The following is a 143,132-nucleotide window of genomic DNA, read 5'->3' as shown; positions in this document are numbered from 1 at the left end:
CCTGTGCTTCTAATCTGTACTTTGATAAAGCTTCAGCCAGTGGGATGCTTACCCATAGATCCGATCTCCAGGAAAACAGCTTAGGAAAGTCAGTCACATGCATGTGTGTGAGTGATTGATGAACTTAATTGCTTGAGGAGATCAGAGCCCGAAGCAAATGGATGTATCTCTGATGGCAGGATTTCAGACATGGAGGAAGCTAGGGAAGTAGCTACCTTATCTAGATGTGAGTAATGCTGACCCTGCTCCACTTCAGAAATAGGAGATTTGGAGCTGCCAGTGGAGAGGATGAAGACATAAACAAGTGACCTAAGCTTCCAGGCTCTCAACCCTTGGGGACCGGACTTGGGGGAAAACAGATCCAAGGGAAAGCTGAGAAATGGTCTCAGAGCAGAACAGATTGTTTCAGTCATGTCTCTAGTGAAAAGAGATTAAAAGATGGCCAGAGGCCAAAGTGTCCAATATCCCCTCCCAGTCACCGCCCCCTCCCTCAAAATCCTGGAGGGACAGAGTCCCTCAAAGTCCTCGTGCACAGAGGTCAGGGCCAGATGAACACTCTATCCCAACCCCTCCTGGTCAGTGAGGCCAGGCAAGTGGAACAGCTGGGGCTCAAGACCAGAAGTTGCAAACTTACGTGATGATAGCAGTGATTCTCAACCCCGGCTGCATATTCGATTGGCTTAGTGTAGCGGGGAGCAAGGAAGGGGAAGGAAAAAAAATAACGATACATAAGTCTCACCCAGCTGCTAAATCAGGTGTATGGGTATGTGTGTGTGTGTGTGTGTGTGTGTGTGTGTGTGTGTTTGTTTGTTTTTCAAGCTCTCCAGAGATTCTAGCATGTAGCCTAGTTTAAAACCACTGGCCAGCAGGGTCCAGGCACGGAATATAAATGCAGAAAAAAAGACCGAAGTGAACTGCAGAGGACATCCCCCACCTCAAGGGGCAGCCGCTATTCACTGCCCCCGATTGTTGCCATATGGGGGGTATGAGCTCCATGTTGAGAATCCAGAAATGTGAATTTTTATGTGAAATCTCTCATTTTTTAGATGTAGGGCTACTTTTTGTTTGACCATTGTAGAGATTAAACATCTGCAGGTTACGGGCAGCCTGCACACTGCTTGTTTGACCCTTCTGATGGCTACTTAAAAGTGCGTCGGAACACGTTTTTCTCATCTCAGTCCTTCAGGCTAGTGGGGATAATAAAAGCACCTACTTTGCTGGAGTATTGTGAGGATTAAATAACATAACCTCCGAACTGTGTTTAGCACAGTTCCTGACAAAAGGAACGCGCTCTGTGAATCAGAGAAATTGTTAACTGTCAGCTCACTAGCCAACAAGACGGTCTGTAGTTTATGCTGAAAAAACTTTTCATTTTCCAAACATAAAATTACATGACTGCATTGAATATGCTCTCTCAGATAAGGAGATTCCCACCCATAGCCCCTCTGGGCTGGGAATGTTTCCTGTCCCTCGCTCAAGAATCACTGCTCCTCCCATAGCAATGAATGCTAAACCACAGAAGGGCTAGGGGAAGGCAGACGGCAGAATTCAACTAAGCCACCGGGCCCCTCTTAAGGCTGCTGGGGGACTAGGATTTCCAGGAGAGAAGCCCAAGAGGCCAAGAAACCCCCATCAAAATAAATCTCCTTTTTAAAAAAGAAAAAGGTTGGAAAAAAAGAAAAAGAAAAGAAAACAATTGGGACCCGGTAACGTGGCCGGATAAACGTGATTGACCAGAGGCCTGGAAGAGGAGTTCGCTCCCCCTGGTGGCCGAAACGTGCCATAACACAACGACCGACTGACTAAAGGTCCTCCTTTTCTGGCCAAAGTCCCCGCGCGGCCCTAAAATGCTCCACCGTCCCCTCAAGAAAAGGTCAATCCTCCAGTCTCGGGCCCATTCTGACCTCTCGCCTGTCGCCACAGAGGAAGTCGTGACAAGGAAGTCCTCGAGCACTGTAGAGTTCTTCAGCTTGGTGACTCGGAGTACTGACATCCCTGCAGGCGAGAGCGTCCCCGAGTTCGTGGAGAAGCCTCACCCGGTCACCGCGCCCGAGGGTGTGTCGCTCCCCGTGTGTCCCCAAACCCCTGGCTGCTTTCTGTTCTTCTCCCGGTGCCCCAATCAGCACCACGACCCCACTGTCCTCCAGTAATGCAAACACTGGCGGCCCCAGGCCCAGGGGCGCTCCCCTGCCCGGGTGGACATGAGACCCCTGGGAGGAGGCAGGGTCCGAAGGTCCGACCTGGAGGCTAAGAGGTGAACTTGTGTCCCGTGCCCACTGCAGGGGATAAAGCTGTGTTTCGAGCCCGGGTGCAGGGGAACCCCAAACCCAACATCTCCTGGAAGAGAGAGAGTGGCATCCCCATCAAGGAGTCGGCCAAGATGTTCTACGACAGCATCAACAAGGAGCACGTGCTGAAGGTGCGGGGACCCGAGCCAGAGAGCCAGTTACGGACGAGGCCAGAGGCAGGGACCCCAGGGCATGCCGCCGGCCCCATCACGGACGAGAGAGCCACAACTGAACGAACCAAGAAGGGCCATGGGGAAAGAAGCTGTCGTTGCCCTAGAGGAGGGGCAGGATAAGAGAGGCCGAATCAGGAGTTGGGGTGTTGCTAGAGTGGGCAGGAGACCAAAATTAGGGGTGAGGCGAAGCAGAGCTAGGGCAAAGCCAAGGAGGGGCAGGAGACCCATCTCTTCCAGAAGGTGAGAGAGCCAAAAGGGAAGGGAGGCCAAGGCTATGGGCGTGGCTAGAAGGGGGGGTGGCCATAGTGGGTGGAGCCAGGTTAAATCAGGGCGGCCAGGCACCAAGGGAGGAACTGATCCTAGGGAAGGGGTGAAGGTCAGGGTTCCTGGGCTCTTCAGGGGACACTTCTAGAAGACTCTGGCCAAAAGCTGATCATCCTTAGATCTAACCAGCTTCTGCAACTTCTGGTTCCAGACCCTTGAGGAAAAGGAGAGATGGGTCATGGGGAAACATGTCCCAACTGGTCCTGCGAGGACATGCCATTGTGAAGCCTCCCCTCTCCCCACCATACAGAACGTTCCTTCTCCCAGTGGCCCCATTACTGGACCCTTAGCCCCACATAGTACACACAGGCTGCCCCAAGTTCCCCCTACTGGCCACCCCTTACACAAAGTCATTCATTCCGAGACCCCACTGGGCTGTGAGTGCCATGTTGCAGATACCAACATTCACCGGTTTCCTCAGCCTAATTCACCGGTTTCCTCAGGCTCAGTCCGGCACCTGTACAAAGGAGTAAATATGTGTTAAAGGAAGGAACACTCAGTCTAGTGGCAGAAACTGCACACAGTTACAACTCAGAGGAAATCCCTGTCATCTAGCTCACAGCCAAGAGGGAGAATCCTGTGAAGAATCAGGCTACAAACACACACACTCACACTGATGGCTCCCTGGAACCTCCACATCATAGAGGCTGCTCAGTCCTCCACACATATACCCACACTCAGCCCCACTCCCCCTCCCCCCCAAAACGCCCTCCTTTCCCTCCTCACAGAAAGTCTCCCTGGGGTCCTCCTCACTCCCCCACTAATGGCTTGACTCTGATCCAGCTGGAGCCACTGACCTCCGATGACTCTGACAACTACAAGTGCATTGCAAGCAATGACCATGCAGATGCCATCTACACTGTGTCCTTGCTGGTGACAGAAGGTGAGCCAGCTCCCTCTTCCTGGTCTTTCTTTGTAGGGATCAGACTCCTCTGTCTGACCCTGTCCCCTTTTCTGTCTTCAGGTCATGAAAAAATGGATTTCAAAAAGATGTTGAAGAAGAGGTGAGGCTGGGAGGCTCCTCTCCCCAGGGTACTGTCCCTCCACCCTCCAGGCCAGAACTTCTCAAAGGCCTTTGGGGCCCTGAGTTAATGGCCCAGGCTCCAAGAACCCATGAATTAGGGAAGGGAATCTCAAGGTTAGGAGAGCCTCCCTCTGTCTTCAGAGGGAGGTGCTGAGCCCATGCTTGGTACCCACCCCCTCCCAGGGGACTCCCTGCTCCCAAGAAGAAGCAGAAGAAGGGGATAGGTGAGAAAGAGATGCTGGAGATTTTGTCCAAGGTACCCAAGAAGGACTTTGAGAAGGTCTGCATGGAGTATGGTTTCACTGATTTCCGGGGGCTGCTCAAGAAGCTCAAAGAGATGAAGAAAGTGGAGGTGGAGGTCAGTGACCATAGAGGGGTAGGGGTCTGCAGGCAGGGGTCTGGGTCTCTCCGAAAGTGCTAGTGCCTGTGTGTCTCCCAGTGGCAAGGTCTCTCCACCCTGTCCACACATGCTCAAAGGCAAGAGCAAGAAAGGATCTCTACTTCTCTCCCCACTACACCCAAATGTGTTTGCATAGACTTTGGAGTAGGATAGACCTGGGTTCAAGTCCCACTTCTACTGCCTTATTAACTGTGTGAACTGCCCCTCAGTTTCTCATTTGCAAAATGAAATTTCTACTTTCCTCTTTCATATGTTTTTGTGTTGTCATCATGCATTCACTCAACCGACTCACAACTATTGAGCATCTACACTGGAATTAGAGGACTTAGGTAATGGGCCCAGGTCCATGGTGACTATTCCATGAATGGAGTTCCTTTCTCATGGTCCATGGTGACTATTCCATGAATGGAGTTCCTTTCTCATGGTCCATGGTGACTATTCCATGAATGGAGTTCCTTTCTCATGGTCCATCATATCTGTCTGCCCCCAAATCTTGCAGGCAGGCAGTGGCAGGAGGTTGGGGAAGGCACAGCTGTCCAATCAGCCTAGTCATTTCTCCCCAAACCTTTAAGGAGCTCCTCCAGAATTGGGTTAACAGACTGGGCAGGCCCCAGATGTCCCTGACACCCGCCATTTTATTATCACAATCTCACAGACCATCCGGATTCTGAAGCCCCTGGAAGACATAGAGACCAAGATTGACACCACTGTGGTCTTTGACTGCATCATGGAGCTGAAGGACCCCAATGTCAAGATGATATGGATGAAGGTGGGGAGGGGACACCTAGGCAGGGCCTGCCCTGGCAATATCATTTCCTCTCTGCACCTCCTCCCTTCACAGACACTCTCATTATCCGTCAACCAGGTCCCTCTTCTATTCCAGCAAGAGGCTGATGCCTCCTGGGATGATTGAAACTGACTGGGAGCTGGGCTCTATTCTTAGCTGTTTCATCACTTTGCTGTTTGATTTGAGATACTTACTTTCCTTTCTCCATGCCTCAGTCTACCCATCTGAAAAGGATGAGTTAGGTAGTCCTGAAGATAACATTAAGAGTTCAGGTCTCAAGGGAGGCAGGGACCCAGGGTCCCGCTTAGCTAGATGATGTGGCTAAAGAGATCTCGGGGGCCTCTGGTGTGTCTGAGGATCTTAGAGAGGCAGACGTCGTACCCTCCAGCTCAGGCTGGCCTTGGGGAATGGGGACCTCTGGAAGCCTCCTCCTAAACTCCTCCCTCAGCTTTTCTACCCATTTCATGAGACAGGATAATGAGCCACTGAGGATCCAGTACTCCCTAGGCAAGTATGATGTGAAGCAGATAGGCACCAAGTACATGCTGGTTATTACCAATGTGAACATGAACGACGCAGGAACCTACAGCCTGTCCGTGGGTGACAAGAAGATGAGAGCAGAGCTCACAGTGCTGGGTATGAATGTGGGCATGAGGAGGAACAAGGAGGATGCAGTCAGATCAGGGGAGGAATTGCCAGGGATGTGGGAGAGAGGACGGCGGGGCCATGCAGGAGAGGACTGCATGGGGATGGACATTAACGGAGGAGGGAAACATGGGGCACAAGGGAGAGAATGAGACAGTAAGTGCCATGGGGCAGTGTAGCATCATGGTTAAGTACACAGTCTCCAGAGTTAGACTGCTGGGGTTCAGATCCCAGCTTCTGTCACTTAGAAGCTTGTGATTTGGGACAAGTTATTTCACTTCTGTTTGCCTCAGTTTCCCCATATGTAAAATGAGAAATCATAGTAAAATCTATCTATATGGGAATTAGATGCATCCTATGTGCACACTGGCTGGAAGAGTGCCTGGCACATATCTGAAACTACATAAGTACCTTTTAAAATTGCTGTGTTAACGTTACTGGGGAGGAGACCATATGACCATCATGGGAGGGGACTCCAGGATTCACAAGCAGACCGAAAGGAAGGATGCTTTCCCCAATTGTGGGCTACAGGAGGCCAGTGACCCCTGAGTCTTCATGTCCCCTCCATCACCCCACCCCTCAGGAGGGACCAGGGCTGCAGCCCAACGACTGCCCCTCCTACTCTTCCACAGATGAGCCGCTGAAGTTCTTGGGAGAGATGACACCAATGAAGGTGACAGAGCGCCAGACAGCTGTTTTTGAGATCCGCCTTTCCAAGAAAGTGCCCAACTTTGTGTGGAAGTTCAATGGGAAGGAGCTGAAGAGGGATGAAAAGTATGAAATCACAGTGTCTGAGGATGGTCTGACCCACACACTTAAGATTAAGGATGCCAGACTCAGTGATGCCGGCGAGTTCTCTGCTGAGGCGGGGGACCTGGTACAGAAAGCCCAGCTCACTATTGACCGTGAGTGGTTGGGCCAGAGCTTGAGGGGTGGGCCTCATGCCACAGCCACCTCCATGTGGGCAGTCATCCATCTATCCACCCATCCATCCATCCATCCATCCATCTCTCCTTGCAAAGCCCTGTGATGGGTTCTAGAAAGACAGAGGGTTCTCTCCTCCACTAACTCCTAGTGTAGTGGGGGAGGCACCAAATGGACTTGGAACATAAGTTCTTAAGCAGGGAGTCAAGACTGGGGTCTTATTACCAGCTGGGAGATCATGGGTCAGGAAATTATTAGCCTTTCCGGCTCTAACCTTATATGTTATAGCACATCACTGTTAACCACTTGCATTCCTACATTAGAATTCGTTTGGAGAGTTACACGTGAGGCATGTCACACGTGGGAACCGCACTTGACTCCTGTAACGTGGAATCATCATGGCTGTGATGGTGGGAGACACAGAGGCTGTGGGCACCCAAAGAAGGAGCACCACTTAGTGATGTCAGAAAGGATGTGATGAGGTGATGGCCAAGTTTTACCAAGAACCAAAAGGAGTTCATATTTCAGCAAATGGGGATGAAGACAGGAAATTCTCAGCAGAGGGAACTGCAGGTGTATAAAGGCCCAGACACCAGAAAGACAATGCAATTATGGCTGGAGTTCCAAAGGACCACTAGAGATATTGACTGCAGTGCTGTGAGGGGTAAACTGTTATCCCATTTTACATATGAAGAAACTGAGACTCAGAGAGTGAATGCATTGCATACAGTCAGCTAGCAAGTAAGGGGCAGAGCTGGGACTCTCTCTGCCGGTTACCTCTGTGGGTCACGTGTTACACACAAACACATTCAATGCCACAAGTCCCTGTGTTTCTGGGACCAAAAAGAGGAGTAGGGCAGCATGTAGCTGCAGAAAGGGATGTAGGGGGTTGGATGCAGATCCCAGTCTATCTGTCCACAGGCATCCCCATCAAGTTTGTGAGAACCCTAAAGAACGTACGTGTGAAAGAGAGGAGCCGTGCATGCCTTGAGTGTGAGCTGACCTCCAAGGACGTGACGCTGTACTGGAAGAAGGATGGGCGGCTGCTGGAGCGCAGCACCAAGTACAGCATGAGCCATGAGGGCAAGCGAGCAGAGCTGGTCATTGAGGACGCACAGCTCAGTGACAGTGGCGAGTACACCGTGGTGGCCATGCAGGACGGAGACCCCACTGAATACTACAGTACTGCTGTGGTCACTGTGGAGGGTACGTGCTCACCCTGTCAGCTCCCACTGACCAATCCCCCCAGTCCTGGTGGTTCCCTGCCATGGACACTGATCAGCCCCCTATTGACTCCAGCCTCCTCAAATCATGGTCAGTTTCTACTTCCCAGACTAATCACCCCCATCTACCAAATTCTGACCCTCTCTGACCTCCCAGGCCCTGAACATCTTTACCTCCTAGACCCTGGTCATACCTCATCTCTGGAACCCTATCCAAAATCCCTTGACTTTATCCATCCTTCACTTCCAGACTCTGACCATCCCCAGCAGCCCTGATCATCCGATCCTCCTTGATCTTGACCAGCCCCTGCTCACTAATCCTGATCGGTCCCCACTGACCCTGACCACCCTCAACTCCTAAAAACCCTGGGCATCCCACAGTCTAGCATAACCCCAACTAACCATCCCAACTGCTCTACCCATCTACACTCCCACCATCTATTCTTCTTCTTCAACTGAGCATCCCAAGTCCCCAGTGACCATCTTCCGATGAGCAGGCCCCCATTAACCATTTCCCAATGCTAATTGGACTTTTCCCCAACCTCCCACCTACTTGCTCCAGTTCCCTCCCTGACCATTCTCCTATCGCCCATTGACCATTTCCAAATCTCCTGCTCATCATAAATTATTTTGACAGACATGGCACCCCAGCCCCTTCCCATGGCCATCACCACCAGCCATTTTCACGTGAGTTCCTTTCACCCAGCACCTGCTCCCTTTCTCCCCCAGAGCGTCTGGCCACGGTAAAGAGCGGGATGTCCGATGTGCATGCGGCCACTGGGAGCCCAGCTGAACTGTGCGTGGTGCTGAACGACGAGAAGGTGGAGGGCGTGTGGCTCAAGGATGGCAAGGAGGTCCGAGGCAAGGGCTAGAGAAGGGGGCCAAGGAGCAAGGGGTGGACTGGCCATACATTCGCACTCATGGCCGCCCCTTGCCCCTCGCCCCCCCAGATCACGGACTTGCCCGGCGTGCAGATCGTGAAGCAGGGTGCAGTGCACAAGCTCATCTTCCCCAATATGGGCCCGGAGCACGAGGGCAAGTACACCTTCCGGGCCAAGGGCGCAGAGAGTGAGGCCTCCGTATTCATTGCAGGTAAGGTCACTGCCCGCTGTAGGCAAGACTCAACCCCTCCGGGCCAGCCCACGTGCTCAGGGCTCCTCCCCCACCCCCATGGGATCTCCTCCACCCCTCATCGCCCCACCCCCCAACTCCTACCGGGCGAGCCTGCCCTACCGCCGCCCCTCCCCCCCCCCCCCCCCCCCCCGCAGATCCACCTACCATCGACCCGTCGGTGCTGGAGGCGCTGGCCGCGCACCCCGTGACTGTGAAGGTGGGCCACACGGCAAACATCAAGGTGCCCTTCCGGGCGAAGCCGCTGCCCAAAGTGACGTGGTACAAGGACGGCATGGAGGTGACAGAAGAGGAACGTGTGTCCATGGAGCGCGGGGAAGACCAGGCGCTGCTCACCATCTCCAACTGCGTGCGTGAGGACAGTGGCCTTGTTCTGCTGAAGCTCAAGAATGACTACGGCACAGCCACAGCCACTCTGCACCTCAGCGTGCTGGGTGAGGGCTGGCCCCCCACTGGGCTGAGCTGAGGGCATCTGCTGCTCTGCGCTCAGGGCAGGAGGCAGGCTGGGGATGGGAGCTGGAGTTGGGGGTTGAGAATGGGATCCCAGTGCTGGCTTTGCACCAGAAGCCCGCTTTCTAAGTTCCTCACTAGGTGGCCTTGGGCAAGCGGATGAACCTACTGAAGCCTCCATTTCTCATTTGCCATGGGGTGATTTGGGGCTGGTTTTGGTTTTTGTTGTTGTGTCAGGAGTTTTGTTTTCAGTATCTATTTCAAGTGAATTTAAAGCACATAGCAGGGCGCACAGCACATAGCAGACCTTCCAGTGTTACTGACTTGGAGATGAGGACATGGTTGGAAATAAGGTAGAAATGAAGTGAAAGAGGGGCATTTAGGGATAGAAGCGGGGTTGGCGCGGGAGTTTTGGGGTTGGAAGTGACATGAAGTGAGGGTGGGTGAATGGGGTTGAGGACAAAATGAAGCTGGAAAGATGGAAGGGGCTAGGAATGGGGTTGGGGATGGGTTGGAATACAAGAGATGAGGAGCTGACCTTAGTGAGCTCATGGTCAACATGCAACACACACACACACACACACACACACACACACGCCCATGCCATCAAGCTGTGGAGTGAGAAGGTTTGGGTTTTGACTCAATTCAACAGCATGACTGAACCCCTCTTCTGTGTTCTCAGCTCTGAGGATACAGGGATGGAAGTATTCCAGCTGTTTCTCAACCCAAAAGGGATGAAAACTGGCCAACGTGTAATTATAACATAAGATAAACTATAATGTCACAAAGCACTGGAGTTCTGGAAGCTGCGAGGAGGGGGAGATCTTGTGTGGAAGGGGACAAGCTGAGACAGGGGCTCCCCGGGTCCCCAGTCCACCTATTCCTAGGCAAGTGAGAGTCTCAGGTGGCCAAAGATCAAACCCTTTGGGCAAGTCTTACAAGGAGGCACAGCGAACACAGAGAAGGGCGAGGGAAGTCTATGCCCCAGTTTGGTGGACCTCTGGCAAGTGGGATAAAGCCTTCCTGGTCCCTGTTGTGATGCTATCTTCTGTCCTCAGACCGTCCGAAACCTCCCCAGGGCCGGGTGGAATTTCTGGAACTCTCGGGTAATTGTGTGCACATGAAGTGGAAGGCCCCCAAAGACAACGGTGGGCGGCCTGTGACCCAGTTCATAGTGGAACGGAGGATGGTCGGCAAGAAGTCCTGGATTAAGATAGGCGAGGTGGACAGCAAACTCACGAAATTTGCCACCAACAAGGTAGAAGAGGGAAAAGCCTACCAGTTTCGTATCCTGGCGGTTAATTCAGAAGGAGTGAGCGACCCTCTGGAAACAGATGAAGTGTTTGCAGGAAATCCCATTGGTCAGTGAGATAGCCCTATGCTCAGTGGGAAACTCAGGGGTCGGGATGGAGGCCTTTGGCCAGTGAGGGATGCTAGTCTGTGGGGAATTCTGTGGGGTCACCTCTGTGGCTATCCAATGAGACAGATGGAATCCGGAGTACGAGCAGAACATTATCTTGGGTAGGAATTCTCTACTTTTCCCAGTCAGATCACATGCACAACACATCCCCCGTGTGTATGTCCAGAACTGCATTCAATTGCAGGGAAATGACTCCACTTGTTTCTCCATTCCAGAAATCACCCCAAATTCAAGTGAGAGTAGTGTTACTTTAGAGATAACCTTGAATCTGTTCTAACTTTTCTCCCAAAGAAGCCCCTTGACAACATGGATATTTGAATTATGAAAGCGAATTAACCTCTGGCGACACCCCTCCCAACTAGTCTTCATGTGTCCATGTGTCAAGACAGTACATTAGGAACTGTGGCTTTGGGGATGACAAGGGTCGAAAGAACCAAGTGGGCGATTCTCAATCTGGGCTCCACAGAATCACCTGATGTCTTTAAAAACATGCTCATGCCTGGCTTCCACCCCCCAGGCCAATTACATTAAACTCTCTGGAGGTAAAACCCAGACATTAGTTAAGAATCATTGGTTTAAGGTGTTTTGTTTTGTTTTGTTTTGTTTTGTTTAAGGAGGGAGCCAGAGATCAACATGGGGTGGGAAATGTCTACATGCTCCCCCTCCTAACCTCTGCCCTCTGTCTCCCACAGAGCCCCCTGGTCTTGCCTCCCAGCCTCAAGTGACTGATGTGACCAAAGACAGCATGACCATCACATGGAATGCCCCTACCCAGGATGGGGGAGCCCCAGTGCTCGGCTACATTGTGGAGCGGAGGAAGAAAGGCAGTAGCCTCTGGGTGCCGGTCAACAAGGAGCCCATCCAAGGTGAGGTCCTAGGGAGAGAGGCTCAGGAGGACCAAGAGAGGCTTTGCTGGGTGGACCTGTGTACTTCTGCTGCCCTGAACATACTCTGTTCCCCAACTCCTTTGAGGATTTTCATAGCATCCCGCCACCCCCTAATCCATGCCCTCTCACCCTATGGTCTCCCATCTCATGGACCCCCTGGCCTCAGGACCCCTCAAACTCCCATTTCAGGTACCAAGTGCACTGTGGATGGTCTCCTGGAAGACACAGAATATGAATTCCGAGTTATAGCTGTGAATAAGGCAGGCCCTGGACAGCCCAGTATGGCATCCAACTCAGTGGTAGCCAAGGACCCTGTCAGTGAGTATGGGGTGCCAAACCCCAGCACGTAGTAGAATTATCTGATGCAAGGTAGACAGCCGACTTCTTCTCTGGGAAAGCCTAACAGGATGACCCCTCCACACAGTCTCCACTCTGTGGGAGCTGCCAGCCTAATAGAGGGACAGGATTCACACATAAGAGAAAACCAACAAATAAAGATTGGGCAGGGTGGGAAAAAAGTTATCAAACTTTGAGCATTTCTGGTTAGGCGAGGTGGTAGAGGCAGGTCTGAGGATTGGGTAGGGGGATAGTATAGTGTGGATGGTCGGGAGGGGGCTGAGTTTGGGAGATGAGATGGGGGTACCGCACACGAACGGAGGCGGTGGAGATGGTTGGGCTAAATTAGGGTGGAGTTTAGAACACAAGGAAACTGATGGGGCGCCTGGGTGGCTCCGTCAGTTGAGTGACTGACTCTCGGTTTGGGCTCGGGTCATGATCTTGCGGTTCATGAGTTCGAGCCCCGCGTGGGGTCCCACGGCTGACAGCGTGGGGCCTGTTTGGGATTCTCTCTCTCTGCCTCCCCCCTGCTCTCGCTGTCTCTGTCTCTCTCAAAAGAAATAACCTTAAAAAAATAGAATAGAAGGAAATTGAGGCTGTAGGGTATGTTGAATTTGGAAGGTAGTGACTTCAAGGGTGAAAGTGTTGAGCCAGCGAGAGAATTGAACTTGGAGGTTGTTGAGTGCGCAAGGTTGGCCTTGAAGGTGTGAACTGGGTGTCAGAGGAAGAAGTGCTGACAGCTAGGTTTTAGGGGTACCGGGTGTGGGAATGGGCACGGGGATGAGTACGGATGAGTTGGGAGGCTGACTGGATGTCTCTGCCACCCAGAGCCCCCAGGCCTGGTGCAGGGTCTGCACGTGTCTGATTCCTCCAACTCCAGTATCTCCCTGGCCTGGCGGGAGCCTGCAGAGGGAGACCCACCTTCTGGCTACATCCTTGAGATGCGGGCCGAAGACACTAAGGAGTGGTCCAAGTGCACAAAGATCCCCATCTCAGGCACCTGCTACACGGTGGGAGGACTCACCGAGAGGCAGAAATACTTCTTCCGAATCCGGGCTGTGAATGAGGCTGGGGTTGGGGAGCCTGTGGAACTGGATGAGGGGGTTCGTGCCATGCCACCACCAGGTGAGGACGCAGAGAGAGCTGGGGTTTAGGCCTCAACATCCCAGCTCCATACCTTCCTCCCTAGGACCTCATCCCACAGGGGAAAACTGGGTGATGCTATGGGCAAGAAGTCGTCCATACTTGTGCCTGGACAGAGCCAGGCGTGACCCGCCCCCACCAAAAACACCCCACTCATTGTATGCTAAATAGTATCTACTGTGTGCCAAGAGGGGTGTTGGAAATACAGAAACAACTAAGACACAGGACCTGCCCTAGAGTCTTACATACTAATAGGGGAAGACAGACGAGGGACAAAAAAATGCTTCACAGTGTTGGGGCTGCTAACGGTCTGTATGGGCTCTAACAAGAGCATGGAGGAGAGGTTGGGAAAGGCTCTGGATGGGGAGGTTTAAAGCTGAGTCTTCCAGAGAGAGAGAGGTCTATGGCCCCACCTTGGTCTCTTCCCTCTCAGCTGCCCCCAAGTTTGACCTCAGTGCCCGACTGAAGAGTCACATGGTGGTTCGTGCTGGGACAGCCCTCTGCATCCATGCTGCCTTCTCTGTGAGTTGTTCCAGATCCTGGCCCCCAGATGCCCACCGAGATGGCTGCTGTAGCTATCAGAGTCTCTGTCTCGGCCCCTCGCCAGAACCCTGGCACTAGAGCCCGGCAGGAGACTTCTCAACAGTGGGAGCCCCAAATATCACCTGGGTGACCCCAGTGCCATCTCCTGTCACCCCACAGGGCTCACCACCACCTAACGTGATCTGGCAGAAAGACGGCATCCCCACCAAGGGCAGGGAAACCATCACCAAGGGCAAAAACCATTCTCAGTTCCTCATCAACAGCACCAAGCGCTCTGATTCAGGGGTGTACCGCATCTTGCTCCAGAATGAGTTTGGAGAGGCATCCTATGACATCCACGTGCGTGTGGCAGGTATGACAGTAGGCAGAGGCCTTGGAGAGGTATCCTTGCACACACTCCAAAATATAACTCCCCACTGCTGCTCGAGTTGGGGGAGTTGCTATCACTGTCAAGCCAGGCCTTAAGGTAGTGAAGTCTTGTCTGGCACCACAAAACAAGACTTTATTGGCCTTTGCCTTAATGGGAAGGTTTCTTTCCGCTTTTTCTCAATGCCGTGAAGCCCTAGAGGCATTGAACTAGGACCAAATCCTTGTTTCAGTTTCCACACGCATATCTGATGAGCTTTGAGGCATATGCAGAGGATGGATGGCAGAGAGAGAGAGCAGAAAATGAGTGGGAATCAGGAGCGATAGATGGAAATGAGTCCATTAATAATTGCAGTGGCCTCATAGTAGTGAGGGCTAGAAGCTTTATAATAAAGCCTTAAACTCCCAAGGGATGAAGGGATAAACTTTTATTGAATAGTTACTATGTGCCAAGCACTTTACTCAGCATTTCTGTGATAGTTATTGTGAGCCCTATTCTGCAAACGAGGAAACCGGTCTCAAAAAAAGATAAGTCACTTGCCCAAGTTCACAGGGCTGGTAAATGGCAGAGCTACGCCTCAGAAATAGTTCTTTCTGACTCCAAAATACCAGCGGCCTGAGACTCAAAGAAGGGACATTCCCCGTCTCATCTTCCATGGGGCTTGGCAGGTGGCTATGGTGGGGCATAATTCTTCAGGCCCCCAAGGGTGGCTGTTGGACCTTGTGGTTGTTCCAGATTTTCCGCGGCCGCCCACAAACCTACAGCTGTTTGAGGAGGTCCCCAACACGGTGACTCTGACCTGGAACCACAGCCCTGACGTGCAGGAGGATAGTGAGGCCCACTACGTCATCATGAAGCGGGATGCCAGCAGCCCCACCTGGTTCACAGCAGCGGAGCGCGTCTTCAGCAACAAGTACACGGTGACCGGGTTACTCCCTGGCAGGAAGTACTACTTCCGAGTAGTGGCCCGGAACGAAATCGGTGACAGTGACCCACTCGACTCCAAGGATACCTGGCTCATCGTCAAGGACAAGAGTGAGTCAGGAAGCTCCGGGGTTTGGGTTATATCCCTGATGGCAGGGATGACATAGGGATTGCCAGGGGTACCCGGGGTTTGAGGTAAAATCTGAGAACCACTGAGGCGGAAAAGGCTAACGTCAGGGATGCTGGGAAGAGAAGTAGTGATCCAGAAGCCTAGAGGAGGAACTACCTTGTACGTACTCTGAGGGGGTGGAGGTGGGGGGCACCCTTGGGGGTGGGGATGACAGTGGAGGTGGGGGCGCCCTTGGGGACGGGGATGACAGGGGCGGGCCGGCTGTTTAGAGCTGAGACGTGGTCCCCTGAGCCAATGGGTCACGGGGATGAGGGCTGGGGATGATGTCCAGGAACCCTGGAGGGAAGGGGCTAGGGGTGGAGATTGCGTCAGGAAACTGGAAATGAAGAGCTAAATGGAGACTAGCAGAGACCACGGAGGCTGACCTGATGCTGGAAAAGCTCGGATGGAAGTTAACAGCTCGGTCAGGAAGCTGGCAGCTGGAAAGAAGTTAGGACCCCTGGGTCTGGAAAAGCGTGAAATCCCACGCACTGGGTTTTGATAGTGGAGCCCTGGAATGACAAGGGAGTGGGAGGGTGGCCGAATGGAACCTCGGGTGCCGGCGTAAGGTCAGGGCCCCAGGGTTGAGAGGGCGTGGGAATGTAGCCCAGGCCTGGGGGGCTCCGGGGAGCCTTCGAGCTCTCAGCGGGCGGGCATCGGCCGGGGTCCCAGGCGCGCTCACAGCCCACCGCGTCCCGCCCGCGCAGTCGAGGACCTGAGCGCCAAGCTGAAGCCGTATGAGCAGAAGGACTGGCGCCACGCACCGCGCTTCCTGATCCCGCTCAAGCCGCACACGGTGCTGCGCGGCCAGGACTGCACCATGACGTGCGCCTTCCTTGGGAACCCGCGGCCCACGGTGACCCTCTACAAGGGCGACGTCAACATCACGGCCAACTCCAAGTTCTGGTACAACTCCACCAGCGGGGTGTGCACGATCGTCATCCCCACCTGCACGCTCAAGGACAGCGGGGAGTACAGCGTGCTGGTGGAGAACGAGCTGGGCAAGGACCGCAGCAGCTGCGCGCTCACGGTCTACGGTGAGGGCACCCGCAGAGCCCGCCCGGGGGCGGGGAGGCGGCCCTGCGTCCCATCTGGGCCAGAGGCGCAGGATGGCCGTCTCGGGGTGCATTTTTTCATTTACTCTGCCAACAGGTGGTGTAAACATTTCACCAACGGGCCGTACTCGGTGCCTCTCCCCCATCCTCTCGATGTCATTTGTTACATGTCTGGAGCCTCCAGGCTTGGGAGTTTGCAATCCCTCGGTAGACTGTAGTTTGCAACCCTTAGTGGGCCTAGACTTGCCTTTGAAAAAGATACTGGTGATCGGATCTAACCCAGACTGGCCAGGCACAATCTCCGTGGCCGGGTTCTGGAAGGAATTTTTATGTTTACGAGATTTTACAAGTGATTCTGATGTGCGACCAAGATTGAAAGCTCCTGGTCTAGGATGAGGACAGGTGGGAAGCACCAATGGGAGGACGGAACGGAACCTAGTGGAGACCCTTCCTCTGCACAGGTGTGCCACACCTCTACCCAACGTGTGTACGTGCAGGGGAAGTGTTTTCTCTTCCTACACACTCTTTTCACAACCACACAGCTAGTAGCAGGACCTCTCCCAATGCAGAGCTGACCTGCCCTGCTCCCTTTTACTTAAACTCCCTAACTCTCCCATGATCTTCTGGAGGAAACCCCAAGCAGCAAGGCTCCCCACACTGTCTCCCCTGTCCCCCACATCTACTTTTCCAGCCTCATCCTCTGCCGCTCCCTGAACTCTCTGCGGCGGTCCTCTGGTGTCCTGCTGTAAGTCCCATTCCTCCGGGAAAGACCACGTCCTGTCGCTCTGTCTCTCAAGTACTCAGCTAGGTATCTGGCCCTGAGATGATGCCTCCAGGGCGGCTGCTGAACTGTGTGACAGAACTGGGCCAGGGAAGGCACTGTGGGAGACATCCAGCTTTCATTCCACAGCTAGAGAAATCCCTGACAGCTTAATTCTGGTTGTAAGCACATGGGCCCACGGCCCTGGCTCCACCACCGTCCAGCCACGTGACCTTGGCAAACCACTCTGAGCCTGTTTTCTCATCTACTTCTTGGGGGCTGTCTTGAGGCTTAAATGAGATAGTGCACAGAAGTGACTGGCACAATGCCTGGCAAATATTGAGTTCCAAATAACTGGCAGCTCTTGGCCCCACACGCTCAGCTGACCTTGGGAGACGGGGGCCTTAACTGCAAGTCCAGCAATTTGGAGTTTCCCTTCCCCCTAGCAACACTGACAAATACTTGCTTTGCTCTTTCAGACAAGGATGACAAGTCAATTCTAGCGTCAGTCACCGAGAGTCTGCAGAAGAAGTCCAAGCACCTTATGTGATCTCCGGCCCAGCCCAGGCATCAGGAGGATGTTGTTATAGGTGGTTTCTGGGCCTATCCTGTGTGTGTCCCCAGTGACGGCGGCCCAGTTCGCTCCCTGGTGCTTGTCAGTGAAGTCATAGGACAATAAACTGACTAAGCTCACCCCTGCCTGTTCCTGAGGTTGGCATGGAGCAGGGACCAAGGATATGGGCTCGGGAGTGGATGGGGATACAGAGGACACGCACCCCCAGAGCTTAGTCCAAACCCACCCGCATTGGGGGTGACCAGCCGCTTTTTGACTGGGCCTTGGCTTGCCTTCCCCTCCTCTGCAGCGACATTGCACCCTCCCCTCCCCTCAGGGCAGGGGAGGACGCATCTTATAGGCTTCATTCTTCTCCGTCCTCCCCCCTTCACGCCCCACCCCCAGCACTTCTTCACCAGGTAGATCTGCCCTCAAGAGTTCTGGGGTTTGAAGGGATCAGGGCCTTGCTTCTTTAGTGTCTAGAGTTCCTGGTATTTGGGAATTAATGCTTCTCAAAGCTAGAAACGATTGGTCATCCAGCTCACTAGGTCTCATACTTAGGTTTTACTGCAGAATCTTCCCCATTAAAAAAAAAATTGTAAGAAACTACTGGACTCCAAACAAGGATGGGGGGGGTGGGGGGTTGTCTCTGGGCCACTCTCTTCTACTTATCCTTTTCCTGTCTCCCACCAGGTATCTCTGTAAAAATCCTAGTCTGAAAATCACTAATTCACCCACCACCCACATGGGGCTGAGCCTCCTCTATCCTGTCCCCACGACTCGACAACCCTTTTACTAATGGCATATTCACCACCACCCAAGGCTTTCCTCTCTGCTTCTGGGTCAGAGCACTGCCCATTAAGATGCAAATGTCCCTGGAACAGGGTGACACATTATTTTGCCAGAGCTTCCCATCTAAAGTACAAATCAGCTAATCTAATCTTACTCCTCCCCACTGTTTAATGGCGCCCAGAGTTCAAGGAGAGAGGAAACACTTGGGAATCTGGATCATTTTGGAACAGGCAGTAGGTCCGGAAGGAGGCGGGCAGCAGTAGAGGGCACTGGGTCACTAAGAGTCAGCAAAGGTGCTAGGTGTCCGTGCACAGGGGAATGCATCAAAGACAAAATCCGATGGTGGCAAATACTGCCCATCCCCCACCCTCCTGAATTATATCCACACCCATACACGTGACCAGGGAAGGGAGACCCACTCCAACAGGCACCATGTCACCAGAGCCAGGGAGCCAGCCTGGCGCCAAGATGCACTGGCCAGCACTGTGACCCAGGCTGTAAGGACATCCAGGGCCCCTGGCACCATGCCCCCACCCCTTTCTCTCCAGGACAGGCACACGCCACACAAGCAGACAAGCAGAGCAGCCAGTGGCCCTTGGTTTTTATTTTTTTCACATGAACAGCAAAGGATGGCGTTGTCCCATCCTTGCTCCTTTTGCATTGAATGTGCCTTAGGTCTTATGACCCTAGAATGTCATTGGAGCCCTCTCCTCTTGCTCCCAGTGCAGAAGGGGCAGAGAAGAAAGCACTGATGGTGGTGGGATGGGGTCCCAGCTCTCTAAGCCAGGCTCAGCACCCCCTCAGCAACTCCCTGAGGCCCTCTCCCTATAAGACTTAGACAGCAGGACAGAGACAGATGGCACAGAAAGACCCAGACAGTCTGGGAGACAGACCACACACACACACACACACACACACACACACACAGAAATTCACACGCACAGACACACATACAGGCTGGCCCCTTCCTTTGGTATAGTTCACCCTAACCCTGGGGATAGGGTCTAAAGGTGGCGGTGGTGGTGGTGGGCCTGAGCTCTGGACTGGCCTCTGAGAGAGATGGGACCAACTTGAATCATTGATAGCCCAAGCTCCTAGGCCAGTGAAGTCCCCAGTCTTCCCCACCTGGGCAGACACCCCTTCACCTTCCCACCCACCACTTAGAAACGGAGATAGTTCAAGTAACAAGGATAGATGAGGGAAAGGAAGATTCCATTCTCATCCAGTCTTCTCACCTAGGGGCCTGTGAAACGGGTTTCAAGCCCTGGGTTTGGGTCATCTCAGGTCAGATTTCTCCCCTCTTCACTCGACTCTTGTGCAGGTCAGAAAGAATGGGAGTGGGGTGAGTCAGACTCTTCCATCTAGAAGCGGGGGGAGGTCAAGACGCTGAGCACCATTGCCCTCTGGAGGGGCTTTGACAGCCCCTATGGGGTTAGAGGTGGGGAGATGTCTAATTCTGGCTCCAGCAAGGAGAATTAGGCTGGCTCTTTTTAAGCATCGTTCTGGAACACCGACTTTGCTAGAGAGATCCTTTTCCTGCTTACCCCCCTTCAAACGTGTACATTTCCCCAGTGGTATCTACTCTCCAGGTCAGTCCTGCAGCCATCCTGACTCAGTTCTTGCAGGTTCTGGACCCCTCTCCCAGGAGGAGAGAGGGGGAACCACACCCTGGCTTCTCAATTGGCCTTGCTCAGTCTGTAGTCTTCCACTGGCTCCCGGCTCTCAACAGCTGACAAGGCGATGAGCATCTGGGCAGCATAGTAGGTGGACATGATGAGTGCCCGCGAGTAGGGCACAGGGAAGCAGAACTTGTTGAGGGCGATGGTCAGGTCTGAGATGATAAAGAGCAGTGCACCACTGCCTGCTGCCAGCTCAGTCCAGCGCCAGGCTGCCCCAACCAGCCGTAGTCCTGCCATAGCCCGCCAGCCCATGAAACTGATAAGGGCCACATAGACCCCCACCAGGTAGGTGAAGGCACCTGAGAGGCCTGGGTAGAGAAGAGCATAGCACAGGCCCGACAGCACTGCCATCACCAGACCTGTCCGAAGAGCCAGTGGCCGCATGCCAAAGGCCGAGGCGTAGAGCATGTGGGTCACAGCAAACATCAGCAGACCTGGGAGTGAGAGGGGATGAGGGGATGCTGAGGGCAGGCTCGGATGAGTAATGAGAGACATGGGGTGGGGGGGAGGGGAGTGCTTGGGATAACTCAGGAACTTTGTTTGGGGAGTATCAGGGGTGGGAAGAAATCCACAAAGGTAAAGATACCACCCCCTCCCCTGAGGAACTCCAGAGCCGATCACCAGATCCTCTGTAAGGCAATCCTCCAATAAGGGTCCCACGGTCTTTGGCCTCACAACCCCTCAGATGCCCCATATTCTTGTTCAAAAGCTCCCTCTCCCAAATCCTTGGCCACCTAAGACCCTCTAGCGCCCAGCCCCAGGATTCCTCCCAAACAGCTACTGTGGCAACTGACCGTGCACAAAGTAGCCCTGGTCTTGCCAGATGAGGAAGGCATCACCAAGAGCGGAGAAGACGAGCCCCACAAAGATGCGGGTGGCACTGGGGTGGGTCAGCAGGAATCCTAGGCCATGGGCCAGAAGGAAGAGCCAGAGGCAGAAGATGGGCAGGCACTTGATGAGGGCGCTGACCCACGATGGGCTGGACGAGGGCAGCCAGAGCACAAAATACACGCAGGTGGCCTTGAAGAAGGGCACCAGCTTGGGTCCCTCACTCTTCACCTGGAGGACATAGGACAAGGGCAGCACTCAGCACTTATGAGCTCAGAAGATCACAGAGGTGTTCAGAGCCAGCACCCTCAGCCCAGACGTATACCCCAGAGCCAGGCCCACCTTCCAAGTAGGGAGGGTTGACACGCAGAAATTCAGTCTGGCCTGTCCCAACTAGCCAGCAGAGTGTGAACATACCCATCATCACCCTGAGGCTTAACTGATTAGGAAGGGGAGGGGCTCCGCTTTCCTGCTGCCCACATCCACTCTTGGCCCTAGGGCAGGACCAGAATGGTCACTCACTGAGCAGAAAACAGGTCTCGGGACAAAGTCCCCTCCGGCAGGCCAATGCTTCTCCTTTCCTGGCCCCTCCCTGTCCCTCCAAAACCCCTTTAACCCGTCTCTGCCACCATCAGCCACCAGCTGTCTGGAATGGAGTGAAGTCAGCAGGAAACCACAGAGACGCCACAACTAGCCGCCTTGTGATCTTCTGCAGTGGGGCCAGGGCACAGGCTGAGGGCCCTGGCAACACCGGGTGAGTGCCAGCAATGTGTGAGGGTGGGCACCTCAGCCCCCACAGGCTCTTTCCTTGGCCAGTCTGCTCCTCAGCCTCCACTCCAGCTGCCCCTAAAGGTACCAGCCTAAAGGTGCCAAGAAGGGCAAGGAGAGGAGATACGGATGCCGGCTAGAGAAGGATTTCAGGGATTGGGGAGTTGCAGGGGGTTGTCTGTCGGTCAGTCTCATTTCTCTGAGAACAAGAGCAACTCAAGAGCTCATCAGAAAGAGGCAGGAAGCGGGGGAGGAGTTCTCTTTCCAGCTTTTGCGCTGGAGCCAGCAGACCGGCTGGGAGGAGATGTGGAACTGAGAGGGGGGAAGTAACAGCAGCTGACTTGGCCTCAGATGGATCAGGGGGGAGGGCCACTAAAGAAAGGTGTGTCTGAGGCCACTGCAGGTACTCTCCAAGCTAGGGAGGGGGGCTACTGCAGATATCCTCAATCTGTGACACCCTGAAGCTCCTTTGCTTGGGCTTCTGGTACAGGGTCTCTGTGGATGGTTCAGAACGGTTGAGGTTCCCTGTATACCCACATTCTGCCCAAAATGATTGTGCCTCTGGCTGGGTGAGCTGTCCAGCACAAGGCTCTGGGAGCACACTGACTTCCAGACTGCCAGTTACCTGACGGCTGATCGGACTGTGATGAAGGAGGTTGGGAAGAGGCAGATGGGTAGGTCCAAGGTCCAAGCCTGCCCTTGCTCTGACGGGAGTGAGAGCAGGGAGAAAAGATGACTAAGTCCCTTCCTATGGAGATCTCCCCCCATCCAGGCTCGTCAGGGCAGGGGCATGGGCGGAGGAGGAGACTGGAGGAGATGGACAGCCACACAGTCCCCAGTTCTCCCCATCAACCACCAGCCTGCCCTTGGAAGCATCAAGGTCTGCTCCATACCCGTCCCCCAGCCCCATGTGTCCTATGAGGAGAAACAGGCAGTAGTAGCTGGCGAGACTTTGACAATCATAGAGAATCCAACACTAGAAGAGGAAGGGTGGGGAAAAGAGACAAACGTTCGAGTTGAGAAAGTCTGAATGGGAAGCAATGTCAAGAGAGAATGACCCCTCTTCCTCCAGCACATTACCAATGCTGCTTGGACTCAGGGACATCCCCTCCCCCGCCCCAGACTTGTTTATGAGATAAGGAACCGAGGGAACAGATTTGGGCCAGGATTCCCAGGAGGGCCCAGTCACCCTCCTGCCCTCCCCACCCTCTCCCACGCCCTCTCCCACGCCTCCCTGTGGTCTGCCCACGCAGAACCGCCGGCTAGCTGCTGTCCTCTACCTCTCCCCGGCAACCAGCCCGCCGACCCGCGTCAGACACACAGACATCAACAAAGTCACGCTTCCGAGTCACATGCCCACTGTTTTCCTCCCTCCGGCGGGCGGCCGGGCAGGGGCTGCGTGGAGGAGGGGCGCCGCGGGTCCGGGGAGCGGTGGGGGGGGGGGGCCTTGACAGCGCCCACCTCCCTCCCGGGGACGCCGACTGCCGCGAGATCCCTGCCCCTTCCACAGCCCCCGGCGGCCTGGCCTGCCGCAGCCCAGTCCCCAGGCCGGTGGGCGCCGGACACTGGCTCGCTCGCTCGCGCACTCACCACAGTGACTGGGGACACCATGGCGGCGGCGGCGGCGGCAGCGGCTGGCACTCCGCTCCGGGCTGCAGCGGCCAGGACGCGCCCGCGGCCAGGTGAGTAGGCGAAGACGTAACAAAGCCCGGGGTGACGGACAATACCTCCCGCTCGCCGGGCGCTGGGGTTTCTGTCTGCGATCCCCACGACGTCATAGCACCCACGGCCAATGAGCGGCCTGGAGTCGGGGGGCGGGGCGCTAGAGACCCCGCCCCTCTGGGAACCTGGGCCAGGGCATCCCAGAACGTGACCGTGATCCCCCCAGGCCCTGGACGAGGACCGAGCTTGACTGAGAGACAAACACATTCCTGTAGTGTACACGCGGCCACACACATCTTCTCCTAACCCTGGGGATACAAGGCGATTCCCTCCCGTCTTTAAACATGCAGCACACACGGACATAGTTACGATTAGACCCACAACCTTCACTGCGTACCCACACACGTCTACAGGACACACAATGGGCAGGGTACACACAATCTTCAAGCTGAAAAGAGACACTCAGGTACACAGCAGCCCATAGACTCGTAGTCCTAACGTATATACAAACATGTACAGAATCACAATTACCTTTAGGCATCATACAAGCACTCAGACACAAACCCAGAAACCGCATTTGGACTCCCATCCCTCATGGTAAAAACAGGGACACATATACAGGCACGCAGCAGCCTCCGGAGCACCGATACTTAATTGCTCTTGGGCACATGCCTCTCATAGCTCAGAGAAGACAGTAACACGAGAACATACCAGAATGACTTGACAGGCAGACCTGAGCATACTTAAGGACCCGAAGGAGTATACTAACTTTCTCAAAAATCCAGCTTAAGCAAATTTAATGTCTGTATTACACAGACTAAAGGTACACAGGCACATTTGGAACCAAGTCTCGTCAGAATCATGGGAATTACATGGGTGGACAGGTATGCAAATGGACTGAAATCTAGTCCCAGTTTTGCCACTTGCATGCTGTGTGATTGGTAAATCACTTCCCCTCTCTGGCTTTGATTTCCTTATATATAAGATGAATGCATAATCTGTAAGTTTCCTCCCAAGCCCAACGTGTTGTGTAGCATGGGGACGAGCGGGCTGTTGGTGTCAGGAAATACAAGTCCAAGAGGCTTCCTGAAGACAGAGATTTCAGATACTTCTTAAAGTATGACCGGGGGTCTTTGACCTGCAGTAGGAGGGAAGTAGCTGTGTGCCAGGCTTTGGGGACTCGGGTTGGGTGGGAGGGAGTAAGCAGCCCTAATTAGCCCTAATTAGTAGCCAACAAGGAGTTTTAAACATCCTGGGATGACACTAAGGCCCTAGTGCTGGACCCCAACCTCATGCTGGGCCAGGAGAAGCCTATAGGCTACCTTCTGTGAGCCTCCCACAATGGGCCTCTTTCTCTTTTGGGACCTGTCCAGCTTTCCCCAAAGCCTGTGCTGACCTGACACCCACTTGGAGTGGGGAGGAGCCCTCTTTCAGTGATGGAATTGACAACCAGAGATTCAGAGCCAGGGGAAATAGGGTGAGAATCAAGACTTGAGATTGGGGGTCACCCACAGCCTTCCCCCATCCCCTCCAGGCCCCTTCTGCATAGAGCCTCAGTGGGCAGTGAACTCTGCCTGCCCTGCTTTATCCCCAGTCAGGGTCTGTGGGGAGACCTACCTTACCAGAATGGGAAACTAGAATTGCTGCCCTGGGGACTTGGTGCAGCGCGTGCACACACACACACACACACACACACACACACAGTCCTTCCTGCAGTGTCCTGCCTAGGAAAAAGATTGGATTGAGAGTTACCAATACTGTACTTAGTGCTAGTGATTTACTAGCTATGTAAATCTCTGTGACTCCCTAGCTGTGTAACTGGGCACATCATTCCATCTTTGGAGCCTGTGTTTCCTCATCAGAAAATGGAGAAATAGGGCTAGAAGATATGTGCAGACATTTCAGTTTTCCAGCCAAACCCTTTATTGTCACCTAAGGGATAGTTCTCAGAGCATGGCTGAGTCAGGGCACTTTTCATTTTTCTTCATGTTAGTTTCCCTGTGATAAACATGAGAGAATGGGACTATAAAAGTGGTTCTTAACGAGCGAGACGTGTCAAAATTACTTGGGAAACTTTTTAAAAACGTACATACCCTTGTCCTACCCCAGACCTACTAATTGAGTGGCACAGATCTTAATAAGCTTGGATACCCAAATACCCAATTACATAAGACCTAGAAATGTCATCTGCAGGGCCTGAGCCAATGCTTGATTACTCAATAGGCAATAATCATATATATGGGTCACATGCAAAGCAGGGGCATGTCCCCCCTGGTTATTCTCTGGTTATTCTCTGTCCTCTCACTACCCAGTTCCATTCTGGGCCCTTCTCTACCCTACCCCTGGAAACTGACCTCTATGAACTGTATTTCCAGGTCTCACTTGCCCTCTGGCTTCTGATTGAGCTTGGCTCATGAGAGTCAGAGGCAGATCTGAAGGTGGAAGGAAAGTGTGGGTGGGGTTCCCCCTCACCAGCTTGCTGGGCTGAGCTGAAGTTCTGGCAATGGCTGTGCTTCTCCATGGCTGCACCTACAGGCTCCTGTGCTGGACCTCAGACTTAGGGATGGCAACCTCTCTCTGCTGTTGCTGGTCTTAGGTAGGTGCCTCTCCAGCCTTAACTGTTTTCCTTAACCCTGCCCACATCTCTGCTAAGAGTCATTACATTCTCTTCTGTTGTATTTTTTTTAATGTTATTTTTGAGAAAGAGAGAGACAGACCATGAGTGGAGGAAGGGCAGAGAGAGAGGGAGACACAGAATTCAAAGCAGGTTCCAGCCTCTGAGCTATCAGTGCAGAACCCAGGGCAGGGCTTTAACTCATGAACTGCGAGATCATGACCTGAGCCGAAGTTGGACGCTTAACTGACTGAGCCACCCAGGCGCCCCTCTTCTGTTGTATTCTTGAGTGTACAAGCACCTGGACTGATACAGTTGCCAACAAAGCAAAGGTGATGCCCCCTTCCCAAAAAGAAGGAGCTTATGCAATTTCATGTCTATGGATAAGACTTCTTGTTTGTTTCAAAAATAAAAGTTTAGGGGCACCTGGGTGGCTCAGTCAGTTAAGCATCTGACTTTTTAAAAAATTTTTTAAACGTTTTTATTTATTTTTGGGACAGAGAGAGACAGAGCATGAGGAGGGGAGGGGCAGAGAGAGAGGGAGACACAGAATCTGAAGCGGGCTCCAGGCTCTGAGCTGTCAGCACAGAGCCCGATGTGGGCTCGAACCCACGGACCGTGAGATCATGACCTGAGCCGAAGTCGGACGCTTAACCGACTGAGCCACCCAGGCGCCCCAAGAATCTGACTCTTGATCTCAGCTCAGGTCTTGATCTTCATCTTCAGGCCACGAGTTGGGCTCTGCACTGGGCGTGAAGCCTACTTAGGGAAATAAATTAATTGGGACGCCTGGGTGGCTCAGTCGGTTGAGCGTCCAACTTTGGCTCAGGTCATGATCTCTCAGTCTGTGAGTTCAGGCCCCACGCCAGGCTCTGTGCTGACGGCTCAGAGCCTGGAGCCTGCTTCGGATTCTGTGTCTCCCTCTCTCTCTGCCCCTCCCCCATTCATGCTCTGTCTCTCTCTGTCAAAAATAAATAAACATTAAAAAAATTTTAAAGAAAATAAATTAAATAAAATTTTATTTTACCGTTTAGTGTTTTTGTGTTGAATTGCATATTACAGGGAACAGAAAGTGGGATAGGGGCCTGAAATCAGGCATCCCTTCCTTTCTGTACCCAAAATGACCTGTTAGCATGGTCTTTTCCTCACAATTTTGTAACTTTTTTCTTTACTTGTCTATCTCCCCTGTAAGAGTGTAAGTCCATTCACCCATTCATTCATCCATCCAACAAATGTTTACTGGGCTGCAAGTATGTATGATCCACTATTTAGATGCTGGGGGCTAAAAACTGCAGTAAGATATAGGTTCTGTTCTTGTAGAGCACACAGTTCAGTTCAGGCAGGCAAGTAAATGATTATTATGTAGCGTGGCAATTGAAATAATTTAGGTATAAAGGTATGTTTTAGGTGACATTAGAAGGATGTCAGAATCACTCGTTGTGCCTGGAGGCATTGAGGAACTGGGGCTAACTCCAAAAGGTTGAATTGGTCTTTACTGAGTAAACATCAATGGAAATAACGTTCTAGGCAAAGGCAATGGCACATGAACATAGGAGCCCAAAAGACACACTGAACTCTAGGAAATGCCTGTAGTACTGGCATAAGCTGGAAAAGTGGAAAGAGTGAGCCTGTAGAAGTAAGCATGATCCAGGTCACAAAGGAGAGGGATATTCTGCAGAAGAGTTTGGTCTCGATCTATAGATGACAGTAAGCTAGGTGTCTTCTGTCCCTTAGCTTCTCTGATTGTTCCCAGCTCTTACACACCAGAAACATGGATAACGCATAGAAATGGTGACCAACCATCATTCTGGGCTAGCCTCGCTTTCTCCTGTGGGGCTTAGCTAACCCAGTAGCTCTGATTCCTGTGGTTTTGCAACAGGATACTTTGTGCTCACCTGGCTGACTCCACGTGGCATTGTCATCCAGCTCTAAATTGTTTACCTTTTAGCCAACTCTCAGAGCCACCCTACCAAATCCCATCCCACTCCTGTCCCACCTGTGAATCTAGGGAAGAAAATTAGATACCAGTGAAGAGGTGTTCAGGAGGGTGTGACAAGTTCAGAAGTTCTGATAACACTGTGGGGTCATTGGTGAGTTGTTAGAAGCAAGTTGAATGTGTGTCAGCCAAGTGCATGTTTGGGAGGACCTGGATACAAATCTGGGGCTCAGGGCCAAGGTGAAGATAGGGATATAGATTTGGAATTCATAGCCATACTGAAGATATGTGGATATGATTAACCAGGGAGAGGTCTTGAGAGGGTAGAGAAGACGGACCAGACCAAGCCCCGAGGGACCTGATATTTAAGAGGGGAAAAAAAGGAGAACCAGAAAAGAAACAAACATGCAGGTGAAAAGATATGCTGATACACCCATGGCCAAGATACCCAGATACACCCATGGCCAAGTACACTCACAAGGAAAGAGACAGACACACCCAGACACAGATGATATGCGGATTTGTGTTTGGACACCTCCTTCTAGGACACATGGCAGATGGTAGTTCTGCTTCCCCATTGTGGTAGGTCAAAAGCTTTGAGGACAGAGGACAATGACTCATCTCCATTCCTGACTGTGTGGTTCATCAACTCATGGTCTGTATGAGGTTCAACTCCCCCAATCCCAGCCCAGGGCATTCATACAGGTCCTTCTCTGCTTACAGGAGTCAGCCTAGGAATACAAAATCCCAGTGTTGGGGCGCCTGGGTGGCTCAGTTGGTTGGGCATCCGACTTCAGCTCAGGTCACAATCTCGCGGTCTGTGAGTTTGAGCCCCGCGTCAGGCTCTGGGCTGATGGCTCAAGAGCCTGGAGCCTGCTTCCGATTCTGTGTCTCCCTCTCTCTCTGCCCCTCCCCCGTTCATGCTCTGTCTCTCTCTGTCTCAAAAATAAATAAACATTAAAAAAGATTAAAAAAAAAACAAACAAAATCCCAGTGTCACCCTTCCTGTGAAGACATCCATTCCAGAATGCCTCTGTCATGCTGGAGCCCACTTGGGCCTGGCAGGTGAGCCCTGGAGTTGCTGGTGTAGCCCATGATGCAGGGTCTGCTCCTGGAGCCTTTAGAAAAAAGACAAAGATTTTAGCAGGACTCATCTTTCCAGTCACTCAAGGCTAAATTTTTTTTTTACATTTATTTATTTTTGAGAGACAGAGAGAGACAGTGTGAGCAGGGGAGGGGCAGAGAGAGAGGGAGACACAGAATCAGAAGCTGGGTCCAGGCTCTGAGCTGTCAGCACAGAACTCACAGCCCGACCTCACAGACTGTGAGATCATGACCTGAGCCGAAGTCTGACGCCCAACTGACTGAGCCACCCAGGTGCCCCACTCAGGGCTAAATTTTAATGCTGTCTTGAGATAGTATGTGGGTCAGTGTCCCTAAGGCCATTCTGAGCTCTTTGGTTGACTTCTGGTCTTGGGGACAGACACACCTGGGTTTTTACTCCTCTTTCCTTTTCTTTGTCTGTTGACAAGGGCATCATGAGGCCTTGACACCTAAGTGGATTTCTCTGACTATAAAGCTACCAAACCAAGGGTCTCCTAATGTGGTTCAATACCAGAGATGCCTCAGGAGGGATCCCTGATTTCAATTGGGTGTATGGGATTGGATGACCTCTAACACCCAAGCTTCTAGAGTCCCTAGCTCTGTGAAGTTCAAATGTTTTAGTCAGTCCTATGTTGGGGTCACCCAAGTTCAGCTGTCTCACCAACCTCAGTCCATCACCTTCCCTCTCCATCCAGACCCTACACTCTCAGGGTTGTTTTTTTTGTGTTGTTCCTTCTTCCTTGTTGGGATGTTAATATGAGGAAGTAGAAACAAGAAAGGAGAGCTATCTGGGGTTTGAGCAAGAGGATAGTCTTTGAAGAAAAAACACAAAAACCCTAGATGATCCCACTCATTAAGCCCCAGAACCCTGAATGAGTAATTATCCCCTTAACACCAGTGCCTGAGGAACAGTCTTAGGGTAACAGGCCAGAGCAGACCCTCCTGTCTCTTCCTCTCAAAGACCCCATCTTCCCAAGCAGATGATGTCCCCTGCCCAGGCCCTTCTTCTGTTACCCGACTCAGATACAACCATTCATTCATGTAACTGGTATTTATTAACCAGTTACAATGGGCCAGGCCGTATCTGGGACACAGACATGAACAAAACAGACCTTCCCTGTCCTCATGGAGTTCACAGTCTAGGGGGAACGGCCAACGTAATGACCATGGCCTCAGCTTCCCATTTCCATGCTGCCTCCTCTCCTCAGATCTCCCTAGACCAGAAAATTGGGCAGGGACAACAGTGACTGGTTGGACTTTCTCCAGGGGATTCCTCCTAATGGGACCAGGGCAAAGGCAGCGAGGTTGAGGCACCCCGTGCAGGGGCCAGGAGAATTATTTGTGTTACCTCAGCCCTCTCCAAACCCTTTCCTATTCCAGCTCGGCTTCCTGCCCCCCATCAGGACAAGAGAGGGCTTTGGGAGCATGTTGTGCTCATATATTACAATAGGGTTTAGACTGCAAAACAAAAGAGCTAGAATTGTGCCCATGCCCCTCTTCCCACCCCCGACCGTAATGGCTCCCCACCCCCACCCCCACCCCACTTAGCCAGGCTCAGAAAGGGAGGGAAGGCAGCAGTCAAGTGGGGATGCTGAGCAGTTCTCCCATCCCTGAAAAATCTGCCCATTCTTCTCCGTTACTAACACAGACACACACGGACACATACATATCCCACTGGGCAACAATATCCAAAACTCCATTGTGCAGAGAAGTGTTATGAGTGATCTCCACTTGCTGCAGGATGAGCCAGGGAAACAGGCTCACACTGTAGAAGGAAGACTGCATTAAAATCGGCAGTGCCACATTTAAGGATTTCCAGAACAAGTCTAATTTAAGAAAAAAGGACACTGAACCAGGGTTGCCAATTTTTTATTTTGCCGCGTAAAGACTAAAAAAGGGAAAACAAATGCTATCACCATCAGTTTGTAAAGGGAAAAAAAAACATTTTAACCCTAAAATAAGAAAAAGAAAATCTCAGAATTGAGGCCAATCCTTTAAATAGACTTCAGCTTAGTGAACGGGGCCATATTACTTATATTTTTCCCATTTCTTCTAGGCCAGCAGCAGGCATTTGGGCACCATGAAAAATGAGGCACAGAGAGAGAAAGAGAGAGGCACTGGCCACGGCAGTGTGGATGTCATAGAAGCAGCTCTGGAGGGCAGCAGCGCCACCCAGTTTCTCTTGGGCACACGGTTTAATCTTTCTGAGTCTCCATTTCCTTTGGAGAAATGAGTAGCTCCCTTAGAGAGTTTTTGTGGGAGTTTAATGAGAAAAGTAAATAAGGTACCTGATCTGAATAAGTGCTCGGTATATAGTGCTTACCCTCCTCTGGGGGGCGGGGGGGGGGCATTTATCTGCCTGCAGTGACTTAGGCAACAGTCTTTTCCGAAGAGAAGTGGGACTTCTCAACATTCCCAAGCTTTGCAGTGCATCAGAGTCACTTGGGAAGCTTATTAAACATACAGATGACGGAACTTCACACAGGAGTTCTGCCTCAGTAGCTTTGGGGTGGGGCTCCGGCATCCGTGTTTTAATGAGCTCCCCAAAGGATTCATATGCACACTGAAGTTTGAGCACCTCTGTGCTGGATACAAGCATAGAAATCAATAAATAGCTGCGGGGACTCGTGATGAAAGAGGCACCAAAGAAAGGGTTAACCGAAGGGTAACTTACACTACCCGCAGCCGCAGCCGCAGATGTCTGAGAAGGTTTCCCAGGGCTTGGAGACTAAGCCAGGTCTACCAGGCAGAACAGTGGATATGTGCAAAGACATAAAGGTGGGACAGAGTGTGACTAGGTACGTCTGGGGCATAGGGTGCCAGGGCGGGTGGTGGGAAATGACGCAGGAAGAGGTGTGTGTCTGGGCTCTGGATTGTGGCGGGCCTGCACTGCCAAGAAGTTTCAAATCATGATCAAGTCCAGGGAGAGCCGTGAAGATTTGCAGATGGGGGTGAACGAACAGATTTTCACTGTAGAAAGCTCATTTTTTGAAAGCAACCAGTATGGAGAGTGGGATGGCACCGTCAATACTGGGGGCAAAGAGAACAATCAGGAAGCTGTCCTAGTAGCTCAGGAGAAAGTTGGAAAAGATGTAAGTCGGAGTAGTGGCAGTAGAGGGTTGAGAGATGATTGTTTTAAATGTTTGTTTATATTTGAGAGAGGGAGGAGGGAGAGAGAGAATGAGAGAGAGAGCACACGTGCACATGAGCGAGTGAGGGGCAGAGAGAGGGAGAGTCAGAGGATCCAAACCAGGCTCTGTGCTGACAGCAGAGAGCCCGATGACAGGCTCAGACTCATGAACCATGAGATCATGACCTGAGCTGAAGTCAGATGCTTAACCGACTGAGCCACCCAGGTGCCCCAATGAGGAATCTTCTAAGACTGTGGACATAGGTGCTTGGAGATAAAGTGCTTAGCTGGCCTTACATCTTGGATAACGAAAAGCATGGAGAATACTGATGTGTCAGTTACCGTAAAGTTTCTGTTAAACCTATATTTATTTATATCCTGTCATTATAAACTTGAGTTTTTTGTTTACTATCAAATGACTTTTATAATAGGACAGGTTGGTTTTAATGGTTTCAAGGATTGCTGACTAACAACCTTGAGACCATAAACATATTTATAGGAAACTACTTTTGTTACAATGTTTGTGCTGTGAAACTGGGTTATTTACTCAAAGTTATATACTGTGTTTATCCTAAGACTTTGAATTCACCCCCCAACTTGTGATAATTATCTCCCTATGACTTCTCTACCTTATGATTCTGTAACTTTACGAATAAAGGTGACCGAACTTGTTTATTAGTAGCCTTTGGTATTTGCCCTTTTCACACCTGTATCAATTTGTTCTTTGTTTGTTTGTTTGTGATAATATTCCATTTATGGCCGTGCTACCATTTGTCTATCCACTCACTTATGGAGAGATGGTTTGTTGTTGTTGTCGTTTTTAAAGTTAATTTATGTTTGAGAGAAAGAGAGTGTGTGTGAGCAGGAGAAGGGCAGAGAGAGAGAGAGAGAGGAACAGATGATCTGAAACAGGGGCTCCGCGCTGAGATCATGACCTGAGCTGAAGTCAGACGCTCAACCCACTGAGCCACCCAGGCGCCCCTCAATTTGTCCTTTCGTAGATGTCATCTCAATTTAAAATCATGAGTGTAATTAATTGGACCTGCTGATCTTCTCCCCGACTAGACTAGAAGTCCCATAAGACTTGAGACCATGCCTGGTTCTGGCCATCGTTGTACCATCAGTTTTTAACATAGAGCCTGGCACATAGTAGGTTCTCAAAAATACTTGCTGGATAAATGAATGAATGAATGTTTGAGTATACATGCCATATAGCCCGTCGGGGTCCCATGGAGGGAGGAGAATTAGAAATGATGAAGGTCAGGGGGAAATGATGAAGAGAGAGAAGGGGAAGGACTGGATATTGTGGCCAGAGGGAAAAACTCCACAGTTAATGAGGCGGTGACGTTGTTGACAAGAATGGAGATGACTAGGGGCACCCGGGTGGCTCAGTCAGTCAAGCGTCCAACTTCTGCTCAGGTCATGATCTCACAGTTCGTGAGTGCGAGCTCTGTGCCAACAGCTCAGAGCCTGGAGCCTGCTTCGGATTCTATGTCTCCCTCTCTCTCTGTGCCCTTCCCCAACTCCTGCTCTGTCTCTGTCTCTCTCTCTCTCTCAAAAATAAATAAACATTAAAAAAAAAAAAGAATAGAGACGATTGTAAAGTAATGGTTCTCAAACAGTGTCCCTGCAGGACTCCAGGGATTCCTAAATGTTCTGTGAACTGGCCTGAAAGTGGTTTCGTACCACTAAAATAAAATAATCCTGGGCTTGTTCTTAACTGTAATTTTCTCAAATTAAAATTTCAGGTATTTTTCTTAAATTTTAAGTCCTGCTGTCTATTATCATACAAAGACCTAGTATATAGTGGCACATTATGTAACACATAGTTAAAAATTAATACATCCACGCTTCAGAAAGTCGACAAATAATAAGCTGACAGTCTGTTTGAAAATACCTGGGGAAGAGGTTTGCAGATAGAAGGATTTGTTTTGAGGTGCTATGGGTAGGGAGACCCCATACTACAGCTCTTCCTAAAACATCTTAGGACTGTGTTGTAGGAGTGCCCAAATATAATGTTGTCCCAAGAATGTCTGCATCTGGCCAGAGGAGAAAGGTCAGCTCTTTCGGTGGCCACATTGCCCTACCTGCTTGGGCTGAACTTGTTGTTAATTAAATCCAAAATATTTTCTTCCAGTCTTTGACTTTGCAACTTTTCCCCTCAAATCCAGGGCTTGGCCTTTTTCCTATTATGTTTAATCTCTGTTAGATTCCTGCCCGTGAAAGCTTTGTGGATCTAGATTCTGGCAATAAGTTCCATAGGTCCTGTCCATCCCCTCTGCCATGGGCGGAATTGTATGCCTCTCCAAGTTTTTCTAATGAAGCCCTAACCCCCAATATGATGGTATTTGGAGATGGGGCCTTTGGGAGGTAATTAGGGTTGGGTGAGGTCATGAGGGTAAGGCTATCATGGTGGGATTAGTGCCCTCATAAGAGACGCCAGAGAGGTTGTCCTCTCTCTCTGCCATGTTGAAGACACAGCTAGAAGACAACAGTCTGCAAGCCAGGAAGAGAGTACTCAGCAGAACCCAACTGTGTTGGCACCCTAACCTCAGACTTCAGCCTCCAGAACTGCGAGAAACGAAACATCTATTGTTTGCGTGACCTAGCCTATGGTATTGTGTGACAGCAGCCTGAGCTAATTAAGCACCCTCTTCGTCCCAGTATCTCATGACTTCATTATCCTCAGCTGTCAACTTCTTTGTCATCTAGTTGCATCACCAGGTCACATGGTTACTCACTCTCCAGATGCCCTTGCATTTGCTCCACAAGCTGCCCTAGGTCCCACCTGGCCTCCAGCCCCCCACCTCCAACAAAATTGAATATGCCCCACTCTGGGTCCCTCCATCTTCCATAAATCAGGTTATAGAAGGCAGAGAGAACCACTGACGTCTAGCAAATCCATTGAAAACATAGGCTCTGAGGTCGGAATGTTAGGGTTCGTGTTCCAACTCTACTTCTGTTTACTATCTGACCTTAGGAAAGTAATGCAACATAACTGTGCCTTAGCTCATCCCTAAAACCAGGTGATTACATGAGTTAATATAGCTGTGCTACTTGGAATGGTGTCTATTACATAACAAGGACTCAATAATTGTTACCATTATAGGACTCTGTCTCAGGCACAACACCGAGCGCTTCGTATGTTACATCTTATGTAATCTTTAGATCAACCCTGTAAAGTAGGAATTACCATCTCCTTTTACAGATAAGCAGCACCCCAGTCACTCTATCATGTTACCCTCTTTTTATTGTCTTTAATGACACCTACAACCATCCCCACACGACATAATTTATGAGTTTTCCTGTTGTCTGCCTCCCCAACTTCCCTCCACATCTGCTGAAATGAAAGCTCTTGAAGATAAGGGACTTTGTTTTGTCCACTACGTAATTCTATGCCTAGTAAGTTCTCAATAAGTATTTTTAACTAAACGTGTCATTGCATGAATGCATTAATTAATTAGTGAAAATAAGGAGCTCGGGTAGAGAAAGGCCACATTGCTAGTCTAAGATCACACGGCAAAAACTGGGAGAGCCAGGATTTGATGTCAGGTGTAGATGGTTCTCACACTCCCTGCTTGTTCTACCGCTGCTTCCCAGCGCAGCAGAAATGAGCACAGGCGGAGGAGCTGGTGGGAGGGGTCCGTAACATTCAGCCCCTTAAGCCACAGCTTCCCTCTCTCCTCCCAAAGGTCACGTCATGCAGCTGGTAAAGTCTACACTGACATCCAAGGCGCCTTCAGGACCTGCAGCCCAGCCCCACCTTGTGTATATGACTGGAATGCATGGAACCGGATAGGAGCTCACCAAGTAAAGAGAGAAAACCTCAAGCTATAGTCATTGGCCCCAGTGCAGGTGTCTAAAGGCCCAGGCTCCATTCCGGGCTTAGCAAGTCAACTAACCACTGTGAGAATCCATGTAAGTCATTTAAATTCTCTTGGCCTTTTTTTTTTTTTTTCCTTTCGGTCATTCATGCTGATGGCGTGATTTTATTGACCCAAATAAGTAAACAAACTCACAAAAGAGGGAAACTGCTTTAATGGCAATTAATTGTCAGAAAGGCTGCCTTAGTGTTCGTTGTGCCTAAATTTTAAAACGCGGCATTTGGCAGGAATGCTCCAAAATCTAAATGGAAAACATTATGCTTTATGGTCAACTAATTCAGCTCCTCTGAGGACATTTGGGAGTGCATTTTTTGCAAGAAATATAAATTTTTTTCTGATAATTATTGCACCCAAGCACGGTACTGGTAAATATATATATAGATAGATAGATAGATAGATACAGATATAGATATAGATATAGATATAGATATAGATATAGATATAGATATAGTTATAGATATATTTTATAAGTTAGAGTACTAGTTTGTGATATTTCGCCTTAACATTTTGGATATTCTCTTTTGAGCTTTATATACACAATTGTGGTATGTCAGCCCTTGTGTCAAACTTTAGTTTCTTCCCCTGTAAAATGGGTCTGATAATTCCTACCTCACAAATGTGTTGAGAAATTCATGTGGAATAAAGTTTGTTGAACACTTGGAAGGAACATGATACATAGTAAGCTTTCAACAAATGGTACTTGTATTAGTTATCTATTTCTGCTTAACAAATTATCCCTAAACTTAGCAGCTGAAAAAGATAGACCTGGATTATCTCACTGTTTCTAAGGATCAGGAATCCAGAAGTGGCTTAGCAGAGATAAAGAAATCTGGCTCAGAGTCTCTCATGAGGTTTTTGCCAAGATGTCAGCTGGTGGCCTGGGACAATAGTCATCTCCATACTCATCACACACTCCCAACCTGTCACCTGGTTGCTGGCAAGTTTCAGTTCTTGGTGGGACAGAGGCTCCTTTTTTTTTCTAGTTTTTTAAATTTACATCCAAGTGGGATATAGTGCAATAATGATTTCAGGAGTAGATCCCAGTGATTCATCCCCTACATATCATACCCAGTGCTCACCCCAACAAGTGCCCTCCTTAATGCCCCTCACCCATTTAGCCCATCCCCCCCACAACTCCTCCAGCAACCCTCAGTTTGTTCTCTGTATTTAAGAATCTCTTATGTTTTGTTCCCCTCCCTATTTTCATATTATTTTTGCTTCCTTTCCCTTATGTTCATCTGTTCTACATCTTAAATTCCACGAGTGAAGTCATATGATACTTGTCTTTCTCTGACTAATTTCACTCAGCATAACACCCTCTAGTTCCATCCACGTAGTTGCAAATGGCAAGATTTCATTCTTTTTGAGTGCCGAGTAATACTCCAGTGTGTGTGTGTGTGTGTGTGTGTGTGTGTGTGCGTGTGTGTGTCTCACATCTTCCTTATCCATTCATCGCAGGACAGAGGCTTCTTATCCTTGCTATTTGGGCCTCTCCGCAGGGCTGCTCACAACACAGAAATTGGGTTCTCCAGAGTGACAGATCCAAGAAAGAGAAGGAAAGTGGACACTCCAGATGGAAGCCTAAATCATTCATAACCTAATCTCAGAAGTGACATGGCTTCCCTTTTGCCATATGCTGGCCCCGGTACAATGTGGGAGGAAACTAGACAAGGGTGTGAATATCAGGAGGCGAAAGTCATGGAGGCACCTTGGAGACCAGCTATGACCATATTTATTATTGCTTTTATTTCTTCATCTGGTGAAAATTCACTTTCCTGGACCTACCTCTAGAGCTTCTCATTTAGTAGCATGGACGTAGCCATCAAAAAGCCAGATGATTTTAATACCAGTAGTCTGCAGACAGCGAGGAGTTATCCAGTGGAGAGACTAAAGCACAAGGTCAGCAAATAAGGGAAGCAGAAACGTTAGAAAAGAATTTTATGTTTGGTATTTAAAAGATCAGAGTCATCACAATGGGAAAATTCAGAACTTTGCTGGACTTCCATACCTGTTTAAAAAAAATTTTTTTAACATTTATTCATTTCTGAGAGAGAGAGAGAGAGAGAGAGAGAGAGAGAGAGAGAGATAGAAAAAGTGTGACCAGAGGAGGGGCAGAGAGAGGGAGACACAGAATCCAAAGCAGGCTCTAGGCTCTGAGCTGTCAGCACAGAGCCCAACACGGGGCTCGAACCCATGAACCATGAGATGATGACGTGAGCTGAAGTTAGATTCTTAGCTAACTGAGCCACCCAGGCGCCCCATATACCTTTTTATTTCTCAATTACTTAAGTGGTAGGAGGTAGAGTCTATGTTTTTCAATGTTTAGGGCCCTGTCTGGAGTATGCACTTTGAGACCCACTGTTCTCATTCTAAACTCTGTCTCCTGGACTAAACTTCTTCCTGTTTCCCTCCCTTAGCACTGCCCATACCTCAGGCCCCCCTGCATTTCTTTTCTTGCTACTGTTCATCTTCTAGCCTGAGTGGCTAAGCTGACCATGAACTCTTCATGAAATTTAAAATGTAAGTGATGTCCAAGACTGTGTTAGTTGAAGAAAGGTACTCAGGTGAAAAGAGGTTTCAGGCCCTGCCCTGTGCTGGCCTCACTCACCTAAAGTTTTTATGAATGTCATCTTGTCCTTGAGCTGCCCAAGAAGGGGCCAGTGGGCAAGTCCACCCCCCAGCAGCTTCTTGAGTCCTGAAACTGTGAGCATCTTCCCAGCTTACGCCAAGGGAGGCCAGGCCAGGCGTCCTGAAAACCAAAGGTTTTTTCTAGGTGTTCTGGACAGACCTGCCCAGCTTGCTACTGCCTGATGACTCACTCCAACCCCAGAGGCTGAGTCCATTTCTTTTTTTTTTTAATTTTTTAACGTTTATTTATTATTGAGAGACACAGAGAGAGCATGAGCATGGGAGGGACAGAGAGAGAGGAGGAGACCCAGAACCCAAAGCAGTCTCCAGGCTCCGAGCTGTCAGCACAGAGCCCGACACGGGGCTCGAACTCACAAACCGTGAGATCATTACCTGAGCCGAAGTCTGATGCCCAACCGACTGAGCCACACAGGTACCCCAAGGCTGAGTCCATTTCTTTCTCCATCTTATTTTTTTTGGACACTTTTCCTTCTTTCTGTTAGTCTAACACTGACATTCTCTGTTTTTTCAAACTTCTTTTTTATTTTAAATTTCTAAGGTAATACCTGTCTGTGGTAAAGAAGAAGAAGGAGAAGGAGAAGAAGAAGTAAAACCTACACAGTGCACAGTAAGTTTCCTTCCCATCCTTCACCCCCTGCCTCCCTCCCCAGGGAGAACCATTGTGGATGGTTTCTTGGATATCCTTACAAAATGTTCAATGAATTTATAAATCGGTCTCCTCCCTCCCCTCTCCGTTACACACAAACTGGAAAAACTATGTATGATGATGTTCCTCTTGCTTTATTCACTTGGCAGAATATCCTGGAATTCTTTCCTCATCAGTGTATGTGTGCTGCTCACCAACAGATGTATATACCACAGATCTACACCATTCATTAAATGGCTGCATGGTATCCCATTACCTGGATATGTTACCACGTGTTAATCAGTCCCCATTGGGTAGATATTTAGGCTGTACTAGGTTTTGGCTAGTACAACAATGAATGTCTGCGTATGAGCAAAGCTGTTTGATAAATCCCTAAGAAAGAGCTAAATCACTGGCTAAAGGCAGCATGCATTTTTGATTTTGATATTAATCCAAAGATGATGCATCAGTCTCCACTCACATAGTATTTCCTCACACTTTCACAACACTGAGTGTTACTAATCCTTTTGATATTTTTATTTTTGCCAATTTGAGAGGTGGGAAACATCTCATTAGGTTTACTCATTTAATTATGAATGGGATTCAGCCTCTTCTCACGTTTATTAGTCATGCATAAGCTGTTCTTTCTGTGACCTGCCTGTTTCTTCTTTTGTGGTTTGATTTGAGATCCTTGGCAGTCACAAGGCCCTTCCCTAGACCTGCTCTCCACACACCTGTAGTCCCTCCCCCTGTCCTGCTCGGCTCTCTACTGCCGCCTAGTGACAGGGGTTGGATTTAGCACAGTTCCTCCCAGATGCTCCAGTTGCAAGCTCCACGCTGGGGGTTTAACTCCCAGTTGGAATCATGCCCTTAGTTCCCAAATAAAAAAATCAGGACCTCTAGTTAAATATGAATTTCATATAAACGACCAATAACTTTTTGGTTGGTACCTACTTATTACTAAAAACTATGCATGGTTTATCTGAAATCCAAATTTAACTAGGTGTCAGGTAATTTATCAGGCAACCCTATTCTAAGGCCTCCCGCTAAATCTGGGTCCCCATCGTCACCACGCCTTACCTCCTTTATTCTTAGCAAGTTCTACTATGCCACATTCCAACCTGGCAGTTTTCAAAACTATGGTTGCAGGTGATACATAAATCACTGTGATTAAGACCTGGGCTCTGGATTTGAATCCTGACTCCGGCCACGTACAAGGTGTGAAATCTCATGAAAGTAACATCTTCTCTGGAGCTCAGGTTTCCTCATCAAGAGAATAATAATGTTTTCCTCATTGGGTTGCTTCTACCATTTATTAAGCACTTTACATGTGTCAGTTCCTGTTATTATAATTAGAGTAAAAACAAAAACAGCAATTATAAAGACACATGAATACTGTGGAAGCATCCAGAAGAGATGAGGGAGGTTGCCACTGGGGGGGGGGGGGGGATGGGGATGGAAAGGGGTGGGATAAAAGACTGCTTTTTTAAAAGTTTTTTTTTTTTTTTGAGAGAGAGGGAGGAGGGAGCGCGAGCAGGGGAGGGGCAGAGAGAGAGGGGGGAGAGAGAATCCCAAGAAGGCTCCATGCTCAGCACAAAGCTCCACATAGGGGCTCAATCTCAAGACCGTGAAATCATGACCTGAGCTGAAATCAAGGGTCAGGTGTTTGAGCCACCAAGGACTACTTTTATTAAAAATAAATTTTCTAGGGGCGCCTGGGTGACTTGGTTGGGCGGCCGGGCGGCCGACTTCGGCTCAGGTCATGATCTCGCGGTCTGTGAGTTCGAGCCCCGCGTCCGGCTCTGGGCTGACAGCTCAGAGCCTGGAGCCTGTTTCGGATTCTGTGTCTCCCTCTCCCTCTGCCCTTCCCCTGTTCATGCTCTCTCTCTGTCTCAAAAATAAATAAACGTTAAAAAAAATTAAAAATAAATAAATAAATTTTCTATTTAACTTTTATTTTTTTTTAATTTTTTCAACGTTTTTATTTATTTTTGGGACAGAGAGAGACAGAGCATGAACGGGGGAGGGGCAGAGAGAGAGGGAGACACAGAATCGGAAGCAGGCTCCAGGCTCCGAGCCATCAGCCCAGAGCCTGACCGCGGGGCTCGAACTCACGGACCGCAAGATCGTGACCTGGCTGAAGTCGGACGCTTAACCGACTGCGCCACCCAGGCGCCCCTCTATTTAACTTTTAAAATGGAATGCATGTTTGTATTACTTGGTAAAGAAAATTTTTTTTCTTAATTTTTTTAGGTATGAAGGCTCAGAGCTCTGACTGCATTTTCTGTGACCTTTATCTTCTTCAGTATGTCAGCTTCCCTTGTGATAGCAAAGTGGCTACAGCCGGGCCAAGCCTCACATTAGCACACTTAACAACCCAGAGCAGTCTTCTTTCCCTGTCATTACTCTAAAGACCTGTTCCAAGAGAATGCCAAGGCCCGACTGCAGGGCCCATCACTTAGTGTCTAGTAAGACCTCTCTTCCTGGCTTTCAGATGGCCACCTTCTTGCTGTGTGCTCACATGGCCTTTCTTCTGTGTGGACGTGGAGAGAGAGAACTTTTGAGTATCCCTTTTTCTCCTTAGAAGGACACCGGTCCTGTGGGATTAGGGTCTCACTCTTATGACTTCATTTAGCCTTAATTACCTCCGTAAAGGCCCTATGTCTAAATATAGGCACACTATATTACACTGGGGACTAGGATTTCAACATATGAATTTGGGGGGAACACAATTCAGTCCATAACAAATACTGAAGCTTCTTCTTTAACCTAAAAGTTCATTTTTTTCCTTTTAATTCTAGGGAAAAAAATGAAGACATTTTCTTCTCTTTTTTTTTTAATTTTTTTTTAATTTTTTTTTTCAACATTTATTTATTTTTGGGACAGAGAGAGACAGAGCGTGAACGGGGGAGGGGCAGAGAGAGAGGGAGACACAGAATCGGAAACAGGCTCCAGGCTCTGAGCCGTCAGCCCAGAGCCCGACGCGGGGCTCAAACTCACCGACCGCAAGATCGTGACCTGGCTGAAGATGGACGCTCAACCGACTGTGCCACCCAGGCGCCCCAATGTTTATTTATTTTTAAGAGAGAGAAAGAACACAAGCAGGGGAGGGGCAGAGAGAGAGAGAGGAAAACACAGAGTCTGAAGCAGGCTCCAGACTGAGCTGTCAGGGGCTCGAACCCATGAACTGTGACATCATGACATGAGCCTAAGTGGGATGCTTAACTGACTGAGCCACCCAGGTGCCCCAAGACATTTTCTTAAGTTTTAAAAAGACTGTGGGCCCTAGGCACTATGCCTACTATACTTGAGGAATACATACATGTTCCTGCCTGATTGGTCTGAGCTTGGATACACAGGGCTTTTGATTCAATCACATGGGAAATGAAGGCAAGGTTGTGCTGATTAGATTATGGCACTCACTAGAGCTGGGAATAGGGTCTGTCCCACCCAGATGGAATTTCTGCTATACAATCGTAGAGGGAAAGGGGCAGATGCCAGTGAAATAATGGAAACATCCATTGCAGATGTGAACAATTTACAGAAGAAGAAAGAGAACAACAAATTATCAATTAGCATATGAAAAGATGCTGGCTAGTAATTGAGGACAGGAAAAATAAAAAACAACAATGAGATATTTTTCACTCGTCACACTGGCAAAAATTTAAGGTTGATAATGTCCAGAGCTGATATATAGGGAAAAGAATGCTCCAGTATATTGCTGGTGGAAATCTAAGTTGGTATGCACATTCTGGAGGACAATTAGGTAGTAGCCATCAAAATTTTAATTGTGCATACCCTTCATCCCAGCAATCCAATTTCTCGGTATCTAACTATCTAACATAGAAAAACATGAGGAATGTTTGCACGTAAAAGCATGCACAAGGATATTCACCACAGCATTGTTCATGTTGGTAAAAATGTGTAAGAAGCCTTACAATTCATTAACAGTAGTGTGGTTAAATAAGCTATGCTAAATACATTTTATGGAATATGATGCAGCAGCTATAAAAAAAATAAAGTACATCAATATGTACTGACATGAAAATAGCCCCAAGACATATTTTAAACAAAAAAAAATTACATGTACATATGTACATATACAAGCACATACGTAGAATGATCTCATTTCTGTAAACCAAACTGTGTTTCCAAATACACATATTGGAGATTTGTATTGATATGTAGATATTATATACGTTGTGCCATATATATATAATATATATTATATACAATATATATATTACATATATACTATACCTTAGGCATAATTGTGCATATAAAAACATCTCAGAAAAACCCACAGCAATGTGATATGGTAGGTTCCTTTGGTAAGGAACGTGAAACTGAGTGGGGCTGATGGGGCTTTTGTGTTATTCACACTGCATGAAATTTTTTTACATCAAGACTTGTATTCAAATACTGTGCAATACTTACATTAAAAACAAAAAAAGTAACTTGCCTAAGGACACATGGTTTTCCCTCCAGCACAGCTAAGATAAAACACTAGACCTGTGATTGGCAAAGACCCAGCTCATCCCATTACTGACTGGTCACACAATCTCTCTGAGTTTGCCTTTCTCCACCCTCATGTCTCTCTCCTTTTCCTCACCAAATTTCTTCAAAGACCATAGTCAGCAGTCCTTTCTCCCCACCCGCCTCCATTAACCGCTAGTCACTCTGTTCTCCCCAAACCACATTGCAGAAGCTGCTTATAAAAGCCTTGCAGTCAGGTTTGGGGTTGCTTAATTACTGGGGGGAGCTCTGCGTGCTGAGGCAGCTAACCCCACAGGCCTCTGCCTCTCACTAAGGATAACAAAAGCACCACTACAGCAGCTCTGCTGGTCCAGAGAGGCCATTCCAGAAGGATGTCTCCAATTGGAGCTTTTCATGTCTGTAAAACGACTCTCCAGAAAGGGGTAAATCAGGCTTTCCTCAAAGACTGAGGATCCAAAAAAAATCATGCACGTGAGTGCACATTATAAAGTGGGGAGATCTACAAGACCACTGGCTGCCAGTATCCCTTTTTTAAAACCTAAAAAACTTGGCTTGTTTTGAAAAGGCAGTGCATGCACAAGGAGAAAAATTCAAATAGCCCCAAAGGGAATGAGGTGAAAGTAAGCCTCCTTCCCTCCCACTTGTCCCTGACTACTCTCTTCCACGGAATCAACTGTTTTCTGGATCGCCTCAGCACACATCTGTTCAAAGTAATCTTTGTATGTACAAGCATAGATGTGTGTGAATATACATCTATATTCATTTTTTTGACTGCCTTAGTAGCACACGTTGCTCAACATCTTGTTTTCACCTAACCATGTATCTCAGAGACTGATATTGATTGGTTGATAACCGTGTATCTCAGAAATACGCATATGTATAGATCTACTTCATTCTTTGTAAGAGCTGCATAGTTTTCCACTGTAAGGTTGTACCAGTATGGTTTATTTTTTATTCTTTTTATTTTACAGAGAGAGATAGAGAGCAGGAGGGAGGGGCGGGGGGGGAGGGAGAGAATCTTAAGCAGGATCCACTCTCAGTGCAGAGCCCAACACAGGGCTCGATCCCACCACCCTGGGATCATGACCTGAGCCGAATCAAGAGTTGGACGTTCAACCAACTAAGCCACCCAGGTGCTCCCAGTATGCATTTAATTAGTCTCTTACTAATGGACATTCAGATTGTTTTTCAAACCATGCTGTAATTAATAACTTTGTTCAGTTGCCGTTGCACACACGTGCAAATATTCTGGTAGAACATATTCTTAGGGAATTTCTGTGTTAGAGTAGCTATATTTTAGACTTTTGACGGAGTGTAGTATAGTAGAACACCGCCTGGAGCCAAGTGTTGGCTCTGCCACTACCAGTTGGGTGAACGTAGACAAGTCCCTTAGCCACTCTGGGCAACAGTTTTCCCCATCTGTCGTAGTACCTTCCTCATAGGGTTGCTATGAAAATTGAGTGAGTTAATACACATAAAACTGCTTAGAAGAGCACCTGGTGTGCAATATACACATAGCACTGGCCTTTAGTATATTACACTGATTATTTGGTCAAATTGCCTTCAAAGAGGCTAAGAATTTTTATTCCCACCATCATGTCTTATTTCCCTCACCCTCACTCCCCAACATTGCTTCTTTTCAAACCTTTTGAAGTTTGTTAACCTGATGGGTAAAAAGGGTACCCTTTTACCCATCCTCGTGATTTTAATTTTCATCTGATTAAGCTCAGTTGCTGAATTCAGTGAGCTTCATGGTTCCTATTCCTACTGAACCTCCTTGGAGCATGTGACATTTGCATTTGAAGACCAGACCTGTTAGGTTGTCCCTTTCTCCTTGGCAAGTCTTCTCTACTGCTTCCCAGAACACTGCACTCTACTCCTTTGGTTCTCCACCTGCCTTTCTAACTGGTCTTTTACTGGTTCCTCTTCCTCCTTCTCTCCTGCCATGGCTCTCAAGATCTTCTCAACATGGCTTCACCTACTTTTCTGGCCTTATTTCCTATTCTTATTTCTTTTAAATACATCACCTACTTATTCTCTGAACCCTTGTAGAAGCTCTCCTGCCTCTGTCTCTGCTTATGTTCAGACTGGAATTCTGTCACTTCTTGGCTTGCCACGTGAAATGCAGGACACCCTGTTAAATTTGAATTTCAGATAAGCGACTGTTTCTAGTGATCTTATTGTTTATCTGAAATTCAAATTCAGCTGGGTATCTTATTTTGTTGCTAAATCTGGCAAGCCAATCCCCAGTACTTTGTACCCTAATGCGGTTAATACATCATTGTTACTTGTGTTCATACAAGAATGAAAGCCCTGACCAGGCGAGGGTTGGGTCTTTCCTTTGTATTGTGTGTAGGGCTGAGCACACGGTAGTTCCTCAGGAAATATTTGCTGAATTCAGTGATACACATTTTCTTTTATTTGGGTATGGGAAAACTCCTTCCTCTCATTCCTTATTTCACTCCCACTTCCAGCTGCTGTTCTTGAAGATTCTGAGTAACTATATATTAGTTACCTAATCCAAACCCTCTTAGTTTATCTATAATTTTATCTGTATATATTGACACCAGTTTAAATGGATTAATTGATTTTTTTTCAACGTTTATTTATTTTTTGGGACAGAGAGAGACAGAGCATGAAAGGGCAAGGGGCAGAGAGAGAGGGAGACACAGAATCGGAAACAGGCTCCAGGCTCTGAGCCATCAGTCCAGAGCCCGACGCGGGGCTCGAACTCACGGACCGCGAGATCGTGACCTGGCTGAAGTCGGACGCTTAACCGACTGCGCCACCCAGGCGCCCCTTAAATGGATTAATTGAAATATGAAAAGGTGGTCTAGCATGGTAGCCGATGTCTCAACAGATTTAAGCCTTGGCTTCCCCACTGACTAAGTGTACAATATTAATCCACTTTTTTTCATTTATAAAATAGTAACGAGAAGTGTCTTACTATAGGCACTTGTGATTTAATCAGATGATATCCAGGCCAGGCACTTAGTATATAGTTAGGGCTCAATATATGTTAGCTATTATGACATTGAATATTGAAGACTTTTCATTTAAAGACTCATTCATTTGGTCCCAAAATGTGGAGGTCTTTTGACAGTAGGTCTTTTTGCTTTATTTATTGAGGTATAATTGACATATAACATTAGTTTCAGGTATACAACACAATGATTCAATATTTGTAGATACTGCGAATCACAATACGTCTAGTTAACATCTGTCACCATAGTTACAAAAATTTTTTCCTTGTGATAAGACCTTTTAAGATCTACTCTTTCAACAACTTTCAAATATGCATCGTGTTTTTATGTGGATGAGCAGGGGACTGTGCCAATGATGGGAATAGAAATGGGTAAAATGGGTGTGGCCCCTGTTCTCACAGATCTTACAGTCTAGCATGAGCAATAACCACAGAGTTAGAAAAAAAAACAACAACCCACAAATATGTAATTACAATCCATGAACGATTCCACAAAGTTAAACACTGGGGGCTATAAGAATTTACAAAAGGGGTCCTGACCTAGTTCAAAGAAAGCTTCCTTGAAATAATACCTGACATTTAACAAATACTCAGCATACACCAGTGTATTTGATTGCTGGGGCTACCGTAACAAAGTACCACCAACTGAGTGGCTTAAACAACAGAAACCTATTTTCTCACCATTTTTGAGGCTAGAGGTCTGAGATCAAGTATAGGCGGGGTTGGTTTCTTCTGAGACCTTTCTCCTTGAGTTATAGCCATCTTCTCCCTGTGTTTTCACAAAGTTTTCCTCTGTACCTGTCTACATCCATATTTCCTCTTCTTATAAGGACACCCATCATGTCGGATTAGGGCCCACTCTAATGACTTCATTTTAACTTAATTATCTTTTCAAAGACCCTATCTCTAAATATGATCACATTCTGACATCTTGGGGATGTGGACTTCAACATATGAATTTTGGGGGGCACACAACTGAGCCCATAACAGCCAGGTACTAATCTATAGTCCTTACTTGAGTTATTTTACAGCCATCTTATCCTTGTTATTTTCTACATTAAACTGATGTACAGAGAGTTTAAACCTTGCCTAAGGTCATACAATACCTAGAAATCAACAGAACTGGGGCTTAAACCCTGATAACCACTCACTAAAGGCTTATGATGCTGAAGGATGAGTTAGAGCTGGCCCAGCAGTTTAGAGGGAACATACTAGGCAGAGGGAGAAAGGGGGAAAGGACCTGGAGTGGAAGAGAGCCTGGCACATACAAAGAAGTGAAAAAGTAGAGCTGATGATGTTACAGAAGTGGGCCAGGGCAAGTCATGGCAGTCCTTACAAGCCACAGTTAGGATTAAAATTTTGGTCTTTATCCTAAGAACAATCAGAAAACACTGAAAGAGGATTCTACCTGTTGAATAGAGCAAATCACTTGAAGGAAGTTCAAAAATCTTAGTGTTAATTTTTTACACTCGAGGCCCCTGAGGTCTGCTAGTTTTTTCAGTACATTACACTCAAGCTTCTACCTAATCTACTTAAAGTAGGTGGGCATGTATTTGAAAGGAATGCATAGCATAGGTGAGCTGTATGCTATGCTGGGCTCCCCAGAGGGAATAGGGGAATTGAAAATTCCAGGTCTGTCATCAGAGGAAGACTTCATCTTGGTCTGTTGTTTGGGCAGCCTTAAACGGAAAAACGTAGTCAGGGCCACAACTCAGCATTAAAACTTCAGTTGTAAGGAATAAGACCAGCTTTGCCTAATATTTTTAAACATCTGTATTGATATATAATTGGAAAATTCACCTGTTCTAAGTGTACAGTGACTTTCAGTAAACTTACAATCATCACCACAATCCAGTTTTGAAACGGGCTTTCCATCACACTGAAAATATCTGCCTTGTTAGCTGGCAGCCAGTCGTGGCCTGTTCCCACCCCAGGTCTAATTAGCGTTATTTTACTGAATGAGACTTTATAGGCCCCAGATACTCTTAAAAGGAACCCAAGACTGGACTCCAAATTAATATGAATATGGGCCATGTATGTTTCGTTAGTGCGCAAGTATGTTCAGACTGGGACTGTATGTAAAGAGTTCCTTCATTTATCCACTACATGGAGCTTATTATCTAGATGGGGCAAAAGCACCAAGCCTGTGTCTCTATACACGAACGACATGCATGCATCTGCGCAGGAGGTGAGCACACACCATGTGCCAGGATGTGATGAGTAATGTGTACACGAGAGGACTAGTCGGTGCCATGTGCGCCTGCGCAATTTCGCGAGCGCCTAGAAACCGGTAACTGAAACCCCCTGCCCGAGATCCGTTGGTTCAGCTGCTGGGGCCCTGCCGTTTCGGACCTGAGAGCCCACCCGTGACACCCAGCGAACCCAGGCCTGGTAGGTAACCCCCCACCCCCTCGCCTTCCCTACTCAGAGGTCACAAGAAACACCAAGATGGTCAGGTCGCGAGCCCCGGCCTCCAGGGAAGTGGATCTTTCCCTTGGCCACACCCCTCACTTTACTAGGCCGCATCTCCTTGGTCCGTGAAGGGCCTAGTCCCGCCCCTTCGAGCCGACGCCAGCAGCCACGTACCACGTTTCTACGTATCTGGAGCCTAAAGGCGGAAGTTACGCCAGGGACTCGAGAGCTGAGCGGCGGACCTAAAAGAATATAGGCCGCAAGAGGAAAGGGGGCGGGCAGACGGCATTGGAAGGCGCCGGAAGTGGTCGTGCTGAGGAGGGGTGGGAGAGGGGTGGGCCAGGCAGTTCACTTGGCTGTAGCTGGGCGCCTCGGTAAGGCGTACTTTCACTTCTTTCCGAGAGCCTGGCCCAGTGTCTCCGCCTCTGTCAACATGGATTTCAGGGAAATTCTCCTGATAGCTTCCAAAGGACAAGGTGTCAACAACGTGCCGGTAAGTACCAGCCGGGCGCCAGTGTAGGAGACCCTAATCTTCAAGTTTGGAATTTCTGGCCCGTAGAACTTCCAGGCATCCGCCTATCGACTCCGGGAGAGGGAAGACCTGGACGCCTTGTTTGCTTTTCTTGGGCGTGCATTCTTGGGGAATGGGTGAAAAGGGGCTTGAGGTGCGAAGTGGCAGCCTTCCGGCGAGTAGGTTTCTCCGGCTTAGTCACCCCTGCAACGTGGACTTTGCAGTGCGGGTGTTTTAGAGTTGTGTGAAGGCTGGTGAGTGAAACCGTGCCTGGTACATGGTGGAATCCAGCGCTAGTAGTTTCTGGCTTTGGCATAAACTTCAGCCCAAAGGATGGAAAGCGTGTACGTTGGGGAGTTTCAGGGGTTTTCGGGATGTGGTCTGATAGCCTTTTGGGTGAGTTCCCGCCTAAGATGGGGTCAAACATTGTGTGATTTCTCGAACAAGTTCTCTGATGAGATGACTAAATTAAAACCTCCCAAAGATTTAATAATGCCTTATGTATTGGGAAGAGAAGTTGAGCAGATTCCACGAAATCCTTGGCCAACAGAATGGGTAAGTTATTCAACTTCCGTTTACTTGTGGCCTTCCAGGTTTGCCTTTGTTTGAAATCTATGTCCCATTTGCTCAGTAATTTTGCGAATTCGCCCGTATTCGCAGAGCGATGTAAGACTTTTAAAATCTACACGCTGAAGTGGTGGAGAGTGCCTAGTCTGCGGGGTGTAGCTGTTTTGCATAAACTAATCATTTCTGGATCCTCAGATGGTACCCACAGCACAGCTGTAAACCGACAAATTGCATTGTGATACTTGCGGTTTGAGCAGTGAGGTATAGACCTCGAACAGCTCTCTGTCAAAGTCAGTTCAACTGGAATTTATTGAGCTCTCACTATGTGTTCTGCATTTCTTAGATTTTTGTGTATTTGCAGTGTTTTGTTTTTCCCACTTCTACACTTTTCTTGTCTTCTGAGTCTGGCCCATTCTTTTACCCTTTGAAAATATTGATTTGAAGATAGTAAATTAATTGGTAAATGAAACTGGTATCTGTCCGTTTAATATTTATTAAATTCCCATATATTCATCTTTCATCCCAAGTACGCTGAATAATCATCCCCCCTAAGCCATGAGCCCGAAGATCTGTATGTTGAACTTATGGGCTTAAACCACTGAAACCTTGAACAACCAAATTTATTTTCTGCAAATTATGTACATTTCCTAGACAGGTCAATATTGGATCCCGTAACCATTCATCTTTGCATAATTAGGTCCATATTTTATTCTAGATCTTCCTGAATTTCAGTGGAGGTCAAAAATAGGTAATACTAGCTTTGATACCCAGTAATATTCTGAGGGAGAATCAGAACCAAGTTACTCTAAAAACCAGATATTACAGAGCAGAAGATTTCAAAATCTGTGTATGTTTTAGAATATGTACATTATCAACAAATCTATTAAATAACAAAGATTGGAAGCAGAAAAGGTGAATTGGTGAGATCATTTAAAATTTAATAAACGAATATAGGCATATATTTTATGAAAGCATACTTTCTCCTCCCCACCCTCAACTCCCACAAAAAGCTAGAAAGCCTAGAAGTTTGATTTAGTTAGCATTCTAATCCTTTTCTTTTTACATCAGATGAATGTGTCACAAAAGAAACTATTGAGGAACAGAGCAAGACAGTTAAATTTAATCCATGATCTTGCTTTCACTTAGTTTATCTAATTATTCTGTTACTTTGCTTTATCAGCTCAAAATAAATAAAGCCTCTGAGAGCACACCATCAATTGTGAAATATATATTGTACAGTGTGATAAGCTGTGGCAAAGCAGGTATCCTTGTAAACCATCATCCGAGTCAAGAAACAAGAATTCAGCCATACACATGCACCCCATGTTTGGCATAAGCTGTATTGACTGAATGATGGTCTGAGAACCACAGAGGCTTTGCATCCCACTCTAGTGCTTCGTTCATATTTTCCTTTTAGCCATCTTCTTCCTCACCTTCCATTTCCATCTTATCAGAGCTGATGTTGAGATTTCAGTCTTCATTGTTCCTATGTCAGACTTTGCTACAGAAAGGAGCTATGGTGACTAGCACTGATTAACTCCAAGGAAGGCTAAAATATAAAACACCTGGACAGCCACTTTGAATTTTTGTTTTTTAAGTTTATTTATTTTTGAGAGAGAGAGAAAACAGAGAGAGAGAGAGAGAGAGAGAGAGAGAGAGAGAGAGAGAATCCCAAGCAGGCTCTGCACTCTCAGTGCAGAGCCCGACGCGGGGCTCATCTCAAAACTGTGAGATCGTGACCTGACCCAACATCAGGAGTTGACTCTTAACCAGCTGACCCCAGGTGCCCCTCCAGGGCTTCACTTTTTTTTTCAACGTTTATTTTTTTTTTTTTTTTTTTTTTTTTATTTTTGGGACAGAGAGAGACAGAGCATGAACGGGGGAGGGGCAGAGAGAGAGGGAGACACAGAATGGGAAACAGGCTCCAGGCTCTGAGCCATCAGCCCAGAGCCCGACGCGGGGCTCGAACTCACGGACCGCGAGATCGTGACCTGGCTGAAGTCGGACGCTTAACCGACTGCGCCACCCAGGCGCCCCCAGGGCTTCACTTTTAAGAGGTATCTATTGTGTCTGGTTTGAGAAGCAATGAACATTTCTGTAATGGAAACTCTTTTCTGTTGTTTCTTTTCAGGAGAAATAGTTATTTTTATAATGTTTTATTAAAACAAAGGAAGGATTGCATCATGCCTAGCAATATTAGGCATGCTATCATTTCCCAGTGGAAAACTGAATTTAAAAAACAGCTGATCAAGGTGATGTAACCAGTTATCGTCGCAAGCTCTGTTTATATTTAAAGGAGAAAAGATATTTTTGGTAACCTCGCACTTGTACTTAAAATTTTTCTCCCTGGTTCCTCTAGCGAAAACCAAGTATCTTGATTTGATAGAATGGTAGAGCTTAGAATATGGGTCTTGTAGGTTGTAAGTAACTAATTGATGACTTATGTGGCTTTCTCACAGTCATACGTGAAAATCATCCCGGAGAAGATGCTGTCGCTCTGGTGTGATTGTCAAATCAAAAAGTAAAGACGAAGCATTTATGTGGTACTAAACATATGAGGGTTTGGGGGCTATAGCCCCTTGAGGATAAGAATGTCGGTACTGGAAAAGGGGCTCAGGGACTTTAACTGGGGTGGCAAGTTCAGATGTCCTGAGGGCCAGGTAGATAATGTAAGTTCTTAAAGTAGCCTGGATATAAAATGATAATAATGGAAGCTCTTGAAGTAGTCTAGATATAAAATAATAGGTGTCAAGCTCTGCATTCAAAAGAAGCCTACCGTGTGCTACAGTAGTTATATTTCCTTTGAAAGAACAGTATGGGCCAACAAAAACGTTTCTGCAATCACTTTGCAACTTTTGATTTATTGGCTGTAACTGGATTGCTCCCATGCTTGGATCTGAAGAGGAGTTTGCCAGGGTCTGAAGTAGCTCTGAATTGCTAGCCTGGGGGGGTAGTACTATTTAACCAGTGTTGGAAGGAGAGGGTCTTTTAGAAACTCTACCACCAGAGATTGTTATTTTTCTTCCCGTCACTACCTAAGAGAATCACTTTCTGAATAATAATGATAACAACAACAACTGCCATTTATAATGCTTACTTGGTGCCAGGCACTGTTCTAACCATTTTATGTACATTGATTAATTCAATCACTGTGATGACCATATAGGAAAGGTTGTTTCATGGATAAGGAAACTGAGGCCTAGAGAGATGAGGAAACTTGTCTGAAGTCATTCAGCCAAAAAGTGACAGGGCTAGTAACGGTAGAGCAGAGAATTTTATACAGGCTAACTGGCTCCGGAGTTCTTGCTCTTAATCATGACCCTGTGCTAAGTGAAGAGTCTATTGGATATGAGGACGGTTGTTCATTTAATAAAGCCTGAACCCATCCAGCTTCCTACCCTCAACTCCAGCCCAATATATTGCCTTAGGCAATAACTGTTGGTTTTTATGGCACTTGTCAATGTACAGTAAAGTCTGATGGGAGAGAAATTTAAAGGGCAAACCAACAGCATTTGGAAATTGGTGGGTAGAGAGAGACTTACAGCCTGTGGTGAGAGAGTGCCAGTATGGTTGACAGAAATAGTCTGAGGGTGAGGGTGGATAAGATAGAAAGTTAAGTGGTGGACCTATTGGAGGTCATGGCACCATCCAAGAGGCAGATGGAAATTTGGGAAGGGTGTTTAAGATTGAGGTTAGAGGGGCACCTGGGTGGCTCAGTCAGTTAAGCGTTTGACTCTTGGTTTCGGCTCAGGCCATGATCTCACAGTTCATGCGTTCGGCCCTGTGTCTGTCTCTGGGCTGACAGTGCAGAGCCTGCCTGGGATTCCCTCTGCACCCCCCCCCCCCACATCCCCCTACTCGCTCGCTCGCTCGCTCTCTCAAAGTAAACATAAAAATTGAGGTTAGAGCTGGATGAAAGTGTTGGGATTAACGTAGAAGTAAAACATATAGTGGGAATACTCTTGGACCTGAGTCAGGAGACTTAGATTCTAATTCACACTCTGTTACAAATTGTGAGTGACAACCAGTTAATACACACTTGTGCTTTTTGGGCCACTTCTAACATGGAGGTTGGGCTAGGGACTCTGAGGTACCTATCTGATACTACATTTTATAATCAGGTATATTTTTATAAACACAATAATAGTGAATTTACATTTGACCCTATAGCAATCCTGAATAGCGTGCTTTTTGACTGTTTTATTTTCATTCTCTTAACCACCCAGCTAAGCAAGCCTAATGCAAACCATTCATTTTCCAGGCCTGCATTTATTCCCTATGATGTTTTGTGAAATTGTGTAGTATTATTAAACTCAAAGATATATTCTTTGAATATTCCTAACTCTAATAATAAGTCTCTAATATGTATAAAGCCATCAGGAAATTTATATTTTCTACAATTACAACAATATGTTGTTCTCTCCTGAGTAAAGAACAACTTTCAAGAAGGGATTGACTATTGATTCCAATGTAACGTATTTGGTTAACACATATTTCCAGAACAGAAAACTCTTCATTTTCCTTATCTGACCATGACAGTATAATTCCAATGCAAGGAACACATATGTCTTAAAGTGAGTTAATGTTTTCTAGGTCTGTTGGCTTCAGAATTACAAATCTTGGCAAAATCTCTGATACTGTATTTAAATGGCATAAGCTTCACTGCTGTGGATCATTCATTGGGGTCCAGCAGAATGACTGAGTTGGCTTGCAGTATAATAAAATGGATACACTTAGGATAAAAGAAACTCTTGTCCAGCTGCTTTTCATGAAGCTCAAACAATGAAGCAGCCTGGTGCCTTGAATCAGATTCAGAATTGGTGGGTGCATCTCAATGTGCTGCTGCTAGAGCTAAATGTGACCATCTGATGCAGGAGAAAGTGCCAAATAGTTCTTCTGCTTTATTAAATAGAATATAATGTAATCCCGGCCTGAGGCTTTTTATTTTTATGTTTTTAAAAAATCATTGTTCTCTACTGGGCTACCCCTTTGGGTGTAGGGGATTATCTATTACAATATTCTGTTACAACAAATCTCAGATCTTTCAACTGAACAGAGTGTGACTGCAACCCCTTTTAAAAAGGTCTGGCTAGCTCAAGGTTAAGAAGATCTATAGCCCTGTACCCAAGAGAAGTGATGTTCACACACACAAAAACTTGTACACAAGTGTTCATGGCAGCATTATTCATAATAGCCAAAAAGTAAAAACAAATACCCATCAACTGGTGAACAGATAAAATGTGGTAAATCAGCACAGTGAAATATTCAGCCATAAAAAGAAATGAAGTACTGATCCATGTTACAAACATGGGTCTTGAGAACATTGTACTAAGGGAAACTACCAAGATACAAATGGCCACTGTATCAGTCAGGGCTCCCCAGAGAAGCAGAACCAGTTGGATTTATTTTAGGAAATTGGTTCATGTCATTGTGGGGGCTGGCAGGTCTGAAATTTGTAGGGCCAATACCGTCTTCTCTGAGAAAACTCAGTTTTTGCTCTTAAGGCCTTCAACTGATTGGATGAGTACCATCCACATTGTGGAGGGTAATCTGCTTTACCTCAGGTTAGCTGATTGTAGATGTTACCCACACCTGCAAAATACCTTCACGGCCACACTAGATTAGTGTTTGATTTAAATAACTGAGTGCTATAGCCTAGCTGAGCTGGCACATAAAACTGACCATGGCAGCCACACATATTGTAGGATTTCATTTTGTTTCTTTGAAAGTTTTTATTTGAGAAAAATAAAAAAATAGAAAAGCCAACACTGACATCAAAGTAAAATTACATTATCTCCATTTAAATTTACTTAGGTATTACATAATTGTCATTTTAAGGTTCTAGGTATATTCTATTTTTACTCCAAAAGAGTTAAAATGATACCTTTGCTGAAACTGAAACACTTAATGGTCATAGAAACTAATCGTTTCTTAATTTTCCATAAGCCAGGGAAATAATTATAATTTCTCAGTTCAGGGATGTAAGGAACTAACTTACAGAGCATTCTCTCAAGGATATTTTCTAGGCCTTTGAAGGGGTCTATTTTCAAACTTAATAATAGAGTCAAGTGAAAATTAACAATAAGTGTTTTCAAATTTGAAAAATCTTAATATTTTGTATAATCACTCATATGTAGCCATTTGTCTATGGCCTGTAAATTTTCCCTTATATTGTGATAAATATTATTGTATAATGGTACACTGGGTACATGATTTCATTTATATGAAATGTCCAGAATTGGCAAATCCACAGAAACAGAAAGTAGGTTGCCAGGGGCAGAGGGGAGAGAGAGAGGGAATGGGGAATGACTGCTAAAGGGTATTTCTTTTTGGGATAATGTAAATGTTCTGCAATCCAATAGTAGTGATGGTTGTACAACTCTGAATGTACTAAAAACCAATGAATTGTACACATTAAATGTGTGGATTTTATGTGCCTGGGTGATTTGGTCAGTTGAGCATCTGACTCTTGGTTTCAGCTCAGATCATGATCCCAGGGTCATGATCCCATGGGATTGAGCTACATTGGGCTCCAGACTGACAGAGCGAAGAGCCTGCTTAAGATATTTTCCCTCTCTCTCTCTCTCTCTCTCCCTCCCCCTCCCTCTCCCTCCCTCACTTCCTCCCTCCCACCCACCCACCACCTTTGCCCCTCTCCCCTGCTCACTCACTCTCTCTAAAATTTAAAAAAAAATTGTTTTTAAAGGATGGATTTTATGGTATGTGAATTGTGTCTCAAAACAGTTAAGAAAGAAGAATATTTCCTATGGAGATACGGGACCCCCCCCCCCTTTTTTTTTCTAACCCCAGATTTCTAGGTTTTGACCTAAAGTTTGCCTAAGAGAATATTTTAATATTTTCCTGGTATCTGCTTTTGAGTGCATCAAGCTACAGCGGATGTAAGAAACTGTTAATTATGACTCAGCTCATGTCAGTGAATAAGATTAAGCCTCATCAAGTTAGGACCTTGCCCTTCTTGTTTCCTAGCAGACCCATGAAATGAGACTTTTAATAGATTTATTGAATCCCTTCTACATCATAGGACAGAACAAAAAGTACTGCAGAGTTGTTGGGGTAAAAGTAAAGTCAGCTTGACAAATACCCTTGAGTATTAAAGGTGCTAAAACAAAAAAGCTGAATTTAAAATTGGCAGTGTGAGTGGTTGAAAATAGGTGGATGCTTTGAAAAAAGCTAAAGTGAACAAATCAGGACTATAGATGCTGGAGAGGATGTGGAGAAACGGGAACCCTCTTGCACTGTTGGTGGGAATGCAAACTGGTGCAGCCGCTCTGGAAAACAGTGTGGAGGTTCCTCAAAGAATTAAAAATAGACCTACCCTATGACCCAGCAATAGCCCCGCTAGGAATTTACCCAAGGGATACAGGAGTGCTGATGCATAGGGGCACCTGTACCCCAATGTTTATAGCAGCACTTTCAACAACAGCCAAATTATGGAAAGAGCCTAAATGTCCATCAACTGACAAATGGATAAAGATGATGTGGTTTATATGTACAATGGAATACTACTTGGCAATGAGTAAGAATGAAATCTGGCCCTTTGCAGCAACGTGGATGGGACTGGAGAGTATTATGCTAAGTGAAATAAGTCAGGCAGAGAAAGACAGATACCATATGTTTTCACTCATGTGGATCCTGAGAAACTTAACAGAAGACCATGGGGGAGGGGAAGGGAGAAAAAAAAGTTACAGAGAGGGAGGGAAGCAAACCATAAGAGAGTCTTAAATACTGAGAACAAGCTGAGGGTTGATGGGGGGTGGGGGAGAGGGGAAAGTGGGTGATGGGCATTGAGGAGAGCACCTGTTGGGATGAGCACTGGGTGTTGTATGGAAACCAATTTGACAAAAAATTGTATTTAATATGAAAAGAAGAAAAAGCTAAAAGTAACCTTTGCACTTCTTTTCTGAGTAAATCTGAGAGCCTGAACACCCCACTCCCTTGTTTCTTCTTTGTGTTCTGCCTTTCCTGTATTTTTATGTTCCTTTTTGGCATTTTCCAAAATGCTGTGTGTGTGTGTGTGTGTTTAATGGTTATATTTTAACATGATTTGCAGAAATGTAACTAGCCCTCAAGCCAATCATTTCATGGAAATTATTGCTTGAAGTAAAGCTATAATAATAAGTCATAGTGTTAGGTCTATATATTTTCTTAAAATTAGTAAATAATAGTGCAGATGGTATACTAAAAGGGCAAAAATCATGCAGGTGTTATGCAAATGACTGAAGCTTAGTAAACTGTACTCCATTGACGCTGTTGGTGCCTGTATGCAGTCGTGAGTAGCTTTTCAGCTAGTCATATCCCATTACCTATCCCTTGAAGTCTCAGGTTAGGAAGAAATATGTCTATCCTGAAGTCAAATTAGGAAGTGCTTTTTGCTGTAATATGTAGATAATGAACCAGTGCTGTTCAAGGTAACACTAACATGTATATTGGCATTTGAGGCTGGGCGGGGTTGGGGGGGTGCTTTGTATAAGCTTTGATTTGGCAGGTGAACATATGGACGAGGTTGTTGGCGGGGACAGGAAAATCTTAAGTCTTGGCAAAAAAAAAAAAAATCCATCTTTCCTCTTACAAATCTTACTAACTGGATAGGGTGAAGTGAGTATATGTCTCTGCGTATGAGTCTGTGTATATCTTATGCAACTTGAGTCCTATTCATGGTGGCTCTTCCATTAAGAAAATATAAACTTTTTGTAGATAAAGCTTATGTTTGAGGTTCTTGTAAACGAGGACAATTTATATATAGGCAGTTAGGTAAAGCAGTATTCTCTTTCTCCTCAGTGTGCCCTCCCTCTCCTTTTCTTCTTTAAATATTGGGCTCCAATCCACAATGGAAAGCATCTACAACTAAATTTACAAAGATAGGGACTTATTACTGGGTTTTATGGTGATTCAACCAAGCTGACTGGGAGAGGAATCTGGGTGCCCTCTTTTGGGATTTCTGTCAGGGATGTGTCAGGTCACAGCATTGCTATCGTGCAGGATTTTCATGCTGGATTAGGGCCTGCTTCACTGGTGAACTAACTTAGCTGGAACTTCCAGTCTGTTTCGGATGTCTTGTATTTGGCTAGCCACATAGTAAGCATGGATCCTTGGCTTTCCTCCCAAGAATTTCATGCACATTTGGGGAGTCTGTTTTTTTGGTTTTTAAGTAGCTGGATTTGTGCTCAGGGGGGTTAGTGTTTCCTTTTTAACTAGCACAATAACAGGTTTAGTGGATAAGAATGTCATCAGCCTAACAAAAGAGGGAGAGCATTTAAAAACTTATTTGCTATCCATAGATTTATTTATTTATTTATTTATTTATTTATTTATTTATTTATTTTTATATGAAATTTATTGTCAAATTGGTTTCCATACAACACCCAGTTCTCATCCCAACAGGTGCCCTCCTCAATAACCATCACCCACCCCCCCCCTCCCACCCCCCATCAACCCTCAGTTTGTTCTCAGTTTTTAGGAGTCTCTTATGTTTTGGCTCCCTCCCTCCCTAACCTTGTTTTTTTTTCCTTCCCCTCCCTCATGGTCTTCTGTTAAGTTTCTCAGGATCAACATAAGAGTGAAAACATATTCTATCCATATATTTAATGTGCAATAGTCCTTGAGATGAATCATCCTGGTCTGAGTTATTCTGTTTATCATACTTCTCTTATGATAGATACTTATACAATGGAAATGTTTTTCCTGTTGTAGTTCAAATTAACATTACTATGGTTTTAGTCATTTCCCAGTGTAGTTACATAAAAATCAAAACCCAGATTAATATCATCTGCGCCAGGATAAGATTAGTATTTTTTGGGTGATATGGAAACCTTTCTAATTATGTAACAAATATTTAATGAACATAAGAGCTGTGGTTAAAAGTACAGAGAATTGGGCACTCCTTGCTGCTTAGATTTCCTTGAAATGCTTTTTAGCTTTGGTTTGCCACCAGCTTTGCCTATGGTCAAAGTAAAATCTCAGTGTTTTATACTGTAAGCAAAATAACCTGTGTAGCTGTGAGTCTTACTAGAAAATAGTCTGGAATAAGGTATTCAGGAGAGAAAACATTTTATGAGTAGTTTTTTCTGTTTGTTTGAAAAGTTACACTTTGAAATGCTTAGTTCTAAAGGTCGATTTTTTTTTTTATTCAGAATTTTTAAACAGTCCATTCCAAGTGATGATTTCTTTTTAAAAGTCCCCCAGTCCAAGTACCTATTTGGGAAAATAACATAAAAATAGCATTTCTCTGAATTCTTCATGTGTGCATTATTTAGGATGTTACAAAGAAATTCTGTACCTAAAAACAGTCATGCATAATCCTATTTAGACCAAAATTTTATAGCTAAGCTTCCATGTTAGTTATATGATCTCTTATTCAGAATCCGTTTTTCAGTCAGTATGTAAACCTCTCTATTGCTTGGTACAATGCCTTACACCTAATAGCAAATACATTTTTAAAGTTGAATTGCTTTTAACTTTAACTTTTTTTATTTTTAGAAAAGGTATAGTTTGGCAGTGGGGCCTCCCAAAAAAGACCCAAAAGTCAAGGGTGTCCAATCTGCAGCTGTTCAGGCTTTTCTCAGACGAAAAGAAGAGGAGCTCCGGCAAAAAGGTACATATCTATAGCTTTATTGTCAATTTTAAAGTCTTCTACCTTCACAACTAGCTTGTACTTAACTAGCGGATGCTTGTAGTAACTTAATAGGCTAAGGGATTTGTGTGCCTGAGTCAGCTGTATTTAGAGCATATTACATGTGTTCTCATGCTGATCATTTGTATGGATGTTATCTTTTATTTCTTCTTAGTGCTTTTGGGGATAGCGGCCATATCTTGCAATTGGCCACACTTGGTCCCAATAAGAACTCCATTCTTTGACCTTCATTCTGAATCTGCTTCTACGTATTTTGTATTTTAAATTTTTTAATTATCAAGAATGCTATCTTAAAGGTTAAAAATAGGGACAATTTTTGAAGACCAGCAAACTTAAACAGTAGTTTTACCTCATGCAAATGACAAGGAAACTGATTTAATACATTTACGTATTCATTTATTCATAGTTAATAATGACTGTGAAGTGGTTCCTACTGTTTCCTTAACTTGGTATCTTTATTTGGTATGAATTATTTTCTATATTTAAAGCTAAAACCCCAGTCTCTCGCTTGCTTTGTCATATTGAAAACCCCATATGTAACCCACTCATTATGTAAAGATGACTCAACTGATACTTGTTCAAAGGACTTCCTCCTTTGATTCCTAGATGTCTTCAAACTGTAACTTGAATGTTGCCTATGTTTTGGCCACCTACTGATTTCGGATGAACATACTTGAGACCTCCAGACCTTGAAATACTTTGTTCTTGTTTTCTCCATTTTAGCTTTAGAGGAGAAAAGGAGAAAAGAAGAACTAGTGAAAAAGCGAATTGAGCTAAAACATGATAAGAAGGCAAGAGCTATGGCCAAGAGGACAAAGGATAATTTCCATGGTTACAACGGGATTCCCGTTGAGGAAAAGTCAAAGAAGAGGCAGGTGATGGAAAGCCACACTAGCCAGGGAACAGAACAAGAGTATGGGATGGAAGAAGATGATGAATTCTTTGAGTACAATCAAGCAGAGTCAGAGCAGGAGTATGAGGAGGAGCAAGAACCTCCCAAAGTTGAAAGCAAACCAAAGGTCCCCCTTAAAAGTGCCCCACCACTCATGAACTTCACTGATCTACTCAGGCTGGCCGAGAAAAAGCAGTATGAACCAGTGGAGATCAAGGTAGTGAAGAAAACAGAAGAGCGGCCTATGACTGCAGAAGAACTTAGGGAGCGAGAATTCCTTGAACGGAAACAGAGGAAAAAGAGAGCTGAGACAGATGCAAGACTACCTCCAGCCAAAAAGGCACCTTCTCAGAAAGAAAGTGTGGGCACAAAACTTGGCAAGCACCCTTCCTCCAGGGGTACACCCCTCCCTCATGCTGAGAAGAAATCCAGACCCAGTACAGCCAATGAAAAACACTTAAGTGTGTCTTCATCCAAATCCATGCCAGGAGAGAGGACCAAAGCAGGATCTGGCAATTGCTCCCAGCCCTTACTTCGAGAGGGCCATGACAGACCTGTTTTCAATGGGGCTGGAAAGCCCCACTCCAGCACCTATTCACCAAGTGTCCCAAAGACTTCTGCTAAAGGGCCTCAGAAATCTGCTACTGAGCACAAAGCCAAAAAATCTCCTCCCCATCCTAGCCATTCCAGGCCTGGGCCTGTGGTTACCCCACACAATAAAGCCAAGAGTCCAGGTGTCGTCAGGCAGCCAGGCAGCAGCTCCAGCTCAGCTCCCGGGCGGCCCAGCACAGGGACTGCTCGGCCCGCAGTTAGTTCTGGCCCCATGCCCAGGCGCCAGAATGGCAGCCCCAGCTCAGGACCTGAGCGATCAGTCAGTGGGACCAAGAGGCCAGCCAGTGACTTAAATCTCTCTGGACGGACACTCAGTGGTACAAGTGGCCCTGGGCATCCTGCAAATAGCTCAAGTGGACCTGGACGACCCACCCCTGGCTCAGGTGATTCTAGGAAGTCTTTGGGCAGCTCTGGTGGCCCTGGGCGGCCTGTGAGCAGTCCGCATGACCTCCGACGACCAGTGAGTGGCTCTGGCCCCCCTGGGCGGCCAGTCAGTGGCCCTGGGCGGCCAGTCAGTGGCCCTGGGCGGCCAGTCAATGGCCCTGGGCGGCCAGTCAGTGGCCCTGGACGGCCAGTCAGTGGCTCAGTTCCAGCCGGACGGACGGTCAGTAGTTCAGGCCCTGGAAGACCAGTGAGCAGCTTGGGACCTGGGCGAACAGTTAGTAGCTCCAGTCTCCCCCTAAAACCCAAGTGTACCGTTGTCTCAGAAACAATTTCTTCCAAGAATATAATTAGCCGATCCAGCAATGGACAGATGAATGGAATGAAGCCTTCCTTATCTGGCTACAGATCTGCCCAAGGTAAAACTGTCCTTCACCCTAAGGATATTGACTTGTTACTAGGAAATTGGAAAGAGTACTTTGTTTTACATAAACTGAGACCCTGTGAACCCTTCCATGTGCCCTTTAATGTACTCCTGTATTGATAGAATCCTGATGCTCTGTCTCTCTTTATGCCTGAGAGTCCCTTTAGTGATCATAACTTGGAAAAGGCTTTACAAAGAGAGTTATCTAGGACCCTCTGTGTTCACCCCTGTAACGTCTCCAAGTGCATGAAACTTGGCTATGTGATTTGTGAGACAGGATGAGTGAATATGCCTTATATGGTTCAATGAATTAATTCATCTTTACCTTCTCATGAGAACTAGAGAGACCTTTCTTCAAAAGTTGGAGTATATTTGTAAATTTGAAGCCTTTGGTGCATTATTTATTCATCAGATACTTTTTTTTTTTTTTTTCAACGTTTATTTATTTTTGGGACAGAGAGAGACAGAGCATGAACGGGGGAGGGGCAGAGAGAGAGGGAGACACAGAATCGGAAACAGGCTCCAGGCTCTGAGCCATCAGCCCAGAGCCCGACGCGGGGCTCGAACTCCCGGACCGCGAGATTGTGACCTGGCTGAAGTCGGACGCTTAACCGACTGCGCCACCCAGGCGCCCCCATCAGATACTTTTTAAGTATCCACAATGTACCAGGAACTGCCCTTGTGTTTCTGCTCCTTGTAGTGGGCAGCACATCAAGGCCCTAGCTACTGGTCCTTTATGAATCTACTTAGGTAAGATTCCATGCTTTAACTTCTTAGTTCGGCTAGAACATTGGTTCTCAACCAAGGATGATTTTGATGCCCAGTGAACATTTGGCAGTGTCTGGAGACATTTTTGACTGACACCACTGGGCCCAGGGGATGCTACTGGTATCTAGTAGATGGAGGCCAGGGATGCTGCTATTATACTATAGGACACAGGAGAGTCTGCTCACAAAGAATTATCTGGCCCAAAATGTCAACAGTGCAGAAGTTGAGCCGAGCTAAGGAGACAAGCCATGCGTATTAAAAACAACTGTAGATCAATAAAAGGAGTGTCTGTAATCAAGGACTAGAAAGCAGTTGTTCCCAGATGCTGTTCTATTGATCATTGCCTGTCTTTTGCAAAGTTTTATTCAGCCTTTTGGCAAAATGACAAAATAATGATAATGTAGTGATTTTCTTTTAAAGTCAGACTTACTCATTTCAATAATTATCCATAATTCTGGGAATCTTTCATACTTTGTTGGACTTCTAAAAAAAAAAAAAAGGAATGAAATTGTGATAATAGATGGTAGGTTGTTACTTTTGGTGTCTTTTTCCTGGCAGAATTAAAAGTTAGAGATCCTGTAAGCTATTTGTAATTTTCTTTTTATCAGTCTTTTAAATCCAGAAGGAAGGCAGCTGTTAGGCTACAAGATGTGACAGATGCTTCTGGTAAGCCCTGGGATAAATAGAAATTCTACTCCTTGTAGACAACATGAAGTAGCAGGGATGATTTCGTAATGAGTCCATGCTATGGGCCAGTTTGCTGGCTCTGGTTTTTGAGGATACTGTCTTAATGAATTCTTAAAATCTCAGTTTATGTAAAACTTTGTTGGGACTATTTTCAGTTTTAATGCTCCTATAAATAATGACTTTTCTATTCTTAGGTCCTCAAAGGCTTCCCTTCCCTAGTGGTTACAAAAGGCAACGAGAATATGAAGAGGAGGAAGATGATGATGAATATGACTCTGAAATGGAAGATTTTATCGAAGATGAAGGAGAACCTCAGGAAGAAATATCCAAGCACATTCGAGAAATCTTTGGCTATGACCGAAAAAAGTAAGGCTATAGGTGGTTTAGATAAATGATATACTTATTTTGAATGACTCGTGCTATGGGGGAAAAGCAAACATTAATAGCAGAGGCATTGAATAAAATTCTTAATTAGGAACCATTGGATGATTGTTTAAGATTTACTCTTTTGGCACCACCTAACGGTTAACTCAGAATTTTTTGTGTGGTTGCATGCCAAAAAATACCTTTTTAAACTGTTGCCCTTGTAAGATGTATATTTAATGAGAGTGAAGCAGCTTACTGGAATAGAACTAGATTGGCTTTGAACTCAGAAAGCCATCCACAGACCCATGTTGAAAGCTAGTCTGATCTGACATCACAGACCTGTGTTGAAAGCTGGTCTGATCTGACATCTGCTTTTCTTTGATGTAAAAAGCTTTAGTGCTCAAAAGTGTGGTCCCTGGACAGCAGTCAGTATGGGACCAACATCACTGACATCACCTGACAACAGCGTTAAGAAATGCAGGCTCGGGGCGCCTGGGTGGCGCAGTCGGTTAAGCGTCCGACTTCAGCCAGGTCACGATCTCGCGGTCCGGGAGTTCGAGCCCCGCGTCAGGCTCTGGGCTGATGGCTCAGAGCCTGGAGCCTGTTTCCGACTCTGTGTCTCCCTCTCTCTCTGCCCCTCCCCCGTTCATGCTCTGTCTCTCTCTGTCCCAAAAATAAATAAACGTTGAAAAAAAAAATTAAAAAAAAAAAAAAATTAAAAAAAAAAAAAAAAGAAATGCAGGCTCTCAGGCCCTACTTCAGAGCTGCCAAATCTAAATCAGCTTTATACGGTTCCCAGGTAATTCAAATGCACATTAAAGTTTGAGAACACTAGTATAGGTGAAAGATCAGGGTTTGAATAGAAGTTCTACCACTTCCTAGCTGGATAAACTTGAGTAAATTATTTTCAGAATGACATCTGGAAGGATTAAATGAGATAAAACAGAAGGGACATATGTTTTATATGTAAAACAGAAGGGACATAGTGCATATCGGTTGACAGTTGCCCTCTCTTTTAAAGCCATGGATATGAGAAATTAGAAGGCAATCCTGAGAAAAAGTGTTTAAAAAAAAAATTTGGCAAAAAGAGTAGTAAAAAGAATTGGAATAAAAATCAGATTTAAAAATCTAATATTAATGGGGCACCTGGGTGGCTCAGTTGGTTAAGTGTCTGACTTTGGCTCAGGTCATGATCTCCCAGTCTGTGAGTTCAAGCTCTGCATCGGGCTCTGTGCTGACAGCTTAAAGCCTGGAGCCTCCTTCAGATTCTGTGTCTCCCTCTGTCTTTGCCCTTCCCCCACTCACTGTCTGTCTCAAAAGTAAATAAACATTAAAAAAATTTTTTTTAATAAAAACCTAATATTAGTAATGTCATTGGCTAGTTGTATGTTCTTGGTCAAACCATTAATCTTCCTGCTTCAGTCTGTGTTCTAAAGTCCTTTCTCACAAAGCTCAAATGAGATTAATATGTACAAAATGATTTCCATATATAGTGTGCTTTCAGGATTTTAATATAAACTATTCTGTAACTAGAGGCGAGTGAGGTGAGTAAGCATTGTTGGATTGAGTACCTTCATTGACATTAGATTCAGGAATAATTGCCTTCAGGGAGTAGTGAGGGCTCATTTAATTTGCCTTGACTTCAGAAACCCACTGCTACCTGTCCTCTGCCTCTGTCACTCCTTGCCAAAGAAAGAAGAGTAATCCTGTGTTTTTTATTAGTTATAAAGATACTGATTTTTAAAACAGGAGGATGCAGTTCCTAAATATTTGGGAATTTGGGTGTTTTCCCTAACAACATTGATTTCCTCTTATCAGATACAAAGATGAAAGTGATTATGCCTTACGTTACATGGAGAGTAGTTGGAAAGAGCAGCAGAAGGAAGAAGCAAAGAGGTAAGCACAAAACTGAACACATTTGTGCAGAAATGTCCTAATCGTTCCTTTCTGTTTGCCGCTTCAGTTACACCATTGGGAGCAGAGGTTTGGGGCCCCTCGCTTCTGAATTCCCATCCTGGTTACTTGCTGTGGGACTTTAGACAAATTCCTTAGCCTTTCTAAATCTGTCTTCTTGGGGCACCTGGGTGGCTCAGTCTGTTAAATATCCGACTCTTGATTTCAGCTCAGGTCATAGTCTCACGGTTCATGGGTTCAAGGCCTGCGTGAAGCTCTGTGCTGGCATTGTGGAGCCTGCCTGGGATTCTCTCTCTCTTCTTTCTCTGCCTCTCCCTCCCCTGCTCTCTCTCTCTCAAAAATAAACTTAAAAAAAATTTTTTTTCAATCTGTCTTCTCATGGGTAAAATGAGAATTTACTCTTTTTACCCATTGAGGTATCACATTAAGTATACAAGTTGCTTAGTGCGGTGCCTCACCTATATAGGCACACAGTCAGTGCTGGAGGCCTCCTCTGATCCCATTGTAACAAGTTCCTTGTTTTTCTTTCCCCGTCTTTAATTCCCTTTCTACATCAAACATATCTCAGTCTTGCTGACCTGTACCACTGCTGGCCATAGGGACCTGATGAGGAATATGAAATTCTTTGTCTAAATCCTATTTGGCTACCTGATAATAAAATTCATGATAAGTTCTTAGGGTAGGGTAACAAGAGATTGCTTTGTTTATAGTGTTAACTTGGTAAGATAATTCCCCTCAGTCTCAACCCAGAATATTAAACCTCTTGCCTCTTGCCTTCCCTTCATATAACTACATAAAATATCCAACTAAAGTGATGCGAAGGGATAAGAATAGAATGTTATTTATTGAATAAATTTTCTTTTATTTCTAAAAGCCATTGTGATAATTTACATTTTATTACTTTAATGGGAATGTTAAGGTATTTTATGTTGAGGTTTTATGTGAGGTCTTTTTTCTACTAGAAGTTGAATCAGTGGCCGAGGCTCCTAGTAAAAAATATTCCTGCTAGTTTGTTTTCAGTGGTAAAGCCTTGAGGCGTTTTTAATGCCTCAGCACATTCTATATGAGCTCCCAGTTGAAATTTCATTCTTAATTTTTAAAGAGTGTGGTAATGTCATGTATATTGACAAGTACTTTTTTTCTTTTTTTGTGCGTGACAGTTTAAGACTAGGTATGCAGGAGGACTTAGAGGAAATGAGACGTGAAGAAGAAGAAATGAAGCGTCGAAAGGCTAAGAAGCTGAAGAAGCGTTAGCTGCTGCTTTTATTATTTTTGTGAAATTCTGGAGACACTCTGCTGCCAGGAGGTCCTGCCTTCAGAATGAAGAAGCCCCTTTATGATTTTAATTTATACTTGGGTACTCAAGGAGAAGGAACGCATACTGTTATTTGCAGGCTGTCATTGGAGCATAAAGTATTTTCAGATACTTTCCAGGGTTAAATCTAATGCAGATGATAGAATGCCCAGTGAGCGTGCTTATGAAGTTAACTGTTCACAGGTGCCCGCCTTGATCCTGATGAGCTATGCACTCTAACGGGGGCTGCTCACTGTCAGCCAATCTTACATTGTTCCTTTGCTATTTTGAAAAGGAAAAAAAAAAAAAAAGATTGCCTCTTCATGTTCTGCTGATGTGTGAGTAGAGCACTGCCCAGCTCCCAATCAAACTTTGTCTTTTAATGAGGAACCTGGCCCTTCCATGAATGTTGCCAGCAATAAAGTGACCTGTCCTAATGTATATGTTTGGATTGAGAACTTGAAAATGTAGAGTAGGCTCTATAATTATCGTATGGATGTCATCTCTGTGACTTTGAAGTAAAAAGTAGAATAAATTATATCGTATTTTACATTATTCATGGATTGGATGCCGAGCATTCTTATTCACTAATTTAGGTGGTAAGGCAATTAACAAATTTTTTTTTTCCAGTTAAAATACAAGTTATGCCATTTAGTTTAAAAATAATGTTTCCAGGTTTTCCTTTCAAATTTACTGTTACATTGGCTTTAGCGCAAAATAGACAAGGTCACTGTGCTGATTGATTTTTATCTAAGAAAAGTCATTTTTATACTGAAGAAAAATGCTTATTTTATTCAAACATTAGATTTGGAAGAGTAATAGTTTAAAAAATAAGGAAGTGACATGTGAGACTCCCCTCCTCCCTCTCTATAAAGATATTTTGGAAAAAGGTGCCCCTGTACCTCTTGATGTTAACGACTGCATTTTATCTTAAATTCTTTAGCAATTAATGCCAAAAGCCAAAAACTAAATTCACGTGTATTGAGAGCACCACCTTCTCTTTTTGCCCATATTGCACTTTTATTTCAAACTATGCACTGTGAAGAGATTTTTTTCCCAGGTAGAAAAGGACGTTCCCTGCTACTGGTGCTTTACCGGGCTGTGGAACTTTCTTCATTCTCACTTTTTTCCAAGTCCTATTTTTACACTTGAGATCTCTTAAGCCTCAAACCCAGGCAATTCCAATCAGGCTGACCTAGGTTCTGGCTGGAGAGAAGCCAAGTCTCAAGGAGAAGTCAGCAACAGAAAATGAGATATGATGACGCTAGAGAGCTTTTGTCCTTAATTCTAAATGTGGAGGGTTGGGGACAGTGGGACATAAGCTTGAAGAACAGTTCCAAAAGTTGTTTTGGTGTATTCCTTTTTATCCATAAAGCTTTCTTTATTCTCCAAGTTTGGGTGGTATACATTACTGTTGTTACCTCCCTTGATGGGACAACCATTTGACCTAGTCCCTTAAGACTCTGACTCATTTTGAATTGAGTTTCACATTTCGAAAGTGCAAGCATTTAACTTTGAAGCTGGATCCTCTGAAAGAGGTCTTCATCACCAGGAGTAACACTCTAATGATCTACATAGAATTGTCACACTGGCAGAAAATCCTGTTGACTGCCTCTCACCCATCTCAAAATATCTTCAGTGAAATTGATTTAAGGGTAGTGTGGTGTTCCACGTAATAAAACAGGTTTGGAACATTATTTCCTTTGCTGTCACTTTTGTGCTTCCTCCCGCCCCACCCCTACAAAAGTTGTTTTCTGGGCTATATTTTTTCAGTATTTAGACTCTTTGAAAATCTATTACAATCAAGTGCTTATCATAGCTGAAAGATTTCTGGTGGCTTAACGTTTACTAGCACTTTACTCGACGTGCAGTTATTTGTACAGAAAGGCACCACTGTGCTAGATAAAAGTTCTAGAACTTCATAGGAAGAGTCAGGTCGTGTCCTTAGGCATCTACCACTTTTGAGTGCATTTCTTCTACAGATGTTGATTATATTATTCCTCGGCATCAACATTATAAAAGGGCACTTCTGTAGCTCATTTAAAAAGAAAGTCCTGAGAAAGTCTTTTAAATTAATCTTGGCCTTGTTTCCAAATCCTGTCTTCCGTTTTGTTCTGCAATTCCTGACGGCTCTTACAAAAAGCTCACAAACCTTTGAAGAAACTGGAATAAGCTGTTATTTTATAAAGGTTTACAAATTAAGTGCTTGGTTTTTAATGTATCTTCTACTGTTTTGATTTTCAGATTTTATTAATTCAATATCTGAAGATGTGCCTTTTATTGGGTAATGTTAATTCACGAATGTAGTAATGTTATTTCACGATTGTAATGTTACATGATCATGGGTGTGGCATTCTCTAACAGATGATGTGAAAAGAAAGTAGTTTTCATAAAACTCATATGGCTCTGATTGCACAGTCCCACTTGCTTTTGATATTGCCATGTCAAAGCAAGGGGCACTCTTCTTTTAAGGCTACTTTCAAAAACTTGTCTTTGTATTTTCTCTAAACTATAAATGCAATTACGTCCATTTGGAGGCCAGGGTACCACATGTCACAGACAGCCTTACATGTGTGCCATGAGAAGGTTCAAAGACTGTTAACAAAAAAGAAAGTCTATGGGAACTCGAAATATCATTTTTTTAATGTTACCCCAAGATTTTCTCCAAGAAATTACTGTTTTGTATTTTGTAACTTAAAAGCAGCTATTAGTACATTTCTGAGATATAGCAGGAGACCAAAACATGTTTGGAAAGAGAATAAATATATGAAGAGAAACTGGTTGGTTTATTTTCAATGTGCTGAATATATTAGACTACTATTTATTTTGTGAGTGGATGTGATAAAATAAATATTCAGGTGTTTAGTGTATGATTAAGAGTGGGATATAGATTTCTTTGAAGTTATTAAATCCATCATGTCTTTTACATAATGGACAAATCAAGTTTTAAAAAAAAAAAAAAAACATTTACATAGTTTAGCTTGTTTTCTGGTGCTGTTGACCTGCAAGAGAATCTACTTTTGCATATACAGGTGAAAGTTTTGCAATTTATGTATAAAAGAAATTGTAGGCATTAAAAATATTTTATTGATATTTTCACTGGTTTGCATTTATTTACCAAAACTCAGATATTCCTTCTTTCATCACCCTGAACATTTTTCCAGCTAGAAACCCCAGTAGACTCATCAGACTTGACATGGGGTGTGCTTCCTTTTACACACACACACACACACACACACACCTGTTCATTCCCTCTGACGTACTGACCTCTGCTCAACCCCCACAACTGACCCATCTCCCCTCACCCCACCAGCTTAAGAGAGCTACTCTGAAGGCCGGAGAACTGTTTGGAGGTATATTCAGGGAACCAGAGGGAAGAAGAACTGGGTGTATAGTTCCTCTTGTCAAGAAAACAAGCAAAGGTTCTGATCCCCTGTAATAAAAGAGCTTGAAACAACTGACAAGATGAGTCCTTTGGGATATTCAGGAGGCAAGTTGGTATAGCCACGGAGCCAGAAAATGTAGGCACTTAGCTCAATGGGATGTGTTGAGTCTAGGTCATATAAGAAGCCTTATAAGAGATAGTATCCTGGATTCAGGATTCCAGTGTTGCTAATGGATTTTGAATTCACTTTTCTTTCCATAAAAAAAAAAAAAAAAAAAAGGCAATTCATTCAGTGCAAAGGGCCACTTAAAAATAGTTTAGCAAATGTGTGCTAAATAGTCCTCAACAAAATGTTATCTACATAACCAAAAAGATCTACTTTGGTGGTAAGGATGCACTTCTGAATGATGGAACTATCAGTCATCCCCAAGTAGCCACAGAATGGGAAAGTTTCCATACAGTTTATTTTAGAAGTACTTGTTCTTGTTGGATTCTTCCCCCTCCCCCCCCAACCCCGTTAAGGTCAGAAAATTCCAAACCACCCCTAGAGAGGGCTTATGAGGAATATCCTAGGGCTGAAACACCTAGATTAATTGCATGGGTCTTAAGTTTCCATACTTGGTCTCAAACTCAAACTGCATCATATTGAGGACTGAGCACTTAGCTTTTGTTTCTATGTATGCATGCTGCCCTGTATTAGCAGTGGTTACTGCTAAAAGAATCATCAGGCACCTTCTTGGCTATTCAAATGAAGGGGGCACTTGAGCCAAGAGATAGCCAAGATCTTGGATATTCCAGTCTCTTGTTTGGCTCTTTTCCTTGGCACATAAAAGTATGCCAAGGAGAAGGCCTGGATCTTGATCTTGACTCCAACCCAGAGCTGCGCAGCTGGTAAGATACTTGAGTCTCTCAACTTCATTTGTAACATTTTGTTCAATGAGGCTAGTGCCCAGCTCAGAAGCTTATAAGAATTAAAGTAATGTTTAATTTAGTATCTAGCACCTCATATTAAAATGACATCCCTTCCCCCACACAGTGTAAGCCTTCGGTTCTTGATAACAGCTGTGAAAAGGCCACAGAAGGTTGTTGGTAACAGCTGTGAAAAGGCCACAGAAGAGTATCTCCAAAAGATAGGCTTAAAGTTGCTGCAATCTCTAGCATTTTCTGAACGTTTTTTTGACCCTGGACCCTGGATGCAGGAGGAAGACTACACCCGGGAACTAGGTCAAAGGAGCTTTAGAGAATTTCTATCCCTAAGGATTCAGAATAGGGGGCAAATTGAACTAGGTATTTTAGTCTAAGACTTTAGTCTTAGAGACTGAAACAGAGGCACCCAATCACGTTCGTCTAACCCAACTACCCTCCCCCATCTCCCTGTTTTGAGCTAACAGAATATCAGCTCTTCATCTTAAAAAGTACGGTAACTTTTTACATAAAATGTGACAAAATAATGTGCAATTACTTTATGCGAAACCAACAACAGGAACTCTACAGCAGGCCAGGTGAGCTTCAGAGCTGCATGACTTCACCAGGATCATCTTTGCTTACTTCCACCGGGGTCTGGGGGGACAAAAGTATGTCAGGTGGGCCTTCTCTAGTGTCTGCCAGAGTGTGCGGCTGAGGTAATTGCCTTCCTTGCCAAAGACAGGCAGAAGTGGTTCTGTCCAATTCTGTCTCTTAATGTCTCTGACCTCCACTGCCAGAGGGGCTTAGCCATGTGGGAGGGGACAAGAGGCAGAGAAAGGACACATATCCAAGGTCTAACAGGAAGAGAGAAGATTTCTAGCACCAGAACCATTTTATAGACCACCCTTTACTTGATGAGGGAGAGTTAAGGGTGGGTTGCTGGTCTGGGCTGATTTAAGAAATGGGACTGAAGACCCCAGCACTGAAAATGGCCCCTGAGCACAAGACTAGGTCACCCATGTCAGACAGCATTGCCTGAGTCTTTACCTCTCTACCTCCAGGTTATATAAAACTGAAAAATGTAAGAGTAAAGACTCTTAGGAAAATATGTATAAAAGAAAGACGTGAAAGAGGGAACTCTCAGCGAGCAACAATACAGGCAGGTAAGCTACCACCACTTTCTTAATCAAGAAAAGACGATTTGTTTCTAAAGTTGGATTTTGATGCTCAGCTCATGGATCTGGGGGAATAAATTTCAAAGGAGGAACAGAGAACAAAGTTGAAAGCACACTTACCCCTCCTGGGGGATACTTATATCCTTTCCACATGGTTCCTGCAATGAGAAGCAACCATAAAACAACAATCATTGTGGGGCTTCTTGCTCACTGGTGGGATGTGCTGGGGAAAACAGGTGGTTCTGAAAGGTGTGGCGCTCTATTCCTTGAGTCCTGGGAGCTGGGCTGTCTTCATTCCAGACCGGATGGCGGATCGCCCAGCATGATAGCTCCTGGCTGAGGGGCTTCGTGGTCTAGTGTGAACTGAAATGGCTGGCCATGGCCATTTTAGGGGGCAGAGCTCAGACACCAATTGTGACATCAGCTCCTGTGACCTTGGAGGGACCCGTCAGATCGAGTAACTATGGGACAACTGGCCAGGGTGCCTGGTGTGTTGGGGCCAAAGAACCCTTAAAAGAAGGGCCCTGTTCTCTGGTGACTCTACACGGTCAGGATCTAGCTGGCATCAGAACTTTATTAACTCATCACCTGTCAAAATATTAACTGTTGCTTTCATGCAATCAGATGCCAAAAGCAGTGCCATGCAAACAAAACAAAACAAAAAATACCCTGGATTAATTGGGAGGATTGGCTAGGTATGCTATGAGCAATTACTTTATAGACTATCGTTAGGCTATTCGCAAAAAACCAAACAAATGAACATCTCACATTTCGCGAAATGTCACAATTAAACCCTCATCGTGTAGGGTTCCCTTCCCTGGAAAGGGAAGAGAGGGCATTAGGCTGTCCTGCTCATTTCAAAGCTGGAGAACCTGAGGCACAGAACATTTCCAGTGGCTTGGTCAGGATCAGGGTGGCAGTGCCTCAGCTAAGCAAGTGCCCAGGGCCTCCATCTACGTCCCCACCCCAACAATGATCTGACCGAGCTGGGTCAACACTTGCATGGAAATTCTGGGGCCGATGGAAAAAAACAAACAAACAAACAAACCCTCATGCCCTGCTCTCAGTGTACCTGGGGTTAGGACTTGATACCACTGCTTTCCAGAGTAGCTTCCCAGAAAATCTGCTCCTGTTATCAGTTCATTACTAAGACTCTCAGAGTAAAGTTTCTTTAACAGTGGGAACACCTTTGAAAAACCAGATCTGAGTGAAAGGGAGTGGGAGGGAAGAAAGCCAGGAGATGGTTGTGAAAAGGATACTGCTATTCCTGTCTCCTAAAGGCAGGCTGGTCTAGTGGAACGAGTGCAAGAGGCTGTTAAGTCCAGAGAACTATGCTCGCATCCCAGCTTCTCAAAGGAATTGATTTGTATGGCCTTGGGTAAATAGTTGAGGTTACTGTCACCACTAAATCTTTGTGGACCCGTTCATTATTTTGCTTAGTTGTTAAGTTGGCATTTAGTAAATGCTTTGCATCAAATGCTTTACATGAATTCCCAGATGCAAGCCTCACAAAAACAGTAAGATACACAGATATCTCCGTTATACAGATGAAGAAACTGAGGTTTAGAGAGATTAAACTTTCCCAAGGTCACGTAGCTAGTGAGTTGCAAAGTTAGAACTTGAACCTGTCTTGGGATCTGCCAAAAGGGGCGCTAAAAACGCTGGTCCGACTTACTACAGAGTTTGTGAGAAAACAAGTTAATAGACAGGAATAGTCTTTGGAAAGAATACCAGTAAGATGTGCTTAACAAATCTTTGAGCCTTGGCCTGCTGTCCAAAGCAGTGCTCACTGAATTCTCTTTCCCCACCACGTATCTCAACCCACTTCCCTTTCTACAGTTTATTGTTTCCCAGGGGAATATAAACTTCCTACTGAGATTTCAAGGGGTTGCCATGTTCTCTGGAAAGGGAGGAATTGAGTCCAGCAGACCTGACCACTCACTCATAGTTGTGGTTCTTCATCCAAAGCCAGGCTCCTCAGTCGTGTCTTGCTCTCCTGAACAGGCCACTTCTCTTTCCACTTCAGAGTTGGAGGCTGAGTCAGAAAGAAATTTAAAGGCAGAAGCGGTTCTACTTGTTGACCTAGCAGGTAATTGCCTCTGTCTGTGACCGTGACTGTTGGAGGTCCCACCAATGCCCACCTTCCCTTTCTAGCCGGCGACCATTGATCCACTTTGCCTGAAATCCACTTTCTCCAGCAAACCCCTTATAAATTTAAAATAAGTAATGTTATGTACCCAAGGGGTGGGTGGAACTTAAAGATAATCCCAGTGAGTTGAGAAGTAGCCTGGGAAGCCAACTTTGTTCCCACTGCACCCTGACCTCTAATTAGTGATGAGGCCTCAACTGTCTTTCCCATTTGGTCAGAAACCCTGGCTGGGAGGTGGAGTCAGAGCCAGGACTGACTACTACCAGGGATTCACAGGCAGGGTCATTACTTACCGTGAACTCTGGAAATGTGCCCATGTAACATGCAAGTCCAACAAAAAGCATCCAGCCAAGCACAATCATGATAACAAGTAAAACAATGTCTGAGACACAATTGCACAGTGAAAGACTATTCACCAAGATCTTGGCAAGGGAGTGCGCTCATGAAACCCTCAGTTGGCAGAGGTCTTGCATGGCAGTTCCAGTCCTTGGCTCCAAAGGATCCGCAACGCCCTAATGGAGAAGATGAAGTCTAGTAGGGCATTGTGACATCATTGGTCACATGGCCCAGACTCATGTCAGAGATATTGCCCCCAGACCAGTGGTTGAGTAGCAAACTAAACTTTTTGTATGTATTCCCTCATAGCAACAACAGGAAGTAGGTATTATTACCAAGTCCATTTTACTAATCAGAAGACTGAAGTGTAGAGACCCTAAGTGACTGGCACTAGGTCACACAGCCGATGCTCCGTGTGAAAGCCCGGACTCAGGGCCCAGCTATCTGTTAGGAAGCTGGGCTCCTTAGACTACAGACAGGGATTCAGTAGGGTGTGTTCCTAGGTCTATGAAGCTGTGAAGGGAATAAACTGAATTCTATGGAAGTGAGACATCTCTTATTTCGGTCCCTGCAAAGCCCTCATCATCTCAAGGGCTCTGTCACCAGCATTTTATACCATTCTTCAATACCTTTGGTCAATAACTCTCTGCTGGTTCTCTTCTCTTGGCCTTCAAGAAGCCACGAGTATCCTTGTCCTTCCCTCACAAAAACCTGCAACTGGGGGCGCCTGGGTGGCGCAGTCGGTTAAGCGTCCGACTTCAGCCAGGTCACGATCTCGCGGTCCGTGAGTTCGAGCCCCGCGTCGGGCTCTGGGCTGATGGCTCGGAGCCTGGAGCCTGTTTCCGATTCTGTGTCTCCCTCTCTCTCTGCCCCTCCCCCGTTCATGCTCTGTCTCTCTCTGTCCCAAAAATAAAATAAAAAGCGTTGAAAAAAAAAAATTAAAAAAAAAAAAAAACCTGCAACTGATGCTGTGGTTCCTTCCTAACCTGTTTTTTTAATTTCCCTTTATGACCAAACTTTTTAAACAATGGCCCACACTCAGAGCCTTTCTTCCCAATCTCCAACTTTCCTCCATATATCACATTATGACTTCTGGCCCCCTCACCACTACTTAGATGCTCTCAGCAGTTACAAAAGATCTTTTTGTCCCAGTCTAATGACCTCACCTTCATCCCTTTGACCTCGCTGTACTATCACAATGGACCCTTCTCTCCACCAGAATTCTTCCTACAGACACACCTCTCTATTTATTATTTTGATATGCTCTTTATTCTCAATACTTTTTTAAAATATGAAAATAACAGGTGCTCATTGTAAAACATGGAACCACCCAAAAGACATATAAGAAAAATTTAACAACCTCCCCATTTTCCCCCCTCAATTCCCACCCCCATCATGTAACCAAGCCTGGTGTGTACCCTTCTGGCAAAGAATCTTCCATCAGCTTGCAAACATCAGTACACATGTAGAGGGATATAGAGGGGTTTTGTTCAGCGTTGCTTTATCAAAGGTGATCAAACTACCTATGCTACCGCGCAACTTGCTTTTCTCCTGTTCACAATAATACATCATGGACAGGCTCTTGAGTCAATGGATAAAAACAAAAAAAATCTAAACACATCCTTTTTTTTTTTAAATAATAAGCTTTATTGAGGTATAAATCACATATGATAACATGCATTCCTTTCTAGTGTGTAGTTGATGAGTTTTGAAAAATGTGTCAATCTTGTAACTACCACCACAATCAAGAGAGAAAATATTTCAATCATCTCAACAAGTTCCCTGTACCCCTTTGCAATCAGTCTCCTTCCCCTGACCTCCCTGCCCCCTGGAAACCATTGATCTGCTTTTGCATTTTCCAGAACTTCATGTAAAGAGAATTATAAGCTCATTCACTGGCTTCTTTCACTGAACATAATGCTCTGGAGCTTCATCCATGTTGTACAGTAGTTTGTCCTGTTTTACTGAATGAACGTATGTTCCATTACCTGGACACAGCAATTCATCAATTTACCTGTCAAAGAATATTTGGGTTGCTTCCAGTTTGGGGTTATTATGCATTGAGATGTTATAAATACTTGCGAAGTTTTTTCTGTGCGAACATAAGCGTCCCTAGGGTAAATACTCAGGAGGGGTATTTGAATCACATGGTAAGTGCCTGTTAAAAAGCCTTTATCACCAGTTGTCAGCAATTTCACTTTGATGTGACTATGTAATTTTCCGCAAGCTTCTTCTATCTGGGGTTCGATGAGCTTCTTGGAACTGTGGGTTTAATGGTCTTCATCAAATTGGAAAAATATTCGGCTAATACTTCTTCAAATACTTTTTCTGCCTCCCTTTCTCCATGACCTCCCGTACACGTCTAGGAGACCAGTAACCAGGACAAACATGTCCCACGGCTTGCTGCTACTCTGTTCATTTTTGAGTCTTTGTTTCTCCTTGTGTTTCATTTTGGATAGTTTCCATTGCTGTCTTTTTCAAGTTCACTCGTTTTTCCCCTATAGTGTCTTAATCTTCTGTGAATCCCATATGATGCATTTTTCACCTGAGGTTGTAATTTTCATCTCCTCAAGTTCAATTTGTGTCTTTTTAAAAGTTCTTTCGTTGGGGCACCCGGGTGCCTCAGTCGATTGAGCATCCAGCTTCGGCTAAGGTCATGATCTTGAGGTTCGTGGGTTTGAGCCCCACACTGGGCTCTGTGTTGACAGCTCAGCCTGGAGCCTGCTTCAGATTCTGTGTGTGTGTGTCCCTCTCTCTGCCTCTCTCCCTCTCGTGCTCTGCCTCTGTCTCTCAAAAATAAATAAATGTTAAAAAAGTTTTTTTAATAAAATAAAAGTTCTTCCATTTTTCTCCACATCATGCTCACGTTTCCCTTTGCATCCTTGAGCATTTTTATAAGATTGATAATAAACATTTTAGGGACTCCATGTGCAAATCTATCATCTCTGTCATTTCTGGGGTTGTTTTGATGGTTGGTTTTTCTCCTTTCGTTATGGATGACACTTTCCTGCTTCTTTGAATGCCTGGCAACTTTTGGTTGCATGTTCAACATGGTGAATTTTACAGGGCTATGTGCTGGACTTCGTTATATTCCTTTCAGTAGTGTGGGACTTTCTTCTGGGATGCTTGGGATCAGTTTGATTCTTCTGGGGCTTGTTTTAAGCTTCGTTATGGTGGACAAAAGGCAGCTTTTGCTCTGGGGGTAATTATCCCCACTAATGAGCTACCGCCCCTCTAATGCCCACTGAGCGTTCTCTGATGCTGTGGAATTTTCCACAACCCCTAGCACCTTTGGGAGCTCCCAGAAGTGCTTGGCCTCCTGTTTCTGGGCCGTTCTTATCCTGCCTCATGGAGTTTGAGCTCATCTACGCACCAACTCAGCCAAAGACTCACAAGGACCCCTACGGAGATCTCCAGAGTTCTCTCCCTGTGGAACTCCTTCTCAGGACTCCATCCTGCAAATTCCTGGCACTCTGGCCTCCTGTGTACCCTGCTGTCTTTCTTTACAACTCAGCAAGACTAGTCTCGGTTCAGGTGACCCCACCATGCTGCAGTCTGAAAACTGCTTCCGGGCAGTAGGTGGGGGCAATTTTAAGGCCCATCTCCTTTATTTCTTGTCTTTCAAAGTTCACATGCTGCTGCTTCTTATGCAAGATCTGAAGACAATTGTTTCATAGGTTTTGTGCAGTTTTCTACTTGTTTTCGGAGAGAAGGCAACTCCCGTAGCAGTTGGTCCTTTCTAGGCTGAGGCAGAAATCCAACTTATCCTTTTTTAATTCTTACCTAATACTCCACACTTATTTCCTCTTTCTCCTAACGATGAATAGATCGGTCAAGAGACAGAAACTACACAGGAATTTCCACAGAGAAAGCTTAATAGAGAGAATTATTAACTAAGGAAAAGGTAGAAAGCTCCCCATAATACAGAAATAGTGTATCTAAGGAGCAGCCACCACGTCTAGGGCTGAGGCAAAGCACCCAAGAAAGAAACAAACTTGGAAGAGTCCCTCACCTCCAGGGCGGAGATCCAAAACTTGTTGAATATGTGGTGGCCAGGACTAACTGGGTGGTAGAGACATCCAGTCAACTGCAGGCCAGACCTAACAATTAGAGAACGACCCTAGATGCTGGTGGAATTTGCCGGGAGTCTCCAGAGGGGGTTCTGGGAGGTTTGCGGATCCCTGCTGAGAATCTGGCCTCTGGGTCTGCCAGGAGAATACACCAGGAAGCCACCCTGTGGGGTGCTGGTGGTGGACCTCAATGGCAAACTGTTTTAGTGGCAGGGGTACCACTGAAACTCAATGGAAAACAGCCCACAGAGAGGCCACTGAAACTCAACAGGGGTGAGCACCACTGGGTACCCCCCTTGTGCCACTGGCAGCCACACAGCACAAGAACAAAAGCACGCTGGAACCAGGAAGAGAAGTTTCTTCCTCCTACAGTATCTCCCCAAGGCCCTCCATTGATAAAACTTAGCATCATGCCCACGAGCAAGGAACAAATATTTACAAGGTCCAGCTCCACTAGAGAAGAGCAAGCAGTGAATGGTGAACTTGGAGCTGAAGGGTGATAAATTCATAACTGACACAATGTACATCTAGGTTTTCTCCAATTTTTTTACCACCGTAAACAATGCTGTGATTGCCAAACAAAACTCCTTTGACAATTTCTTTTGAGCACTGCGGGTTTTTTTACTTGTTAACCAGTAAGGCAGCAAGAAGATAACAAAAAGGGTGTTCCAGGTCAGATAGAGTATGAAAACAGAGAGGATATATAAAATCCTTACAAGAAAGGAACTAGTTTAGGAAAGAAATATGACAACTTCTTTTCTTAAGGTCATGAAAACAGGGCCATAAAAAGATGGAGGATGCCTGTGGAAGGATCGCCCAAGATGCAACATTACGCTGTAGGTCAAAGAACAACAAAAACTCCATGCATCTAAGTAAAGGATACTGGCTTTTGATGCACCCGTTTTACAAATTTTTCATGAGGTCCAAGTTGCCTATTTTTTTCTTTTGTTGCCTCTGCCTTTGGTGTCAATAGCCAAGAAATCACTGCCAAATCCAAAGTCATTAAGTTTTTTTCCCTATGTTTTCTTCTAAGAGTTTCGTTGTTTTAGGTGTTACACTTAGGTCTTTGATCCATTTTGAGTTCATTTTTGTATACAGTGTGAGATAAGGGTCCAATTCATTCTTTTTTTTTTTTTTTTTTAAGGTTTGTTTACTTTGAGAGAAAGAGAGAAAATCCCAAGCAAGTCCCATGCTCAGCACAGAGCCTGATGCAGGGCTCAATCTCATGACTGTGAGATCATGACCTGAGCCAAAATCAAGACTTGGACACTTAACTGACTGAGTCCCTCAGGTGCCCCAAATCCAGTTTTCCCAGCACCATTTGTTGAAAAGACTGTCCTTTCCCCCATTGAACGGTCTTGGCACTCTTGTCAAAAATCATTTGACCACACAGGCAAGGATTTTTTTTCTAGGCTGTTTATTCTATTCCATTAGTGAGGTACTTAGAGAAGTCAAAATCAAAGAGACAGAAAATAGAATGGTCTTTCCAGGGGCTGAGGGGAGGGAAGAATACGAAGATATTATTTAATGGATATGGAGTTTCAGTTCTAGAAGATAAAAAGTATTATGGACATGTACAGGAGTCATGGCCGGGCAACATTATGAATGTATTTAATACCATTGAACTGTATACTTTAAAATGGTTAAGATAGTAAATCATCTGTTATGTGTATGTATCACAATTTTAAAAGGGGGGGAAACTGAAGTAAATGATAAGGATACATGTGTCTGGTATTTGGAATACCAGTTCATCCCTGAACAGTATGTCTGATAGGACTAATAACTATGAAAACAAAGGATTATGAATAGAGATCTGAAGCAGACCACCAAGAAAAAAAAATCTAATTTTAAACAAGCCATTCTTGTGATTTTTCTCAAGCTGCAAACAAAGATGCAGAATATACACTTTTCCCATTTCTTAGTTTGGGGGTCTTTTTTACCCTTTTAATATAATTAATATTTTTGTACGTGCATCTTGTGTACTTTTTTTCCTCTAAGACAAATTTCCAAACGTCAAGTTACAGAGTCAAAGGTAGGTCACATTGCTTTGCCCAAAGTTTGTGGCTAATTATGCTCCCACCAACTACATTTTCTTAAACTAGTGTCCAGGGATGGGCTTCAGTGCATCCATGAACATTCCTGAAATTGAGCACAAAATGGATTGCTTATGTTGGCATTCACATTTTTCTGGGACAAGTCTGTATCTTTCAACAGATTTTTTTTTTTAAGGCTGAAACTCAAATAAGGCTGAGAACTAGTTCACTATAACATCTTCTCCCTATGGCTGTGGTCACCCTACACTTTCATTCATTCAGCAAACTTACCAAATATTAGAAGACTGAAGGTATACATACGTTCAGGCATACTAGGCACTGGGAATACAGAGATAAGTGAGATTTGACAGCTATCTGCCAGGATCTTACAGTCTTTGGGGATAGGAAGCCGGGAGGAGACAGAATTAGTTGGGTATGATAAAATATCCCAGGCAGGCATTAAGGCACAAAGCAAGGAAGATACAATGTGCTTGGGGAAAAGTTGAGTTTCAGCCTGGTTAGGTCACAGGACCTAACAGTGACAATTTCTGGGTGTGTGTGTGGGGGGGGGGGGTCCTATCAGAAGTCAGCCAATGTTTGCACTACCCAATCTTCCTCTTATGACTGAGTACCAATAGGTACAGAATTCTAGCTCGCTAGAGATTACTAATCACAAAATTTCATCACAATTTCACACACAGAGAAGCAGCAAAATACACAGATTAGGGACATGATCTCTGACACCACCTTCTGCAATAATTTAACCTGAGTCTTGGTTTCCCTGACTGTAAAATGGGGCCAATTATACCATATATCCTCTCTTTTAAGGGGCATTCTTTTTCACATTTTAGCTCTTTTCAAATAGGTATAAGTGTTAAAATGGGTATTTATATTTAATTTTGTAATCTTTTCTCTCCTAAAACATTGTCAATACATCTCTTACTCAACAGGATCTCAGAAACAGGGAAATAGGTAACACAACACTAAACCTCAGTTTCCTCACTGGTAGAAATGAGATGATTCTATCTAGGTCATAGAGCTTTGTGAAGATTGACTTTGATAAAGCACATAAAACTCTTAGCGATGTACCTTCCACACAGGAAATGATGGCTTCACACACACACACACACACACACACACACACACACACACTGGCATAAAGTGCTCACAGTGTCTATAAGTCATTCATAGTGACTAAACCAGAAGAGAATTAGCTGTTTGGATGGAAGGTGTCTTCCATAAAAGGTTCCTTTATAAAAAGAAGAACGTTGCTCAAACCTCACTTCTAATCCTTGATTAATGGATTTCTGACAAGATCTGTTAGATCCGAGAGGCCCTGGAAGTCCTATTGTTTCCGAGGTTTGTTAGATCTGCCTGAACTGCTCTTACAGGCCTCTTATCTTTCCATCTTCTTACCTTTTTCTCACCTCCTATGGTCTCCTGGATTCCTCTCTTGCCCCACATACAGTCTCTTCACAATGCAGCAGTCAGACCTATTCTTTTAAAACTTAGATCACATCACTTCTCTGTTCAAAATCCTCCAGTGGCTTCTTTTTTCTCTCAGGGTAAGAGCCTAAGAAAGAAAAAACCAGCCCCTGACATCTGGGAACTGGTCTGACTCATCTAGGAAAGCTCTCAGTGTTACTAGAAGCTGACCTGGCACTCACAGGTACGTTGTTATTCTCCTGATGGATGAAACAATCTCACAGAACACAAACATCAGAGAGGGTCACTCAGACCATGATAAAATGAGACAAAATAAGACCACTTCATAATTCTGTCTAAGCAGAGACAAATCAAGGTCATTGTGCGGCCCATGTAATACCAAACATCCTCTTCTGTCTGCTAGTGAGTAACTGCTACTTCTTTACCAATTACTGCTTTAGCCTTGCTCCAATTTGCCCATCTTATATTTACTGAGATATCCAATCACAGAATTGTCTCTGCTTTGATAGCACCCAATCCAAAGTGAAGGGTCACTTCATTAAACCCTCTCCCAAGTCACCCGAAGCCTCAATCCTATGATAGGTCCCTCTAACACAGCCTTACTGAACAGTCCCGATGGTTTTCCATAGCGTCTGCGCCCTCACTGCAAGGAATAATCAGCCCAACCTGTTTAAGTGTGGGTGTGTTCGATGGGCTCTGGCTGGAGGGCAGTGACAAGACAGAGTCACAAATGTCTACAAAGGCACCAAAGTGGTTCTCAGACTTCACCATGCATTAGAATCACCCAGGTTTGTCAAAAATAATTGCTTGAATCCCCCTTCCCCCTAGAGTTTCTGATTCTCTAAGTCTGGGGATGGGGTCTTAGAATCTTTCTAGCAAGTTCCAGGTGATGCTGAGGCTGAGTCTGGGGGCCACACTGTAAGAATCACTTCCCTAAACCATCTGTGGCTTCCCCCTTATTTCTCTGACTTAGCCTACTACCGTTTCCTCACCTCTTACTTCATTCTACTCCAGCCACACTGGCCCCCTTGCTGTTTTGAACTGAAGCCTGTCTTAGGACCTTGCTTTGAACTGAATGCCCTCTAATATAGAACACCTACTCTCTCACCTCTCAAGGAGACTACTCTGATCTCCTTACCCTGCCTTTCCCCACAACACTTGATTACCTTCCAGCATACAATCTAATTTACTTATTATATGTAGTTTTGCTCTCCTCCTAATAAAAGAATGACAGCCTTAGGACAGGTGATATTTTTGTCTATTTTATTCACTGCTGTATCCTAGGACCCAGAAAAATATCTAGCAAGTTGTCAATGCTGAGCAAAAGTTTGGTGAATGAATAAATACACTGCCCAGCCTCTACTTTATTCTCCTAATTGAGTCACAGCATTCCAGCCTTTGGCTCTTCCTGTAAATACAGTCACCCTCCTGCTTACACACCCTTCTGACAGTTTCAGTACCTATCTTCTGAGACTTTTTAAGCTCAGTGGCTCAAGACAGGGATAATGCAGGAAAGTAATTCACAAACCAAGGACACCAGACAAAGCCAACAAATTGCATCTCTTCGCCCTCTCTCTGTATACACCCCTCTCTTGTTCTCAAACTCTTTCTGACCTAGCTTTTTCCTCTCTCTCTCCCACCAACAGTTATGGCGCCCCACCTTAAAAAAAAAAAAAAAAAAAGGCAACTCCTCCCCGCATGCTGCACCAACCTTCACATCTTCCAGTTTTTCGACAAGGCTCCTCCTGACTCCATTTTCCCTTTCTAGCTCCCCGAAATTTTGCTTTTGAAGTTCCGTTACCTCCTCCTTCCTAAATCTAACTACAATTTTTGGTCTTGATCTTTCTCAATACTCTGCTGAATTTAACACACCCTTCTAGAAACTCTCCTCCAAAACAGCGCGAGTTGCTTCTACCTCCTTTACTGCTTCTCCTCGGGTCTTTCCTATTCCTCTCCTTACAGATGTCCCCAAGTTTCCTTCCAGCAAGCTGGGTTGTGACCCCCTGGGCGCTAACGCCTTTCCGACGGCGCTCAGGGTCCACGCTGGGGCGCCGGTTCGACTCCCGGGCGGAGCGGCCGCTGAGTCTGGGCGTTGGACGCGGGCGGACTTTCGAGCCTGGGAAGGGGCGTGGCCTTGTACAGCTCTGGGAGGCTTGGACCTCGGCGGCCTCCGTCCGGGAACCGGCACGGAAGGAGATCCACGGGCTGGGTCGCGCAACCTGGGTCCGGAACGTGGATGGAGATGGAGTTCGACTGCGAGAGTCTCAGGCGGCTCCTGGGCAAGGTGCAGGCAGCCCGCCGGACCGGGTCTGAGGGTCCGGGGTGTCGGGGCTGAGCTATCTCCTCGTGGGGGTTCCCAGACTAGTCGCGGCGATTGGAGCGGAGGCGGGCTGTCCAGAAGCCGGCTCTGGGGAGTGGTCCCTGGGAGGCCGCGGGCTTCTCCCTCGGGAGCCCTACATCCCTCGGGTCTGGGCTGTGGCTCCGCCCACGACTCCGAAACCCCTGCCCTCCACGCGGTGTGAGTTCTTACGCCACCAGCGTTCCGGCGACTTAGCTCCCAGCACTCGCCTGTGCCTTTAACCACGCCTTTCTCTATGTTGAAATGGCCTGCCCCCCTCTCTTTTTTTTTTTTTTTTTGCTTTGCAATCTTCCCTTCTGAGACTCAGCTCAGTTGTTACTCCCTGCAAGATGGGATGACGCCCTTCGCTCCGCTTGCCTTCAGAAGTATGGATTATCACATTGTGGAATAATTACTTATTTACAATTATTTATTTACTCATGCGGTGAACTCTGACGGCAGAGAGGGTGCTGGTGCCTGGCCGGAGCAGGGGCTTCTAAATAACTGTGCATTGAATGAAAGAGTTGAGTAGATATAGGAATGGAGACAGGGCTTGAAGGCCCAGAAGAGATCCTCTTTGTTTGAAGGGTTGAGCGGGAGGCCTGACCCAGAAGTCTAACCTACGTTTCTAGGGCATGACTAGCTCCAGTTTCCAGGTTAGTCCAGGCTCTTGGTCCAGTTTCTTTGGCTTCCCACCAGTGTATTTTCTGAGGCAACCCCCTTTTCACCAGCTTTCTTTCTTTCTTTCTTTTTTTTTTTTAATATAATTTGTTGTCAAATTGGCTTCCATACAACACCCTGTGCTCTTCCCAACAAGTGCCCTCCTCCTCCTCAATGCCCATCACCCACCCACTTTCCCCTCTCCCCTGCCCCTCCGTAAACGCTTAGTTTGTTCTCTGTATTAAAGGGTCTCTTATGGTTTGCCTCCCTCCCTCTCTGTAACTATTTTTTTCCCCTTGCCTTCACCCACAGTCTTCTGTTAAGTTTCTCAAGATCCACATTTGAGTAAAAACACATGATATCTTTCTCTGACTTATTTCACTTAGCATAATACCCCTTCAGTTCCATCCACATTGCTGCAAATGGCAAGATTTCATTCTTTTCTTCTATCCAGCTTTCTGGTTAAGTGATTTCTTTTTTTTTTTTTTTAATTTTTTTTTTTCAACGTTTATTTATTTTTGGGACAGAGAGAGACAGAGCATGAACGGGGGAGGGGCAGAGAGAGAGGGAGACACAGAACCGGAAGCAGGCTCCAGGCTCTGAGCCATTAGCCCAGAGCCTGACGCGGGGCTCGAACTCCCGGACCGCGAGATCGTGACCTGGCTGAAGTCGGACGCTTAACCGACTGCGCCACCCAGGCGCCCCTGGTTAAGTGATTTCTTAATGCTTCCTTAAAACTTCCCCGTGCAGAAACCATACATGTATGCCATTTTGTTGGATTTGACTTAGTTGGGGCAGTTTGTACATCTGTGCGGGGTTGTGAAGCCTCATGAGTAGAAATGTTTACTTAAGTGACTTGAATGATTTTATCTACTGTGACAGGTGCAGATGTATCATCTTGTAGAAGGAGAAGTATCATCATGCTTACCATTACACCCTTTGTGTCTCCTCTTCAGAGAACCACTCTCTCAAGTTTTTTAAGGAGGGGAGCATGATGTATTTATTGTTCAGTGGGAAGAACTGTTAAAGTTGAGAGTAGAAAAAGAACTTCATAATTTTTCCCTCATTAGATTAGCATAAATTAAGATAATTTAGATGATTTGGAGGATGCACTTGCCTCAGCCACACTGCTGGTGGTTAAATGGTTATTTAACCATTTTGAAGAACAATTGGGTCTTGTTAATTTGATTATGTGGGTTTTATATCCCCTCTACTTCTAGGTGGCTACCATAGAGAATTCATAGTGTATGAAGCAACAGATACCTGCATAATTATTCATAACTACAGAAACAACCCAAACGTACATTAACAGAAGGAAGGATAATTTGTTGTATATCCACACAATGGAAAACACTACTATGTGGCAATGAAAATGACTGAGCTACAACATGGCAACAATACAAATGAATCTTAGAGACATGATGTTGAGTGAAAAAAAATTGGAGGGTATATGCAAAATTATGTTTTGATAAAGCCAACAAAATTAAAATTAAAAACTAAACAATAAATATGAATACTAAATAATGTGTTGTTTAGGGATGCACGCACATGCATGATAAAACCAGAGGACAAAAGCAGAGGAAAGTGAATATACAATTCAGGGGAGGCAGTTGAGTGGTTGAGAGGAGTAGTCAGACAGATGTAATGGTGTTGGAGAGGTCTGTGCTGTCCAGTATGGTATCCAGGAGCCACAAGTGGCTATTTGTCAAAACTAGCTAAAATTAAAAATTGAGTTTCTCAGTCACACCAGCCACATTTTGTCAGCCACATGTGGCTGGTGGCTACTCTATTAGACCTATCACACATAGATCTTTTCCATCATAGCAGAAAGTTTTGTTAGATGTTACTATTCTAAATCACATGTGAGTGAGTTGGGGCATGCTGTTCATTCTTCAAAATTAGTTTATATGTTTGTGTATGTGTGTATTTATATATATATATGTACATATATACACATACACACATGTGTATATATCCTTTCATTTGTTTTAGATATTAAGTTTAGAAAGATTATCTGGTTCCCTAATTCGTATTTCGCACATCCCTCGTTGGGTTACCTTGGACAGGTAACTTAACCTAGATTTGCTCTGCTCACTCGTAGAACAGTAAGTTGGACTTGATCTGTAAGATACCTTCCTGTTAACAATTTTTTTTAATGTTTTTGTTTTTAATTTTGGGAGAGAGAGCTAACAGGAGGAGCAGAGAGAAAGGGAGAAAGAGAATCGCAAGCAGGCTCCACACTGTCAATGCAGAGCCAGACGTGGGGCTCAAACCCGTGAAGCATGAGACCATGACCTGAGCTGAAATAGAGTTGGAGGCTTAACCAACTGAGCCACCCAGGCGCCTCCTGTTAACATTTTTTTAATGACATGATGCCACGAAGTATTCCTCAATGTGTCCTACATTTGAACATAGGTCATATAAGAATACTCTTACGTACTTTTCATAAATATAAGTGTACGAAATAAAAATACTGTAGTATAGTAGATAAAGCTAAAATTTTCGTAACTTCTCAATTTTCTCAGTGTTACTGACTTTTATGACAGTATAATTATTTTAGCTTTTGAATCTCACAGGCCAATTTTCCTCTTTAGTGGCATGCCTCCACCCTTTAAGCACATGGGATTGTCTGAGGCACATTTCCTTAGAGAATGTTAGGCAGACTTCTCTTCGGTGTTAATAGGAACAATAATGGAATGTGTGTCTTAATATTATAATAAGAAGATATTCTGTTTCATATATAGTGAAAATGATGTGAAGAAAAATTTTTAGGACAAACAAAATAGATCTGTCTTTTTAGGTGTCAAAAAGGCAAATCAGGGGCGACTGGGTGGCTCAGTCGGTTAAGTGTCCAACTTCAGTTCAGGTCACGAACCCCTGGTTTGTGAGTTCGAGCCCCGTGTCAGGCGGGCTCTGTGCTGACAGCTCAGAGCCTGGAGCCTGCTTTAGATTCTGTGTCTCTCTCTCTGTTCCTCTTTCTCTCTCTCTCTCTCTCTCTCTCTCTCTCTCAAAAATAAACATTAAAAAAAATTTTTTTTAAGGCAAATCACATATTTGACTATACTAGTGACATTTGGGTATTCAGTCCCTAAGGAAGAGTGTTTTTGCCCTCTTTTGACACACTTTTATAACAGTTTTGCAATTAAATCAATTATGATGTGTATGCCATTAATAATTACATTCTCATGGGACATTAAAGATCTAGAAAACAGCTTATAATTTTAAGTAGGAAACAAAACAAAATTGTTTTCATTCATAATGAATATTTCAGCTGACAGCAGTGCAGCCTTCTGTACATTGGTGGGATGATTTCATTCACTTTTGTTTATGCTGAGTCAGGGACCCTGAATCTGGAACTCATTTCACCCTGCTGTAATTAATACTGATCACTTCTTAGTTTTGTTTTTTTTTAAATTTTTTTAATGTTTATTTATTTTTGAGAGACAGAGGGAGACAGAGCACAAGTGGGGAAGGAGCAGAGAGAGAGGGAGACACAGAATCCGAAGCAGGCTCCAGGCTCTGAGATGTCAGCACAGAGCCTGACGCGGGGCTTGAGCCCACGAACCGCGAGATCATGACCTGAGCCGAAGTCGGCGGTTAACCTATGGAGCTACCCAGGCTCCCCTCACTTCTTAGTTTTGATGCCCAGTCCTGTGGATCATTCTCGTATAAATCTACCTCTTTGCTAACTCCCATCCATCCAGCCAGTATTTATCAGAGGCATACCCTGTGCTGAGTGCTGTGGGGAGGTACAAAGATGAGTAAGAGGTGATTCCTGCCCTCAAGTTGTTAATTATGTTGGGCTTTCTCTTCTGCCAAATTTCTTCCTATCTTAAAATGATCCTCCCCCTTCCCTCTCATTTTCTATACTCTTCTAGACTCTAATGCAAATTGTAGACAGCTGTTGCTGGAGGCCTTTCTCTAACTTAGATATGCTTTATGTGGATTCATCACTTCCTGTCTGTACTTACTATTGTATACGTTTTTGTTTAATATCTTACTTTTACATATGTTAATCATAAGGTCCTCATACATACCGGTTGCAGTTGGTAGGCAGTGGAGCTATATATCTTTTGCAAATGAAAAACTTAAGGCTCAGAGAGGCTCCCACTAATCTACTTTCTGCTTCATTTATTTGCCTGTTCTGGATATTCCATATACAAATCATATAATATGTGGCCTTTTGTGTCTGCTTTCTTTCACTTAGCATAACGTTTTCAAGGTTCATCCATGTTGTAGTATGTATCAATTCTTTTATTCTTTTTATGGCTGAATGTTCCATTTTATGGATATATTACATTTTATTTATCCATTCATCAGTTGATGGAGATTCAGCATGTTTTCACTTGTTGGCTATTATACGTAACGCTTCTTTGAACAATAGTGCACATATTTTTGTGTGGACATATGTTTCCCCTTTTCTTGGTTCTATACCTTAGTGGTATTGCTGGTCGAACGGTAGCTCTATGCTTAAATCTTTTGAAGAACTGCCAAACTTCTCCAAAACGGCTGTACCACTTTCCCACCAGCAGTAGCTTATGTATACAGGGGTTCTGACTTCTTCACATCCTCTCCCATACTTACTGTTTTCTGTGTTTTTATTATAACCTGTCTTTTAATTATAGTATGCATCCTCCAACTCTTCTGTTCTTTTACAGGATTGTTTTTGGCTGTGCTAGGTCTCTTGCATTCCCATCTGAATTTTTAAAAATATATTTATTTAAATTCAAATTAGTTAACATACAGTGTAGTATTGGTTTCCAGAGTAGAACCCAGTGATTCATCACTTACTTATGACACCCAGTGCTCATCCCAACAAGTGCCCTCCTTAATGCCCATCACCCATTTAGCCCACCCCCTACCCACCACCCCTCCAGCAACCCTCAGTTTGTTCTCTGTCTTTAAGAGTCTCTTATGGTTTGCCTCTCTCTCTGTTTTAATCTTATTTTTCCTTCCCTTCCCTTGTGTTCATCTCTTTTGTTTCTTAAATTCCACATATGAGTGAAATTATATGATACTGGTCTTTCTCTGACTTATTTTGCTTAGCATGATACACTCTAGTTCTGTCCGCGTTGTTACAAATGGCAAGATTTCATTTTTTCTGATCGCTGAATAGTATTCCATTGCATATATATACTACATCTTTATCCATTCATCAGTCAATGGACATTTGGCCTCTTTCATAATTTGGCTGTTGTTGATAGTGCTGCTATAATCATCGGGGTGCATGTTGCGCTTCGAATCAGCATTTTGGTATCCTTTGGATAAATACCTAGTAGTGCAATTGCTGGGTTGTAGGATAATTCTTTTTTTTTTAATTTTTTTATTTTTTTAAATTTACATCCAAATTAGTTAGCATATAGTGCAACAATGATTTCAGGAGTAGATTCCTTCGTGCCCCTTACCCATTTAGCCCATCCCCCCCTCCCACAACCCCTCCACTAAGCCTCTGTTTGTTCTCCATATTTATGAGTCTCTTATGCTTTGTCCCCCTCCCTGTTTTTATATTATTTTTGTTTCCCTTCCCTTATGTTCATCTGTTTTGTCTCTTAAAGTCCTCAGATGAGTGAAGTCATATGATTTTTGTCTTTCTCTGACTGACTAATTTCACTTAGCATAATACCCTCCAGTTCCATCCACGTAGTTGCAAATGGCAAGATTTCATTCTTTTTGATTGCCGAGTAATACTCCATTGTATATCTGTACGACATCTTCTTTATCCATTCATCCATCGATGGACATTTGGACTCTTTCTATACTTTGGCTATTGTCGATAGTGCTGCTGTAAACATGGGGGTGCATGTGTCCCTTCAAAACAGCATACCTGTATCTCTTGGATAAATGCCTAGTAGTGCAATTGCTGGGTCACAGGGTAGTTCTATTTTTAGTTTTTTGAGGAACCTCCATACTGTTTTCCAGAGTGGTTGCACCAATTTGCATTCCCACCAACAATGCAAAAGCAATCCTCTTTCTCCGCGTCCTCGCCAACAACTGTTGTTGCCTGAGTTGTTCATGTTAGCCATTCTGACAGGTGTGAGGTGGTATCTCATTGTGGTTTTGATTTGTCTTTCCCTGATGATGAGTGATGTAGAGCATTTTTTCATGTGTCGGTTGGCCATCTGGATGTATTCCTTGGAAAAGTGTCTATTCATGTCTTTAGCCCATTTCTTCACTGGATTATTTGTTTTTTGGGTGTTGAGTTTGATAAGTTCTTTATAGATTTTGGATACTAACCCTTTATCTGATATGTCATTTGCAAATATCTTCTCTCATTCCGTGGGTTGCCTTTAGTTTTGCTGATTGTTTCCTTTGCTAGGGTAATTCTGTTTTTAATTTTTTGAATTTTAAGATCGATTTGTAAATTTTTGCAAACAAAAAGCCAGTTGGGATACTGATAAGGATTGTTGATTATTGAATCCGTTGGGGAATATTACCATCTTAACAATAGCAAGTCTTCTGATCTATTAACAAGGGATGGCTTTCTTTTACTTAGATATACTTTAATTTCTTTCAACAATGTTTTGTAGTTTCTACACTAAATTTTACATCTTGTTCAAATTATTTCTAAGTAGTTTTTTTCTTTTTGATACTATTGCAAATGTAACTGTCTCCTCAAATTTCATTTTGAGATTGATAATAGATTCTTCACATACTTTTTCTTTCCTTCATGTAATCCTCAGCACAAGTCTAGGAGGTGGCTCTCTTTGCAAATGAGGAAATAAGTTCAAAGAAGTTAAATGACTTTGCCAAGGTAGTATTTCTGGGAGTACATCTGGATGAATAAAGAGGCAGTTGACTCAACTTGACTGCAAACCCTTGAGTGATGTCTGTTCTCCCTTTAAAACCCAGGATGCAGTGCCAGGAGGGTTAGGAGGGGAATTCAGGTGTCTCATTCCTTGAATGAGGTATTCAAGAAGGAGACTTGGATCTTGAATAGTGGTGACAGGGGTGGTGCTCCTGCCCTCTTTCTTAAGCTTTCAGGAGGTATTTGGAAATTTAGTTTGATTTAGTGATAAAAGGCCCAAGTCCAGAGTTTGAGCTCTGGCTTCACTCTTTAACTGTCTAACTCAGCAAGTTAGTTTGCTTCTCTAGCTTTCATTTTCATCTTCTGTAAAGTAGAGCAGTCATAAGCCCTGCTACCTACTTCATGGGGTCATTATTAAAAAGAGTAAATCACATACTATCCATGTTCATAAAACTCAGAGCCGGGGGCCTAGCACATGGTGTTCTGTTCAGTGCTAATTGTAATCGTTCTGCAGCTTGTAGCTTGATTCTTACTTGGTTCTCATCTTTCTCTTTTCAGTACAAGTTCAGAGATCTAACTGTGGAAGAACTAAAGAATGTAAATAGGTTTTTCCCACATTTCAGATATTCCATGGACACCTATGGTAAGAGTCATAACCTCTACTATTAACTTTAGTAAATTGTGAATTATACTTAGCTACAAAATTGTAATTTCTCACTTCTCTCTTTTATCCCCTGATTTTCAACTATACTTTGTGACCTGTGTTTTCTGAGGAAATTTAAGTTAATACAACTTACATTGTATTAGTTTTCTGTTGCAGCCATAACAAATTAGCAAAAATGTACAGGCTTAAATACAGAAAACAAACTGGTGGTTGCCAGAGGGTAGGTAGGTGGGAGGGTGGATGAGTGAAAGAGAGAAAAGGGATTCAGAGTACACTTACCTTGATGAGAACTGAGAAATGCGTAGAATTGTTGAATCATTATATTGTACATCCGAAACTAATATAACATTGTGTGTTAATTATACTTGAGTATGAATAAATAAACAAACAACAACCAATCAGCACAAATTTATTAGTAGCTCAAAAAAGCGCAAGTTTACTATCTTAGAGTTCTGTAGGCTAGAAGTCTAACACATGTCTCTTTAGGTTAGACATTTAGGCTAAAAGCAAAGTGTTGGCAGGTCTTAATTCCTTTCTGGAGGCTCTGGCAGAGAATGTAATTCTTTGCCTTTATTATTATTATTATTATTATTAATTATTAATTATTTAGTTTATGTATTTCTTCTAGTAATCTCTACACACAAGGTAGGGCTCGAACTCACCACCTTGAGATCAAGAGTCACATGCTCCAGTGACTGAGACACCCATGCACCTCGCCTTGCCTTTTTTAGTTTCTAAAGGTTAGCCATATTCTTTAGCTTGTGATCTCTTTCCTCCATCTTCAAAGCTAGCAATGTTGCATGTCTCTGACCATTCTTCTGTAGTCATATCTCTGATTTTAAGGCCCAGTGTGATTAGATTAGGCTTACTCCAATAATACAGAATAATTTCCCCATCACAGGGTCCTTAACTGCATCTAAAATGTCTCTTTGACAATTAAGATAACATATTCACAGGTACCAAGGATTAGGATATTGGACATCTTTGGAGGCCATTATTCTGCCTACCACATAAATGGTTGAGTCTGAATTATTAATAACAAAAGTTTTAGTTATCTTGTTCACTTATAGTTACCTAAGAAAGATTTTACTTCACTGTCTTTTAAAATTTCTGACCACAAACCACACTTGAAAATGCATTTTAGGGGCCCCTGGATGGCTCAGTCGGTTGAGTGACCAACTTCAGCTCAGGTCGTGGTCTTATGGTTCATGGGTTCAAGTCCCATGTCAGGCTCTGTGCTGACAGCTCAGAGCCTGGAACCTGCTTTGGATTCTGTCTCCCTCTTTCTCTGCCCCTCCCCTGCTTACACTCTGTCTCTCTCAAAAATAAATAAACATTTAAAAAAAATTTTTTTAATGCATTTTATATCCTGACTCCATAGACACATAACTGAAATAGTGTGTACACTCTGGCATTTTCTATTCCATTCCATTTCATTCAAAGACAAATGCTAATTGAGATTCACAAAATTGATTTTAGGACCCACAAATTAGTCAAAACACATGGTTTTCAAAAACTTACTTATATTCCATGGGAATGTTTTATATTAGAATTAGTTAGAAATGTATGTATCTAATTCAGATTTATATATTAGAAATTTTGAGGAGTTATTGAAGTATTTCTTAGGGATAGCTAGTTAATTTCACATGTGGAAGAGATTATTAAATTCTAGCCCATCTGTGACTGGCCTCTCTTGATTAGCACCTCATTATTTGGTGCTGCATAAATGAGTGGGATCGGGGATATGACAGCTACTTTTTATTGAATGCCAGATATGTTTCCAAATGTTTTATCTACATTATCTTACATATTTTTTTACAACCCAAGCTGTGAGTTAAGACAAAATTAAAAGAACAATTTCTAAATAAAACTTAAAGTATAATAATTGTGTTATTTACAATAGGAATCAAAGAGAAAAATGAATGAATTAAATAAGTAAAAAGTTCACAGAACAGACTGTGTGATACAATTTCATATGTAAAAAAAAGTTTATGAACTTTTTTTAATGTTTACTTATTTTTGAGAGAGAGAGAGAGAGAGAGACAGCACTAGCAGGGGAGGGGCAGAGAGAGAGGGAGACCCAGAATCCGAAGCAGCCTCCAGGCTCTGAGCTGTCAGCACAGAGCCTGACACGGGGCTTGAAGCCACAAACCATGAGATCATGACTTGAGCCGATGCTGGACGTTCAACTGACCGAGCCACCCAGGCGTCCCAAAAGTTTATGAATTTTTAAAAAGGCCTTCGGAAGAATATGCTAAATGGTTGTCTTTCCATAAAGGAATTATGGGCGAGTCTTACACTTTAGTTCATGTTTCAGTAACTTAATAGATTTCTACAGGCATATACACTTTTTTTTTTTTTTAATTTTTTTTTTCAACGTTTATTTTATTTTTGGGACAGAGAGAGACAGAGCATGAACGGGGGAGGAGCAGAGAGAGAAGGAGACACAGAATCGGAAACAGGCTCCAGGCTCTGAGCCATCAGCCCAGAGCCTGACGCGGGACTCGAACTCACAGACCGCGAGATCGTGACCTGGCTGAAGTCGGACGCTTAACCGACTGCGCCACCCAGGCGCCCCCAGGCATATACACTTTTAACATTAACAAAACCAATAAGATATTTTTTTTCTTTTTAAGTTTTTATTTAAATTCCTGTTAGTTAACATACAGTGTAATATTAGTTTCAGGTGTACAATTTAGTGATTCAGTACTTACATACAATACCTGGTGATCATCCTAGCTAGTGCACTCCATTAAAAAAATCTTACTTATTTAAGCCATAAATAAATTAAAAAAGTGAAACTAAACAAAGTTACAGAGGCACCTGGGTGGCTCAGTTGGTTGAGTGACAGACTTTTGATTTCGACTCAGGTCATGATCTCACCATTAGCACAGAGCTGTCAGCACAGACCCTGCTTGGGATTCCCTTTCTCCCTCTCCCTCTGCCCTGGCCTGCTTGTGCGCTCTCACGCTCTCTCGCTCGCTCTCTCTCTCTCTCTCTCAAAATAAATGAGCTTAAAAAAAATAAAGCTAACTTTTTTTTCTTAATTGCATCTAAAGATTATAAAATTATAAAATCTTAAAATTGTAAAGTTGGAGTCTGGTATCTGAAAATGATTATAACTTTTATATTGTAAGGGTTAAATTGTAGTGTAGGGCTAACGCTTAGCTTGAAAAATAACAGCTTTGTGTTGACACTGAAGGTTAAGAGATAACAGCCTTGCTTTGCTCTTGTAAACTATGCCTCATACTCTTGTAAATTAGGCTTCACCAATTAAGGAAACAAAAGTTCAAAGAAAAGAGCATCAGAGGCAGGGTCAAGGAGATCCACTGGTTGCAACTTAGAGGCAGAAAGTCTAAAATAAACACCTCATTAGGCAGCTGTTTCTAACTCATCTGGCAACTGTTTCTAACTCATCTGGAAACTGTTTCTTTGTTCTGTTCCCAGGTGATGATAAAACGATGTGATCGGTTATAAACTCTGTACCCCGGCTGTTCGAGGACGCACTCTTATCAAGAGTGTTGGTCCCGATCGGTCGGCCTTGTCTCTCATTGTAATAAACTTTGTTGTGACTGTCACTTGTGCCCGTAGCATTCTGTTTCAGGAGTCGTGTGGATGCAACAATATGTGACAGTTCTTTGATGATGTCCCTGAGTTTTATAGTCCTAAACTTTTTTTTATATGTTTATTTTTGAGAGAGAGGAGAGAGAGCGCACTCTTAAGTGGGGAGGGGCAGCGAGAGGGAGATAGAGGATCTGAAGCAGGCTCTGTGCTGATAAGCAGCGAGCCTGATGTGGGGCTTGAAGTCACGAACCTCGAGATTATGACCTAAGCCAAAGTCATATGCTCAACCAGCCAAGCCACCCAGGCACCCATATGGTCCTAAAGTTCTTAAGTATGTTTTCACATTATCACATTTGATCCTTATGACCACTTTATGATGTAGTCTTGCTTTATTTTATAGATGATGAAACTGAAGGTCAAAGGGATTCAAGTAACAGCTTCAACAGTAAAGCTGCATGTGTCTAAGTGGGGAAAGTAGGTCTAGAATCTGGAGTTTCTGTATCAAAGCCCTCTGTGCTTTCAGCTATCCTCTTGGCTTTCTAAGAAAAGCCAAGTATGGGGGCGCCTGGGTGGCGCAGTCGGTTAAGCGTCCGACTTCAGCCAGGTCACGATCTTGCGGTCTGTGAGTTCGAGCCCCGCGTCGGACTCTGGGCTGATGGCTCAGAGCCTGGAGCCTGTTTCCGATTCTGTGTCTCCCTCTCTCTCTGCCCCTCCCCCGTTCATGCTCTGTCTCTCTCTGTCCCAAAAATAAATAAACATTGAAAAAAAAAAAAAATTTTAAAAAAGAAAAGCCAAGTATGTGGTAATTTCCCCTTGTCAACATAGTTACAGATGCCTAGATGATGAACCTTAAAAATTAGGTGTGCTTCTGTATGTGGGTATGTGTGTGCACAAACTTTCATACAGTTTTTTCTACTTTTGAGTGTACATTTTGGGGCTTTTATTTTTCTTCCAGTGTTCAAAGATAGTTCCCAGAAAGACCTGCTGAATTTCACTGGCACTATTCCTGTGATGTACCATGGTAAGTGTGGAAGTTGAGAAAATGTGGGAATTTTGTAAAAGAACAGTTTAACAAGAGCTTACATTTGTTTAGTCCCATAACATTCTCTAAAGTATTTTCACATATAACATGATGTACACAGAACCTTATTGCATATAGCAGAATGCTGTCCCATTCAAGGTGGCCTAGATTAATATCGACAAATTCAATTCAGTTCAAAAAATACTTAACGAGTATCAACTATGTGCCCACTAGTCTGCTAGGTGCTGGGGTACAGAGGAGAGTAAGACAGATGTTGGGGAGGAAGACCTTCCTCTGCCCTGTAGTCCTTCCAGCTGGACTTAAAATCAAATTGACATAAGACAGGTTAACAGGAGAAAATCAAACTTAGTAGGTGTGCGTAGTGGGGAATCCATACAGACATGAGATTCCAAGGACAGTGAGGGAGCATGAAGCTTATCTGAGCTAAGGAGAGGGGAGGGCCCGCGGACACAAAAGGGAGAAAGACCACTAGCAAGAAGGGAAAGGAGATACTTGGAAAAACAAAGGTTGCCCTGTTATGCAGCTAAACTCTAGGTAAAGGGGAGTCTCTTTTAATAGCTCTCTTCCAGGCACAGGCTCTTCCTCCCATTGTAATTTAGGCAGTTGAGAGGGAGGAAGAAAGCTTTTCCTGAATCTGCCAAGTTTTGATTACTTTTAACTCAAAATAATCTTTGTGCCAAAGTGGCCCATCTTGGGGCAGCCTGCCCTGGGCCCCTACACAGAGACAGGCCTGATTTTATGGACAGTTCTCTTTGCTTTCCATAGCAAAATGCAAGGATCACACCTTCTTCTCCATTACATCAATGTTTTGATCCTCTCCGTTTCCCTGTGTATGATGTCCCCATTGTATGGGTGAAACTCAGTCTTAGCCTAGTCAAGCGATTTACCTAAATCCACACGGCTTGTATCAGACTGTAACTTGAAACTCCAGTAGGAAGTTGGGGGCCATTAAAACTCAAAGAAGGCATCATATTTTCAAGTGATCTGCCTGCTATCAAGTGATAGCTAAGTGTTTGCCAAAAAACAAACAAACAAAAAATCGCTAGTTCCCCCATTCTTAACTCTTCCTATTTGTCCAAACCTACTTCTATCAGTGTTCAAGAGGACTAACCTTTCAGGTAGGTATTATAGGTGATTGCGTATATGGTATGATGTGAAGAAAACCAGTGAAGCTTTGGTTCTAATAGATGTTTCTGAAGGGGTGTCTGAAATCCCACCACTAAAAACCTATTCCTGGTCTGTAATCCCAAGAGGGTTAATATCCCAAATCACTAATACATAGTGCTGTGTTTATAGAAAATACTTGGTAAATATTTGTTGCATGGTTGAGTTTATTTGATTACTGACTGAAGGGGCTTAGTAATAAATGAATTTGCTGGGCAGTTGAGAGAGGAGGTAACTAAAAAGGGATGAGGAGGACCTGAAAACAAATGGGGAGAGAATGGTGGAATTTGCTTCTTTACAAAAAACTCAGCACTGTATTATAGGAAGACACTGCCCAAAAGACACCAAGAAGCTGTATTTTGGGGGACTTTTTTCGAAGTAGGTACTTCATTATGGTAGTCCTAGACTGTTAACAAACCCTTCTTAATTTCTGCCCCTCCATGATCACTCACTGCGTGAGGTTCACTCATGTTTTATTCTGCCACTGTTTATGTCCCATTATGACACCTCCTTTGGCATAGGAAATGCATAGGAATTCAGTTTGGTTTGTATTTTTTTTTATTAAAAAAAATTTTTATTTAACGTTTATTTATTTTTGAGACAGAGAGAGACAGAGCATGAACGGGGGAGGGTCAGAGAGAGGGAGACACAGAATCTGAAACAGGCTCCAGGCTCTGAGCTGTCAGCCCAGAGCCTGACGCGGGGCTCGAACTCACGGACTGCGAGATCATGACCTGTACCGAAGTCGGCTGCTTAACCGACTGAGCCACCCAGGCGCCCCTCAGTTTGGTTTTTATACATAAGAATATGGTTCGAGATGGAAGTAGATGAGCAGTGAGCTGGGCTCTGCAGAAATTGCAGAATTGATTTTTATTTTCCTCCTTGTTCCTCTCCTGCCAAACTCTCAGACTCTTTTCTGGCTGCCTAGAAAACTTTACTCAGACCTGTTCCCCATTACTTGTGTTCTGCATTTATTATGATTAGATGTTAGAGAGAGAGAGAATTATTGCCCACCCCAGTGATTGGTTGATTGATTTCATTCCCGATTCTTACCCACCCCAATGATGTCAAGGGTAATTACATATTAACAGAGGAGCTCATCAAGTGAATCACTGCTTAATAGCATTTCGGTTTCAAAGATAGTGTGAGGGGGTAACAGGAGGGCATAAATCTTATTTTAATATCATTGGTAAAATGCCCCTCATTGGCGTTCTGCGTTTCCTAAAGCCGAGGAGTTATTTCATTGATCCTTAAGCTGGATCTTCCAAGGTAGTAATTGTACCGAAGTACTTTTTTTTTTTTTTTTTTGCAGTACACTCTTTTTTCTTTGCTTTTGAGTAGAATTATATCAACTCTTTGTGATCCATATTAGTTACTTCCTGCTGATCAGAGGTCAGAATGTTACAATAATAGATACTAACTCCAGAATTTGTAAAATGTTACAATAATAGATACTAACTCCAGAATTATGAGGATTAAGTGAATTGCCATAAGTAAAGCTCTTGGCATAGTGCCTGGCACATAATGCTTAATCCTGTATTTCTTTCAGTTCTTAGTTTTATTAGTATAATAATAATACATACTTGTGCTAAAAAAAAAAAAACTTAAAAATTGAGAAGGGATGAGGTTAAGCTTATAACTAACCTCCTACCCAGTCCTATTCCCCAGATGAATCTTCCATTGATATTTCCTTATGTGTATCTGCAGACATTTTCTGAATCATTTCTTATTATCTCTCCAAGATTGTGTGAAGGTTATGATGACACTTTTTATTCATCCACTGTACTTGAGAGATATGTATCATCTTAATAAGTGATACCCATCTGAATTTTATTTACAGCTAACTTAAATTATATTTTTATGATATAATTACTTCAGATCTGAGGACTCTACCAGGATTTCTGACTCTTTGGTAATGAACTCCCAAAAGCTAAGTGGGCAGGGAATGAGGCAGGGCAGTGGCTGACAGAAAAGAATGGGAAAGAAGAAAGGAAGAAGAGAGCAGAACACCAGTAGTGAAATCTTACCAGTTGGACATGGGAATCAGGCTCATCAGTTGCTTTGCCAGGCACGGGCTAGTAAAATGCATGAATGCTGCTGGGGAAGAGCATTGATGGGGGCAGCAGATCCTTGATCAACTAGGAAGATACCATCAATAGACATTTCTTGCCTTTTCTTTAATGTGTGGTACTTAACACGGAAAGTGACACCATGGAGATTTGGCTACTCCAGCTATATTATGTAACAAGAAAATTTGCATGGCCTAGAACAGTGGCTTTCAAATGTCTTGACTGTGACCCACAATAAGAAATACTGTGCTTTTATATACACAGCTAGCATACATGCATGTGCACGCACTCATATGTGTACATGTGAGTACATGTGCATTATATGTACATGTAATGTACATATGTACATTAATACATGAAACTGCCAGGGGTGCCTGGGTGGCTCAGTCGTTTAAGCATCTGACTCTTGATTTCAGCTCAGGTCATGATCTCACAGTTTGTGGGTTTGAGCCACACATTGGGCTCTGCACTGACCATGTGGAGCCTGCTTGGGATTCTCCCTCTCCCTATCTCTCTTTCTCTCTCTCTCTCAAAAGTAAATTAGAAAAAAAGAAACACCATAATACCTGTCATGTATTCTATTTTCTTTTCAATTCCATTTGAAAATATTGCTTGCAGCCCACTAAATTAATTTTGTGACCCATTTATTGCGACCACTATTTGAAAAACACTCTCTAGAGAGTATGTAACATTAGACAGAATAATTGCTTTTGGAGAAATTTGATGGTGTCTCAGTACCTGTCAGTCACTTTGTGGTGCTACAGTCACATGACTTTATATTCAGAATTATCTGTGGATCAGTAGCTATGCCGATAGCCAAATAGTAAATACTTAGACACTATGGTGACAGATGTTAACTAGACTTATTGTAGTGACCATCTTGCAATAGGTACAAATACCAAATCATTATGTTGTACGGTGAAACTGTTATGTTATATGTCAGTTATATCTCAATTAAGAAAATTTTTTTAATACTTAGACAAAAATAGAAGAGGAGTGTTGTTCTCAGTACTGCTGATATAAAATAATAGACCCACAAGTATTAGGGCATTTCTGTAATACTGATTTGCAATCTTAGTTGCACATTAGCATTACATGGGAAGCTTTTAAAAAATGTTGTCCATACCCCATCCCATTGGATCAGAAACTGGGAGAGTGGCATAGGTATTGGTATGTTTCCAAGTTTCTTGAGTGTTTCTAATGTGCATACAGGGTTGAGTATTGTTGTATCCTTAGAGGAAGAAACAAGATGAGAAAAGTAGCTGTCAGTGGAAGGATGATTTTCTTAGCAAGAAAAAGATTTCAGCAGAAAACAATACTTTTTTATTTATACCTGCCCTATAGTTAAACCTTCAACATGGGTTTGAAGTAAATTGCAAAAATTGCCAACCCTTCATGGTACTTACTGTATGATGTACTGTTCTAAGCATCTTACATACCTCAACTAATTTCATCCTTACAACAACCCTATGGGGTAGGAGCTATTATTACTATTTCCATTTTATAGAGGAAGGAATTGAGGCACAGACAAGTTAAATAACTGGCCTAAAATCATAGAGCTAGTAGTTGTGGGTGAAACTAGGATTTAAACTTAGGCATTCTTGGTCCCGAGCAGCCATGTTTGTAAGTATAGTGAAAGACATGCAGTCAGACTGTGAGTGCAGGAATTGACCATCAGGAGATACAATAGATACAGCTAATGGAGTTGATCAGATTTCTAGTTTAAGTTTAGTTTTTACACTTTTATTAGGTCGTAGATTTGGGCTTCCTGGCAACCAGAGCTGTCAGAGGTTTTGGCTCTCAGTAGTCATGACATTACACGTGTGTGGTTGGAAGATCATGTACTCAAGTTCCTGTCTCTCAGTACACTGGGCAAGGTGATGCTTAAGGTTCTTTTCAGCTCTAAGTTCTGTGATCTAACCCAGCTTGATGATGGTTAGTGAGTAATTTGCGGGTCAGTATCAAATGAAGTAACAAATGAAGTATCAAATGAAGTAACAAATTCGTCTTTGTTAATTCATTAATTTTTCATGTGTTTATTCATTCACTTATTCTTATGCATATAGGAAACCTTTATTGAGCAATCAGTATGTTGGGCTCTATACTTGGTGTGGGGAAAATAGAAATGAATAATACCTAACCCTCTGGAAGTTTACTGTGTAAAAGGAGACACAGATCTGTAGGCAAGTAACTTCAGTGCAGAATAAGTATAAAAATAAAAGTGTCCACTACCTTTAAAGAAAGGTACAATAGCTCTGCTTGGGTGGGGCAGAGAGGTTACATAGAGAAGATACTGTATCCCAGACTCCTGGTACAATAGGTCCTGTAAATATTATTGAATTGAATTGGATGAGCTGGCCATTGTCTTAATTAAATTTCTTCAGATGTTATGCTGGTGCTTTAATGGGAACATGAAAATGGAGAAGTAGGCCTCGATTTATGTAAATTCTTTATATATGCACTTGACTACAGGTCTTAAGATGTCACCTAGCTGTACCATAAATATAATGTATATGCTTCATCATTATTTGAAGATGTGTTTATTTTGTCTCAAATAGGTAATACATATAACATACCAATTCGTTTGTGGATCTTGGATTCCCACCCTTTTGCTCCCCCCATTTGCTTCTTAAAGCCAACTGCAAATATGGGTGTCTCAGTTGGAAAACATGTGGATGCTCAAGGCAGAATATACTTGCCCTATCTTCAAAACTGGAGCCATGTAAGATCAATTTGGATTTTCTTGTAAAAGTTTTTATTTTTCTGGTGGTACAAATTATTTTTCTCATGGTACAAATAAGTGAATTTTCTTTTAATGACACTCCTCATATGGTCTTTGAAGGTAATTTTAAATTGAGCTCCCTAGAGTCACCTAGGTTCCAGAACCCCAGTGACAGACAGCAGCCTGCATGAAGCACTCTCTCCAGGTCTGGAGCCAACTATTATTTGCTCCCTCTCTTTTTATAGTTGTTTACTGCTTATAAAGCACATGAAAAGCTACTAGCAAGATATTGGGCATTATTTCCTAGTCCCTCCTTATTAGAGATTTTTATGTAATATATGTATTTATTTATAGTCTTGGGAGGGCCTGGGGGAGTCAGTTGGTTAAGTATCCGACTTTGGCTCAGGTCATGATCTCACAGTTTGTGAGTTCAAGCTCCTCATTTGGCTCTGTGCTGACAGTGCAGAGCCTGCTTGGGATTCTCTCTCTCCCTCTCTCTCTGCTTCTCCCTACGTGCCCCCTCTCTCTTTTGCTCTCTCAAAATAACTAAATAAAAACTTAAATAAAAAAAGAATGTATTTTTTGTTTTGCCTGTTTTTGACCTTTATGTAAATTGAATCATACTGTATATAATCTTTTATTACATGTTTTGTTTTAACTGAGCATTAAGTTTTAAAAATGCATTCACAATGATATATGTAATTAGTTTATTTGCTTGAAAGTTCTCACATTATGTAATTTTGTAATGATATATGTAACTAGTTTATTTGCTTTAAATTTCTCACATTATGTAATTTTGTTTTCTGTATTTTTCATCTACCATTATTATATTGAGCATGTCTCATATTAAACAATCTGTTCAAAATACATGGTCTTTAATTGGTTGCCCGATGATCTAGCATAAGGATATTGGCATAATATATTTACAGATTGCTCTGTTGTTAGAAATTTAATGATAAGCATCCTCAGATGTAAATACATATAAGCATAAATGTGTATACATTATAAATATTTAATAATTTCCTAATGATTAATCTCTAGGAATGAAATTACTGAATCAAAGCTTAGAAATATTTTGAAGGCTATTCTTACATATTGCCAACTTGGCCTCCAGAAGGTAGACAAAATGTATTTCTACCATCACTTGAAATCAGTGTAGAATGCCAGTTTTCCAGCACTCTTGCCCTAACCAGAAGATATTATCATTAAAGCAAAACAAACCTTTGCTTATCTCTATATATTTACTTACAAGGATGTACAATATGTTCTCATTTTTATAAGTAATTAAGATCTTTATGAAAGGATAATTTATAATATATTTATATATACCTAGAAAATTGTAGGGCAGGAGGACCAGAGATCCCTGAAGGAGATCAGGAGTATGTTGAGTCAAGCGAGATTAGAGTAAAGGATGGTGTTAGGATTATCACTTTTTGTTTTATATACATCCTGTGAAAAAGCATGCAATTATGGACACGTTTTACTTTGTTTTTACAGTTTTCTCTATTTTTCATATATGTAAAACCTTTAAAAAGAAGAAAAAAATACAAGAAGGGATGAACACCAAGTGGTTGGTAGTGGAGTTTAGGTGCAGGAACATTGACCTTTTACTTTATGAATTTGTACATCATTTGCATTATGTCGTGATTTTATTTAATAGGATTGCCAATTTAATGTGATGAATAGGACATAATAAAAATTTATCCATTGGAGGGACAAAAATGATATCTTAATGTTTAGTTGTTTGATTATTTGAGAAATTAAAGTATTTTTCATATATTGATCACTTATGTTCCTTTTTAAAAAAATTTTTTTAAATGTTTGTTTATTTTTGAGAGAGAGTCAGAGTGTGAGTGGCAGAGGGGCAGAGAGAGAGGGAGACACAGAATCTGAAGCAGGTTCCGGGCTCCAGGCCATCAGCACAGAGCCCAATGCAGGTCTCGAACTAACGAACCGTGAGATCATGACCTGAGCCAGAGTCAGATGCACAACCGACTGAGCCACCCAGGCGCCCCTAGGTTCCTTCTTTTTTTAATTGTTTATCGCCTTCAGCCATTTTTACCCTTCTTTCCGCCTCCCCTCCCCCCTCCCCCCCCCCCCCCCAGCTATCCTCAAACGATATTTTGACATCTGTTCCCTGTTGTGGGAATTCATCTTTCCAGTTCCCTTTTTCTGGTTTTCATTGGCATCTCTTTTCATAGTTTTGTTTGTTTAATAAATACTTAGAGATAGCCCTATTAACCTAGTTGAGGTTGTATTTGATTTGAGTTCAGACACTATTGATTTCACTTTACTATTCTGAGCCTCTTTATTATAAGCTAAAACTGGTCTTTTTTTTTTTAAGTTAAAACTAGTCTTAAATTGCCCTATTTAAAAGTACTGCAGTAACTTTAAGTTCCTCACGTAGTTGGAATTATAATTATGTGATAGAATTACATAGAATTTTGGAGCTGGAAGGAATCTAGAGGCTGTCTAGGCCAAAGATTGCAGATGTTTTCCCCAAGAAATTCAGTGTGCCGTGTTAGACTTACAGAGTTTTGTTGAACAGAAAAGTGGGTTTGTTTTGCTCTTAATACGAATTTGAATGCCTGTATGTACACTCCAGTTTGTACAACCATCTCCCCAAAGTTCTTAAACTTGCCAACTTCCCACATTATGTTATCTGCTTGGTCTTCAAAGGTGTTTGAGCTTTTGATCCTAATAGCTTCATCCTCTTAATATATAAGTAATGAATCTCTCAGACTTTGGGAAATTAAATCCTTTTCAAAATAAGCAAACTGCTAAATATTTTCAATACTAATAAATATTTTATACTCACAGCATATGTTTGCATGCATTTGTTTCTCATGATAGCTACTTGGGATTTATTATTCATATTATATTGCTGATAACCCTGAAGCTCAGAGAGGTTAAGTGAATTTCACTAAGGTTGCTTAATAAATTAAAAGAAACAGTACTGGATTAGATAATATTTTATCAGTGTCACTTTTCTGATTTGATAATGCTTACATAGGAGAATGTCTGTTTTGTTTTTTCTTTTAGGAAATATACACTAAAGTATTTAGGGGTGGAAAGGTATCAGATCTACAATTTATTCTCAGTTTGTTCAGAAAAATATGTAGAGGGACACAGACTGAGAAAATATATGTGTTAAAATGTTAACATTTGAGTGACCTGGGTGAAGAGTATATGAAAATTCTTTGTACTATTTTTGTGACTTTTCTATAAGTCCGCAATAATTTCAAAATAAAAAGCTTAAAAAAAGACTGTTCCTGAATATAGGTACTCTGCTAGTAAGCATAGTCATGCTATTTTCCCATCTTTTGGAGAGCTGGATTAGCATTTCTCTAGTTTTCAGGTAAAAGAATTAAGTAACTTTTCAGTTAAAAGTATCATCGAATTTGTATGATAATTTTCAAAAAATAAGAGCATAATGTAAAACTTTCTTTGGGTTAACTCTTTAACAATGCATAGATTAATAAGGTAGTATTCTTGAGCAAAATCTTTGCATCACTTTTCCCTTTGTGTGTATTCTGCAGCCTAAGTCTGTCATTGTTGGACTAATTAAAGAAATGATTGCCAAGTTTCAAGAGGAACTTCCCCTGTATTCTCTACCATCGTCTGATGAGGCACGGCAGGTAGACTTGCTAGCCTATATTGCAAAAATCACTGAAGGTTTGTATTTTTGTTAATCAGAGAGTTATGAGTTTACAATTTCTAATATCCTTTACTCTCTGCTACTTGCTTTCTTTTTCTTTAAAAAAAAATACTTATTTTGGAGCATCTGGGTGGCTCAGTCAGTTGAACGTCTGACTTCGGCTCAGGTGGTGATCTCGCGGTTGGTGCGTTCGAGCCCCGCATCAGGCTCTGTGCTGACAGCTCAGAGCCTGGAGCCTGCTTTGGATTCTGTGTCTTCCTTCTCTCTCTGTCCCTCCCCCACTCACGGTCTGTCTCTCTCTTAAAAATAAATAAACATTAAAAAAAATTTTTTTTAAATATTTATTTCGAGAGAGAGAGAAAGCACGAGCAAGGGAGGGGCAGAGAGAGAGAGAGAGAGAGAGAGGGAGAGAGAGAATCTCAAGCAGGCTCCATGCTGTCAGCCCAAAGCCTGACATAGGGCTCGATCCCATGAACCATGACAACATGACCTGAGCCAAAATCAAGAATCTGACTCTAAACCCACTGAGCCATCCAGGCGCCCGCTGCTACTAGATTTCTATAAGTAAATATATTCATGTAGCTATGTATATCTGTGTTGAATCAAAAATTTCTACACATTTATCAGTGTGTTACCATATAGTTCCAATGAATATGGTTTCTTAAAATGTAAAAGAATTACCCTTATACTGACAGATAAAATAATTTGTGTTTTGTTCCAAATCATTTGATATATATTAATGATCCCAAACTTTTTCATTGTATTTTTATGTGGCTTTTTGCCTCATTCAATATATCGGACCAGAAAATCTATGATTCTCAGTGTTTCTCATTGAACAAAAAGCAAAATCCATGCTTGTAAACTTCAGTAAGGCGTTAAACATTTTTGCATTGTAGACCAGAGCAGTAAGAATCAGAATGTTTTTCAGAATTATGGAAATCCTAGTTTTTAGTCTTATATAATATTTTTTTAAATGTTTGGAAAGGTTTTTTCTTTTTTTTTTTTTTTAATTTTTTTTTTCAACGTTTTTTATTTATTTTTGGGACAGAGAGAGACAGAGCATGAACGGGGGAGGGGCAGAGAGAGAGGGAGACACAGAATCGGAAACAGGCTCCAGGCTCTGAGCCATCAGCCCAGAGCCCGACGCGGGGCTCGAACCCACGGACCACGAGATCGTGACGTGGCTGAAGTCGGACGCTTAACCGACTGCGCCACCCAGGCGCCCCAGGTTTTTTCTTTTTAAGGAGGTAGCCTCTATTTAATATAACATTTAATGAGATTCCTGTCTTGCATTTCATTTGTTCAAGTATTTTTGCATGCTTCTTATAGACTAGCACCATGTTTTCTGTCCAAGTTATTGAAGGTTGGTGTATTTTTTTTTTTTGATGCTAAAAAAGGTTTTTGATACTATTTTAAAATTCTCATAATAATCCACTTTTATTTCTAGGTGTTTCAGACATAAATTCAAAGAACTGGGCAAATCATGAGCATAAAACAGTCAATAAAATTACTGTGGTTGGAGGTGGAGAACTGGGAATTGCCTGCACATTAGCAATCTCAGCAAAGGTACGTAAGCACAGTGGTTATAAATCCATCTATCATATTGCTACACTTTTAAGCAGTGTGTGTTTAACATATAAGAAATAATGGCTTCATCTTGTCATGTGGGAAAACCTCACTTTGCCTTCAAATATATTTAGTAAGTTGGCAAAAAAAAAAAAAAAGCTGAAAGCTCTCATCAGAGATATTGCTTCTTAATTAGTACTTAGTCACAGAATAGGCTTTAAAAAAGTGACTTGAACAATCGGCTCATCATCCTATCCAAGGGAAACCTCAATGTGACATTTATCCCACTTAGTCACAAATTCCTTTGTGTTTTCTGAGTCATGCCGCTTTAATTAAACTCTTATTTAATATAATACTTAATTTTAGCTTTTTCTAAAATTAACATTTTTTTTTCCTTGAAGATTGCCTTTTCTGGTGTAATAACTCCACTTTCTCTTAGGATCGTAGTTTCTGAGTGGATATTTTACACTAGTTTGCAATTTGTTTATTTTTCCATCACTCCTTTTTACTAGATCTTTGGTATATAAATTATTTGCAGAAAGGCTTACATTCCATTCCAGAGAGGTTCAGAAGACGCTCCAGGGTCCCAGTATCGTGGTAACAGCGTGTCTGTCATTTCAAGATGTAGCCCACAGTAGAATAGCTGTCCCTCTCTGTTTATTTGGTAGCTGGAGTTTCATTTTTTCTTTTCTATTAAAATTTGATTGTTTGCCATCTAAATTCTTCCCTTCTTATTTCAGACTCACATATGTCTTGGAGATAGGTTCTACTTCAGCAAGTAATTAAAGTGTATCCAGGGAGCTAGAAAATTTTAAAAGCTGGCTGCACAGAATAACATATGCTAACTTTTGACTTCGTTTCATCTCCACCCTCCATGTGAATACACTATTCCCTCTTAACTGGAATTTGAATTTGAATTGTTTTCAGTTCTTTTGTTACTAAACAGAATGCTTCCATAAACATTGCCTTACAAGTTGCTTATTTTCTCCTCTGAATTTTCTTTTAGGTACACATAGTCTCAAAAACAGTACTAGTGAGTCAGGGCACGAATGGTCTTTGTGGGACTTAACTACATATTGCTAGATTGCGCTGCAGAAAGGCAGAACTAATTTATGCTGCTGATAACACTGTGCACATCAACCTGATTTTTGACATTCCTAGCAGTACTGAGTTTTATCAATTTTATTTGGTTTTGGTAAGTACAAGAAGGTCCCTTAAAGTCATGTTCCTTCAGCTGTTAGAAGAGTCTCACTATCAGTATTCCTTTGTCTGTAAGCTGTCTAAATGGAAGTTTTTTCCCATTTTTCTTTATAAACATTAATATTTGGATACAAGGTACAATATATAAAATATTATGATACAATAGTAGTCATAATAGTGTCGCTTGTGGTGGTAGCAGCGGTAACTAGCGTTTAACTGAATGCTTATTGAGTGCCAGGCACTCAGCTAGACACTTGACTTATTTTTTACAACAGCCTTGTGGGTTAGATGTTATGGTTACTGCCAATTTGCAAATGAAGGCAGAGGGAGATTATGCAGCTTGCCCAAAGTCACACTGTTAATAAATGGGGGCAGGATTTGAAGTGAAGCAGTCTTATTTATAGAGCCTGTATTCTAAATCTTTACTGTCAGCATGTGACTTTCAGACCAGCAGCATTGGCAACATCTGAGATCTTCTTAGAATTACATTATCTCAGGCCCCAGCCCAGACCTATGGAAGTAAATCTGCATATAACAACCCCCCCCCCCCCCCAGCCAACATGTCCATGTGCTGCACTGATCTACTGAATGCTGATCCCTTAAGGCTTGGGAAGTTCTTCTCTAAACCATTATGTTATACTGCTGTTGTTTACCATTATTGCAATAATGCCATAATAATGCTATAATAATATAACAATACCATTATTGCTGTTGTTGTTACTGATGGACATTTAAGTTGTGTCTTGTCTTTTGAAAACCTTATACGTGGGGTGTCTGGGTGGCTCAGTTGTTTAAGTGTCCAGCTTCAGCTTGGGTCATGATCTCACCATTCATGGGTTTGGGCCCCGTGTCAGGCTCTGGCTGACAGCTCAGAGCCTGGAGCCTGCTCAGATTCTGTGTCTCCTTCTCTCTCTGCCCCTCTTCTGCTTGCGCTTTGTCTCTCTCTCTCTCTCTCTCTCTCTCTGTCTCTCTCAAAAATAAATAAACATTAAAAAAAAAAAAAAAAGAAAACCTTACACATAATGTATCCTTTTACACATGTACTAATAAACTTGTTGGATAATTTCTATAAATGAGATAGATGGAATAAACAAATTACTATGTTTTTAAATTTTGATAGAACTTGTCAAATTATCCTCCATATCAATTATACCAGTTTATTCTCATACCCACAGTGTGTGAGGATGCCTGTTTTCCCCGCACTTTTGATGTTTAACTTTTGGATCTTTGCATGTCTCATAAATGAAGATGGTAACTCATAGTTTTGTTTTTCTTTTCTTTTTTTTTTTTACATTCGTCTTATGAGTGTGGCTGACAATAATAAAATTAGTAGGTACAGTTTAGAAAGGACTGCTCCCTGCCAGCTCTGTGTCACAAAATTAATCTTCATAACCCCATGAAGTAAGGCCAAGTTCAGTGACTTGCCCAGTGTGACAGAGCTAATGAGTCCTATTGCTTTTCTTTTGTCCTTTCTGCTTGATAGTCTGCTGGATCCCTGGGTACTCTTGCTTCTGCACTCTAATATAGGAAAGATCCTCAAACCGCTTACCACTTGAGAAAAAGACCTTTCACAAAGGTAACCTGATTCTGAGGAGTTTCTATGCCATCATTTACATGGTACCCAGGGAGCCATTGACAAGCATATGTAATGTTTTCCTTTTCCTTCTTTCTTTTTTTTTTTTAATATTATTTTTGGGAAGGCGCAAGTGTGGGAGGCACAGAGAGAGAGGGACAGAGGATCCGAAGTGGGCTCTGAGCTGACAGCAGCAACCCCGATGTGAGGCTTGAATTCACGAACCACAAGATCATGACCTGAGCTGAAATTGGATGCTCAACTGACTGAGCCACCCAGGTGCTCCTGGACTGTTTTCCACAAGATTTCTGAGGAGAGTTCTACATGATAATAGGATTTAATTTTAGATATATGGCTATTATCCTTTTTTTTTTTTTTAGAGAGAAACTTGGCATTAGTATTGACTTTCATGCTAGAAATGAGGCGCTAAAATAGACCAAAAAATCACTCTTAAGTACTTTCAGAATGGAAATTGTGACATCAAAATGAAAACATAAACTCAAGAATGACAGCAAATATATTGAGTGCACCAAGTCATCTTTATTACGCATTGTTCCATCAAAGGAAACCTGCCATCTGTGACCTCTTAGTTAAGTCCTACTAGATCCCAGTTTTCAGTCAAGCCTAAAGGATTACATTACTCAAGTTCATAGTAATTTCTTGCTTACAAGTCCCTTTTATTGCTGTCGTGTTATTTTTCCTTCATAAGAGAGCATTTTAGGCCCATGCATTCCCCTTTAGCTTCCTTCTAAATGAACTGAAATTGAGTAACTGGCTGTGTTTGTGTAATGCTGTATGTTCTTTTTTGTTATTGTACTGTACAGGGCATTGCAGACAGACTGGTCCTCTTGGACCTCTCAGAAGAGACAAAAGGAGGAGTGATGGACCTTGACATCTTTAACCTGCCTAATGTGGAGATCAGCAAAGGTCTGGTTATTCTGCTTAATAGATCTTTGCCTCATTTGCTCTCATATTTGAGTCCTAGAATTGTTTTAGTATATATATTTTTTAAATTTTTTTTTTTCAACGTTTATCTATTTTTGGGACAGAGAGAGACAGAGCATGAACGGGGGAGGGGCAGAGAGAGAGGGAGACACAGAATCGGAAACAGGCTCCAGGCTCCGAGCCATCAGCCCAGAGCCCGACGCGGGGCTCGAACTCACGGACCGCGAGATCGTGACCTGGCTGAAGTCGGACGCTTAACCGACTACGCCACCCAGGCGCCCCTAGTATATATATTTTTTAGAACAGTTTTAAGTTCACAGCAACATTGAACAAAAAGTTTCCTGTATATCCCTTACCCCCACACATGGGAAGGCTCCCCTGTTATCAACGTCCCCCACCAGAATGGCATAATTGATAAGCCTACCTTGATACATCATTATCATCCCAAATCTGTAGTTTACATAAAGGTTCACTCTTGGTGTTGTGCTTTCTGTGGATATGGACAAATCTATAATGACATGTATTTACCATTATAGTATTTTTCACTACCCCCAAAATCCTCTGTGCCTTGAGTCTTAGAATTTTAATGCTAAAAAGCACATTAAGGGGCGCCTGGGTGGCTCAGTCGGTTGAGGGTCCGACTCCGGCTCAGGTCATGATCTTGTGGTCCGTGAGTTCGAGCCCCACGTCGGGCTCTGTGCTGACAGCTCAGAGCCTGGAGCCTGCTTCGGATTCTGTTGTCTCCCTCTCTCTCTGCCCCTCCCCTACTCTTGTTCTGTCTCTCTCTGTCAAAAATAAATAAACATTAAAAAGAAATTTTATTTTATTTATTTTTTTTCAATATATGAAATTTATTGTCAAATTGGTTTCCATACAACACCCAGTGCTCATCCCAAAAGGTGCCCTCCTCAATACCCATCACCCACCCTCCCCTCCCTCCCACCCTAAAAAGAAATTTTGAAAAGCACATTAAGGTTCATCTAGTTGAAGCTCCTCATTTTACATATTGGAAAACTAAGATTCACATAAATAAAATGACTTACCCTAATTCATACAGAGATTGTAATTGATTAAATTAAAAAGAATTCAGATGAGCAAACAGCATTCTGATTGGTCAGAAGGATTTATTCTTTGTCTTATACTACAGTATAAATTTGTTTTCTTTGATTGCTTCCATTCTCATAATATATTGGTTAAGAGCACTGGATTTAGAGTTCGACAGATAGGAGTTTGCATCCTAGCTCTGCCACATTATAGTTCTGACATTTGTCAGGTTATATAACCTCTCAAAGTTCAGTTTTATCATCTGTAGAGTGAGAATAATACCTACCGCTTGGCATATGGCAAAGTGTTAAACCAAGATTTTAAAAAAATTCACATCACTTTCACTAAAAATATATTGTTAAAATAAGTTTTAATAAGAACAAAAGGATTTTGTATCATTAATAAATAAATTTTTAAATGTTAGGAAAGTGTTTTATCTCATCTTTTTTATTTAAAAATTTATTTTATAACATACATGATGTATTAGTGCAGACATATATGTAGGTAAATACCATATTTGGGGATGTGGGCTTAAAAAAAAATTTTTTTTAATGCTTATTTATTTTTGAGAGAGACAGAGACAGAATGCGAGTGGGTTGGGACAGAGAGAGAGGGAGACACAGAATCCGAAACAGGCTCCAGGCTCTGAGCTGTCAGCACAGAGCCCGACGTGGGGCTCGAACTCACGGACCACAAGATCATGACCTGAGCCGAAGTCGGACGCTCAACCGACTGAGCCACCCAGGTGCCCCAAAAATATTTTTTTACTAGAGATGCATGATCAAAAAATTTGGTAGACCAGGGTATAGCCAAAGTCAAGTTGTAATATGTTATAATTGTTTGGCTTTCCTTGACAATATTAAAAAAAAAAAAAAACAAAACTCAAGATTGTGTCATAAGCCTGAATGTACTTAAGAACAACAGTGGGTGAGAAAAGTTGAAATTATACCTACAGGTTATAAAAATTGGGTGTATTAGTTGGAGTAAGCCTCTGGATCTCTGTAGGGTACAACGAGTTCATTTTCCTTCTCTGGAAAGAGTGCCGTATTTGCATTACTGATCCTTTTGTAGGCTTCATATAGAGGATCCCTTGGGGAGCTGGAAATTCTCTGTCATTTCCAAGTACTAAAGTTCTTAAGGGACCTCTTAACTCTTCCAAATCACTTCAGGAGACTTTAGTACATGGACCCTAGAGGTTGTGAGGCCTTTTAGGACCTCACAATTGTTTCTTCCTGTGTGTCTCATTAACCATCAATTACAATTGTTTCACATAATTGAAAGGATAGAATCCTCGGAGGAGATGTATAGTGTGTGGTGTTTGCCACCAAGTAGGGAATGTCAAATGAGCCCACACCATCTTGGGGACAACTTTCATGTTCCCCTTGTTAATTTGGTTATATATTCCTGATAACACTGAATTTAGTCACTATTACATGAAGAATTTTAAATATAATGTTAACTAACATCTCATAAATACATTCCATAATATGGAGAGAAGTATATGAATAATTTTGGGAAATTAAAGTCAATAGTTTGGAAATTTGAGGAATGCTCCATCATGGCAGGTATCGATGACTGCAACGGGCCATCCTAGAGTTGTGCTTTGGCTCCATTTGGACTTTTTCAAAATAGCTATTAAAACATTTGGAGGAGGAATACACATATATACAGGTGAGCATGCAAATACATATGCATATATACACAAACAGTTATGCTTGTGTATGCGTAGACTAACTCTGGAGAAATACAAAAATTATTAAGAGTCGTTGCTTCAGGAGGCAGATGGGAAACTGTTCTGCACTTGTTTTAATATTTTTATTCCTTTATTTTTATTTTGTGCTGAAATACATATAACGTAAAATTTATCAATAGTGACATTTAGGGCATTCATAGTGTTCCACAGCCATTACCACTATCTAGTTCTAGAACATTTTCATCATCTCAAAAGGAAACCGTGTACACATTAAGCAGTCACTCCCCATTTTCCCTCTCTCCAGGCTCTGGCAGCCGTCAGTCTGCTCTGTGGATTTGCCTATTCTAAATATTTCATATAAACGGAATCATACAATATGTGGCCTTTTGTATTTCGTTTCTTTCACTTAACATGATGTTTTCAAAATTCATCCGCATTGTAGCATGTATCAGTACATCATTCTTTATATGGCTGAATAATACTCTATGGTATAGATGTACCACATTTTATTTGTCTGTTGTTGTCAGCCGTTGGACCTTTGGGCTGCATCTTTTTGCTGTTGTGAATAGGGCTGCAATGAAAGTTTATGTACAAGTTTTTGTTTGAATAACTGTTTTCACTTGTTTTAGGTATAACCCAGAAGTAGAACTGCTGGCTCGTGGCAATTCTGTGTTTAAATTATTGGTGAATTAATAGTACGCTTTCAAAGATCTTTATTAACAGCACATGTAGATCTAAATAGCTCTATTTCTTTGAATAGCTTCATAATATTTTGTCAGATGGGTATCTATCTCCTGTTGGGAGATATTTAGTTTGTTTTTGTGGGGGTTTTTTGTGCTTACAAGTAATAGTGAAGAGAACATTGTAATGCAAAACTTTTAGTGTACTTCTCTAACTAGCAGGATAAAGTAGAATTACTGGGTCAAAAGATACGTGTTTTTAAAATTTATATTGCTAAAATTGTTCCCCCAAAAATTGTACCAGTTAATACTCTGGTCAACAGTATATAAGTACTCCTTTTTCCTTTCTCTTGATTACTTTTATCCTATATTAAATATAGCTAATTGGATCATTGTCCTATATTTTGATCATGGTTATTATGTTTATTATATTATCATGTTTACTATTATGTCTATCTGTTATCTCTTAATAATAATAGTTGCCATTTTTCAAGGAATCAGTAATATATGCTAGATACTTTACATATATTCACACACTGTTACTTTTCTTATTTTATTTATTTATTAAAAAATTTTTTTAATGTTTATTTTTATTTTTGAGACAAAGGGAGACAGAGCATAAGTGGGGGAGGGGCAGAGAAACAGGGAGACACAGAATCTGAAACAGGCTCGAGGCTCTGAGCTGTCAGCCCAGAGCCCGATGTGAGGCTCGAACCCACGAACCGTGAGATCATGACCTGAGTCAAAGTCGGACGCTTAACTGACTGAGCCACCCAGGTGCCCCATTCTTACTTTATTTTATAGATGACTCAGAGAGATTGTGGCTTAGGACATGCAGTTAGTAAGAGGCTAAATTTAGGATTTCAATTGTAAGTTTGTTACCAGTTTCACATGATTCACTCCAGAAATAGTCTGTGTATATACAAGCATAAATGTTTGTGTGTATGGATATATGCATGCTTATGCATGGAGAAAAAAGTGTTCAGTAGTTGTAAGTTTAAAAATAATGTGTTGTTGGGGCACCTGGGTGGCTCAGTTGGTTAAACATCTGACTCTTGATTTTAGCTGAGGTCATGATTTCACAGTTTGGTTTGTAGGATGGGATCAAGCCCCATGTTGGGCTCTGTGCTGACTGCATGGGGCCTGTTTGGGATTCTCTCTCTCTCTCTCTCTCTCTCTCTCTCTGCCCCTCCCCCACTCATGCATGTGTGCATACTCTCTCAAAATAAAAAAACATTTAAAAATAAATAAAAAATAAAGTGTTGTTGACATATGCAGTAAAGCAAAATATGCTCAATAGCCAGTGGTTCATAAAACATGGCTTGTGGGCTAATCTCTTATATCAGAACCACCTTAAAATTACAGATGCCTGGCGTCCACCCTAGGCTGTGGATCCCGAATTTCTAGGAGTGGAGCCTGGGAATCTACATTTTAGATAAGTAGCTCAGGTAATTCTTATACTCATTAAAGTATTCTAAAAATTATAAGTAGTGACATTATTGCAGATTGTGGAATCAGCACAGGGGACTACGACCAGCATTTGATAAAAATGAACTAGAACAACAGAAATATCAGAGTAGTATTGAGAGTATTTTCTGTAATGTTTTTGCTTTGTATATATACATATGCATATATTATGTCTTGGGTTGCAATAGAAAACGTATTTCATAGCATGTCCATCTCATGGCATGGGTCACAATCAAATTTTTGAAATTCACTGTATTGAAGTAAAGAATCTTGACTGAAGCCCTTTTTTTTTGCCTCCTTTCCCCCTTTACACTTACCTCAGATAAATACTTCTTCATTAGCCTCAACATGCCCTTCATACTTAACCTTGAGTCACCTTTTCTCTGGGAAACCTTCCAGAGTAATCCTAATGCCAAATCACTTATTACTCTTCATGATTTTAGTATTGATATTGAAATTTATGTTGTGTCATTTTTTTCTCTTCCTGAGACATTTTATCAATAGATATACCTTTTATTTTTAAGAAAATCCTCCCTAAAGATAGAGATATGGCATAACATACTTAGTTCATGGCTTTAGTTTGCCACATATAGTAAATCTTAGAAAGTTTCAGTGTTGTTTCTATAGCTCCAAACCCAGACCACTGTGGCGGTAATTGTTAAAGGCACTCACTTGAACTGGGCAGTGATTTCCTACCTTATTTTTTAATAGGAGTATTCTTGTATAACATTAAGAAAAAAAAGTCTACCTCTATTCATCAGACAAAAATATCCCTTCCAGTCATTGACTGAAATAATGCCCAAAGCTACTGAGAAGTCATTCTTTGGTAGTTCCCTCCCCTGCCAACATAGGACGATTTTTAGTAGCTATCAACTTAACACAATTTCTAAATTAAGGGTCATCATCATTTCTAAAATTTTGTGTCCTAGAGAAAAATAATTTGAAAGGAACGTATTTTTATGTAATTTTTATTACAGTTAGAATGGCTTAGCAATATACCAGAGAAATGAAAATATTTGTACTGTCTCCAGTATATTCAGACTGATAATACTAAGCTAGAATACTTCAGTGAGGTCTCCACAGCATTTGGACATTGTTATTTGATTGATTTTCCATGGTTTTGAATAAAATAATTCAGCGGTGATTTAAAATCAATGTGTATTTCATTCATCAACATCATCCTCATAATCTGAGAACAGTGGTATATCGGAGCATGAAATATTTGCTGGGTCTTTTGACATGCTTGATAATGGATTGATATCCCCTACTATAACTAAACAAGCACTGGTCTAGGGCCTGTTGTTTGGGAACCAGTGGCTTGGCAGGAAGGATGTAGTTTTTCTGGGCTACCTATGCAGCTGGGATAGAGGTAAGAGGTTTCTGTCCTGGAGGTCCAGATGCACCCCTGACCCAGGAGGAAACATCACTACGCTAATTAAGTAAGTGGTAAAGTTAGGATTTGGAGCAGGCAATCTCACTCTGAAGCCCTCCATTCTAACCCTTGAGCCCTACTGTATTATATCTAGGGCAAGGACAATATGTCATTAACCTTGTGTTCTTAGGGCCTGGTATAATTATGCTTGGCATGACAGGAACCTTAGCAGAGGTATATGAACTAATTGTTATTGAATAAACTTTTATTATGATCCTTAACCTTGTAAATGGTATCATATCTTCACATAATTATGCTTAAGGTTCTTAACTTTCTTTACAACTGTACAATCTTTTTTCCCCATATTAAGTCAGCAACTTCTTTTAAACTTAATTTTATTTTTTATTTAAGTATAATTAACATACAGTGTTACGTTAGTTTCACGTGTACAATATAGTGGTTCAACAATTCTATACATTTTTTAGTGTTCCTCAAGATAAGCTTACTCTTAACCGCCTTCACCTACTCTTACATCAAGATAAGCTTACTCTTAACCTACTTCACCGATTCCATCCACCAATCTCTGCTCTGGTAACCCTCTGTTTGATTTTTTTGTTTCTTTTCTTTGTTCATTTGCTTTGTTTCTTAAATTCTACATTTGTCTTTCTCTGACGTATTTCACTTAGTATTATACCCTGTAAGTCCATCCATGTTATAAATGGCACGATTTCATCCTTTTATATGGCTGAGTGATATTCCATTGTGTGTGTGTTGTGTATATGTATGTGTGTGTGTATAGATATGTGTGTGTGTATATATGTATATGTATATATGTATATGTATATATGTGTGTATATATATGCATATATGTATATGTACATATGTATATGTATAGACATACACACACACATATATGTACAATCTTTATCCATTCATCTACTGATGGACACTTGAGTTGCTTCATGTCTTGACTACTGTAAATAATGCTGCAATAAATATAGATCCTTTTGAATTAGTGTTTTCTTTTTCTTTGGGTAAATACCTAGTGGTGGAATTACTAGATCATATGGTAAGTTTATTTTTAACTTTTTTGAGGAAGCTCCATACTAATTTTCCACAGTGACTGCACCAGTTCACATTCCCACCAACACTGAATGAGGGTTCCTTTTTTCTCCATGTCCTCGCAATGCTTGTTATTTCTCATCTTTTTTATTTTAACCGTTCTGACAAGTGTAAAGTAATATCTCTTTGTGGTTTTAATTTGCGTTTCCCTGCTGATTAGCAATGTTGAGCATCTCTTCATGTGTCTTGTTGGCCATCTGTATGTCTTCTTTGGAAAAATGTCTATTCTTGTCCTCTCCCTATTAATTGGATTGATGTTTTTTTTGGTGTTGAGTTGCATAAATTCTTAATGTTTATTTATTTTTGAGGGAGAGAGAGAGAGTGAGCAGGGGAGGGGCAGAGAGAAGAGGGAGACACAGAATCTGAGGCTGTCAACACAAAACCCTATGTGGGGCTTGAACTCATGAACCGTGAGATCATGACCAGAGCCAAAGTTGAACGCTTAACTGACTGAGCCACCCAGGTGCCCCAAGTTGCATAAATTCTTTATATATTTTGGATATTAATGCTTTATCAGTTACATCATTTACAAATATCTTCTCCCATTCAGTAGGTTGCCTTTTTGTTTTGTTGGTCATTTTCTTCACTGTGCAGAAACTTTTTATTTCGGTGTAGACCCAATAGCTTAATTTTGCTTTTGTTTCTCTTACTAGAGGAGATCTATCTAGAAAAATATATCTGTGGCTGATGTCAAAGAAATTACTGCTTATGTTTTCTTTTAGGAATTTTATGGTTTGGGGCGCCTGGGTGGCGCAGTCGGTTAAGCGTCCGACTTCAGCCAGGTCACGATCTCGCGGTCCGTGAGTTCGAGCCCCGCGTCAGGCTCTGGGCTGATGGCTCAGAGCCTGGAGCCTGTTTCCGATTCTGTGTCTCCCTCTCTCTCTGCCCCTCCCCCGTTCATGCTCTGTCTCTCTCTGTCCCAAAAATAAATTAAAAAAAAAACGTTGAAAAAAAAATTAAAAAAAAAAAAAAAGAGGAATTTTATGGTTTTATGTCTCACATTTAGGTCTTTAGTCCATTTAAAAAGGTTTTTTTAAGTTTATTTTGAGAGAGAGATAGCACAAGTGGGGGAGGGGCAGAGAGAGAGGGAGAGAAAGAATCTCAAGCAGGCTCCGTGCTGCCGTGCAGAGCCTGACACGGGGCTTGAACTCACAAAACTGATTTCATGACCTGGGCTGAAACCAAGAGTCAGACACTTAACCAACTGAGCCACCCAGGCACCCCTGGTCTTTAATGCATTTTAAGTTTGTTTTTGTGTATGGAATAATAAAAGGGTCCAGGGGTGCCCTGGGGGCTTGTAGCTGTTGCTAAGTATCTAGATCTTGGAGATGGAAAGATAAGTAAGACACAAACAGTCCCTGCTCTCACAGAGCTCATAACATGTTTAATGTAGTAGACAGTTAAACAGATATCTACCTAGCATGTGGTGAGTGAAGTGAGAAACATTCCAGCTAGAAAGAATTTGAGGGGCGCTTGGGTGCCTCAGTCGGTTAAGCATCCGATTCTTGGTTTTGGCTCAGGTCATGATCTCATGGTTTGTGAGTTTGAGCCCTGTGTCAGGCTCTGGACTGACAGCACGGAATCTACTTGGGATTCTCTGTCCCCCTCTCTCTCTGCCCTTCCCTGGCTCATGTGCATGCTGTTTCTCAAAAATAAATAAATAAACATAAAAAAAGAAAGAAAGAATTTGAGTAAAGTTCTTATCGGGAAAGTGAGAGAAACATAGTGGGGAAGAATAGGGACCAATTCTACTTAAGCCAAAGATTTACCTAGGAGAGTACAAGAAATACTAGCTTCTAGGCTCAAAGGAAGAGAATAAAAGGCCTGGGAGCTTAGGAAACCTGATGGAGTAGGAAGCCTTTCTTGTACTTTTGAAATCCTTTTAGACAGCCACTGCTTTATTTATTCATGAGGCAACCTTGAGGGCAAGGATATATGTATCATTCAAAGTAGAGAAAGCTAAAGGGGGAAAGAAAATAAAATGATCCTCGCAAAATAGGTTGGGACCAAATTGTAAGATCATAAATTGAACTGTTCACTGGTAATTTGATAATATGGACAAGTCACCTAATCTCTGTAAACATCAGTTTCCTCATCTTTATGAGGGTTTTGGGCTCAGTTTCTAAACATAGCATGGTGCTTAACAGTACTCTACAGCCAGGCTGCCTGGGCTTGAATTCTGGGTCTGATACTTGCTAGCTCTACAACTGAGTAAGTTACTCATCTGTGCCTCATATTCCTTGTCTGCAAAATGGGGGCTATGACCCCATAGTGTGTTGTAGATTAGATTAAATGAGTAAATACATAGAAAGCTCTTAGAATAGTACCTGGCATATAGAAGTGGTCTGGAAGTGTTAACTATATACCTTCCAACTCTTGAGGTTTTGACTCATCACCAGGTATCTACTCTAAACACTAGAACAAGAATTCCAACAGGAATTCCAACAGGAATTATTTAAGAGTACTCATGAAGAACCATAATTAAAATCCAGGACTCAGCTTTTGGATCTCCTATCCCCACAACAGCATCAGAATAGGAACTAAACTTGGAAAGTACATTTCCCAGAGGATATATTGCACAAGTGTTTCCTTCTGAAACTGGTTTAGAGAGATGGCCCTAGGGACTTAATTAAGAATATAAACACTGGAATCTACTCCTTGTCTCCCTGGGGTGCTAATATTAATTTACAAATGTTGACTAATGCCACTACTGTGTTATTTTTCTGTTGTCTCTGATGCTGATAAAGTCTGGCTGCTGTTTTGACATGTACTTAACTATAGAGCACATTGTGTAATAGAGAGTGATGTAGTTGTAAAATTGCATGTTGTGTGCTTCAGGATCAGAGGAGCGAACTCTAGAGAACAGCTTTTCTTAAGTCGTAACAGTTGCTTACCTAGTCCCATTGAAAGAGGAACCTAAAACCAAGGATACTGGCTTCAGTATAAGGAAAAGTCTGTAAAAAATGAGCTAAGACATTTTACCTTGATTTAAAGATTTTCTGACCATTTTTTTCCTCTTTCGAGTAGAATCCTTCATAAGTAAAACAGATACAAGCAGAACTACTCTGCTTAGAGAGGTCAAAGTAAACAGCATGGAGCTGTGCCTACCAGCCTTCTTTCCACTTATTCCCACTCCTTCCACATGGCCTGTGAGTCACTGTCAAGGAACTCTAGGACTCCTAAACTCACAATTTAAAACTCAGTGACCTAATTGATTATAGGTTCATTTTGCCTATAGCACATTACTTATTTTTTGTAGGAAAGTTGTGCATTACAGAAAAAACTTAAGCCCTTGTTTTTAGCTTCTGAGTCCTGTACTTTATATTCTTTATCCCCCTTTGTTCTCTTTCTCCCTTTGGGATACACTCTTGCTCTGAATCACCTTTCTGGAAGCAAACCTCAGCACTCTGTATATTTCTATGGATATGGATTGATCTGGAGGCAAATATACCTAAAGGCTCTCCACTTGTAGAAAAGAATCAGAAAAACAAGAACAAGAACTTGACGAAAACCTAGATCTTGAGCTCAGACTGTTTCTTTTTATTCATTAGATTTGTCTGCCTCTGCTCATTCCAAGGTGGTGATCTTCACAGTCAACTCTTTGGGTAGTTCTCAGTCCTACCTTGATGTGGTACAAAGCAATGTGGATATGTTCAGAGCCCTTGTCCCAGCTCTGGGACACTATAGTCAACATGGTATCCTGCTTGTTGCATCTCAACCAGGTAAATAGTTTTATTTTTAATTAGTCTGATGGTCCAGTGTATCAATATAATTGCCAGTACTGATAAAAGTCATAAAACTAGATTATAAAAGGGCAGCTAGACTATTCAAATTGCTCTTATACCGAACAATACGGTACGTCCGTATCCGGTCAACCAGCTACTTCTTATGACTGGCATTAACTAGAAGCTTTTACCTGAACGATTTTTTGTGACAGATCACCATCATTCTGTTCCAGGTTGTTGGCCATGGCTCCTTCAGTGAGAAAATGGTTAAACACCAAAGAGAAAAATGCAGTGGCTTATATGAAAGATATTTTGTTAATTCTAAAGTGTTGTAAAATGCTAGTGGGCGTGCCACTGTGTTTCTAACTTTTTGTATATTACAAAGTGTTTTGGGAACTGGTTTACTAAGAAAAAGAAATATTATCAAAGAATTGGGTGGTATCGAACTCAAATTGGTGAACAGAGTTTCTTAATATTCCCAGTATAAGGGTATGGTGTACATTTTGATTGTTTTTCTGTAGTAATTGTTTGAGGGACACTAGTCTCTTTAATTCCTGACATCCCTTTGGCATGGCAGAAAAAAGTAGTTGTGTTTTTGCTTGTTCATAATGTTGCACTGCATAGTGGGAGTATATGATCATTATTTTAATTTAAAAATAGAAATTCACCTTAAGATAGATATAAAAGAGCAGCGCCTAGGTGGCTCAGGGGGTTGAACATCTGACTCTTGGTTTTGGCTCGGGTCATGATCTTGTGATTTGTGAGTTTAAGTCTCGCATTGGGCTCCATGCTGGCGGCATGAGGCCTGCTTGGGATTCTCTCTCCCTCTCCTCTCTGCCCCTTCCCTGCTCACACTCTCTTTCTCTCTCAAAAATAAACAAACATTAAAAAAAATTTTTTTTTAAAGAAAGGAAAAAAAGATATAAAAGAGAACTTGATTGATGAAAAACAAACATTCTTTTCTGGCTTTCTATACCCAGTTTTCATCTTTCTTACTTAACTAGGAAAATATTTATTTTCCACTCTTAATTTATATTAAACAACAAAGTTATGTAAAATCATGTTGAAACCTGGTTAGTGTTTTTAATATACATTAAAAATGCCTCAAAGTGCATTTAGGACCTAAGAAAAATATGTAGAAGCTCTACTATGCTTATTAAAATAATAAATATTTTGGGGCACCTGGGTGGCTCAGTAGCATAAGCGTCCGACTTTAGCTCAGGTCATGATCTCGCAGTTCATGAGTTCAAGCCCTGTGTCGGGCTCTGTGCTAACAGCTCGGAGCCTGGAGCCTGCTTCTGATTCTGTGTTTCCCTCTCTCTGCCCCTCCCCTGCTCATGTTCTGTCTCTCTCTCAAAGAATAAATAAACATTAAAAAAGTTTTTAATAAATATTTTGTTTATGAGAACTAGACTAGAAGTGTATTTTAAATATCTTTACATTTTCACCTTGTGTGCAATATTTAGTGGAAATCATGACTTACGTGACGTGGAAACTGAGTGCATTTCCTACAAATCGAGTGATTGGAATTGGATGTAATCTGGATTCACAGAGATTACAGTACATTATTACAAATGTTTTGAAGGCACAAATGTCAGGAAAACAAGTATGGGTTATTGGTGAGCAGGGAGAAGACAAAGGTAAGAAATATATTTTAATTCGTTATATTGACAACCTAAGTCACCCGAGGCCATGATATTCAGATATATCTGAAGATTCCAGAATAGTTGCACTTACTTGGCTTTTGTTTTATAGGCCCTGTATTGTGAGTAGACTCTTCAAGTATGTCATTCTCATTTATTTACTTTTCTGTAAGTTTAAGATTAGTTTCATATTTTTTAGTTGAGTTTCAGAGTCCAGGATTAATTTGAAAGTTTCATTTTCTAGAGAGCCACGTTTAAAAAAACCCTAAAGCATATATAGAACTCTTTCCTTTATTCTCCCCACACTTCATTGTTGCTTATGTTTCCTAAGTTCAGACTTTCTTCCTAGGTACCACCCTCCCTGTCTGTTTTTCACCTTTTTAACCAGGGTTTTCACCCCTTTTTTATCTTTATGGCCTTTTTCACCAGCCACTTGTTCTCTTCCTACCACAAAAAGCATTCCATTCCTCAGACTGGAAAGCCCCTTTCCTATCCCAAAAGAATACTTTCCCTATTCAACTTGAGAATCTCTTCCTTTTACTCCTTTACCGTTTCCCTTAATCTATAAAGTGAGTTTGGTCAGGTGACAGAAGTGCTCTTTATCCTCATTTTGTTCATTTTTATTTATTTAAACAACTATATAAGTGCCTACTCTGTACTCACTACTGTATAGAATGTTAGTATGAAATAAAAGAGGCAGAGAGCATGATCTCTTTCTTCATCATACTTAAAAATTATCTTAGAACGGTAAGAAAAATATTTACATGATATTTTAGCTAACAGTGAAAGCATAGGAAAGTATTTCATTAAGTGCCAGAATGAGTATTATAGACTTACAGTGCTTAGCTTATGAGTGAGCATTTAACCTGAATTGAAATGACTGGAGAAAATTCTGTACAGGCCGTTATTGAACTGGACTTTGAAAGAATGATTAGGATTTGAATAGAGAGCAAAGAGTGGGAAAGATATTCCAGGAATGGGAAATCAGAAGCAGACAAAGGCACATAGTATGTTAAGTATGGCATGTGCGTGGGATAAAAAAAAAAAATCTAAACTAGATGTCGCAGAGAATTTCAACCAGATAAGCCTGGGTGAAATCACATTTTGGAGATCCTTGAATACCTGATTGAAGAGTTGGAAAGTGATTCTCAGGCAGAGGGAACGCATTAGAGGTATTTGAGCATGAGAGTGATATGTTGAAAAGGTAATTTGGGGGCAGTTAATCATTGCTTCATCATTTAAATGACATTACTATTGTTACTATTGCTTTATTTAGCATGTAGGTCCTATGGGGTAGAGCACAATGTGAAAAAGAACTTCTCTGCCTATGAGGAGGTGATCTTTTAACTGGAGATCTAGAAAAAGACCATGCACACTAAAAGTTAAATGAGAGTCAGTCCACAGTGCCACAAAGCAAATCACCTTCTCAAAACTATTTCCTTAGAATTTAAAGGTTCCTATGTGCTTTGATGTCATTAAAACAAAATATTAACAGTGGTTAAAACTGGCTTAAAGGTAACTTTTAAAAATTTGTATTTGTCAGTGTTTTCTAATTTTGTCACTATGGATATATAGTACTTGTATAATTTTTGAGAAAATTTTAGTAAAATACAAAAGTATTTAAATTTGTGTAAATTGGTACTGGCTACCTAGAAAATTCAATACTAGAAAGAGTCAGGTTGTAGAATAAACCTTTACAAAACCCAGCACTGTGATTGAGTAGAATGACTTTTCAAGTTCAAAATGCTCCCTGACACTAAACGCTAATCAATAGGATCCTGGAAAAGGATAGCAAGCAAAAACTTGGGGCAGATGACTTAGAGTAATGAATCTCCAGGGCTGCAAACAAACCTGAGACCCCATATTTTACTCAGTAGTACCATTTGAGTTCTGGGCCATGCTTATGTCTTGCTTCTCTGATTCTTGCAGATCTCCCAATTTAGTTTGCTATTTCCCCTCTTGTCTACCCTGTAAATATGATGCCAAGTTAATAATGATATTAGCCAAAATTGTACTATATGCTTTCATGTGTTAATTCAGTCTTGCTAAGTCATACTCCTCTTTTCAAAAACTTTCACTGGCTTCCTCTGACCAAACTATTAAATTCCTTTGCTTGGCATTCAGGATGTCCCCAAATCTAGCCCTAATCTTCTTTCCCAATTATAATTAAGGATGTAGTAATATTATTTGAGAGCTGGAAGGGACCTAACGGATCACTGATTACATTTTGTTTTAGGGACCCAGCAATGGATACAGGGATGGTAAGAGTGACTTGCCCAAGAGCCTATAGTTTTAGGGTCAAAGAAGGACTAAAACCCAGGTGTTGTGCCTCCCAGCCCCACCCCACAGCTTTGCTTCAGCCCCAGGGAACTTTGCCCTCTTCCCCTCTCTCCACATACTCAAATCTCATCCTTTGAGGTCTAGGTCAAGCCCTCCTTACTCACACTGTGAAGCCTTTCCTTAGACCTTGTTTTACATTGTGAACCCTTTCCTGATCACATCACTCCACAGTGATTTCTTCACCCCTTTGTGCTAAATCTGTTGCTAGCTATATGGTAATTAACCATATAACCAATAAACGTGATGTTTATTCTTTTGTTAAACTGCTGTTTATTCTGATCCAATTTGAGCATTTTGTGTGCATATGTTCTTATTGAAAGTGTAAATTATTAAGCTGTTCTTTTAGTTGAAAAAGTCATACAGTCACATTACAAAAATTAAATAGTACAAAAAGATCTATGCAGTAAAAAATAAGTCTCCCTTTGATGCCAGATACTCAGGCTCTCTCCCTAGATTCAGTCACAGTTACCAGTCTCTTATGTAGCCTTCCAGAAATGTTCTGTGCATAGATAAGCACATGTCTGAAATAGACATACATCATCCTGCACCTTGCCCTTTTATTTATTGACATGACGTGGGAATGGTTGCATAATGACATATATAGATCTCACTCATTCTTTTAAACTACTGGATATGTCAAAATTTATTTAGCCAGTTTCCCTAATAAGTTACAATTTTTTAATGAGTAAAAATATTTCACAATATGGTTATATCAATATTTCAAATTGTAAAGAGAAAATAAAGGATAGTGCAACTTGATAAATAAGCCGAAGGCACAGTGCTGTCTGCTGTTGGAGCTATACAGATGTGTAAGAACCTGACTATATCTTTAGGAAGCTTAGATCTAACACAGAAAATGACTATAATGAAAGGCAGCATTAACTTGCTATGAGAGAAATCCAAGGGAAATAAGATAAAAATACAAGGAAGGGATATGGTAATTCTGTGTTGAACCTCAAATGGGAACAAGAGGTAGAGGGATGCAGGTACACATGCATTAGGATCACTAAAATATAATATTTTGTACTATTTGGCATGTATAAAAAAATACATATGTGTGTTAAAGCATAATAGTAGAATATTCATGAATCTGTGCTCAATTAAGAACATTACCAATATGATTGAAGCTACCAGTGTTCTCCCCAACCCATCTCCCTGTGTCCCGTCTAGACACCACCATCAAATCACTTTTTATCCTGTCTTGTATTTTGTTTCAGAGATAGATATATCCATAATAGGTATACTTACCTTGGCATTGAAGCCAGAAATGGATAGAGGCTCCCTCTGCTGGTGTCATGTATAGACATCAACTGGTTATATTTTTGCATAAGTGGCATCACCACAATAATAGCAATTATAATTTATTGAAAGCCTACTATCTGTATTAAATATGTTGTGTATCTCATTAAAATTTACAAACACTCTGTAAAGGAGATGGGGGTTTTCCAAATTTATGGATGAGCAAGCTTAAGACAATGAAGTTAAGTTATTCGCCCAAGATTACATATCTAGTAAGATTTGCACCCTGGTCTGACTTCAGAGCTGTGCTTTTTCTTTGCTGTGACTTAATTAGATAATTTATCTAAAGCATTTAGTACAGTATCTGGCATAGTGTAAACACTCAGTAAATGGTAGTTTCTGTTACAGCAATCGACAAGACAGTGATGAATAGAAAATTGGCAAAAGGACACGTAAAACTACTCTTTGAAGTAAAGCAGCATTAGGATTTGGAAACAGTTGTAAGATGACAGGTGTGCAAATAAAATGAATTCTCTTTAAGTATTTCAGAGGTAAATGGCAGCTATAGCCTGGGGGAAGAATCCCATGACATACAAAACTCTTTAGGATCAGTTTCTTGCTTCCCTTGCCAGTTTCATCTTCCACCATTCTGCCAGGCCTTCTATGCTAGTCAGGTGGTCAGCCTACAGTTTCCTAAATGATTTGTACACTCTCATGCCTCCTTGCTTTTGCACCTGATTCTTCCTTCCATTCTAACCTGAACTTGGCTAACTCCTACTTACCCTTTCAGTCTGGGCTTGAGTGCCACATCTCCCAGGAAGGCTTCCCTAATTCTCCAGGTTAAGTAAGTTCATGCCTCTGTTATAACCATTATCACATTATGTTATAACTGCATATTTACCTGTCTGTTTATTCCAGCAGACTATAAAAGCTCCTTGACCTTGGCATGGACTCAATAAAAGTGTTTTGAAAGGAATGAATGATGTTGATACTATCTTGTGACCAAAGATCATTCATATTATGCACCCCCCCAAATTAGATAGTCAGCAGAAATATGCTTTGGAGCTATTTTCAGCTATGATATTAACATCATATGTAAACTGTAAATAACTCCTTCAAATGATGATTAATCTGAGGGTTGGACCTCAGAACAGACTGTTAGGTCATCTGCTTTGGTCATCTGTCTTACACAAGGGAAAGAGTCATCCCATGGTCACTGTTCATTAAAATTTGGGGGCCAGAGGATTGCTGTTCTTAAGGAATGGAGCCAGAAAGATCAGGATTGATTAGTTACAATATTTGAAAGGGCTCCCTAAAATAGGCTGAACATATATTTAGGAAGTTTGAAGGACTGGACAGTAAATGAGCAAAAAAAAAGTCCATCTGAACTTAATTGAAAATTCTAATAACTGTGTCATAAGCAAAGTTGAACATAGTGAAGCTCTCCCCTTCTCTCCATTCTTTCCTTACGGCTCTTATAAGTCAGGGCTTAGAGAGGAAAGAATGTGATACTCACTCTCTCTCTCTCTCTCTCTTTCCCTCTCTCATAATTAAATTTCAGATTTTTTGTGTCCTTTCTGAGTCTTCTCTTATTCCTCCCTTGCCCCTTTTTTTCATCTCATGCTGAATGTTGAAGTACACCATTTACAGATATTTCCCCAATTTTCTACCTATTGTGAATATACCAATAATGCACAACAATTTTTTAGAAAAAAATTCACATATAACCATTCTGTCCAAGTAAAACATTTTTTTAAAATCCCTTAATCTGTCCACATATATTTGTATTTTTCATATAACAAATTTTGGTTTTGCTTTTTTTTTAACATAAAAACTTTTAAACTTTTCCGTAGTTTTCGATTTATTTTTTTTTTATTTTTTTTCGTCGTTTTCCATTTAACTGTTGCAAGTATGCTTTCTTCTTTGTTAATATAATAATGGATTGTGCGTGAAGTCGGTTCTGCATCATCTCCTGTGTATTCTTTACTGTGGTAAAAATGTGTGAGAGGAAACAAAAGAACACATGGTCCCTACCCCCTGCAAGCTTATAATGAGCTTGAAGAAGAGTCGATTACATAGGGTGTCCTTTGTTGCTGACCTGTCGCTAAATGGCCTAATTTTGAATGCAGTTTAGAAGACTTGTATCTTAAACATAGTCTTATATATTCAAATGTATTTTTGTTTTGCCTACCCAAGTACGGATTTGTATCAAATAATTGTCTTCACGCACATGAGAAATAGATGACCATTAGAAGGGGTTTCAAAATGCTTCTGGCAATTTCTATTTAATATTAAAATGTGGTGTAAATAGTTCATGTGCACAGTTTTGAATCTTTGAATCGTTTTTGTAAATGCTATAGTGGGATGAAATGGTAGCTGAAAAGGTCCTCTTAGCAAATAGGACCCTGCTTCTCTAACAGCTGTGGAAGCCTAGCCAAAATAGGTGACTGAATTATTCCTCACCTGGTGAACGAAATGAATCTCCGTGTTATTTCCAAGTGGAGCAAATGCCAAGTGCTTTCAGTGCAGCCTGCTGAGAAAAGAAAGCTTTCTGCTTGGACAGTACACTGCCCTTGTAGAACCAGGGTTGATGAGAGAGCACAGGTGAGGAGGCCGCAGACAGGCTCAGGGGATCACGTCTTTTGGAGGATTGCAGGCCCCAAGCACTTGGCACAGTAAGCCCAGTGGAAAACTATTGCTAGAAAGGGGGAAAGCGTTTCAAGTTGAATACAGATACCCTTGACTGCAAATGATCATTTATGACATCTTAGTCCTAAGGGAGTTGTTGGCAAAGTATAATTAATTTTTCCTTTAATTTTTAGTGCCCACATGGGGTGGCCAAGAAGAAGTGATGAGTCATAACTCTCAAGTGCAGTTGTCCAACAGGTAACACTGAGCATCAATCTGCATTTACCCAACCGAAAATCACACACTTCGTAGCTCCCATGATAACAACTGTGTACACAGCATTGCTTTACCAGTCTTCCTCAAACAAAACTAGCTAGTATGGACAACTCTAAAGTACAAAGGAGCAATGCTTTCCCCTCTTTGATTTCTTATCTGAAAGTAGATCTAAGAGTGCTTTGCAAACTTTATTTCGGATATTCAGTGGACACATACAGGGTGGAAGAGGTTTCCTATTTGTAGTCAGTGATTTCCTACTTTGATATGTCAACATCTAAGGATATTAAGAATTTTCTTAATATAGGGATGCCTGGGTGGCTCAGTTGGTTAAGCAGCTGACTTTGGCTCAGGTCATGATCTCGTGAGTCGTGGGTTTTAGCCCCGTGTCAGCTGGGAGCCCAGACGGAGGCTGCTTTGGATTCTGTGTCTTCCTCTCTCTCCTCTCTCTCCCTCTCTCTCTCTCTCTCTCTCTCTCACTCTCTCTCTTTCTCTCTCTGTTTCTCTCACTCTCAAAAATAAACATTAAAAAAAGAATTTTCTTAATGTAGAATTTGTCCATACCACTTAAAATTAACATGTGTTAATTGGGAACTAGTCTAATATGAGTGGATAAGCCATATTATAGGTTCAGGCAAAAACAAAAGTGTAATGCATAGATCCTTGTATTTTTGCCTTAGATCAGACACCTTCCAAGGTCCGTGCCTTACAGGTTGTACTCCACACACCACGTATTGTATTTTTTAAGTAGGCTCCACACCCAGCGTGGAGCCCAATGCGGGGCTCAAACTCACGACCCTGAGATCAAGACCTGATCTGAGATCGAATCAGATGCTTAACCAAGTGAGCCACCAGGTGCCCCATGCACCATGTATTTTTATGCCATCTGTTTTCCCATCATCACATAATCACATACATTTCTGCAGTTTGAATGGTGTAGACTTTTAGCTTTAAAAAGTTTTTTTTAATGTCTATATTTGAGAGAGAGTGAGCGGGTGCATGGGAGAGGCAGAGAGAGAGAGGGAGACAGAGGCTCTGAAGTGGGCTCCTGAGAGCCCGATGCAGGGCTCAAAGCCATGAACCATGAAACCGGGACCTGAGCTGAAGTTGGATGCTCAACCTACTGAGCCAGCCAGCCGCCCCAAGACTTTTAGGTTTCTAAACCTTCAGCTTAAGGTTTTTAGACTGTCACAACTGGAAAGAGTATTCTCCTACTGAGAAGAGTAGTGTACTGTATAATCCATTCTAATCTGATTCTCTACCTAATCCTGCATATGTAAGGAAGAAATTGTAAAAGGAAGAAATTCAAACATGTTTATTTAACGTAAATCATTTTTTATTTTTTACATAGAGAATGTTTGCTATTATAAAACTTCAAATACTGCAGATATCTATAAAGTAGAAAGCGAAAAGCTGGGAGTATCCCATTCTTCAGAGACAACTGTTGTTAACAGTTTAGTGTCCAGGTGTCCAAACATTTTTCCAGTGCTTATGCAAACTATCATTATTATTTTTATTACTTGCATAATGATAAGTTTATGCTATTCATATTATCTTGCAACTTGCTTCATTTCCTTAATAATAAATCTTGGAAATGTTTCCATATTGGTCATATAAATCTACTTTATTCCTCTTCAGGGCTATACAGTACTACATTTGGATAGTGATTTATTTAACGAGTGCTCTTTTGATGAGTTGTTTCCAGAATTTTTTTCTGTCTCATCCAAGACAAACATGCATATATTTGCATACTTGAGCATGTTGCAGTGGAATAAAATCCCTGAAGGGGAATTTCTAGATCAGTTGTTACTAAATCTTCCTCCTAAAAGACTGTATCACTCAACTGCAGTTAAGAGAATGCCTGTTTCTCTGAAGCTTCTCCAAAAGTAGGTATCAATCTTCTTAAATTTGCCAATTTTGATAGGCAATAGTGGTGTATTGTTCTAACTCGTATGTAGTTGAATATTGGTAGAGGTGAGCTTCTTTCTATGTTATTAGGCCATTTGTATTTTCTCTCTGTGAACTACCTTCCTGACATTTTAAGAAAAATTTAGTCATTAGATTATCTGTAGGCTTTCCTAACAATTGCTGTAGAAGTCTTATTTCTGAATAAAAATACATCTAATTAAGACCTTAAACAATGTAAAACTGTGCATATTTGTGCATTTTCTGAGATTTACTTATTTTTTATTTTTATTTTTTGACAACCTAGAGCCATGGAGGTGTTACGGGTAAAAGGTCAAAGATCCTGGTCTGTTGGACTATCAGTGGCTGACCTGGTTGACAGTATTGTAAATGATAAAAAGAAAGTACATTCTGTATCAATTTTAGCAAAGGTAATTGCTGTTTTTATACTCTACATATGTTAGACTTTTATATTATTAATATAAATTCAGAAAAAGTGCTGCTCAGACTGTATCCCAGGTGTCTTCAATGTCATTAGCTTTTAGGGTAACACACTGGAAGAGACAGTTTGGTCTCAACTCTATCTGCTTGGTTATGGGAAGTCTGGATTTCTACCAGGTTGCCCCTCACCCCCATGTAATTTTGGAGAAGCCTCAAGAAACGTTTATATATTCCATAAAGCTCTTCTGGTTCTTCTGGTAAAGTCATTTATCACCTCAGCCAGCCATGTCACCCCAGACTGATGTGCTAACTAGTTTTAGCTGGTTGGCAGTCTGCTTCTCCAGTTCACTTTGTCCTTTACCACTTTATCCCAAGAATAAAGTCCCTAAAGCACAGCTAAGACAAGGCACAAATGCTTAACCAATTTTCTTGAAAACTTCAGAATATCAGGATGAAAATAAAACATGGAAAGGAAAACTTAAAACAGGTTACTGTATTTGACTGGGCCCCTCCCCAGGGAATCCACTCTGACCATCTTTTTTCTTGGCCCACAGCCTGCTACCCATATGGCAGGGGCCTAGCTTATCTCCACACAAAGTGGCTGTCTCTGACCAGCTTCCTCCTATTTCACACAAATTTTCTGAAACAACGAGTTTAGAAATTAAATAATGAAAGCTTCTGAAGGAAATTGAAGAAGATACAAAGAAATGGAAAACATTCCATGCTCATGGATTGGAAGAATAAATATTGTTAAAATGTCAATACTACCCAAAGCGATCTACACATTCAATGCAATCCCAATCAAAGTTGCACCAGCATTCTTTTCAAAGCTAGAACAAGTCATCCTAAAATTTGTATGGAACCACAAAAGACCCCGAATAGCCAAAGTAATATTGAAGAAGAAGACCAAAGTGGGAGGCATCACAATCTCAGACTTTAGCCTCTACTACAAAGCTGTAATCATCAAGACAGTATGGTATTGGCACAAAAGCAGACATATAGACCAATGGAACAGAATAGAGACTCCAGAATTGGACCCACAAATATATGGCCAACTAATCTTTGACAGAGCAGGAAAGACTATCCAATGGAAAAAAGACAGTCTCTAACAAATGGTGCTGGGAGAACTGGACAGCAACATGCAAAAGAATGAAACTAGACCACTTTCTTACACCATTCACAAAAATAAACTCAAAATGGATGAAGGACCTGAATGTGAGACAGGAAACCATCAAAACCCTAGAGGAGAAAGGAGGAAAAAACCTCTCTGACCTCAGCTGCAGCAATTTCTTACTTGACACACCTCCACAGGCAAGGGAATTAAAAGCAAAAATGAACTATTGGGACCTCATGAAGATAAAAAGCTTCTACACTGCAAAGGAAACAATCAACAAAACTAAAAGGCAACCGACAGAATGGGAAAAGATAATTGCAAATGACATATCAGATAAAGGGCTAGTATCCAAAATCTATAAAGAACTCATCAAACTCTACACCCCAAAAACAAATAATCCAGTGAAGAAATGGGCAGAAGACATGAATAGCCACTTTTCCAAAGAAGACATCCAGAAGGCCAACAGGCACATGAAAAGATGCTCAACGTCACTCCTCATCAGGGCAATACAAGTCAAAACCACACTGAGATACCACCTCATGCCAGTCAGAGTGGCTAAAGTCAACAAATCAGGAGACTATAGATGCTGGAGAGGATGTGGAAAAACAGGAACCCCGTTGCACTGTTGGTGGGAATGCAAACTGGTGCAGCCACTCTGGAAAAGTGTGGACATTCCTCAATAAATTAAAAATAGACCTACCCTATGACCCAGCAATAGCACTGCTAGGAATTTACCCAAGGGATACAGGAGTACTGATGCATAGGGGCACTTGTACCCCAATGTTTATAGCAGCACTTTCAACAATAACCAAATTATGCAAACAGCCTAAATGTCCATCAACTGATGAATGGATAAAGAAGATGTGGTTTATATATGCAATGGAATACTACTTGGCAATGAGAAAGAATGAAATGTAGCCATTTGTCGCAACGTGGATGGAACTGGAGAGTGTTATGCTAAGTGAAATAAGGCAGAGAAAGACAGATACCCTATGTTTTCATTCATATGTGGATCCTGAGAAACTTAACAGAAGACCATGGGGGAGGGGAATGGGGAAAAAAAAGAGAGGGAAGGAGGCAAACCATAAGAGATTTTTTTAAATGTTTTTATTTATTTAATGTTTTTATTTATTTAATGAGAGAGATTGACAAGTGTGAGCAGGGGAGGGACAGAGAGGGGAAGACACAGAATCTGAAGCAGGCTCCAGGCTCTGAGCTGTCAGCACAGAGCCCGACGTGGGGCTTGAACCCACGAACCGTGAGATCATGACCTGAGCCGAAGTCGGATGCTCAACCGACTCAGCCACCCAGATGCCCCAACCATAAGAGACTCTTAAATACTGAGAACAAACTGAGGGTTGATGGGGAGTGGAGGAGAGGGGAAAGTGGATAATGGGCATTGAGTAGGGCACCTGTTGGGATGAGCACTGGGTGTTGTATGGAAACCAATTTGACAATAAATTACATTTAAAAAAAATTAAATAATGAAAAAAGTTTTTAGAAGTTCAACTTGTACTGGAACTAGAAAAGCAAAGGAGCTATCCGTATTTATATTAATTTTTTGCAGTGATTTAGCTCTATCATAATCCCTGGGTTTTTTTTTCATTTCAGGGATATTATGATATAAACAATGAAGTGTTTTTAAGTTTGCCTTGCATCCTTGGATCCAGTGGAGTATCTGAAGTCATCCAAAGCACAGTGAAGGAAGATACAGCAACTGAGAAACTCCAAAGCAGTGCATCATCAATCCATGGTCTCCAACAACAGTTAAAACTTTGATCCTAAAGTACAGAGTTACCTGAAAGGAAAGGTCATTTAATTTTGCCAACACATACAGGGTTGAGAACTTCTGTATCTTATTAGTTACCCTTACAAACTGCTTGGTTAAGGTAGACGGTTTCCAGTTAGCGCTGTAATTTGAATCCTTAGGGAGTTAGATAAGGCGGGGGAAGAAATCTAATTTTCTTTGTCATTCTTGAGATATCTAAACTGTTCTTTAAATCTATAGAAGATGTAGACATTCATCTACAATCTACAATATGCATCATTTAAATTTATGGATCCTCATCTAAAAGCACATTCAAAAAAAAAAACAAAAAACAAAAAAAAAAAAAACAAAAGCACATTCAGCACTTTGGGAATATTTTGAAAGTAATATACTTTTAAAAGAAAATTACTCTTTATTACAATAAACATGATAAGCTGAAGGTCCAGTATTGGTTTACAGAATCTGTGCTGGGTGTGCTTTCAAGAGATCCACAGCTTAAGGTATTGTTTCTTCTTTAAAATAAAATCGGTAGTAATAGGAAAGCATTTTGTTTTCCCTCTTTAAATTAATTAGCTACCCCTGGGTGTCTCAGTTGGTTAAGCCTCCAACTCTTGATTTCAGCTCAGGTCATGATCTCCCTGTTCATGAGATCAAGCCCCACATCAGGCTCTGTGTTGATGGTGCAGAGCCTACTTGGGATTCTCTCTCCCTGCCTCTCTCCCTCAAAGTAAATTTTAAAACCTTAAAAAAAATTAACTAGCTACTGAAAAGTAAAAAAAAGAATTTTATGTGCATTTTAAAATATTAAAAGGGAAGGTAAAATTTTTAATATTTGAAGAAAAAGTGTAATTTCCAGTGGGACTGTCCTTTTTGAAATTTTCTATAACCTCTTCTTGGGATATATAATAGATCTCTAACATCTCAAAAACCAACTATACTGCTAGTAGCATAGAGAAATGTGTATTTAAACAAATTTTTTTTTAAGTTTATTTACTTTTGAGAGAGAAAGACCGAGCATGAGCAGGGTGGGGGCAGAGAGAGACAGAATCCAGAGCAGGCTCCAGGCTCCAAGCTGTCAGCACAGAACCCTACGCAGGGCTCAAACTCACAAACTGTGAGATCATGACCTGAGCCGAAGTTGGACGCTTAACCAACTGAGCCACCAAGGCGCCCCGAGAAATATGTATTTTTAGTGGAAACAGATTATGAGTAAACGCCAAGCAATTTAAGTTTGAAATATGAGGCTTTCCTGAAAACCATTAGTCGTAAGGGGAAGAGGATGGATGGACTGGCTATTCTGAGAAAATCCTTTAACCCCTCCTGAAGAAATGATTCAGAGCACATATGCCTTGGTGATGGGTCAGTAACTGTATCTTCGTATATGAAAGGTAGCATATTATTACAGACATAACACACAACTAATTAGTAACGACTAATACCCAACACATTTCAGGTAGTGTGATGAGCATTTTATTATTTTATTGAATCCTAAAAATAATCCACTGAGGTTGGTTTTATCATTTTATAGAGGAGAAAATTGAGGTTTAGTGCCCAAGGTGTCACAGCCAAGAGGCACTTAAACACATAGCCTCTACTTTTCCTAAGCACTAGAAGGAAAAGCCTAACAGCCAAAATAGTTACCACAAGACCATAAAGCTGGGGTTCTATACACTATAGAAGGATTACTTCTATTCTCATGTAGAGGCTGACTTAATTTTTATTCCAACAGAGTTTTTTGAAAGATTGATTCCCTGACTTCCCATACTTGCCCTCAGCAAATAGCAGAGAGGAGTATACAATGAAATAGGCGTTCATTTAATCATTTATATAGTATTGCCTGGAAGCCTACAATACACCAGGCACCATACTGGGCACTGCAAATATAGTGGTGAGCAAACCTGGACTAGGTACAAGCCCTCATGGTCCATACAATCTAGTATGGGAGACATTGTAATCAAATCTCACAAATAAATGTACAATTGCAAGCGTAATAAGTACTGTGAAGAAATTCCCAGTGCTTTGAAAGCATATAATAGGCAAATCCAAAGCTGGTCGAGAGATAGGAGCCCAGTAGGGCAGACACATCCTAATTAAAAAGAATCAAACTGATTCTGATTTAGTATAGTAATGAATGCTTATAACGATGAGCTTAAATCATAAAGATAAAGTGAAATTATACCCAGTGTCCCATGTTTAAGAATGTAGAAGAGTATTTAATATGTTTGGAAAGATTCCCACCAGAATTAACTGGGATATAAAACCTTGGATGTTTGAAGAGATAAGCATGAGTTCTGTGTAAGTTCACTACATGGGTAGATTATTTTGGTGTCGCTCTTAACAGTGTATTCTCACTATCCTTTTGCACAAAATAGGGAAGTAAGACTAAAAGAACCATTTGTTGTATTTTTTAAACTAGCCTTTTCTAATATCTGTGATCTATTTGGAAATTAGATAATTTCTACTATCTAATTTCTAATACCCTCTTGAACAACAACCTAACTGCAGGATACTGTGTAATCAATTACCAGGAGTTCACCATGTTAATTGCAAATTAAGGTCAATGCAATGCAACAAACAATTACTGAGCATCTACTGTTATTCCAAATACTGTGTTAGAATTTGAGTACTCAAAGTTGAATAATAGTCCTTGCCCGACAGAAGCCCTCCTTATAGAAATAATTCTGTCAGTTATTTCCTTAAGTGTTGACTATTAGCAGTTGTGTTGTAGGTTTCATATGTAAGTCAAGAAACGGTACCACCACATTACTTCGCTATGATTTGGTGATAATTGCCAGTCACGGTTGTGATATTAACGTTCACTTCTTAATTTTTCCAAAGTCATGCAGTGTCTTCTTACGATTTTTAGTGGGGCTTGGATTAAAATGCTTCTTTGATTTTATAGTGCAGAGATTAATATTTTCCAGTTTACATTGTAGTTTTCCTCAAATATCAAGAACAATGAATAAAATAAACTTTGACTTTAAAATCACCCAAAGATGCCTGATTTATTGAGTGGAAGGAAATTTATGCAGATTGAGGAGAAAGTTTCTTTTATACACTTCATGCAGTACCCAGGATATTTAAGTGGCTTAAGTGCAAAATTAAGAGACTAGCTTTTGTTAATTGTTTTCCAACTTTTAAAAATTACTTTTAGCAAGAAAACTTTTTTTTTTAACGTTTATTTATTATTGAGAGACAGAGCATGAGCATGAGCATGGGAGGGGCAGAGAGATGGAAGACACAGAATCCGAAGCAGGCTCCAGGCTCTGAGCTGTCAGCACAAAGCCCAATGTGGGGCCGGAACCCACAAACCGCAAGATCATGACCTGAGCAGAAGTCAGACGCTTAACCGACTGAGCCACCCAGGCACCCCTAACAAGAAAACTTTTTAAACAATGTTATTACCTGCACCCTCCCAATTGATAAAGTGCAGTTACTTTGAGGGTACTCCTGAGTAAGCTATGGCTTTAAGACCACTTTGGAAACGACTTTGCTTTTAAGTGACATAAACGGTGCAGTGGAAGGATAGACTGCCCTATAATTTGGTTTGACTGGTGCTGTATGCTTAACTAACACATGGTGTCCATATCCAAAACAATAATACCTATTGGGATAGCCTGTACATGTGTGTGTTGGCAGTAATTTAAAATGATACGTCCACATGGTTTCAATTATGCCCTCTGTGTTTGTGACCTCACTTAGATGCCAATTTAGAAGAGAATTAAGGGTGCCTGGGTGGCTCAATCGGTTAAGCGTCCGGCTTAGCTCAGGTCAGGATCTCAAGGTTGGTGAGTTCCAGCCCTGCATTGGGCTCTGTGCTGACAGCTTGGAGCCTGGAGTCTACCTCAGATTCTGTGTGTGTCTCTCTCTGCCCCTCCCCGGCTCATACTCTGTCTCTCTCTCTCTCTCTCTCTCTCAAAAATAAACTGTAAAAAAAAAAAAAAAAAAAAAAATTAGAAGGGAATTAATACCACAGCCTGTTCCTCACTGGCACTAAGCTAAAATCGTCCAAATTATCATACTTCATGTCACCAAACCCGAGCTTTAAAATAGCTTGAGAGGACAACAGGGTTACTGGTGGGGTGTTGAGTGAGGGGATGGGCTAAATGGGTGATGGGCATTAAGGAGGGTACTTGTTGGGATGAGCACTGGGTGTTATGTGTAAATGATGAATCACTAAACTCTATTCCTGAAATCATTATTACACTATATGTTAACTAATATGGATTTAAATAAAAATAAATAATAAATAAATACCTTGAATGACACTGTGTGCTTATAAAACTGGTGGTGAGTGCAATAATGACTAATGTAAATGACTATGAAGAACGTTTATGGGTAGTAGAAATTCAGTTAAGATCAAGCACCTACTCTTGCTCTGTTCAAGGATGAGGATCTTAAGGTGAGCCTGGCCTCCAAGACTTGGGCTCTGACAGTGGCAGGCTAGTATGCAAATATAGTGCAAGGCAGAATGCGGCCTGTATTAGATTTATGCCTAGGCACAGAGTTCTGACTTGGCGGAATGGTTTCCCAGAGAAGAAATCACCGTCTGGGGGGCGCCTGGGTGCCTTAGTCGGTTGAGCCTCCGACTTCGGCTCAGGTCCTGATCTCCCGGTTTGTGAGTTCGCGCCCAGTGTTGGGCTCCATGCTGACAGCTCGGAGCCTGCTTCGGATTCTGTGTGTCTCTCTGTGTGTCTCTCTCTCTGCCTCTGTCCCTCCCCCACTCACACTCTGTCTCTCTCTCCTTGAAAAATAAACATTAAAAAAGAAAAAAAGAAATCACCGTCTGGATTCCTGGGAAACCAGGGCTCTGCACTTTGCCCTTGTGAATGTAGTATGAAAGATTTTTAAGCTAACAAAACAAAAACCTGGTAATCAGAGAGGCCCTGGGCATCATGTAATGCTAGCCTCTCATCTCAGAGTTGGGGGAAAACTTTAGCCCCGATTACAAGTGCACTTGCCTTCTATTCTCACAAGGGCAAGTTAGGCGCACAACAGTTTTAGGATTCCCAAAGCACGTGATTGATGGTCATTAACGCTCACTAGCAAAACCTTCCAACTTCCCCTCCCTGCACCTGCTCCCTTAGTCTAAGGCAACCGTGAAACACCTGA

The 143,132-nt window shown here is 42.8% G+C and overlaps 5 protein-coding genes across 9 annotated transcripts in view; 3 read left to right on the top strand and 2 right to left on the bottom strand.

Moving 5' to 3' along the window:
- IGSF22 (immunoglobulin superfamily member 22) overlaps window positions 1-17,523 on the top strand; it is a 17,794-nt gene extending 271 nt beyond the window's left edge. The window contains exons 2-22 of the mRNA XM_047070418.1: window positions 1,924-2,055; window positions 2,283-2,419; window positions 3,569-3,668; window positions 3,750-3,789; window positions 3,993-4,167; window positions 4,865-4,978; window positions 5,470-5,632; window positions 6,274-6,546; window positions 7,487-7,771; window positions 8,518-8,642; window positions 8,739-8,880; window positions 9,057-9,353; window positions 10,428-10,730; window positions 11,482-11,655; window positions 11,866-11,994; window positions 12,841-13,137; window positions 13,589-13,677; window positions 13,858-14,050; window positions 14,801-15,100; window positions 15,866-16,195; window positions 17,453-17,523. Of these exons, the coding sequence (XP_046926374.1) occupies window positions 1,924-2,055; window positions 2,283-2,419; window positions 3,569-3,668; window positions 3,750-3,789; window positions 3,993-4,167; window positions 4,865-4,978; window positions 5,470-5,632; window positions 6,274-6,546; window positions 7,487-7,771; window positions 8,518-8,642; window positions 8,739-8,880; window positions 9,057-9,353; window positions 10,428-10,730; window positions 11,482-11,655; window positions 11,866-11,994; window positions 12,841-13,137; window positions 13,589-13,677; window positions 13,858-14,050; window positions 14,801-15,100; window positions 15,866-16,195; window positions 17,453-17,523 (3,869 nt within the window). The remainder of the gene's footprint in view (window positions 1-1,923; window positions 2,056-2,282; window positions 2,420-3,568; window positions 3,669-3,749; window positions 3,790-3,992; window positions 4,168-4,864; window positions 4,979-5,469; window positions 5,633-6,273; window positions 6,547-7,486; window positions 7,772-8,517; window positions 8,643-8,738; window positions 8,881-9,056; window positions 9,354-10,427; window positions 10,731-11,481; window positions 11,656-11,865; window positions 11,995-12,840; window positions 13,138-13,588; window positions 13,678-13,857; window positions 14,051-14,800; window positions 15,101-15,865; window positions 16,196-17,452) is intronic.
- Window positions 17,524-19,480: 1,957 nt separating this feature from the next.
- On the bottom strand, window positions 19,481-23,204 carry TMEM86A (transmembrane protein 86A). The gene is made up of 3 exons (XM_047072342.1): window positions 23,184-23,204; window positions 20,792-21,056; window positions 19,481-20,431 (listed from the first exon to the last, which is right to left on the bottom strand). Exons 1-3 carry the CDS (start codon window positions 23,202-23,204, stop codon window positions 19,995-19,997), a joined length of 723 nt encoding a protein of 240 aa, XP_046928298.1. The 3' UTR covers window positions 19,481-19,994.
- Window positions 23,205-49,415: 26,211 nt separating this feature from the next.
- SPTY2D1 (SPT2 chromatin protein domain containing 1) lies at window positions 49,416-71,255 on the top strand. Its single transcript, XM_047070318.1, has 6 exons — window positions 49,416-49,582; window positions 60,665-60,779; window positions 61,542-63,122; window positions 64,777-64,948; window positions 66,767-66,844; window positions 68,023-71,255. The coding sequence occupies exons 1-6, from the start codon at window positions 49,523-49,525 to the stop codon at window positions 68,114-68,116; spliced, it is 2,100 nt and encodes a 699-aa protein (XP_046926274.1). The 5' UTR covers window positions 49,416-49,522; the 3' UTR covers window positions 68,117-71,255.
- Window positions 71,256-72,682: 1,427 nt separating this feature from the next.
- On the bottom strand, window positions 72,683-86,127 carry MISFA (mitochondrial sheath formation associated). 2 transcript variants are annotated; one of them, XR_006960516.1, is made up of 5 exons: window positions 85,572-86,127; window positions 76,065-76,283; window positions 75,565-75,657; window positions 73,743-73,780; window positions 72,683-73,101 (listed from the first exon to the last, which is right to left on the bottom strand). XR_006960516.1 is itself a non-coding variant. In XM_047070324.1 (5 exons), exons 2-3 carry the CDS (start codon window positions 76,131-76,133, stop codon window positions 75,565-75,567), a joined length of 162 nt encoding a protein of 53 aa, XP_046926280.1. In that variant the 5' UTR covers window positions 76,134-76,283; window positions 85,368-86,127; the 3' UTR covers window positions 72,683-73,101; window positions 73,743-73,780. The 2 variants fall into 2 exon arrangements, 1 of the variants encoding a protein (XP_046926280.1); XM_047070324.1 differs by having other exon boundaries at window positions 85,368-86,127.
- On the top strand, window positions 85,823-138,600 carry UEVLD (UEV and lactate/malate dehyrogenase domains). Of its 4 annotated transcripts, XM_047070320.1 has the most exons (12): window positions 85,826-85,940; window positions 93,958-94,042; window positions 98,583-98,648; window positions 104,461-104,624; window positions 108,164-108,299; window positions 109,730-109,848; window positions 113,446-113,548; window positions 124,496-124,666; window positions 126,136-126,309; window positions 132,714-132,777; window positions 135,005-135,128; window positions 137,864-138,600. In XM_047070320.1, exons 1-12 carry the CDS (start codon window positions 85,893-85,895, stop codon window positions 138,029-138,031), a joined length of 1,422 nt encoding a protein of 473 aa, XP_046926276.1. In that variant the 5' UTR covers window positions 85,826-85,892; the 3' UTR covers window positions 138,032-138,600. The 4 variants fall into 4 exon arrangements, with proteins under 4 accessions (XP_046926279.1, XP_046926277.1, XP_046926276.1 ...); XM_047070321.1 differs by lacking the exon at window positions 124,496-124,666 and having other exon boundaries at window positions 85,825-85,940; XM_047070322.1 differs by lacking the exon at window positions 93,958-94,042 and having other exon boundaries at window positions 85,882-85,940.
- The last annotated feature ends 4,532 nt before the right edge of the window (window positions 138,601-143,132 follow it).

The sequence above is a fragment of the Lynx rufus genome, unplaced genomic scaffold, assembly GCF_022079265.1.
Source record: "Lynx rufus isolate CCGP_SWC_20201006 ecotype Redwood Valley unplaced genomic scaffold, mLynRuf1.p SCAF_9, whole genome shotgun sequence".
In the NCBI taxonomy this organism is placed as follows: Eukaryota; Metazoa; Chordata; class Mammalia; order Carnivora; family Felidae; genus Lynx; species Lynx rufus.
The sequence above is the reverse complement of the archived record's forward strand: the minus strand, read 5'-3'. Positions and strand labels throughout refer to the sequence as shown.

Excerpts from the sequence above, each read along its gene's own strand:
- TMEM86A (XM_047072342.1), bottom strand. The coding sequence starts at position 23,204 with ATGGTGTCCCCAGTCACTGTG. Across the intron at positions 21,057-23,183 it reads TGGTGTCCCCAGTCACTGTG|GTGAAGAGTGAGGGACCCAA; the intron begins GTGAGTGCGCGA and ends TATGTCCTCCAG. Across the intron at positions 20,432-20,791 it reads CCAGGGCTACTTTGTGCACG|GTCTGCTGATGTTTGCTGTG; the intron begins GTCAGTTGCCAC and ends TCTCACTCCCAG.
- SPTY2D1 (XM_047070318.1), top strand. The coding sequence starts at position 49,523 with ATGGATTTCAGGGAAATTCTCCTGATAGCTTCCAAAGGACAAGGTGTC. Across the intron at positions 49,583-60,664 it reads AAGGTGTCAACAACGTGCCG|AAAAGGTATAGTTTGGCAGT; the intron begins GTAAGTACCAGC and ends TTTTATTTTTAG. Across the intron at positions 66,845-68,022 it reads CAGAAGGAAGAAGCAAAGAG|TTTAAGACTAGGTATGCAGG; the intron begins GTAAGCACAAAA and ends TGTGCGTGACAG.
- MISFA (XM_047070324.1), bottom strand. The coding sequence starts at position 76,133 with ATGATTGTGCTTGGCTGGATGCTTTTTGTTGGACTTGCATGTTACATG. Across the intron at positions 75,658-76,064 it reads GCACATTTCCAGAGTTCACG|CCTCCAACTCTGAAGTGGAA; the intron begins GTAAGTAATGAC and ends TTTCTGACTCAG.
- UEVLD (XM_047070320.1), top strand. The coding sequence starts at position 85,893 with ATGGAGATGGAGTTCGACTGCGAGAGTCTCAGGCGGCTCCTGGGCAAG. Across the intron at positions 104,625-108,163 it reads ATCTTCAAAACTGGAGCCAT|CCTAAGTCTGTCATTGTTGG; the intron begins GTAAGATCAATT and ends TGTATTCTGCAG. Across the intron at positions 132,778-135,004 it reads CAAGTGCAGTTGTCCAACAG|AGCCATGGAGGTGTTACGGG; the intron begins GTAACACTGAGC and ends TTGACAACCTAG.